Here is a 141,536-nt window from a genome sequence, read left to right as displayed (position 1 = left end):
ACTTAGTATGATAATCTCTAGGTCCAACCATGTTACTGCAAATGGCATTATTTCATTATTTCTATGACTGAGTAATATTCCATTGCAGAAAACTACCTTTTGTCTATATTATGCCTTTGTTAATTACCACGTGGGATGTTTAAACATGAGTTAAGATTTGGGGGGTCATTTTCTTTTAAGCTTTTTGTGGGAGCGTGGCATAATACTTGGTAAATAGTAGATGTTCAATAAATGCCAGTGGATCAAACAGTGTAATGAAAACGTTGTTCACAAAAATCAAAGTTCAAAGACATTAAAATATATTGAATTGGCATAAATTAAATCTCAGATTAATTCTAATTAATTTCTAATCTTTTCTCAACAAATCAGACATGTAAAAGGATTCTACAGAAGAAATTTCATCTCTTTTTAATCATCACTACTATTACCTTTATGTCAGCATTTTTATGATGATGAATCATGTCATTCATCATTTTTCATCAGGGTTCATACAATACTGTATATATTTTAATGTTTCTTAATATATCTTTATTAAAATAAAGATTTAAAATATATATAGCTTTGGGCATGTGTGTGGTAAGGGAGACAGAGAGGAGATTTGTGTGTGTGTGTGTGTGTGGAGGGGGCGTCAAGACACATAGAAGACAGAATTTTTCCAGCTTACAATGTCAAAACCTAGGATCATTTTACTAGTTAAGAGATTATGATCTCCAACTCTCACAATTATTTTACACTTTTAACAGTTTCACTATTCACAATATACAGTAAAATGCAGTGCATCAAAATACACTTGGACTAAGTTGTTTTTTCACTTTTATAGTTAAAGACAAAGAAACTTGAGAAGTTAAGAATGTTGGTCAACCGAAAAACAACAAAAAATTGTTAACCCAATTAGACGTTAATTAAAGTCATAAGTTAAACAAACCATAGTTATTTTTATCTCTGCTAATTATTGCCCAGTAAGCTTCAAATATTTTTTATTAATTTGTTGGTGGCAAAATATTCTTTAGATCACTTATCCCATCCACTCCCACTTTCTAGCGGCTACCATAAACAATAAACACATATCACTACACCAATGGGAGAGTGGCTTTACTTTTGATGAGACACCTATGAAGCACTTAATAATTCTTATTATACCAGAAAAAACAATGTTTTGCCTTATCCAGCTAAATAAATGAACAAACAAACAAATACATATATGAACAAACAAGTAAATGTAGGGATTGGGATGGTAGGGAGTTACAATGAAGTGGGTTTTGCAGTGCCCATAGAGCTTTCAAAGACCCCAGTTTCTACTGAAGAATCACTAGCTCTGGCCTGGCTGTTTCTTAGGAGGCACTCGAGGGAGGGTTAGATGACTGGGGATTCACAGAATCAAGGGGGAGGATGCCTGGGAACTTACAAAATGTGACAGAGTAGACAAATATCTTTGATTGGCTAAGGCACTATAATCATCATTTTAAAAAATTATCTACACACTCATAAAACAGTGGGGCAATGTTATTTTGATAGCACTCTACATATATGTTTACCATTATATTTTGATCTTACTTTATATATAACCTTTTCTAAATGTGACTATAGAGTGATACAGAAGATTTGATTTGTTGAGTACTTTCTATGAGTCAGCGAGCTAAGTGATTTTCATATGTTACCTCAATCAGTTCTCACAACAACCCTACAAAGTAGGTACTATTACTTCCTTATTTGACAGATGAGAAAACTTATGCTTAGAAGTAACTAGCCTCAGGCTACCTGTTTAAAGAGTGACAGAGGTGAGCATAGAATAGGACTCAAACTAGGCACAATCTGACAAGAGGCTTGTTCTCCCAACTACTAAGCAAACTGCCACTGTGAAAGAATTTAGTCTTCGGTATCACTTTCTGTTGATGTGATTAGAAAATGCCATTCATAAAAGGCACATATAGGGACTTCCCTGGCGGTTCAGTGGTTAAGGTTTCGCCTCCCAATGCAGGGGGTGCAGGTTTGATCTCTGGTCGGGGAGCTAAGATCCTAGACGCCTCTGGGCCAAAACAAAACAAAACATGAAACAGAAGCAATACTGTAACAAATTCAATAAAGAGTTTAAAAATGGTCCACATCAGGGGACTTCCCTGTTGGTCCAGTGGTAAAGAATCCGCCTTATAATGCAGGGGACGCGGGTTCCATCCCTGATCAGGAAACTAAGATCCCACACGCGGTGGGGCAACTAAGCCCGCGTGCCACAACTACTGAGCTCGCGTGCCTCAACGAGAGAGCCTGTGTGCCACAAACTACAGAGCTCACGCGCTCTGGAACCTGCGCCACAACTAGAGAAGAGAAAATCCACACGCCACAACTAAAGAGAAGCCCACATGCCGCAACTAAGACCCAACGCAGCCAAAAATAAATTAAATAAATAAATCTCAAGAAAAGATATAGACATAAAGTTATTTAAAAAATGGTCCACATCAAAAAAAAACTTTAAAAAAGCACATATATTAAGGAAATATATGAAAAGTGCTATGAGAATAATATTGCTTAGTTTTTGAGATGAATAGTGTTTGAAAAAATGATTATAGTGACTAAGCCAATCAAAGGTAAAATTGTTCTTCACTTTTCACATGCATTTCAAGGCACATTTCTTAGACTAAGGCAATAGACACAACCTCTTAAGATATTTTGAAATGTGACATGTTAGATATGATGGGAAAAGGAGCACTCTTGCTGATATTAAAGAAAGGATACACACGCACAGAGACATCAGTTGTCATATGATCAAGTGGTTTTTCCTTGGTCTTGTACATTACAACCTGCTTCACTCCCATTGTGCCTTTTCGAGGCTGACTCTAAATCACAGCCTAGACATCCTTACTCTGGAAAAGGCCTTCCTACATCTTGGCATTGAATTAGGTCAAGGTGCCGCTCCTGTGTGCTCCCATAGCCATATCAAAGCACATAACACAATTCCATGAATTTAACACTTGAAGATTATAGGCCAGTTATTTTGAAGAATGTTTCAATTTGTTCTGTGTGTGTGTGATATTTTCATATAATTAGATTCAGATTGTGCATATCCTATGATATTCAGGAATATCATAGAAGTGATGCTGTGTTCTTAGGCACACAATGTCCACTTAGACAGTATTTGGTGACATTATATTGATCACTTGATTAAGGTGGTGTCTGTTAGATTCTCTATTGTATTATTACACCTTTCCCCACTGTAGTTAGTATTTCACCAGCAGCTTTATGGTGAGGCACTGAAGCCTCCTTTCCACAGCCATGTGTGTGAGCTTGGAAGCAGATTCTTTAGCTCTTCAAATGTCTGCAGCCCTGGCCAACAACTGACCGCAACCTAAGCTGCTTCCAGATTCCTGACCCTCAAAACTGTGTGAGATAATAAATATTTATTGTTTTAAGATGCTAAGTTTTGGAGTAATTTGTTACATTGCAATAGATAACTAAGACACACTATACCTACCTCTCATCTTCCGAAAGTTTTTGTCACTTTTCATCTGTTATAGTCTTTCCGCTTCTTTGCACTTAGGGGTTTATTCTTTCTTTCCTTTCTTGCTGCCATTTTAATTGCATTTGGGGGAAAATAAAGACAAACAAATATATTCAATTTTCCACATTTTATCAGAAGTCGAAGGAAGTGAATCTTAAGTACAGATTTGAAGGAAGGCAAGGGTAGGACTTAATGATGCTGTGTAAGAAAAACATTTGAGACAGAAGAAATATGAGATAAATACTAAGAGGCAGAAAAATACTTTTATAGAAAATAATAAGCAACTGAAAAATATTTTAATTTCATATTTAGTAAATGTAATTCTGATTTTTAAATGTATAATTTTAAGAATAATATTTTTGTCTGTCCAGCGTCTCACTCCTTCTTCTGGAAACAGAACTGTCTTCCTTTTGGAGGAACTGCTCTTCTCTTTACTCAAACTCTGTTGTTCTAGTCAGGCTGCCAATTATAGAACTGGTCATTCTGTTCATAAGAGGAGGCATATGATCTAAGGCTGGTATCTTTTGTCCTTCCTTGAGAATTTTCAAATGAGATTTAAAGACGAGAAGTAGTCCTTTTCATGATGAAGAGATGAGATGTCAAAAGCCAGGTTCTCCAGGGCAGAAGGTTGCAGTGTCTAGTAAGACCAAAAGCTGACTCAGAAAAGCACAAATGAGAGCTGGCTGGAGAAAGTCTAGCTGTGCCCCTGTTCCTGTGATCCTGGAGGTCCAGCTAGATCCATGCCCTTCCTGAGATTTTGCTGCTCAGGTCAGTATATTTCTTGTTTCACCCATGGTAGCTCAGATTTGGTTTCTGTTACTTGCAACCCAAGGAGTTCTTGCTTCAATAGTGTCCTCTCCACGACCCCCATGAAGTCTTCTCCCCCGAGGAGAGCAGAAGAGAGTGCTTTTGGATCCGTGGTTTGAGATAGCCTTTCGGGGTCCTCAGGGGCTCCAGTGTAAGTAGAAAATCTCATCTTCTAGTGGCCTTCTGCTAACACTGCTGAGGAAGTATTCAGGGGGTGAAGAAGGAGAGTTGTGTACATAAACACACACACACACACACACACACACACACCCCCACCCCTGTCCAGCTTTTTTGCCAACACAATAATATTTATTGAAGGTCTATTATATTTCTGGCACTTTCACAAACATCTGTTCTGCATTAGTCTAAGAACTTAGATTTTCAGACTGTTCCTAATTATAGATGAGATAACACCTTTAATACAAAAGATGTTAAATATTAGTCTTTATGAAATGGGAAAGTTATGAGCAAAGACTCATTCTGTGCACCTTTCTATACCTTCTCCAGGTTTAATCACCATTTGGGTGTCTCTTTTGCTTTCATAATAAAAGGTTATCCCAAGAAACTTGAAAGAAGATTTCAAATGCAAATGCTATTTCAGTATTACTATTTGAATGGCTTGTTTCTAAAGACATCTTGAAAAAGACTATAAAAAATGAACAAAAAATCCAAATTAAACTATAACTAAATAGCGTGACTTGCCTTGAAATTCTAGCTTTATTCATGTAAGTTTGTGTCCTCCAAAGAAGCGGACTGAAACAAGTCAGCCCAAATCTATATAAACAGACTTAAGTTTGGGAGAGCTGCGGTGTTAAAGGCATTAATTCCAACTTCGATTATACTTTGAAACATGGACAAGTAGTGTTTGTCCAGTAATTTCTCATGTGTTTTTCCCCCCTCAGTCCTCCTGGGGGAAAATGGTTATGACAGCTTAGAGCTTTCTTCTGAAGAAATTTCCACACTAGCAAAGGTACCAACTTTTCACTTTCACAGTGGGTGGTCCAGCACAGAAATTCCCCAGTGGCTGAGATTCCGGAGGCTGACTGGGCCTCCCATAAGCTAAAGTGTTTAAACATTTTTATATGTAATTTAAGATGTGAACTGTTATAATTAAAAATGGGTAATTAGATTTTTCCCATTGGAAAAGTGTAAGGAATTCCCAGCATATTCCGTAGAGTTAAGACTATAAGTCTGTGTCAAAAATTAAACTCCTTCTTGCTCACTTTTTAAAACAATGTAATTTCTTGATTCCTTATTTTGCTTTTCCATTTTTTACCCTGTATTCTATACCCTTCTAATGTTTTTCTTAATTGTTAAACATACACATATATATTTAACATAAAATTCATAATATGTTTTGTTTTCTAAATTTTTTAATAAAAAGTTATTGAACACTGTTGTAAGACTGTTCTAGAAACAATAGAGGATAGGAAGCTAATAATCATTTATTAAGATAAGTGTTCTATACCCAACACCTCATTTAATTATGATAACAAATCTATGAAATAGGCACTGCTATTCCCATTTTACAGATGAGGAAACTGAGGTGCCAAGAGATTAATTTGCCTAAAATCACCTAACTAGAAACTAGTAAAACTGAATTTAAACCTGGGATTGTTTGACCTCCAAAGGTTTTTCTCTTAACCACACTATACTGTTGTTTCTACTCATTGACCCAAACCATTTTATAATACTTACTCAACTCATTCCATGATGGTTCCAACTCAGAAACAACCACCTCTAAGTAATGCAGATGTGTTAACTACTACACATAGAATGATACAACCTATGTAGGTAGAAAGTTTAAGATAAACAAGAAGAGATAAATCATGTAAGCATATAACTGAAACCTAAGTTAGAATTCAGTAAGTACCTTAGGGGTGGTACAAAGTATCTTGGACTTTCAGAAAGAGTGAGCATACTTCTGGTTGGGAAGATTAAGACATCATGTTTGAGATTCCTTTTGATTTTGACTTTGAAGATGAGCAGGGTTTTAATAGAAGTGGAGGGAGAGCATTTCAGGCAGAGGAAAAAGCACGATAAAGACTTGATAGTAGCTGTGGGATGAGTTTGGTGAACCAAGAATAATGCAACCTGGGGAAGTAGTGGAAGATAAAGCTGGGAAACTAAACTGTGGCTAGAATGTGGCAGTCATTGAAAGCTAGACTAAGAAGTTTGGAGTTCACTGTGCAGGCACTGAGCAGACGGGAGCGAGGTTTCTGTGCAGTATACTGAATGGAGAGATGCTGTACTTTAGTAAGTTGATGTGGCAAGGATGTGTAACCAGACTGCAACAAGAAGTAAACTAGATGGTTTAAACTGGGGTATGATAGAGAGAAAAGAGGAGATAGAGCTGACAAAGGCAGCCAAAAACTACATTGAATGAGAGGGTTTAGAGAAAGGACAAATTCAGAAAAACTTCAAGTTTCTGAGTTATAAACTTCAGTTATTCTGACTGAATGATGATGCCATTAGCAGAAATATGGAAATGATATTCATCTGAAGAATAATTTCTTAAGTTGGGTGAACAAGAAAAGGAATCATGGCAAGGCAGATAGGGAGAAATACAGTTTTGGAATCCCACCAGCAGGAAGTCCAGATTTTCCTGGTACAAAATTCCCCAACTGACACATTCAACCAAGACTGATTTTACTGAGAGTTCAAGTTGCTGGCAACCTATTGTGATTTATAAGGCAGCCAAAAGCTTGCCAAAAACTTTTCATTTATTTGTCAACTCTTTCAAAAAATCCACACCATTAGATAGTCTGACACGGATTTAGGCTTCGACAACAAAAGGTCCCTAAATGTCATTAGATTGTCCACCTTTTTTCAAAAAGATCTGAATAGGTTGAAATACAGAATTGAAACTACAATTGGAATTCAATGATAAATATGGGTAATTTTTACATTTAAAAAAATCAATAAGTAACCAAAGTGATGAAGTTGGCTTACAGAAACTCCTTAAAACTAAGTTATCAGGGATTTTAGTGGATACAGTAGCCAGCCTTCATGATGACCCCAATTATTCCAGGCTCCTATAATTCACATCTTGCAATCCCCTTTCACAACGAATAAGGTTAACCTATGTAGCTAATAGGATTTGTGGAAATGATGATGTGTGGCTTCCAAGGCTGTGCTTTCTTTCGGATCACTTTCTCTGGGGGAGAAGTAGCTGCCATGTCATGAGGACACTCAGGCAGCCTTACGAAGAAGTCCATGTGGTGAGGAACTGAGGCTGTCTGCCAACACCCAGTATGAACTTCCAGCCACGTGAGGGAGCATCTCTGAAGCAGAACCTATAGCGCCAGTCAAACTTTCAGATGGCTACAACCTCAGCCACTCTCTTGAATCCAACCTCATGATAGACCTTGAACTAGGACCACTTAGCTAAGCTGCTCCCAAATTCCTGACGCACGGAAACTGAGATATTAAACTGAGATACTGTTGCTTTCAGCCACTAACTTTTGCAGTAATTTGCTACATATTAATAGATAATATATTTGGAAGTGGGTTGCTGCATAACAAATCCTAAAAATGAGGGAGAGGCACTGGAATTAGGCAGTAGCAGAAACTAAAAGAATGTTGAAGAAAGTATTAGTGGAAGTTGAAAATATCTTGAACAGACTGTTATTATAAACCTGATGGCCTTTGAGGAGGCTGCTAGTGAGAAAAATGTTATAGGAAACTGGACGAAAGAGGATATTTTTAATTCAGTGGCAAAAGGTTGAGCAACGATATCACCTGCAGTGATGTGGGAACTGGAAAATGAATCTAATAAAATAGATGATCTAGTTAAGGGATTTTCAGTCAGAGTGTTAAAGGTGCTGTTTGATTTCTTCTTGCTGTTTATGGTCAAAGGAGAGAGGGGGAAGATAAGCTAAAGGACGGATTGTTAAACTAAAAAAAAAGCCAAGACTTAGTCTTGGAAATTTCCAGCCTCTCAAGATGGGAAACAATGCAAAAACAAAGAAATGGCTTCTGAGCAAAGATCAAATCCAGGCACTGTCAGGCAATCATAGCATAAAAATGAAGCCGAGGATATGATTGTAAAATCCTTTGCTAAGATCTTAGAAAGATCTAAGATTATGACTCACAAGAGCTAGTACGTCAGGCATTAGGGCTTCTAGGAAGCTTTAGGGTACTGTCCATCAGTAATCTAGCAGAAACCCTGAGTAGATAAGGGATTATCTCAAACAGATTTGTAGGTGTGGCTTTTGTATGATGGAGTAAACCCCAGTAAGATTCACAGGAGACCCGCAAATTTTTAAAAAATACTTAATTGTTAGAAACATCAGCAGCTTGGACTGAAAAGAACAGAGATAGAACAAAAGGAAAAGAGCCTTTGGACGTATAGGCAGGAACCAGACTGAGAAAATTACACAGCTTCAAACGTAGGCTACCTTTCATGGAAAAATAAGTTAACTCAGAAGGCAGAAACCAAGAGCTTAAAGGTCAGAGCCAAGATTCATGGAAAATCATTCCCAAGAGGCAGTAGGAATAAGTTCTAATGAAAGAACCTACAATATTTGTCTAGCTGGACTACAGAATCACTATGGACCAGTGACTCCTATATTCCTCTTGCTTTTTGCCCTTTGAACAGGAACATGTATAATGGTTATCCTATTCCTCCTCCATCATTGTATGTCAGGTGTCGGGGGACGTTGGCGGTGGGTGGACAGATATCTTACCTCTTTAATCACAGGTCTTCAGATCAAAGAGCTGTTCTCAAGGAGCTATGCTCAAGGAACCGTACCCAGAAAGCTTCATCCACACCTGGGCCTGGTTGAGATGACAAGATTCTAGACTTTGAGATGATGCTGTAACAGGATGAAACTTTTGGTGGCCTTGAGAAGGTGTGAGTACAATTTACCTGTGGGATGAGGGATAGAGGATGGACTCCAGGGTCAGCCTCCAACATGGCCCCCAAATAATTCTTGCTTCCTGATATTCATGCCCCTGTGTAGTCCCTCCCTTCCCACACTGGATAGGGCTGACTTGTGTAACCAATAGTATAGTATGGAAATGACAATATGTGGCTGCCAAGACTAGGACATAAAGATCATTGTGGCTTCTGCCTTGCTCTCTCTTGGATCACTCACTCTGGGGGAAGTCAGAAATCATGTCATTTCATAAGATCACTCAAGCAGCCCTAAGGACAGACCCATGTGGTAAGGAACTGAGCCAGCATGAACCTGACTGCCATATAAGTGGGCCATCTTAGGAGCAGATCCTCCAGCCCCAGTCAAACTTTCAGAGGATTGTAGATCTAGCTGAGATTTTAACTGTAACCTCACGAGAGACACTAAACCAGGATTACCCAGCTAATTTGCTCTCAAATTCCTGAGCCACAGAAATTGTGAAAGACACTGACCATTCATTGTTGTTTTCAGCCAGTAAATTTTGGGGTAATCTTTATGAAACAACAGATAACTAAAACAATGAACTACAATCTTATGAGGTAATAGTTGAAATGACTGCTTAAAAATATTTTGTGTTTTTCAACTGCATCAATTGAACAAAGGTTCCATATCAGCTATGGTAATAGTTCACTTCTAGACTTATATCAATTCAATATATCGTATATAGTTTGAGTCATATACTTTGAAAGACATTGGCAAACAATTGAGAGCACTAAAGGACTATCAGGATAGTGAAGAGAACAAAATATAACATGAAGAGTACGTGAAAACAACTAGTGATTTGTGCTTAAGAACAGCTGGTGACCCTTTGAGTAAACTTAGAGGTGACATGGCACCTGTACATGTGTTTAAAGCATGAGCACAAGAAACATGTAATAGATATATCTTGCATATCCTATGTTAAAAGGGGAGAAAGAGAACAAAAGGCTAAAAGTTATAGAACAGTAGATTTTAACTAACACAGAGAAGCATTTTTTGATGCTTCCAATTCTCTAACAAAAGAATAATTTCTTCATAGGAAGAGTTGAAACACAGGCTAGATTATCACCTATAAAAAATGTAGTACAGAAAAATACTGGATTAGGATGTTGGATGAACTTTGCAAAATGTCTTTAAGGCTGCTTTCCGAGCTGATCTAAGATACATTTATTCAGTTGCCTGCAATAAATAGCAGATTTATAGGAACTCCCTTCCACAAACTTCCAAAGTCTTGTAGAAGTTTCATCACAGGTGACACAGTGGACATTTTGCAGATCCATGGAATGTAATTAGTGTTTTCCCAATTACATGAGCATCTGGAAACAAAGCAGAGAGACAACTACAGAAGGAAGATACCTCCATCATCCTAATTTGTTCTGAAGATTAAAAAAAAAAAAAGTTCTCTGGGATAGATGTATTTTCTGAAGCTAAGATTCAGGTTCAGTTTTGGCCTCATTTTAAAGCAGAACATTGTGGATTAGACTGATTTATAAGATTTAAGGTCAACTTGCATATCACAAAGTACAAAGAAGGTAAGCATAAATCATTTTCTCCACTGGGAGTCATTTCATTATCTACTGTTTGAGGAACATCTAGAGGATCCATTATGTGCCATATTTGTAAGTGTTAAGCTTTCAATCAACCAAGCAAAGTCATATAATTGTTGATGACAGAGTTCGGAAAAGATCTGAGGATTCTAAATTCTTAATGTAATCCTCACAATTTGGGGGTTTCTTAAGAGCTATATTATTTTTTCTGGAGTGATAAAAATAAAAACTACACAGGAGGCACAAACTACTATGTAAAAAGTAAATAAGCTACAAGCATATATTGTACAGCACAGGGAATATATCCAATATTTTATAATAACTTTAAATGGAGTATAATCTGTAAAAATATTGAATTGCTATGTTGTACACCTGAAACTAATATAATGTTGTAAGTCAGCTAAAACAAAACTAAAAAATACACAGAAGATGAGTTGATGTCTTCATCCTTAAAAAATATCTTAGGAATTACTGCTGGGAAAATATTTACAATTATACAAACGACAATATGCCTGCAACACTTTATTAGATAATTTTGTCTAATGTAATAATAGTTCTTTAAACAGAAATGTGGTAAACAAAACTATACTCATTTCCAATTGTCTCTGAAGTTATTAAGGAATCTTTTCTCAGTTTTACCATCTATAAATTGGGATTAATATTTATGTAGAACATATATGAATGTTATGCAAACACTGATTTGTTATCTACTGTGCTTTGAAGAGGAAGATTCTGATAATTGTGAAACACTTTTTTAAAAAAGTTTCATTTCTCAAATTTATTAAGACAGTGATCGTATGTTCACTGAATAATGCATATTAAAATGCCAACCTTAAGCCTAAAGTAAACATTTTTTTTTGATGTTACACAGGCTCAGTGTCCTGAGCTCTTCCCAGGGAATGTAAAAGCCCATTCTTAGGTTGCTGTCTTAGAAAAAGCTCATGTTCAACATTTTTTCTTATCATTGATCCTCGAGGCTAAGCCTCCCAAGCTATTTTTCCATCATCATTATTTTTATTTTATATTACCAGTATAGATTAAGTAGAAAAATATATAAGGCAAAGTATGCATAAATATATCAACATTTGAACATGGATACTTGCCTTTCAAACTCTTAGTTAATATGCCAAGATTTTTAGATTGTAGTTCAAAGTTCTTAAGTTCTTTGCTTTATAACTGAGGGGGAATGTCTGCTTTTTTCACTTCTTACAAAATGTTTCTAGCCTATGAGCCTTCACCAGTCCCTGGGATCCACTGGGATTAACATTTTTAAACTGCAAATACACAAAAAGCAAAGGGCCAAGGCTTTCCAAATAGGTATAAATTTGTTTTTGAGGTGGTACATGAGGTAATCTTAATTATTAAGAAGAATGGAGAACACTCATTTTCAACATATATTGCAATTAAATGCAGTTTCTTTAAAAACTGGATTGGTCTGGGTTTAGAATCTAGAAAATGTATAAGAAAGTATATTTCTGATAATGATAGGCGTACCCACTTTTCATATTGGATGGCTACTTATATGTGACAATGTTAAATATTTAAAATACTGAAAAATTAATGTATTTATTTCCCTTCTTAGAAAGGCTGCTGCGGGCTTTTTAATTCGAAAGGCATTGTTAACCTATTAAGGTTTAGTGTTAAGGACATTATAATATAAACTAACTAAAACGTTGAATGTCTTTGAACATGGAATATAATTTTTTATAGCTATGTATTTATTTCCTGTAATGGAAGCTAACCTCATATAATTTTTATTTTATTTTTTTTACTCCTTTGTTTTTTTTTTTTGGCCGTGCCGCGCGTCATGCGGTATCTTAATTCCCTGACCAGGGATCGAGCCCGTGACCCCTGCAGTGGAAGCGCGGAATCCTAACCCCTGGACTGCCAGGGAATTCCCTATAATTTTGAAAAGAAAATAAATTTTAAAATGTAGAATGAATGGATTTCTATTTTCTCAACCATCTTTATAAATCATATGCCAATACCAAAATATCTCATTGTTATTGGCATACAGAATATTTATGAAAGTTCAATATCCCTTTTCTTTAAGTCACAGCTTAAAGTAAGTTTTCAGTGTTTGACTTAAAATTAATTCATTCTCAACTTGTATAATCCTTAGCGCTAATATATTAATTACAGTTCTTCCCTTGTGGCTCTGATATTTACAGTTTAATTCATAGTAAGATAATATTTGAAATAACACTATCAGTGCAACAAAGAACATGCATCTTCATATTTTAGAATATAATTTCCTAGAGACTTTAATACATTATTATAGCTCATAAAAGCCTATGGTTAACTCCGTGCATTAAAAAAACACTGAAGAAATAAATACATACTATTTCAGATGGTATAATGGAAAAGAAGAGAGATTCAGTGTGGAATACACTGACCATTACCAGGGATTCATGGGTCACCTATCCTCTTTATTCATTTTTAAGTAAAAGCAAGATCAAAACCATCAATTCAATAGCACAAGTATTCAGATTGCATTTCTTTAAAAAGTGTTTTGGGGAATGCAGTTTGGGGAACATCTGGCCCATCGACATGCAAATAAATCTTAGTAAATACTTGACTTGGAGCTGCTAACATTGACCACTTATAGTCTAAACATGTCACATAAGACTCTAAAACTTTTCTTTAGCTCTGAGCTCTTATGATAGTTTCCCACTGATTAAAAAAAAAAAAAAAGGCAGAAATGTCATTCCTTTCAGTAAAGGATTTGAGGGAACTTTTTAAGGACATAGGGTCTTTTTTTAATTTAACATAAATGTAATTAAATTATTGGGGAAATTTTTTCTTAAAAACAAACACTAAATTATGAGCTAAACTGGATCTTATATATCTTTGTATCCTCAGATCCTAACAGTATCCAGCACCAGGTAGAAATTCACTAAATAGGAATTGAACTAATTATTTTACAAATGAAATAAAACACATATTAAAAAAATTTAGCATCATTAGTATTATTAAGTTTGGCATTAGTTCAATGATAACAACTCAGTTTATTTTGTTTTCAAGGGTCAAATCTGTATCAATAAACATTAACATTTTATAGGTAAGTCAAAACTTTATACAGTTAGGCACAGTTGTATAAATACTATTTATTAACTCATATTAATTTTAAATTAATTTTTAAATTAATATGGAAGTAATAAATGTTTTTCTGGTTAAAATCCCAAGCATGAAATATATTAAAAAGGATGCAAATGTAAATGAACTGTTGATGTCAAGTCACAAAGAGTTAAAAAATAGAAATGTATAATAGAAGTGTGAATAGGTCTGAACATCTGTCACATATTGCTAACTAGAATAAGTGTCTTTGTTTAATTGAATCTGGAGTTTATTTGCATTTATTCCAGACACTTGGAAACTAGCTATCGTTACTGTGATTGTTGTTGAACTTTTAATGGATCAGATGCCATGCCAATTTTAATAGGCAGTAATTTTTGGTCTAAAAGTATGAATGTGTGAAAATTAAAACAAAATGGAAATGCTGACAGATGTTCAGCTTGAAGATCGCTACCTTGGACTTTATCTTGTGTTTTCAAGTTCTCTTTTCTCATCAGATGCTTTAAGAAAACCTCTAAACAGCTCTTGAAATGATAGTACATCTTCACTGAGATCTCCTTCTTGAATCTGCATATTTTTATTCTCAAATTATGTTAAATGTGCAGATCTACTCTAGGACTACTAAATATATAGTAAGTAATACTAATTTACTAAAAAGAATTGCTCCCTCTAGTGAATTCACAGCATTACTTCAATCTCTGGCACGGTTGCACTGAGTAATTTAATAAATGATAAAAATGATAATGACTATTAGGTTGATGATAGTGGTCTGGTCTGCTTTTGTGGTATTAACTTTTAATGTTTTCTGTGCTTGAACATAGGGAAGTTTCATAATGATCAACTGGAGCTGCTTTCTGGATACTTCAGAACACTACATTAAAAAAAACCTGCATTGAAAAGATAATTTATTTCTAAAACTCTTCGGATTACTTTTGAAACACATTTGGTGCCAAGTTATTAGCAGGGCTATGACCATGTTAACTTCAGCAAAGTAAAGAGGGTGACTTAAAGCAATTGTCCTAATAGTTAAATTATGGTAGAATAAGTTTAACTGGAAATCTAATTCTAGACATACTGCCTGTCTTTGCTCTGGTTGCCATATACCTCAGAAAAATTAGACATTTTTAACCTTTTTCCTCTCTGCTAGTCAGAAATGCTGTGCAACTAATGATACAGATATAAAAATATTTGACATTCTTTGGAGTTTCATTTAAATTTCTATTACAATACCTTAAAATAAAGTAAAATAGTGGGGCTGCTGTGAAAGGAAGAGCACCATTTAATTCTCAGTTTGTTAATGCAAGACCTGGCCTTCAAATAATTCATTTTAAATCACAGGAAGGAGAAATTAAAATTGTGAAGTCATGCAGGTGATTACATTTATACAACTAATTAATTTAAATGTGACAATAATAATAGAGCAAAACAAAACGAAATCAGTCAGGAAACTCACTTTTCTTTCAAAGCAGGATTCCATTTTCTGGGGAATTTGAAATATCTGGATAATTATTTCTGTACTTGGCCACTTTGCCTGAACAGGCAAAACCTTTTTACAGTGTAATTTCACTTAATAAAGCAGATGGTATGGGTTACCAATCCCATCAAGTTCGTTTTTCTGTATCAATAATAACAGAGTAACTCCATCAAGTTTTATGTAGTTTTCACCTTCCAAGTGCTTAGCAAACATTAATCATCGCAGCACTCCCATGAGGAGGAAGGAATTTTTAATAAATAAAACATAATAAAATATATTCTAGATTGATTTATTTGAAAGCACCTGTGAACGACAAACAGAGAAACTCTAAAAATTAAATGATTATATTAATTATATGAAAGAAGGTAATATTGTTTTATGCCTAACTCTCCTTGGAAGTCATTTCAGGAGGAACTCATGGGCGTAAGGGGCCTGTCCAGGTTTTACAAATTTCTCTCCTTGCTCAAGTGAAGGAACCATTAGCAACTTTTCCTTGGAGACACGACTGAGCCCAGGCGAGGTGCAACCCGGGTCTCGCGAACCCATGCGGCCGGCTTTTCCCGGTGTTCCCCGGACCCCCGGAGCAGAAGCCCCGCCCCGAACGCCGCCGCCGCCCGCGCCCGCGACCCCCTCGGCCGCTCGCCCGCTGGGTGAGGCGGGGATTCCGGTGCCAGGAGCCCAGTTAGGTAGGTAGTGCTCAGGGTTTCAGTCATCTCTGCCTTTCTCGAGCCTTCCTCCCTCCCCTCCAAGGCCAAGCGCGCCACTAATTCTGAAAAGCCTGCAGCTTCGTCCTCGCCCCCGGCCTCTCTGCGCGCACCTCTTACTCCTTGCTCCGAGGTGGAGCGGCGCTCTGAACTGGGGGAGGCCTGGGCCGTAGCGGGAGGCCCGGGCCGGAGCGGGAGGCCCGCGGTCCTGCGCGCGAGGCCGGCCCGGGGCTGGTGGGCGGTGGAGGGCGAGGCGGGCCCCGGGCCGGGTGTGCGGGCGCCGGGCGCGGCTCGGGCCTCGCCAGCCTGCGCTCCTGGCGCGTCGCGACCCCGGCGCGGCCGGGCCAGGAAGGAGCGGAGCAGGCGGTGCTCTAGGCTCCAGAGAATGGGAAGGGTATCCATACACAAGGAAGGCGGGCGACGTTTGCGGCCTTCGCCGTCCCACACGTTCCCAAACGGTGGGGCCTGATTACAAGTCGAGGGAGGCGACCTACGTCCAACTGGGCGAAGAGTGACTTCCGTCTTACTCGGAGTCCGCATTTCGTGTCACAGCTCTCAGCGACTTTCCCAATTCCCGGGCTCTGTCCTTTGTGGAAACTTAAAGAATGGCTGCCCCTGAACGTTCTTAAAGCTTTCTGGTTGTCCCTGTGTGGAGTGTTGAACGTTGGTTTGCACCAAAGCGGTTGAGCTATCACTATGGGCAAACCTCACATCCCAGCACCGCTCGTTGAGTGACGATGAGTGTCCAAAGGTGACATCGGTGCCTTTGTAGTAGTAACTGATGAGGAAGAACATTTTATTTACTTATTTATTTTAATTTCATAAGTAGTGAGAAATCAAGGGTTTGGATGAGTGTATAAGAGTTCAGAGGAAGGAGAAAGGCAGGGGTATAAAACCAGAAGACATTTATTTGGTATATTCCCGGCCTTTCTCTTGCACTGTCTGAGAAAAGGGCCCCCTTTGAAAAGATGAAATGAGATTCAGGAAAGTTCATTGTTTCTCAGATGGGGAAGATATTTCCGTTTTCCTCAGAATACTTCTGCTTTTGATCACTCTTGATTTAGGGAGCTAGAAAGGCTAAGTACGAATTGGACTTCATTTCATCAAACCTGTCTGTCTTCATTGAGGTTTTGTTAGCCCTTTCGTTCCTTACAGTTAAATACGGCACCCCTCTCCCCCCGCCAATGGTTCAGATATAGCCCATTCAGTTAATAGCCTATCTCTGTCTACAAAGAATTTGATTTGGTTTTTAAAACTACACATACGGAAAAGAATACAAATAAAATGTAACTATTAACACTCAAAGTGGGAGTGAAATTATTATTTGCTAAAGTTGATTAGCATATTTGGCTCTGAGCTTCCCCATGTTCCTTGGATGAAATGTATTGATACTTTCCGCTCAGAGTGAATGAATAGTAAAAGAACTAGAAGGCATTTTGGTTTCTGCGAGGGCTTTCTGTAAAATCCTTAACCTGCCACTAGAGGCTGCTCTTAATTCTTAACATGAGAGGACTAATCTCCACAGTCAATAAGGAACAGGAAGTTACTACTTTGGAAATTGCATTGCCTTGCTATTCACATGTTGATGTCTTTTTCCCACTAACAGTTCCTCCTTTTAAAAAATATTGTTATTATTATCATATATTTTGGGGCTTATATCAATTCTGTTTGTTTGGTTGTTGTTATCCAAATAGAAGATGAAGACACTCTTATTTTGGCTTATACTCTCGTATTTCAACATGGTATGTAGGTAGGCCTGGGATGCTTTTGGTTGCTATTACTGAATTTCCTTTTATGCAGTTAGAAAGAAAACTCACTTTTTAAAAAAATTATTTATTTATTTATTTATTTTTGGCTGTGTTGGGTCTTCATTTCTGTGCGAGGGCTTTCTCTAGTTGCGGCAAGCGGGGGCCACTCTTCATCGCGGTGCGCGGGCCTCTCACTATCGTGGCTTCTCTTGTTGCGGAGCACAGGCTCCAGACGCGCAGGCTCAGTAGTTGTGGCTCACGGGCCCAGGTGCTCCGCGGCATGTGGGATCTTCCCAGACCAGGGCTCGAACCCGTGTCCCCTACATTGGCAGGCAGATTCTCAACCACTGCGCCACCAGGGAAGCCCCCGAAAACTCACTTTTTATTAAGGCACAATTCATGACCAAAATGCATTGTGTCTATCACTTTTCTTATTAACCATTATGGTGAATTAAATGGTTATTCTCTTTTACCCGCTGTCTTTTTTAATAAAATAAGGGATATTCAGAAAGGACTTTTCAAATAGGCAAGATATAATTAGGTCTCAAATAAGCAAAGAACGAATGAGTACAAGGTGAAGATTTATGAAAAGTTCCGACAGCTGAGAGAGGCTTTATTTCTCATCAGAGGCATATTGCATTCAAAATATTTTAATTTCTGACAAGTGCGATCCACCACTTAAGTGTCATATGGCAAAGTATTAAGCTGCAACATGAGTCTTAAAGTAAACATTCAGCTTTCTACATGATATACAAGACCTGCCCTTTTTGACTTCCAGGTCTCATTGCAACTTGCAAAGGGGATGGATTTTAGCATTTTTTGAGCTCCTGCTCTGTGCCAATTACTGTGCTAGGTGTTTTATGAACAGTTATTTCATTTTATCCTAACAAGTCTTATGGAGCAGATATTAGCACCTTTTTAAAATGAAGAGATAGGCTTAGTGAAGTTAAAAGTAACTTGTTCAGGATCCAACAGCTATCGAGGGGCGAAGCTGAGATCAGATCTGGTCTGGTTGATGACAAAGCCATCTTTCTAATTCATCATGCTCGAAGAAGTTTAGCAAGAACAAGCGTACTATTAAGGAATCTTTCCTGTATTTGATAAATAGTTCTTGAATTTTATTTTCACCAGTTAAGTTCCATATTTATTCAGATTTCCTTCATTTTTATCTATTGCTCCTTTTCTGTGTCAGGATATCATATTGCATTTAATTGTTATATGTCCTTGAGGCTCCTCTTGGTTGCAACAGTTTCTCAGACTTTTATTGTTTTTGATGCCTTTGACAGTTTTGAGTACCAGTCAGGTATCAATATTTTGTAGTCCGTCCCTCAGTTGCAATTTGCCCGATGTTTTTCTCATGATTAGATTAGGGTTATGGATTTGGGGAGAATGACCAGAGAGGTGAAGTGCCACCTCATCACATCATATCAAAGGTACATACTAACAGTATGATTTATCAGTGATGTTGACGTGGAACACCTGGCTGAGGTAGTGTTTGTCAGGGTCTCCACCTTAAAGTTGCCTTTTTTCTTCCTTTTCATGCTGTACTCTTTAGAAGGAAGTTACTATGCATAGCCTGCACTTAAGGAGAGGGAAGCTCTGCTCCACCTCCTTGAGGGCGGAGTATCTGCATCAATTATGTGGACTTCTATACAGGATATTTGTGTGCTCTTCCCCATTTATTAATTTATTTAATCACTTATTTATGTCAGTGTGGACTCATGGATATTTATTTTATACTTTGGGTTATAATTCAGTACTACTTCATCTATCCGTTAGTCCAGCTTTGGCCATTGGGAGCTCTTTCAGTTGGTTTCTGTGTCTCTCTCTTTTACATACCCCCATGATGGTGAGCTGTCTTGTTTTGTTTTTGAGCACTTCCTTACTTTCTGGCATTATAAGATGCTCCAAACTCATCTTGTATACTTCCTGCCGTAGTCCTAAGATCAGCCATTTTTCCAAGGAGTCCTGGTTTCTTTTCTTGGAGAACAGTATTAGAAATCAAGATATGGGTGCTAAATGTGCTCAGTACTACTGGGGTGTTGTTGCTTCTAGTCTGTCAGCTGACAGAACAAGGAAAGATATGTGTGTATACTGACCTCTCTATATACACATATCTATAAATATCTCTATATGCAACCATCTGTCTCTGCATGAAGCTAAACATGAGTTCATACTGATGCGTCAAACTCTAATCCATTATCACATGGATCATTCTAACCCCCTTCCCTTGCTTATTTGTAACCTCTCATTCCCATAGTGCAAAACCTGGCTCCCACCATCTGCCCTCCATTTGCTTAATTGTTCAATTCCACCAGATATGTATAGCAGAGTCAGAATTGTTAACCAGAACTTCTATGGGAAACAACTTTATCAACTAAAATACAGTGCTTATATATAGTTTCTTCTGCCGTTAGTCTTATAGACTCCACTCATTTTCACAGTTACAGAGGTCAGCACTTTTCCCTCCACCCCATTCATTGATGGTTGTAAATAAATTTGTAATAAGTTAGATTTTTTTGGTCACATTCTGTATTCCATCTGGGATCCTCTGACCTCCTAAATGATTTTTTTTTTCTAATTTGCACACGTTAATGTTTATTCTTTGTACTGTAAAGTTCTGTGGGATTTGACAAAAGTAAGAGATATAGATTTTTCAGGTATAGATTTTGGAGGCTTCTCTGTATATACGACAGTTAAAGTCATGCAGGCATGGCACCCCAAAGGGTAACATGTGGAATAAAAAATAGGAGTACAGAACCTGGGAAACATCAACACTTAAGGGGCAGGTGGAGGAAGAGAAACCAGAAAAAGAGAACGAGAAAGAGTGGTCAGAGATGTATGAGAGAGAGAGAGAGAGAGAGCTCTAAGGAAGCCCAGGGAGGAGAATGTCAAGAAGGAGGATGTTAGGGGTTGAATTGTGTCACCTCAAAAATTCATATGTTGAAATTCTAACCCCCAGTACCTCAGAATGTGACCTTATTTGGAGATTGGGTCTTTACAGAGGTAATCAAGTTAAAGTGAGATCTTTAGGGTGGGCCTAATACAGTATGACTGGTGTCCTTTTAAAAAGGGGAAATTTGGACACAGAGATACACAGGGAGAGTGCCATGTAAACATGAAGATAGCTATCTAAGCCATCAAGAGAGGCTTGGGACAGATCATTCCTCCACAGCCCGCAGAAGTAAACAACCCTGCAGACACCTTGATTTCAGACTTTAGCCTTCAAAACTATGAGACAACAAATTTCTGTTGTTTAAGCCACCCAGTTTGTCGTACTTTGTTATGACAGCTTTAGCAAACTAATATAGAAGGACTGGTCAGTTATTTTGGTTGTTAATGATTGTTCACGTAAGATAAGAAATGAAAACATGCCCATTGACTTAGCAAGAACCATTTCAGATGCAAAAATTATAATGTGGTGGATTGAGGAGTGAATAGTAGGTGACCAAGTGGAGACTAGTCGTAGGCTTTTGCTTTAAATAAAATTGGTGATGCAGGAAATGAAGGCAGTTTGTTGAGGCTCTCACCACTTCAAACTTCCCACTTAGTTGTACTTGATTCTCTTTCTACTTCTAAACACCTTACAGTAGAAAAATCAAATTAGTATTTCTAATTCTTTATTTTCAGTATTTTATTTCTCTATTAAAAAAAATTTAGTGGTTCTGTCATGACTTTGTTAAAGTAACATTTGTTAAGTAGAGCACAGGGTGCTGGATGGTGAATCATGGTACAACAGACCAGTAGAGAAACTGGAAGAGAGGAGTATATTACTCACAGGTCCTGTAGGAAATACAAGGCATGTCTTGAGGGGCCACATGGGAAGGTCAAGACAGAGTGCAGACAAACAGAACAATAGGAACTGGGGAACATGCTTTCATAAGGGTTCATGGGAGGAGTGCTTTGGGGTTCCCTGGGCTAAGGCAGAATTGGTCAATTCCGACCAAAAGAGCAGGGTTTTGGTAAGTTCCATGGGAGTTTTATCTAAGAAACACACAAGGTCCTGGGAGGAGGGTAGACTGTTGGTTACAAGGGCTATTGAGGGAGTCATATCAGGAACTTAATTTGTTTGTGACTTTGTGGGTTGTTATCTAGGGTGTGTGCTTGCATGAGGGGCTTGTATCAATTTAAGGTCCGTCTAGGCCACTTGGTCAAACAAAATGATGCCAAGGCAGCAGTACCATGAAGTAGTTTACCTGAATTCTTGACAGTTTCCTTAGTTGCCTATAGGATAAAGGCCTCAGGTTAACTTTCAGGACTTCACATATTCTGGACCCTACTACATCAATTCAGGTTTGTAATCCTGCATTGTGATCCTCATCCCTTCCTCTCTTATACATTATATCAAGTTTATTAAAAACTCTGGCCTTTTCCCCCCAACTTTGTTGTGTCCCTCTAGCTGTATCTTACTCATCCTTCAAGATAAAGTTTAAGGCCTAATTCAGTTAAGACTTGGCCAACTCTGTTTTTTTAGTTTAATTTAATTTAATTTTTTTTTTTTTTTTTTGGCTGCGTTGGGTCTTTGTTGCTGCACGCGGGATTTCTCTAGTTGCGGCGAGCAGGGGCTACTCTTTGTTGCAGGGTGTGGGCTTCTCATTGCGGTGGCTTCTCTTGTTGTGGACTATGGGCTCCTAGGCGCCCGGGCTTCAGTAGTTGTGGCACTCAGGCTCAGTAGTGGTGGCTCGTGGGCTCTAGAGTGCAGGCTCAGTAATTGCGGTGCACAGGCTTAGTTGCTCCATGGCATGTGGGATCTTCCTGGACCAGGGCTCGAGCCTGCGTCCCCTGCATTGGCAGGTGGATTCTTAACCACTGCACCACCAGGGAAGTCTGGCCAACTCTTTAAATTACTGTTTAAGGCCAACTTTTGTTATTAAAATATCAGTTGAAAGCTAACAATTTCTATTTACTAATATACATTTAAAGATGTATCTTCAGAGGCAAATAGAAAATCGGGAATATTTCTGAAAAATGCTAGTCAAACAGCCCTACTTTTATCTAAAAACCTCACATAGTACATCGGTTAGCTGATGTGGTTGAGCAGATATAGTTTCGTGCAACCCTGGGAGGGACTCCATGTTGGTGTCGAGTTTCAATCCGTCAACAATTTGTATGCCTGCTTCCTCCTAGCTGAATTCTTAGCCAACTGAGAGACAAATAAGGAGTTATTACAGATAAAGACTAGGTTGGAGGACATAGCTTCGTGAGCAGTAAAAATAACAAACCCAGAGAATTAGGTAGACCCACCACCCTGCCACAACTCCCTGGGCAACTTCATGTCCACTTCCCCTACCCCACAGGGAGCCTTTATTGCTAAGTTTGTTTTATTTCTGAAAACATATCAGAACATACACTCTCTGGACAGGTAGACTCCTAGAAGAGAAAAGAAGTATGAATTGACCCAAGTATGCCCAAAATATGAGGGGAGAAGTGAGTAAAGAGACAGAGAAGGGTCCTACTCCTAAATATGAGGGGAGGAGTAAAGGGGCAGAGAAGGGTCAGTACTTTTGCTCCGTTAGAAGGTACCTCTGCATTGAAGGACACATTAGGTGTTGGAAATACATTCATTTCTAACATCTGGGGAGAAAGAAAAGGGATTCTTGCCAGAGAAATTTCCTAGGGACTTATAGCACTTGCATCAATAGTCTAGAAAACTTCGAGAAAGAATCTTTCTCTTCTACCATCTCTGAAATAATCCAAAGATCACCCTAATTCTTTTTTTTTTTTTTTTTTGGCTGCATTGGGCCTTCGTTGTTGTGCACGCACTTTCTCTAGTTGCGGTGAGCGGGGGCTACTCTTTGTTGCGCTGCACAGGCTTCTCACTGCAGTGGCTTCTCTTATTGCAGGGCACAGGCTCCAGGCGCACGGGCTTCAGTAGTTGCAGTATGCGGGCTCAGTAGTTGCGGCACGTGGGCCCCTAGAGCACGTGGGCTTCAGTAGTTGTGGCTCGCGGGCTCTAGAGCTTAATGTCCTCTGCATTGGCAGGTGGATTCTTAACCACTGCACCACCAGGGAAGTCCTTATCACCCGAATTCTTGAGTTTGCTTTGTGGATAGCTGCACCCTTGACTTAATATTTATAATTTCCTGTTATCTATCGACAGTGTCTGGTTTGAAAAAGATTGGCAGTTAACAAAACAAGGCACAACTAAAACTATGGCCATATCTGTAAGGTGTATATGAAATCGAAGTGCCCACGTTGGATCTTGTATACTTAAATCTTATTCTTTATTGCTTCAAATTAAAGACCCTCCTTCCCCAATACCAACATGAAATATGAAAATAAAAACATCCACATGAGAAAATCTAAGCATGGCAGTCAGAACCAGAATTTAGGGTAGATTCTGGGGCAGTGTTACATGCAGCATGAATTTGGTGATTGAGGTTAGAAGATCAGATCCCAGTTGACCATTAGGACTCTTCTCAGCTAACTGCTGAAAATGTTGTAGAACCCATGTTGCTCTGTTCTATTCTCAAGTTATGACTGCACATTTGATTTAAAAGTTTAACCTAAACTTTGATAATTTATATACAGTCATTGACTAATCTTAGCTGGATCCAGAGTGTAGCCTATCACTCTATATTTGAAAGAAAAAAAAAGCACAGCCCTTTACTTACCCCAACTTATGCATGTGTTAGTTTACCAGGAATTTTGTCTAAATTTTTTATAGCTTCCTTCTTGATAAAATTCAAGTTTAGACTTTTCTGAAAAATCAGAGCATTGAATCTCCTTATTATCATCTTGTGGGTAAATCTTTCAGGAACAGCATACATCTATTTGAGCTTTTATTGATTCTTATACCTAGACCTTTAATTCCTTGGATAGGAATCATTTACACCACTCAGGGATAATCATTGTCATAATGTTGACATAGATCCTTCCAATTATAATACATCTTTAATTTATCTTGAAGTGTTGATTGCAAAGGTATATTAATTATAGTTATAGATTTTATGATACTGTATCAAGAGTTGTTTTATTTTTTCCCCTAAGAGAAGATAGCTGAGGAGGAAGCTTAGCAATATTTTCTCTAAATCTTTTACAGGCTAAAACAACTGGAGCCATGCTCTATATCCTATAATTTTGGACCTTAATAATTAGCCTATGTGTTAGATGCAAAATTATTTATCTGGGAAAATCTTACCTTTGTACAGTGGTTCTACTTTTGGAATGGAAGTCTATTCAGACAGCTGCTTCTCAACTTTCATAAGAATATGTCAACATTTCCCTCAGTTTGTCTGTCTGTTAAAGTAGCAAGAGAGAAAATCTGTATTCAGACTCACTACTATTTTGATAAAACATCAAAACTTAGTTGAAAATAGTATTTTTGAGAGGTTATCTGAAGAATATATAGTCCATTTCATTTGTCTAGAAGTCTTAAAATTTAACTTTGGATTAAGTCAGATATCAGTTAGCTGAGAATTGACTTTTGAATTTAGCAAGTCCTGACCTCAACAAGCGCACTTTAAGTGGAATGGTGGGGATTAAAGCCCGATTAGGATGGGCTCAAGGGAGAAATTTTAGATGAACCTAGACAACTCTGTTTTGTTTCGTTTTTGTCTTTTATTTGCTGATAAAATCTTGGACATAACAAATGCTGTATAATATCGGTTGAATGAATAAATGAATATCTCTAAGTATTTATCTAAAAGGGATCCCTGATAGTGGAATTGCTAGGTCTGATGGCATACCCATTTAAAATCTGATAGTTTCTGCTAAATTCTCCTCTAAAAAAGCGTGGACAACTCTTTAGAGAAAATTTGCATTAAGTAGGAGAGATCTGGAAAGAGAAATAGGGTTAAGAGATTTTGGGGGGAAATAATACCATGGTTCTCTGCTGTTGCAAAGAATCCAGTAGATAAGGAAACACTGATGGTACGAGAGAGGACGTAGATTTATTAGTGCCGTGCTTTGGGAAGTTGAACAAAGATGGGACCTAGTGCATTGGCCTTAGCTAGGAGCTCAGCCGTAATGGAAGAGAAGGTAGAGCATATGGGAATGTGAACGCTGGTATCTTATTCTGGTGTACGGGAACATCATAATTTATTTAACAAGTTTAGTAACTGCGATAGGTTTTTCACTTTCAGGAGCTCTGAGGTGAAAATCCTTTCATCCTTATATACCTTGTGAATGTCTTTATATAGCATCTAAAGGATAAATCTCTAGAAGCTGTATTGCTGGGTCAAAGGAAAAGCATATTTAAAACTGTAAAATATGTTGCCAAGTTCCCATTTAAAACACTGTTCCAATCCACACTGCTACCAGCTGTGGTGAGAGGGCCACTTCCCCATCCCTGCATCAACAGTGAATTTTACCAATCTCTTTAGTTTTGGTTGATCTGGTAGGTGAAAAATGGTATCTCTGTTTTGATTTTGTGTATTTGGGGATATTCTTTCTCTTTTTTCAATTTCTGGGTGGCTTTTAAAAACATCTTATTGAGACATGATACACATACCATAAAATTCACCCATTTAAAGTGTGCAATTAAATGATTTTCAAGGTTCATATATGTTATATCATGTATCAGAATTTCATTCCTTTTCTATAATATTGCATTACAGGTATATACCATCTTTTTTAAAATCCATTCATAATTTGATTTGTTTCATTTTTGACTATTATGAATAATGTTGCTATAAACATTTGCATACAACTTTTTGTGTGGGCATATGTTTTCATTTTTTTGGATTTATACCTTGGAGTTAAATTGCTGGGTCCTATACTAACTCTATGTCTACTATTTTGAAGAACTGCCAAACTGTTTTCCAAAGCAGCTGCAGCATTTTAAATTCCTACAAGCAATGTATGAAGGTTCCAATTTCTCCATATCCTTGCCAACAGTTGTTATTGTCTGTCTTTTTTATTATTGCCATCCTAGTGAGTGTGAAGTGGTATCTCATTGTGGTTTTAATTTGCATTTCACTATTGGTTTGTAATGTTGAGCATCTTTTCATATGCTTACTGGATATTTGTTTATCTTTAGAGAAATATTTGTTCAAATCTTTTGCTCATTTTTTAATTGGGTCGTTTGTCTTTTTATTATTGAGTGTAAGAGTTCTTTATATATTCTGCATACCAGTCCCTAATCAGATATTTGATTTACAAATAGGGTTGTCATCACTTTCCTGATCGATTTACTTGCATTTTTAATTTTTTTTTTTAGCAGTTTTGTAGTTTTAGCTTTTAGGTCTATGATGCATTTTGAGTTAATTTTTGTGTATGGTGTAAGAAAGTGGTCCAACCTTATTTTTTTGCATGTGGATATCCAGTTATCCCAGCACCATTTATTGAAAAGACTGTTTTTCCCCAGTGTATTGTTTTGTCAAAAATCAAATGACCATATACATAAGTATTTATTTCTGGACTCTCAGTTCTATTCCATTGACCTATATATCTATCCTTATGGCAGTATCACCTTGTATTGGTTATTGTAGCTGTGTAGTAAGTTTTAAATTTGAGAAACGTGAGTTCTACAGCTTTGTTCTTACTTTGAAGATTCTTTTATTCTGTGTTCATTTCAATATGAATTTTATGATCAGGTTTTCAGTTTCTGCAAAAAAGCAAGCTGAGATTTTTTAGGGATCATGTTGAATCTGTAGGTCAATTTGGGGAGTATTGCGGTTTTCACAGTATTAAGTCTTCCAATCTATGAACCTGAGATGTCTTTCCGTCTGTTTAGATCTTTACTTTTTTTTAACGATGTTTCCTAGTGTTAGGTCTATGAGTCTTGGACTTCTTTTGTTAAATTTATTCCTAAGTATTTTATCCTTTTAGATGGTCTTGGAATGTAATTAATTTTAATTTCATTTTCTTATTTTTCATTGCTAGTGTATAAAAATACAATTACTTTTTATATATTGACCTTGTATCCTGCAACTTTGCTGAACACATTTAGTGGTAATCATGTGTATGTTTGTGTGTGTGTGTTTGTGTGTGTATTCCTTAGGATTTTCTATGTGCAAGATCATGTCATCTGATAACAAAGATCCTTTTCCTTTATCCAATTTGTATGTCTTTTATTTCTGTTTCTTACATAATTTCCCTTGCAAGAACTTCCACTACAGTGTTAAGTAAAGTTGCAAGCGAGAACATCCTTGTCCTATTACTGATCTTAGGGGCAAAGCATTCAGTCTTTTACCTATATGTGTGATGTTAGCTGTTGGTGTTTCTTTCTTTCTTTTTTTTTTTAAATTTAATTAATTAATTTATTTTTGTCTGTGTTGGGTCTTTGTTGCTGCTCGCGGGCTTTCTCTAGTTGCGGCGAGCGGGGACTACTCTTCGTTGCGGTATGCAGGCTTCTCATTGCGGTGGCTTCTCTTGTTGCGCAGCACGGGCTCTAGGCACGCAGGCTTCAGTAGTTGCGGTACGTGGGCTCAGTAGTTGTGGCTCGCAGGCTCTAAAGCGCAGCCTCAGTAGTTGTGGCACGTGGGCTTAGTTGCTCCACGGCATGTGGGATCTTCCCCGGGCATGGCTCGAACCCATGTCCCCTGCATTGGCAGGCGGATTCTTAACCACTGCGCCACCAGGGAAGCCCCCTGTTGGTGTTTCATAGGTGCCTTTTATCAGGTTGAGGAGGTTCCCTTATATTCCTAGCTTGTCGACTGTTTTATCATGAAAGGGTGCTGGATTTTGTCAAATGCTTCTTTTGCACCATGGGTATGATTATGTGGTTTTTGTCCTTATTCCATCAACATAGTATATCATGTTGATTGATTTTCATATGTCAAAACAATCTTGCGTTCTTGGGTAAATTCCAGTTGGCACTTGGTCATGGTCTTTCATCATTTTTCTTTGTTGCTAGATTTAGTTTGCTAATATTTTGTGGAGGATCTTTGTGTATACATTTGAAAGGGATGTTGACCTGTAGTTTGGGGGTGTTTTTCCTTATGATGTCATTGCCTAGTTTTGGTATCAGAGTTTTGGTATCTGTGATCTCATAGAATGAATTGAGAAGTTCCCTCCTCTCCTATTTTTTGCAAGTTTGTGAAGGATTGGTGCTAATTTTTCTTTAAATGTTTGGTAGAATTCATTAAGGAAGTCATCTGGTCCTGGGCTTTTCTTTGTGGGAAGTTTTTTTTTTTTTTTTTTTAATTACTAAATCTCTTCAGTTGTTATAGGTCTGTTCAGATTTTCTATTTCTTCTTGAGTCAGTTTGATAGTTTGTTTTTCTAGGAATTTGTTCATTTTTGTCTAAGTTGTTGACAACACTAATTTTGTTGGGGTATAGTTATGCATAGAGTTCTCTTTCTTTTTATCTCTGTAAGTTTGGTGGTGATGCCTCCTCTTTCATTCCTGATTTCAGAATTTAAGTCTTCTCACTTTTTTCTTGGTCAGCCTAGCTAAAGGTTTGTCAATTTTGTCGTTCTTTTCAAAGAACCAATTTTCGGTTTCATTGTTTTCATTCTGAAATTCAGGCTAACAGAGCATCCTCTATATGAAACATTGCTGGGTGTAGGGTGGCAGAAGAAAAATGGCAAAACATGTGCTGACTCCGTATATTTCTGCCTGAAATCAACATAGATCACTTTCATTCATATTTCACCAGGCAAAAGCAGCATACCCATGTTAGACTTCAGTGGGGTAAGATAATGGAATTCTCTCCAGGGAGGGCCAGTGACTATTAATGAACAATAACATAATCTGACACACTGCCTTTCTTTAGTGCCTTTAGTTGCTTAGGTTTGGTTATTCCTGCACCCAACTTTATTCTCCAAACTGGTGTCTTAAATGGGGACTAGGAGATATCATAATAGTAACAATAATAGCATCTAATGTTGAGTGATTATCATTTCCCATACATGTGTCCTTTACATGTATTTTTGCATTTAATCCTCACAACAACTCAGTGAGGTAGTGATTATTTTTATCCCCACTTTAAGATGAGGAAACTGAACAATAGAGAGATTAAAGGCAAGTAGCTGAGATTCAAACTCAGGTCACTTTAATTTTAAAACACATGTTTCTACTTTAATATGTGGTTAAGTACATAGATTCTGGTGGTAAACTGACTAGGTTCAAATCCTGGCTTATGCCAGATACTATTTTTTGGCCTTGGGCAAGTTTTGTGACTTCTCTGTCTGTTTCTCCATCTGTAAAATGGGGATATTAACAGTACCTACCTCATGGGGTTTTTGTAAAGTTTAAATATAGAAATTGATGTATGTGGAGTGCTTGTGTTTAGAACAGGGCTTGGTATAAAAAGGAGTTTGCTATTATTAGTAGTATTAGTATTATTACTACTATCACTATTATCATTATTTAGCAAAGCTTTGGAAAGCTCCACTGGTTATCCTACTTTCTTCCTTCTGTTCCCTGCTTCTTAATCCCCTTTGAGAATTACCATTCTAGATTTTTGTTCCCACCTTATATTTATCTATTTTTGGACTAACATTTCACCAACATGGAGGGTAACTGTAGGAGTACCATTGTCTTCAACCCAGCTGTATATCTCTGCTTCCCAGAACTTCCCTGCTGGTCACTTTTATATTCATAGTTTATTATTTAAACTCCTACTTTATATTTATGTGGGTGCACAGCAATGATCTGCAATATAGGAATAAGCTGCCTAGGGGGAGGCAGTCATTATTACTGGCACTGCTTCTTGCTACATGACTTTGCTGATCATTTCTTCCAGTTAATTCTTTAAAGTTGATGGTTTACTGTGGTTTAATTTTGGATACAACATGCTAAATTTTTTCCCTGCAAAAATCATGACACAACCAAGAAAGCACAGTAGCAAACTGTTCTTAGCATAGATCTGTCTATTGGTCATCAGCCTTTTTAAAACCAGATACTGTTTGAGAAGGGCCTGATTGGCTAGTGGAGTCATAGCAAAGTGTGCACAGTTCTTTTTCATGTGGGCTAAAGAGAACTAAGCAATTCATTCTCAGTTTTAGTGCTTAAAGTGGAATGGAACAGAATGACTTGTAGGCAAGTTGGAATCTGTTTCATTTACCATCCCCCTCAAATTTATATTTTTCTTTTAAGAATTTATTACATAAAGCAGAAGGATAAATGATCCCACTTCCTTATTTGTCCATTTGATACAATACATAGACTTCAAGTGCTGGTTTTGATTGCGGTCAATTTGAAGTTAGGGTGTTAATCCCCATGAGGATAGTGGGATTTTTTTTTTTTTTTTTCCTAATGATTTATGATGTTAATGTGTTTTTTTCTTCTGAAGTAACTTAAAATAATACTTTAAAAGTTTTAGTCTGAAAATTTCTTCTTTTTTTGTCTTTTTTTCCCCCCAGTCTACATTTGAATTTGCCAGTTTAGCCATGTAGATTGAAAAGTGATAATTAAGAGACAGCGATAGGAAAGGTTACAAAATTTGAGAGTCCTTGATTAGGGCACATTTTTATGTAAAGTCAAAGCTAAGATTTTGATTGTTCCCATGTGCTTCAATTATCATCAAACCAATCTTAAATTATCTTATACTTCTGAAGGTTCCAAATAAATTTAGATTTCCAGATACAGCAGATTGGAACATAGTAATGTACCATCTTTTCTGCCTATTGGACTTGTATTGTGGATCTGCTAGGCATCAAGTGCCATATTAAACATGTTCTTGCCACCAGCTTCTACAAAACTGATGTCTTTAATCAAGTCATGAATATAAATTTGATCAATGCTATTCTGTATGGATTAGGATCTAAGGATTTATGCATAAAAGTTATATATAAGAAGATATATCCTCACATATGCAGAGTCATGTTGGAGACATCCATGGGTTTCCTCATTTTCACACTTAGATTGCTAGGTTAGGTCAAAGCTAAATTCTAATTCCATATAGTTTTATGGAATAATCAGCCTTCTCTCTTTCCTAATCAGTTTCCAATTATTTAGCCCTTTTCCCCTAAAATCCATGGAGTAGAGTTAAGCACTATCTTCCCTCTAATTTCATAGCTTATTTGAAGGAGCTTTGTAGGGAATGGAGCAAGATGACAGAGTACCAAGCATGAAAAAGACTGGGTTCTTGAATCTTATTTGCCTCCTGCTAAATTATTTGGGGGATGCTGCAGTCATTATTATTCAAGAGTAAAGTGACACTGGAAAACAATGTATTTTTTCAAGGTAATCATTCAGATTTATTTTAAAAAGGAGAGGAGAGTTCTTCTTTGATTTTATAAGAACAAAGGCAACAGTCAGGCATTTCTTTGGCTAATTCATGCAATCCTAGAGTAAAATTTAAGCCCAGGTTACTTTGATAGGATTTAAAGGAGTAAAACATACGTGAATACAATGATATTAGATCTGTGTAATTCTGAATAATAAAATAAAGATTAAGATGATAATATTGGTCCCTCAAGTACTGGTATTTAAACTTTAAAAATCAATCAAGAGAGAAGATTAAGTGGTTTTTCTTTGGTACTAAAAATGTAAAGCTAAGACCAAATTGTTCTATTTTCACAGATTTAAGATACAAAGAATGATAAAGACATTAAAATGGCTATTAAATTCTCTTCAGTTTGTAAAGAATTTCCTATGAAGTACACTTAGAAGAAATCCCTGAGTACATTAACTACTCTATTAGTATCTTCCTTCATAAACAAAAAGGAACAATTTAAAGTACTTAGCAAAAGCAGTATCTATGTATAAGACTCCCTCCAGAGTGCTTGTAAATTAGGCCACCAAATATTTAACAGGAGAAACAATACAGTCACAAAATTAAAATATGATATTTGAACACATTAACCATTCAAATCAAAAAACCAATTTCTTATGGTGTCTCTGTTTTGTTTTAGCCACTCGATATTGTTTTTCACTGTTTCCAGCACTTGCTGCCTAGGTTTTTCTCCTGCTCCAGCTTCTGGATATCTTTTGAAAAAGCTCTCCATCTATAAAAGAGAAGGAAATAATTAAGAAAGTAATTTTAAGCCCAATTATTCTTCAAGGATTTTCTTTACACTCTGGATTTATTTTCTTCTTCCCTGGACATTCAGTATCACTGAATAACATTGAGATACATTTTCTAGTGCATGATTTAGATTGAGCCCATCTCTCAGATTAGCAATCATTACCCATGGCTTTTGGACACCTGGCAGCATGTCACGCAAAAAAGGCCCTGATGTATTGGGGAAGGAGAGCAGCACACTGGTGGCTGGCATGCTCTTTCTGCTTCCTCAGGTTTCTCAATTTTCTGCACATTCCCCAAGGTGTTCCCTGGAAAATCTGGTCTGTGGAATGATGGCTTTGCTTAGCCTTTCATTCCAGGAGTCTGGAGTATTTTAATACGCGTTCAGTTCATTTATTGAGGGCTCATCAAAAAATCTCTGTTAAACTTGGTTCATTTTCCCTCTTCCCTCCAAAACCCTCCCCCAAACTCCACCATAGTAGTATTTGCTATTTATAAAAATAAGAATTATTTTGTTTCTTAATACAGAGGAATGTAACATTTCAGTATCTAATACAGGTACTGAAAATTCATACAATCTCTATTTGTGCAACATTAATGAACATTCCCTACCCCCCTGGGAATTGAGATATTTGAAATCTGAAAGATTTGGGCTTAGTTTTGAAATTCCAAAACTATGAATTCAGAAAGGAATCAAATCTTGACCAGCTTATCCCAGGATTACATTTACCTGGAAAGGGGAGACATATTGTTCATGCTTTGGTAAACCAAATGGTCTCATGGAGCCTTCTAATCCTCCCAAGGCCTCACGTTTCTCAACTTTTAAACTTTATTTCTTGGTTGTTTGAATTTTTTTCAGTTTAGAAAAAACTAGGTGTACATTTAATTATATGTAAGAATTATTTCTTTTTTCTTGTCTTCTGGGATCTGAATAGAGAAAATATCACTTCTCCTTGAAAAAAAATTAATTCTGTTCCTTCCTTGACAAGTATAGAGGAATTTATCTTCATACCTGCCAGAGTTGTAGTTCAGTGTTGAATGGCTCTGCTATAGTGACAATCCGGCCAAGGTTTCTGTTATTGAGTGTATATCTGAAGAGAAATTTAGGGGAGGAAAAGGGTATATAAGCGCCCAGAACTTTAAATATTTTCTCTAAATGGAGACATATCCTTTTTATTTTGGGAGTTTTTTAAAAAGTAATTTTCAAAGTACAGAAAGTACAAAACACAGTAAGTAAACATATTTAATTTAAAATCCATTCAGGAGAAATTCTCAGCAAATTCTACACTTCTTTTTGTAGACATATCCACACCACTTACTCAGAGATGGTAGACTGCTTGTTACATTCCCCAAATCTGTTCTCCTTTTTTCCTGCACACATGAGAACCACAGTCAAATGACATTTCTCAGCCTTCCTCATAGCTAGGTGCAGACAGGTGACCCAGTTCTCATCAGTGGAATATGAAGAAAAGTGATATGTTCGGGGCTTCCCTGGTGGCGCAGTAGTTAAGAATCCACCTGCCAATGCAGGGGACACGGGTACGAGCCCTGGTCCGGGAAGATCCCACATGCTGCAGAGCAACTAAGCCCGTGCGCCACAACTACTGAGCCTGTGCTCTAGAGACCGTGAGCCACAACTACTGAAGCCTGTGTGCCTAGAACCCGTGCTCCGCAACAAGGGAAGCCACCTCAATGAGAAGCCCGCACACCACAACAAAGAGTAGCCCCGCTCGCCACAACGAGAGAAAGCCCACACACAGCAACGAAGACCCAATGCAGCCAAAAATAATAAATAAGTAAATTAATTAATTAAAAAAAAAAGTGATATGTTCAACTTCCACCTCCTTGCTTAAGTAAAGGGAAATTGCTTGCCTTGGACTTTTTTTTTTTCCCTCCCCTTCTTCCAGACTTCAACCACACAGATAGAATAAGGTCAGACTACCCTAACAACTTGGAATGCTCACTTCAGGAGACCAACCTGAGTGAGAAATAATTATTTATGTCCTTTAAGCTGCTGCGTTTCTGTGTTTCTGTTACAGCAGAATAGCTCTATCACCTTTGTCCTAACTAATACTCTGTGTGTCTCCCTGCAGGTACAGGAATTTGAATATAGGCTATTTATTCTGCTTTCAAAAAGCTTTATTAGCTGCTTGCATATTTGGGGTTATGATCTATATCAGCCTGCTAAGCAAAGACACTTGAAGCTGAGTGCAAAGATAGCACTTTAGAGATAATATTCTATTCCTATCTCTTTTGCATTTTCTCTCTTAAAGAGCAAGAATCAGAAATTTCCTTATAGACCAAAATACAAATCATTGTAATAGAGGTAAAAATTTCATCCGAATTAATCACAGTATAAGAAAAATAATCACAAGAATTATGTATAAACCTTGAACTGTTGGAATGTTGGGGAAAGATAAAGGAAAATATATCAATATATAAAGAGGTAAACAAATATTAGGAGAAATTTTACATTTAAAATTTATCACATAAGAGAAACAGAAATCGTGAAATAAAACGTAATAAAGTTTGTCACATACACATTACAAAATTTTATACTAAAGAAAAACTGCCATAAAATTAAAAGTAAAAATTTATTATTTTGTTTTAAAAAGGGCAAATATTTTCACTATAAAAAGAACCCTTACAGATTGGTAATAGGGAGAAATATGCCAACATGAAATTAGCGAAGGAATGAATCAGCAGTTTTCAAAAGAAACGTAAAGAGAAAATGTACTAATGGAGACAGATGAAATGTTCTAATAATTATCCACAGTTTCAGTATACTAGGTCCAGTGTTCACTCTTACCACAGACACCATTGAATTTAAATCCATTATGTCTTTCATCTTTCTTCTCTTGGAAATCTAAGGCAAGCAGTTTCCCTTTACTTAATGTCATCAGCCATTATCCAAAATGTAAGAATCTCAGTCATCTATGATCAACACTGTCCTTATAATGTGTGTAACTCCTTGCCTCTGACTTAGCTGTCTAGAGCTGCCCGACCTCTCAAACCCGCCACCTGGCCTTCTGGAACTGCCCCTTTACAGGGAATACTACTTATTTGGAGAATGTTTATTTTCCCACATCCTCCATAGCACCAGGTCAGAAAGGGAATTGGTGTGGTCATGCTCCCCATTGTGGATTCCAAACCATTATTCCTCCACTCTCTCTTTAAGAACCTCTGTTCCTTCAGGTTATTCCCCTTCATCTCATTTATGATACACTTTGGCACCTGACTCCTATCATCCTTTCTACTTCAGGCCATGATTTCAAGGTCCACATGGATGAAGATATAACAGCTTAGCGCCTTAGTTTCTTGACCTCCTCATTTCCAATGGTATTTTCTCCACTCTACTCCAGCCAATTCCCATCATCATACCTTGTGATTATCCATAGGTACTCTGACTCTAAAATTATTAATTTATGCATGCTCCATGACATAATTTACCATTCACTTTCCACTATGACCATTCTTTGACTTTATCTGGATTTCTGACCCATTGACCATCCCTACCCCTACTTTCTTCTGGATCATCAGCTCTTCCTTTGCTTTCACTTGTTTCCTTATATAGTTTAGATTCCATGGTCTACCATTTTCAGTAACATTTTTGCCTAAGCCCTAAGCTCCCTTATATTTCAATAATTTGAGTCTGGCAAAACTCCAGCTTTGGGTGAAATTAACTGCTCATTTCCTTTGTTTGTACCACGTGGACACATTCTGTCAAGGCAGGTCACCCAACTTTCCCCATATTGTTTCACTATAAATTCATGGCTGTCAGTCTTAAATGGGCCCTTCACATTGACAATCCTGCATTATCCTGGTCAACTCATTCTCTTCCTCTTTGAATTGCCTTTTGCAAATGTTTTCACTCTCTTAAAACCTCCAAACACTCTCCCTCTTCCCTTCCTCCTCAGATGATCTTGTCATCTAATTCACAGAGAAAATACATAGTAACCTCTACATCTTTTAGCTTACAAACATATAAATATACCTGTTTTCCTTCTATCATCTGTGCTTTGGTTCCTATTTCTCCCTCACTTTCTCAAAAACATTAATTTTTAAAAAATCTTTTTCCTGTCTTACATATTAAATCTCTCACTCTTCACTGGATCTGTCTCATCAGCTTTTAAGTATATTAAACATATTAAAATATCTTCCATATAAAAAAAGGGAAAATCCTCTCCCTTGATCTAGCATCGCTCTCTTAATATCTTCTCTCACCTCCCCATTCATAGACAAACTTTTCAAGAGGCTTCTCTACATTTTTTGCTTCCATTGTCTTACTACTGACTGATATATTGATTTGCTTCCATTTGAGTTTTGCCCCCACCACTCCAGTGAGAAACTCTTTCTGAGTTACCAATAAGTTTAATGAGCATTTTTTTTCTTTGATTTATTCAAACCTTAAGCAGCATTTGGCAAGGGACTCTTTAACTTCCTTGAAACAATCTCCGCTTTAACATCTCAAAGGAGACTCAAAAGGCAGATAGATATATATAGATAAATAAAGATATAGATATAGATAGGTAGATATATCTGAGCTCATGGTTCTTCTGCAAACCTTATCTTTTCTGGAAATCTAGACATTTTATTCTTGTCACCTCACTTGCCTCCCATTTCTAATCTGCCAAATTCTAAATGTTGTTCTTATCTTTTCATCTTCACCATTACATCCATAGTATAGTCTCTCACTATCTTTTCCTGGGACTACTCCAATAGCTCTATAATTGCTTTCCCCAAATTTGTTCTGGCCTGTGCTTTACTTTACCACCAGAGCTAGCTTTTCAAAGTAAAATTGATCATTTTACTTTCTTACTTAAAACCCTGTAGTGACCTTATCATTGCTCTTAGAACAAAAGCCCAAATCTTAATGTGACCCTGAAAAACTTAGCCCTTATCTTTCCTCTTTTCTGATAGTAGGCCTTCAGCCAGGAAAGCTTTGCCTCCTGTTCATATAATTCACTCCTGTCCTTCCTTCAGAATTCAGCTCAATCATCACTCCCTTAGGAAAGCCCTTAACCTGCAACTTCTCTTGACTTGGTCAGTTTCCCCATTACACTCTTTCAGTGTGCCCTGAACCTCTTCTATTTGTAGTTATTACAGTTTTAACTGTACTACATGTATTTGTGTGATTCTTTACTTAATATTGATCTTCATTATTAGACTCTAAGCTCCATGAGAACAGAGAACCAGATCTGTTTCTCCTTGTATACTGTTGTACCTTGAGTACCAAGCACTGTGCCTAGCACATAGTAGATGCTCCACAATATTTACAGGATGAAAGAATTATAATTTAAAATGAGATATCAGTTTTCATGTACTCAATTAGCAAGAATATTTTTAAATGACAGCACTGAGTATTGGCAAGGGTTGGAAAAATAGGCAAAGTTAATAGTAAATTTTGTTGTGGATGACAGTTTTGCAGCATTCATCAGAAACTCTAAAAATGAACACAGCAATATTACTTCTACTGTTATTTTTATCCCAAGGAAATTCTCAAGGATGTTCAAAGAGAACAGAGGTTCAGTTTCAAAGATGTTCATCAATACATCATTTATACCGTGGGAAGTCTGGAACAATTTTATTATCCAACAGATGGAGATTGGCTAAGTAAACTAAGATGTATCTACACATTGAAATATGACTGAGAATTTAAAATAACATCGAAGAAGCATACTTAAAGACATGAAAAGATATCCACAATATAGGATAATGTAAGAAAAAGCAGGTTATAAAACAATGTCTAATATAATTCCATTTCTGTAAATAAATGAACAGCCATAGAAAAATGACTAAAGGAAAAACAGCAGTGTGACAACAGAGGTTATTTTTAGGTGGTGGGATTATGGGTGATTTTTGTATCCTTATTTTTGCTTATCTGCATTTTGTGCAAAACAATACACACCTACTTTATAATAAGAAAATTGAGATTTTAAAAAAGGAAATCACACTAAGTTCCTGTAATGATATTTTACAGATTCAAAGAAAGTCTGTTATTACAGGTAAGAAAACAGTTTTTCCAGTGACTTTCTATAATTTCTATAATATTCCTCTTCTGTTTTGTTCTTTGTGACTAAAAATTGAAGAATATATTTAGAAACTAGCAATGAATAGATTGAATAAAAACTGCAACTACCTGTGTATCAGAAATATAAAAACAAAATATGTTCATTCCAAGAAACCATCATATGAAGTGTACCATTTAAGGGGAAATATGCTGTATATTAATCATATTGATTACTTTTAAAACTAAAATAAGGATTTAATTATATCTTAAATATTTTGAAAAATAATTATGTAAAAATAATCTTCTTGGATTTAATATTTACGTAAGTACTATTATGTTATCCAGAAGAAATTGTTTTGATGCACTTAAAACTTTTAGTTAAGTGCTTATTAAATTATTTTGTTTATGAGGTACTGTTTAAATGACTTCAGTCATGTCCCATTGACTTAATTTTTCATTCATAGTCATAAATTTAAATCAAACTTCATCACACCACACTATATTGGCATATTGAGTTCATTCAACTTCATAGTTTCATGTAAGAGTTTAGTGGAATAAACAAAAGCAAATAATAATTTCTGAAGTATCTTTGGAACTTTGTGGTTAAGTCTCAAACTGGAAAGCACATTAGTGGTGGGGCCATCAGCTGTCATAAAAATCACATAACAAAAGCTTTATAAAAAAGCAGCTTATTTATTTTAAGGTGACAATAAATTGTTCAGAAAGGCAATAAAACCACACATTCTGAAGTCTGGAAAACATTTAAGAGTTTGAAAATATTTGGCTAACGCTTGGCTCATTTCTGTTTAATTTGTCTTATCCAATTTTAATGGGGAAATTATATTTTTTTCAAACTAACCATAATTAATATTGGGCTTTTTCGTATCTGACATGTGGATATTATATAATTTTATGTTTTAGGCTATTTGAAATGATATGTCATGAGAATTAGATCATTAGACTATGAAGAAATATTAAAAGCCTTGGGAGAGGGTTTTGGAACTAGCACTGCAAATAGTTCATCAATTTGTTCTTCCTGAAAATTTCAACATTAGGTCTAATAGATTTATTTTAAGGCCAACTGTTTATGACTTTATGGCAATGTAACACCTGTTCTTTTTCCTATTTCTTAATTCTTAAGAGGTATAACAGTGAACTAATTTTTAAAAATGAAATATGCATTATTTGAAATAACTCACATGACAGCAATTCAAATAAGCCTTGAGAAATATTCTGTTTAATAAACAATAAGGAAGTGCCCACTTCATTATGCAAAATAGAATATTATTTACTTATATTTTCACAATAATTTAATAGTAAGCATTGTTCTTCATCTACATAGGTTTCTTACAGCATGTACCAGAAAAAAAAGTTGCGTAGTCTTTTCGATTAAAACAAAATACACAGTACATGTCATTAGGCATATATCTTTCAAAATGGAAAGTACTACCTTGCATAATATGAACTATTACCTCCAGATAACATGTTCTCAATAGGTAGATTTATTAATTCTGAAACAAATAGTTTATTGAAACAATTATAAACAGATGAACAGAGCATCATATATACACCACACACACACATACACAAGCATGCCAATCAATCTTCATAGAAATGGATGAGCAGTTACATTCAATCGTTGCAAGAACACAAAAGGCAAAAATTTATCACAAGTAAGCAAAAGCAATGTAGGGTATCTTTGTTGAGAGCCAGAGATATAATTAGGATCTCAGAAGGATAAGAAATGCGAATAAACATAATGGCACACTGGTTAATTGTAGGGTAGAAGAGTATAGAAATAAAAGTTATCTTTGCAGTTAGTATTTCTGATAAGGTGGTCATTATGCACTAGGCAGTGCTGAAGGGAAGACAGGAGAAATTAGGAGGAGATGACAGAGGCCATTTCTTGGTATGGGGATTACAGATGGTATAGTTCTTTGGTCAGTGTTTACATATTTGTTTGGGACATATAATCTATATTTTATACTCTGTCAAAGAAGTATCTTTTTAATGGAAATAAGCATTAAATTTAGAGGATCAAGACCAAGAGTGGCAACATTTCTTCCATATGAGGCTGAAGAAATAAGAAATTTAAGAAAGCATCTCTTTAGCTCATTTGCTCATCTCTTGTCCTTGCTACTTATTTTAAAACTGCTATTGCCCGGGAAATATAGTTTGCTTTTAAGAAGCGAGGAATTGGGAGATTGGGATTGACATATATACACTATTGATGCTATGTATAAAATAGACAACTAATGAGAACATACTGTATAGCACAGGGAACTCTACTTAATGCACTGTGGTGACCTAAATGGAAAGGAAATCCAAAAAAAGAGGGGATATATGTATATGTGTAGCTGATTCACTTTGCTGTACAGTAGAAACTAATACAACATTGTAAAACAACTATACTCCAATAAAAATTAATTTAAAAAAAAAGAAATTTTCAAAATACCTAAAGTTTAATTATGTGGTTAAGGGTGGCAGAAGTTATCCATATGAACTCAGTAAGATGTAGGGCTCTAATGGGAACCCAGGTCCAGGAATTATCATTTCGTTTTCATTAAAAATTAATTGAGAACTAAATATGTGCCTGGCGTTGTGCTAGGTGCTAGCACAATAGGCAGAATTAACTTGTTTTAACCAAACTAAAAATAATGCTTAGTCATCTTTGCAGATTTCAAAATTCTATTGATCAGTTGGAAACACTACTTTCCAGAAAAGGAATTATGCTTAAAATTAACTAGTATATTGCTTCCCTGGAAGGAAAATACCATGATCCTTACCTCTGATAATATGCCATTTCAGATATTGTATAGATGTCAGAGAAAGCACAGAAAAGAGAAAAAGAAAGAACTTGTAGATGGTATCAGACAAAGAGAACAGTAAACCATTATCTGATCATCCCACCTGTTGACTAGATATTCCCAGTTGAGCTGTATCCAATTCCAGGCCATAGTCTTCCCATAGCTATTATATGAGATGTATCGAATGACTGTAAACACATCCTGAGTTTTAATAAGATTTGAGTCCTTGAGCAAATCCAGATATCTAAGAGAAGCCAAACAGAAACACAATTCAAAATGAACTTTTAGTGTTCACCCTTAGCTAAATTCCAATAGAACATCGCTTTCATTACAGTAATTCAATTCTTGAGTCACCAATTGACAAAGTCAATTAAGTAAGACAAATGATAAAACACAATTTAATATTTTCTAAAATATTTAACTGTTTTTAAAGAACAACCTATAATTTTGAGGACTAGTGAAATGTAAACTTTAGGAACATTTAAATTATTTTGGAGGTACTAAAAACAACCACAATTTCAACTATTAATTTAAAAAAGTAATTGTATTTATTTAATAGAAGCACTTCATCCACTTTACCTGGTTATTCCATTATACTAAAAAAAAAAAAACCCAGTAAATTAAAGGAAAGTACTTGTATTATTATTTTATACGGGATTAGAGTTAAGTCTTATTTGCTCTTCCCTAGATTGTAAAAAACAACTTTCTAATGTAACCTGTATGGTTGGATTAGTTGGCTATAATTATGGTGTAATGCAAATAAGTGCAAGATAAATTAAGTGACCAAATGAATAGATTTTTATTAAATTTATGCCTTGGCTGTACCCAGAAGGAATATCTGAACATGCTCTGGTAAACTTCCAGAAACTGCACTGGTGTGGTGGGCTCCTGAATTTTGTACAATTTATCTCTTATCCTCTAGTTCACAAGAGTCTTAGTGAAACATCTAAGTACTTGCTAATTTTCTCATCATATACAATTAGCACAATGCCATCAAAGTAATGAATCAATATAATGTTTTGTGGAATGTCAAGATGATCAAGTTCTTGATAGACTATCTTAGGGCAGAGAGAAGGAGAATTCACATATAGCCCTAAGGTGAGATGGTGAAAGTGTATTGTTAGCCCTGCTAAGTAAAAGCAAACTGCTTCTGGTAGTCCTTACAGATTGGTTATTGCATTGTAATTTACTATTTATATTCTGCCTCTCCCAGGAACCTATAAGTTTCTCAAGGATAGATTTCATTCTTGTTCATTTTTATTCCCACAATCTATATACCTGTACATATAAAGGACATCTTAAGTATTGTTTAAATGAATGAAGTAAATAACTCAGAAACTATAACTAAGCAAAAAATAAAAAAGGCAGAAGCTAGTTGATTTGGGACATAGATGTGGAGTGGGAGAACATTCATAGATGGGCTTCAAGCAGTCTTTGTACCTTCTGAGTGGAATGTAAATACCTTTTGGGTGTGTGTCTATGCATGTTGTGGCAGACACTCCTCTGCTGACAGAGACCAGTTTTGTTCTGGGCTTGGGTCAAAGTATCCTTGATCCTAGGGAAGGTAAACTACTACCCCATCCTCAGAGTATCATGATTGGCCCAAATCAGTCAAAGGAATTCAAGTTCATCCTAGTCAGCAAATGATCAAATAGTAGATCCAGAGTATAACCCAGAATGATCAAGGGTACCTAGTTCTGGATTATGAGGGGAAGTGGAGATAACTGACCTCTTACATAAAAGACAGAGCCTTGTGAGGAGGAGCTCTTTTGCTCCTGTCCTTCTTCCATTGAACGTATTTGTGTGAAGGCAAAATGCTTGGAGCTCTGGAAGTCATAAGACAGCCAACATGTAGAGGATGGCAGAAAAGAAAGGGAAAGAGCCTAGGTCTTGGATGAAAATGTTGAACCACTGTACACAACTGGAAACTACCTACCTCCAGAATTTTTTATATGAGATTACGTCTTTATTTTTTAAGCAACTCTTACAGGGATATTTTGCTTCTTGCCAGGAAAATAATTATTTAATAGATTTTCTTGGAAACATATCATCCATAATTAGCATTTTAAAGAGACTGTGACATATAAATTATCAAGTACCATTCACGTAATTTTTTCAAAAGTTCCAGCTTACCTTGACAAAACAGTAACATTCTTCACTGATGCTAATCCATACAATAGCTTTTCTTTTTCTTGAGCTAATGAAGTTTTCTGGTATTGCTGAAGAGTGTGGTTCCATGAAGTCTCATTGCCAGAGTTCTGCATTCCATACCGATATACCAGAAGCCTGAGATTTACGGGAAGACTAGAAGAAGAAACAGTGTTTCAGAGATTTTAATTCCTCATTTCTCAGTTAAAAGTCTTCCAGAAATGAAAACACGGTGAACAGTCACCTTACAGTCCCAGTTAGCCACTCCTGAAATAGCTGGGAAGCGTTGTTCAAGGCATCGCTGTCTCCCATCTTGCATGCGAGCCCTAATACAGAGGCACGGAGTAATCTAAGAAAAGAAACACACACAGAGCTGGGGCCTGGACCACTTTTCAACATGTCTTAACATACACAAATGAATATTAAATGAATATTAATTTTTAAAAAGGTAAAAAATAACTTTGTGAGGTGGTCTCCAGTATCTTTCCATCCCAGAGAATCTGCAATGGGCTTCACTTGATCTCGGAAGTATTTCTGAAATAAAAGCACCATGCACAGTGAGTAATAATTTACTATTTAGCAACAGTCTCCCGTTTATTATAATCTACAGTTCCCTGTGGTAATCTTTTCCCCTACTAGCTCAGCGAACTTTGGGCCTGTCCTAGGAAAGGGATGTATTAAAGTTTTTATAACATTGCAATTTTACTTCAGTCCCGATCATAAGAACATCCTGGATCACTCTCTAATGTTTTATAGAACTTTGGGTAAGCCCCTTTTAACCTCCACTTCTTAGTTAACATTTGTAATAAATAGAATAACACCTGACATACTTACCGCCCTAAGGAAGATTGCTCAAGTATCAATGAAATGATAACTAATATTTGTATATTGGCTTAGGATTTAAAAATGATATTTATATTATGTGATTCTCACTATTCCATTACCATAGGCAGCCAATTGCTGACATTCCTATTGTACAAAGGAAACAAAGACTCACAAACATGAAAGCATTTGTCCAAGTTCTTTCATAAAGAAAGTGGAAGAGCTAGAGATTGGAATCCAGAATTTGTTTAAAATTACAAGTGTCCTGTGAAAGTGTTGCAGAAATCACAAAGCCAAGAAAAGCATTTAGAATGACTATCTTATAATAAAATCTCAATGTGGAAATAATAGCAGTAAGAATAAGGAAAAATGATGTCATATTTTGATGAGAATAGATTCATTTTAACATAGATAAATCCATTAAAAATAGGATCTAGTTTGTATCTATGGTTTAAAATGTTGTTTATTTTAAATAAAATATTAACTATTGTATTCCTTCTAACACTAAAATACACCTTTAAGTGGTATACTGAACCAGAAATACTGATACATTTCAAGTTGAAAAAACAAATAGCATCTCTTTGATTTGATTAGTCAAGTCATTATAATTTCCTTTGATTTCACTTGGCAGGCAAGATATGCTTTTGTGTTTCCCAGGAGCTCCTTCTCTCAGAAATCTTCCTATTCTGCTAATGGCTAAACATCTCCTTTCATAAGATATAGCATTAACATTACCTCAATCATAGGGTATAGCTCTTTATCATCTTCAAACATGCTAATAATATAGGTTACAGCTGAAATGACTCTCTGCCATGGTAAATATTCCTCTTCCATTTTGAGATACTTGGTCAAGTTCAGAGCCTCCTTATAATTTAGAAGTTGAGCTCTAAGAAAGAAATAAAAAGCCCACAGTAAATTAAAAACCATAGACTAGTTTCCTTCGACTGAAAGTACTAATATGGGGATCATAGACTTCAGTGTTAATGAGAACCCTTCCATTAAACAATTAAGAAAATGCATTACTGTTAAGGCCCAATCAAAGAGGTTTGTTCACAATGATGTATTACTGCTTTCATATGTTCAGTAATAAAGCAGAAGACAGAACATTAAGGTGTGCATTTGAAAAATTGCTATGGCAGAATTTTAGATAAAACAAAAGCCATTTAGCTATACAGTTAATATTGACAAATAGAAACTTTTAAATTTTAGGTTCACGAGCTGATTGTAGTATACAAATGCACCTTTATAAGTGTATTGTATTGAACTTTTTTACATTTGATATGAATAGGAAATATCACAGTACTCAAGAATCATGAATGTTTAAAACATTCCAATTGAACTTATATTTCCCATAAAAACATCTCCCTTTTTTATACATTTCCCAATAATATTGATAAATAAAAATAGATTTTGTTTCTCAAATAAATGTGAAGTTACCATCGACATTTCAAAGTTTAAAGAGTTCAGTTTCTTCCTCCTTAGAAAAGATTTTAGAACCTTTTGAAATAATGTTCTCAGAAATCTGTTATGCCTCAAATTTCAGCCTAGGTTTTGGAAAGAATCTTAGATGGGAATCCTGTCTTTCCAAATTACATTTTGAAAGTTAAAATTAAAGAATAAACTTTAAATTATTGAGAAAGTAATACTGATGCATTGAGTGCTAGTGTATTTGAGGTCATTTTTTGTGACTGGCAAATAATATAACCATATCTTGATTTCTCCCCTGAGAGTTGATAAGAAGATAAACTGGTATTGGAGAGCTAGATAAGAATAAACACCTTTGGTATCATATGATTTGTACTAATGTGATATGATACAGAGTTTGTTTTCAGTTCAGAGAGCTGATTTCTCCTATTTTCTCAGTTCCTGATCTTATTTAGAAGAATTTATATTTTGGAGCATTCAGCCTGCCTTAATAAAAGTATAAATAATATTGAGAAATGGAGTGTTTTATTGAGAATGTTTGTTGAGTAAAAAAAAAATTGTAGAATTTTATGTTGACGTTTGAAACTTGAGAATTTTCTAATTTTAATGATTCTCTATTTTCCTGGGTGGATAGCGCAACAGTCAGTTGTGCAACAGTCCAGTCAGTATTTTCTTAGACTACTTAGGAAGAATAATTGTTGCTCTGAGGATCCAATTAACGAAAAGGCTAATGAAAGTTCAGGAAGAATGACAGGTAATTTGGTTAGAAACCTAGTGGGCTGCACATTTATAGTAGGTGAAAAGATTAGAAGGAATGGGTCTTGGTTACAAAGGCCAAAAGAATTGGCTAAATTAGCATAAGTAGAAGTAAGGAAGTAATCCAATGATCCAAAGGTTAGAGGCCCTGACGAAATACTATATATTTGACTGCTGAAGAAATCAATATCCTATCCTAGTGCCTTGTTTTTTCAGCATACTTGATAGCTATGCAGTTGTTCCACCTTTGGTGTCACTTGTTTAAGTTTGAGTCACATAGTCAGAACACTGGACTGAGAGTGAATTTTTTGCTGGTTATTATAGAGATAATATTTTGAGAATTAAGTTGATGCACTTTTCATTTCCCACAAATCATGTTACTCTGTGGTATTTGATACTTCCGAGGAAGAGCAGTATCATTTAGAATCATGATTCTCAAGTTTGCGCATGTATCAGTAACACCTGGAAGGTTTGTTAATCACATACCCTTGGGCCCTATCCCTAGAATTTCTGAGTCAGCAGGTCTGGAGTAGGGCCTAAGAAATTGCATTTCTCACAAGTTCCTAGGCAATGCTGATACTACTGGGATGACGAGTGAAGAATCTGTTTTTAGAACAAAGACATGTATAGTGCCCTTCCCTCCCAGACCCCCTTACAGTGCTGTGTTGGCTCATAGCTGCACCTTCCTCAGAGAATAGCCCTTGACCAAATACATCCATCTCGCTTAAAAGGTTATGCTACCCCCACCCCTGGCCATTAATTGTCTGATTCAGGAATGCAACAGGCCAGCCTGCTTCCTTCAAGTTGGATCCACTCTAGTACAATTCATGGATACGGCTTCCTACTGGAATCTGGCAAAGCTAGACTCCAGCTGAGACCATATTGTTGCTCAGCCTTTTTCCCTGCCCCATCCTGCTTCTCGCACTCCCTATCTCACGAGAGTACTCTCTCAATAAACCACCTATTCCTATTCAGGAACCTCCATTTCAGACTCTGCTTTGAGGGAACTCAACCTAAGACAGCATTTTTACTCAGCTTTGAGTCTCAAACTCTGTTAAATCTGTAGACCAGCAGCAGCTCTGAAAGCCAGACTTGGTTGAGAATTTTCCTTGTTCAAAAATCTTCCATTTATAGTAAGAGTCCAACCTGAGGAACTTAAATCCTAGAATTGTCCTATAATCTATAGTATGGAGAGGATGGAGGCTGTAACTTAAAGTTCTCACAAAATGCTGTAAAGAAGAAGAAGAAAACAAAGAGGTCTTTTGAGGGAATTCTTGCTCTCCTGTCTTGGACTGAGGTACCCAGAAGATTGGGGAATCTGGAACAAAAGGTTTGTTTTTGCTTCCTCCGGTGTGACCTGGAAAGACTGCACAGTCCTTCTCCAAGAAGCTCAAATTAAACATAGTGTCTTATCAAACATGGCTTTTGAATGGGACATTAGACATGGTTGAGAGAGGTGGTTAGGTGGATAGAACTGACCCCATGGTCTCTCGTTCTTCAGCAGAGCCTTCAGATGGTGTGGAGACTTTTGAAAACTTCCCATGTGTCTGGTCTCTCGCTGTTAACTTACTAATTAAATTCAGATTTCTGGCTTAAAACAGTCTCTTTGCAATCAGCTGGATCCTTTTTGGAGTCTTTCCGCATTCCCCTACTTCTCCCTTCTTTAAAAGGCAGTCCTCGATAGGGTGGGAAAAGTTGCTTATCTAGTTGTGTGTTGTGGTCTGGTCAGCTCTGTTAGCACCTGTAAAATGGTAAATCTGGTGTACCTAGAGGTCTGTAATCTCGGCGTGGCTGATGTTCATCTCGTGGTCTTTATTTGCTAACCTGGCCCTCACCTTGGATATCATTGGAGCCACTACACCTTGAAGCCTGACTGAAAGTCTGTTCGGATCATTAGCTTAGGGGGCCTTTGAAGCCATCCTTTCTGCCATTCCTCCCTTGCCTAGGAACTCCTGCTCCCTCCCATGTGCCTGCTAGCCAGCACTCTCTGCTTTCCCTTGTGCTGTTTCTCGCCCACTCTCTTTGGCACACAGTGGGCTGCAGAGTGCCATATAAGCTACTGAAAAGGTAAAAAATCTGTAGCAGGTAGACAAAAAAAGGATTTTTTCTGTCTCAGTTTTGGCAAGGCCTCCAAACCAAGCCCCTTAACTTACACTCCAAAGTAAGACGCAGACCCATCAAATCAGGACCGACATGGTTAGGAACAGGTTTTTGTGACCCTTAGCTGATAGCCCACTACCAGCCTGCGAAAGAAATTGGAGCGGCCAAGGGGGAGAGGGAGACATTTTAGAAGAGGGCTTTTGGAGGATTCTGTCAGTGTACTGTGAAGGCTGTCCTCCCACAGGAGACAGGAGGGTGTAGGATGCTTTTCCCCTCACATGAAGCCTAGAAAAGGGGCTTTAATGGAACCACTTGAGGAGTTTTATCTGTGTGCCCTGGAGCTTGGGGGCACAGTGGTCTGGTGTCTGATACCCCAAGAAATCTAAAGGATGAGAGACTGTGTTTGCTACTGCTCTGACATCAGAGTGAAGAGATAGGACTGCATGAGGTTGCCCATCCTTCCAGACTTTGTCAGGGGAAAGGGTATAGGAATACGTCCTATAGAATGGATGTGGTTCAGAGGTTTTCACTTCCTCACCTCAAGGAACTGCAGGAGGAAGACCCTTGGCCATGGAATGTGTGTGGATGGTGCATATTCCACGAAAGCACCACACAAGGAAAAGGATCAGTGTTAAACATCTACAAAGTTCAGAGAGGACCAAAAGTAGACAGCATGTCAGGATCTTTCTTCCCTTCATCTGCCCTCCTTCTGCTCTCCTTGCCTTAACACTCTGGAGGAATCAGAGGCAGCATGGTGAGAAGTAGAAGTCCCATGCAGCAAAACGGAGAGGAAATCAAGCGCTTTGTTCCCATTGCAGGGGGCTGGCCTGAAACTAGCCTGAGCTGGGGGCTGGGAGGAACTTTAAATGAAGTTGAACTTTTGAGGGTTTTACTGGGCAGGGCATATAGTCGGAGTCTGTTGTGGGGACTCAGAAGTGACTGGGTGAATTTTTACTCCTTATCTTCAACAAATGTGCCCAGCTGGATATTCCATCCAGGGCAGTAAGAGTACTAGCTCCTCAAATCTGGGGGCAGGGGTATCAAGAATATTTTTGTTTTTAGATCCGCCCTTTTAGTCTTGCTTATGAAACAATAGTTCCATTTCTTTTTGAATACCAGAGTAGAACTGTGTAAATTCTGATCCAGCCACATGCACTTACCTATCTAACTACGCATTTCTGCTTTTCTCCAAAGTTTCAGAGTGATCTGGACCTGACTAACCAACACAGGTGGGGTCTGTTTCTCTTTGAGTCCCTTTTACCTCATGCATTACAGAAGGAAATTGGGTGATAACTCAATAGCTCAGGCGATATTTCAGGTGATAGCTAAGGTATTTTCTGCATTGGTTGCTGTGTGATTCTACACGTTTCTTGGCTTTCAAATTTGTTTCACTTTCTACCTTTCTGAAGCTCTTCAAAATTTATGGGCTATGGCCAAGGAGCTGAGCAAATGCGAGAAAGTCGTTCAATTGTGTGAGTTATCTGCTTTGTACACAGTTCCTCAGAGAAAGCTCTTCAAGAGGCTTTCACTTCTTAAAAGAACTGTCTGCATTGTGTTGGGATGGAAATTAAACTATAAGGTTATTACAGCTCTGTGTAATTTCTAACAGCCAAGATTCTAAGCTTTGGAAAAGATCACAATGTATTCACAGGAGAGTTTTCCTGAAAAAAAAAACCTAAATGGTCCTATTATGTTTTAAAATGTTTATTTTTTAATTTTTTGGCCGCACCACATAGCTTTCGGGCTCTTAGTTCCTCGGCCAGGGATTGAACCCGTGCCCTCCACAGTGAAAGCGCAGAGTCCTAATTACTGGACCTCCAGGGAATTCCCTAAAATGTTGATCATTTTCTTTCACCACTTAATTTCCCCAGTCTACACGTACCAGGCACAGAGTAGGTGCTCAATAAATATTTATTAAATGAGTGATTGACATACCATAGCGTAATGAAAATAATTAATCTGTTACATATCCAGGAGATTAAACTTGGGGAGTCACCAAAGAGAATCAAGTTGTCTATTACCTACAAAGGGAATCTAGATTGCAAATTCATAAGAGCTTTTCTAAATGCTTCTTTGCTGCTACTAAACAATGGTGGATGCTTTTTCATTAAGTAATACAATCTATTGAGCACTTCCTAAAGACCAGACAATGTTTAGTGTCCTTTATGTGCATTATTTCATTTGTTCCTCACGAGAGTCTTATAACGTCATCTCCATTTTACTAACAATGAAATTGAAACAGAGACAGGTTAAGAAACTTTCTCGAGGTTATTCAGAACCAGGATTTTAACCTGGTTTGAGAGCTTGTTTTTTAACCCTATAAATTCCCTCCTTAAAAATGTCACAAATGTTTTCTGACTTCCAGTATACTATCTAGGGAGTCCATGTAAAATAGTTCTCCCATGCCTTTAGTGATGCTATACTATCCTTCCAGCCGTGTATTCAGCTCATATTTAATGAACATCTACTAGGGGCCGGGCACAGTTAGGAGCTGGGGATAAAATGAATAGGAACATGATCTAGGTGCCTACTTTTGTGAAACTTGCAGTTTGGTGGGTGAGATGGATAATTAATAAGCAATGACAATATAATATTATCGGAAATGCAGGACCCCATAAAAGGGACACCTAACCCAGACAAAGGGGCCATGAGGCTTCCTGAGGAACTAGCATCTCATTCTCAGTACCTTGCTTGTGTCTAAAATGAGGCCACTACAAAGCCAGCAAAGCTTTGCTAGCTTTGCTAGCTCCTATAAAAGTGCCAGAAATTCAAAAAATATTTGTTGAATTACTAGTGTTAGACTGCCTGAGAAAAATATCTCAAAGGTACTGTGGTTACTACTCTTACATTACCCCAATCTATGTTGATTATTTTTTTCAAAGTGTAGGTTGTTTTTTTTCTAAGTGTAAGTTACCTTCAGGCCATGAGAAAAAAATTCAAATTTCCTAAACAGTACCTTGATTCAATCCTAGGGCGCCATGTCTCATACTTCTTACCCCAGTGACCTGAATAAGATTTGACAACTCTAACCATAAAATCTTACAATGGGCTTGGGCTCACAGAGATGAGTTAGTGAAACACACTGTTTGTCTTTTTAATAAATCAAATTATGACAGTACACTTTTGCGCATTTGCAAGTGTCACTGCTAATTAGCTCAAGGACTCTGATTAGACAAACCCTACCTAAAGTCAATAGGGTAGGTGAGTTTTTGTGTATGTTAAAAGTTGATATCAATATTTTAGCTATAAGGCTCAGATTAGTTTAAAAAAAAAGTTATGAAAAAATAATGTCGTAAATAGTGGCTTCGGATATTTTAAACTATAAATTAGTACTTTGTGGTAATTCATTTTTTAAAAGATTTATGACAAGATCCACAGTATTTTAAACGATTGAATCTCATTCCAAAACCCACCTTGCCAAGGCAAAAGCGTCATCAATAAGACTTGCACGATCAGCAGAAGAAAAGTACTGGGAAGAGAAAGAAAAAAAGGTAAGAAACATGAATCTTAAAACAAAACGTGTTGAAAAATTAATGTCATTATGATGCTGTTCTTAGAACAAAAAGAAAACAATTCACAACCATTGCTATTCTTACCTTGTGGTTGAGGGAAAGATTGGTAGCTATCCATTCCCAAGTTGATACTTCATAATTCACACGATAAAACCCAATATGGTCTGGGTTTATTTTGAGAAAAGTGTTTCCACTAGGATTAGGAGAGTTCAAAGTGATTCCTGTGGTAGTAAATAAACACTAATGAGAAACATGTTTGCACATACTGTAAACACAGAGAAATTAGACCCAGAGGGTAAAAAGAAAAGAAATATTAGCTCAAGGAGTCAAGTTTGGTTTGGATCCAAAGCCCCAAAGCCTAATTCTTATTTAGTTGCCTAACTTTAACATGTCATTGTAGTGCGTGAGCTGAAAAAGAAATAAGTAATGTAAATAAGTGTCCTGTAATTTGTGACTTATTATTATTTCTTACTGGCAGAAGCTTGTCATATGGGTGAAGTAATTCTGTGCTTGTCAATCCTTCAGTAAGTAAAACAATGCTTAAAGACAGAGAAGTCCATGCCCTTTGGGGGTAATCCATATATTCTTATTAATCATGATAGATTAACTACACAAAGAATATTCACTGGGGCAGCCTGGGGAGGGGATAAAAATGTAAACATTTAAAAGAATACTTTGTTTATTAAAATCAACATTCAAATTGATGGAAATGGTGATTGCTAAGCAGAGCAATGATTTGAGGGTCAGTAATGCTCTTAAAATGTCAAGAAGGCTTGCAATAGGACTAAAATCCAAATACAACATTCTTGATTTTGTAGTCCATTTCATGCTCGTTCTCCCAATTTTATTTATCTTTGTAAAGTCTTCTGCTTCCTTATTTCAATTGATTACATCAATGTTTTTTCATCAGTGGATTTACCAAATTAACTTTCTGAAGTAGCATTCAGAATTTACATAGGGATCTAGGATATAGATTTTGGAAGTTCAGCATTGAGGAACAAAGACTTATGTTTTAAGTAAAAACTACTCACTTAAAATAATAGTTATGCTCTGACATGACCAGTGTTTGTTAGCATTAGCTAACGAACATTAGGATGTTCGTTAGCATCCTGTACTTTTTATACTTATATACTCTTTTGTTTGTGTGGACAATATGCAATTTAAATAATGATGTGGGAATACTTAGTATATTTAAATAATTTCAAATAGTTTAACGTAATGATAATGTGGGATGTGATATTGGAAAATAGGAGATGAGGCTGGAAGTAAAAGTGAGGCCTCAGTGTGAAGAGCCACGAGCTGTGTTAAGAAGTCCATCTTCTTTTTTTTTTCTTCTTTTTTAAAAAAATTATTTATTTATATTTATTTTGGCTGCGTTGGGTCTTTTGTTGCTGCATACGGGCTTTCTCTAGGTCTTTTGTTGCTGTGTACAGGCTTTCTCTAGTTGTGGTGAGCGGGGGCCACTCTTCTTTGCAGTGCACGGGCTTCTCATTGCGATGGCTTCTCTTGTTGCAGAGCATGGGCTCTAGGCACGTGGGCTTCAGTAGTTGTGGCACGTGGGCTCAGTAGTTGTGGCTCACGGGCTTAGTTGCTCCGCGGCATGTGGGATCTTCCCGGAGCAGGACTCGAACCTGTGTCCCCTGAATTGGCAGGCAGATTCTTAACCACTGCACCACCAGGGAAACCCAAGAAGTCCATCTTCTGAGAGATGGTAAGAATAGAGAAGATTTTTAAGCAGGGAAATAATATGCTCCAGCCTGTTTCTAGAAAGATAATTTTGGTGGTGGTATGGGAAGGAGATATTGGAAGGAGATTCTAGAGTCTACTGTAATAATCTAGGGCAAGAGAGAATGAGGGCTTACACTAATGTGGAGATGATGAAAATAGGTGATGTGTTCCAGAGACACATCACTGGTAAAATCAACACCGTCCTTTTTCTGAGTTGATGAGGACAGTTAGAGGAGGGAAAAATAGCTTGCATGATTGGTTGAATAATGGTGTTGCCCTTACAGAAGAGGGGAAGATGAGTCAGTTTGGGAGGAAAGATGATTTAAATTTTGGAAGCATTCACAAGGTTTGGAAGATATCCAGGACACAGTAGTTTTCTGTAATATATAAGTAAACTCTTCAACAAGACAATAAGTTTCTTTAGGAACGTTCAGAGTAGGTTCTTGACAAATTGTAAACCTTTACCTCACTCATGTAGTATTTATCTTCTTTGTCATTCTCCCATGGACAGGTTGTTGAAAGGAAGCTAATCTTTTGGCAGCCATGCACTTTGAATGTTTGTATCAGGAGGAGAGCCTCTTGCTTAAGCACAGAGCCATATGTTATAGGAGAAAGAGTATGAACTTTCCAGTCTGAGAGACTGAGGATAAAATCATTGCTCTATGACTTACTAGCTGTGTGATCTTGGCCAAATCACTTGACCTCTCTGTGTCTCAGTTCATCATGAGGGAAGTAGGGATAAAAATCCCTCACAGGGCTGTTGTGAAGATTAAATAAAATAACATAGGTAAAGTGTTGGTCACATAGTTATGTGTCCAACAGATGGTAGCTATCCCCATTATTATGAAAGGGGATATGCCGCCAGTTCTATAAATAGCAAAGCAAATATAAATAACATTGAGAAGCTCCTGGCAATCCATCCAAATACTGCAGTATTTTAGTGTGCTTTATGTACACCTAGTTAAGCCTGTCTAGAGTTACAGTGATTTTTCTCACTTTATAGATGAGGAAGCTGAGATCCAGGAAGTCAGTAGTTACCAGACTTTCCAAGTTCATGCTACTCTTGGAACAGTTGTCAACAACAAAATACTGTTGGGTTGTTTAGTTACATAATGAAGTAAATAGGACTAAAATATTGATGCCTATTCCAGGTGGTGCATAGAAGTAAGGGTGTATGTTTCATTCTGTTTCTCCAATTACTATTAAGAATTTTCTGATTATAACAGTAGTATGTGTTCTTTAGGCTCCAAATATGTATTTGGAAAATACAAAAAGAGTATAATGAAGAATACAGAAATTACCCACCACCAGTTGACATGTTTTTATCTTGTGTGCGTGTATGTATCTTCCCTATATATGTACATACGAACACACAATACACATAATGGAACCTTACTGTGTTTATTATTATTAATCCTTTTCATTTGAAATTATATTGTAAGCACTTTGCAATTTCATTTTCTATATATGAAGATTTAAATTTAATGGCCACATAGTACTCTATCATTCAGTTTATAAATTGTTTTGTGCTATTTCTTGCTAGTTTTACACATAAAAGTAGTGAACGAATTCTTTCTGGGTAGGGGCTCTTTCTAGAAAAATTTTTTCCTTCTATTATTTGTCTGATAATTATCTTTTCAAAATTTCATCCATAGGCTAGTTTCAACTCAGATTTCAATAACATAGCATGCATAATAGTTCTCTAATACACTATTTTATATAAATAATTATAACAAGCTTCAGTCAACTAGACAGCTTGTGACAGCCTGAAATTTCTAGAGAAGGAAACATTTTTCTCTGGTGACATAAATACTGTGTTGCATCGATCCTTTAGGCAAGTTATTTTTCTGTGTAAAATGACAGTTTATATCTATCTTATTAAATTTGTGTATCAGTTAGTAGTAAAACAGCTGAAATACACAAGAGTAGTATTTTTTGACTAATTACAAATTATATTTGGGGACCTAAAACTTTCAAGTAGGACACACTATCAGAATTTGGGGGGACTTCCCTGGCAGTCCAGTGGTTAAGACTTCACCTTCCAATGCAGGGGGTGCGGGTTCGATCCCTGGTCAGGGAGCTAAGATCCCACATGCCTTGTGGCCAAAAAACCAACACATAAAACAGAAATAATAACAATAACAAATTCAATAAAGACTTTAAAAATGTCCCACATCAAAAATATCTTTAAAAAATTCCACTAGTATTCTGACTAGTTACAGTTAAAAAAAAAAAAAGAATTTGGGGTCAAGGAAGAAAAGTTCAATCTCTGAAACGAAGACTAACATGATCCATTGTAAAACTGGATTGGTTATCCATTTGTGACAATGTTTTCAACAAATTACTTATTCAAGGAAATATTAATGATTGTGTTAGTAATAATTATGGAGTCCCATCTAAATCTCAGCAAGTAGCCTAGAGAATCTCCCTGAAAAGAAAGATGTAGGATTAATATGTAATGTATAATAAGTAGGAATCGGGAAAAAATGCAATCTGACTATCGTGATGAAGGATTATCATAGGCAATGGTTTTGGTGATTGCGAAGAAATAATTGCAAAGGAGAGTTGGATAGTGAAGATCTGTTGATGTGTACCTAGTCTGCCTAGGAAAGCAGGTGCCCAACTTAGCTGGTACATGTGTTCCAGATCATTTGACAGATCTGCTCTTATAGAGAACAGTGTATATGGAGAAACCTGTTGGTTGTTTACCATACTGTTCCCTTTTCCTCCTGGGTACACAGCTAGACTATATTTATTAGCCTCCCTTGCAGTTAGGTGGCAACATATGATTGACACCGAGACATAAAGTGTGGGGAGAAATAATAGATGCATTTCTAGGTCTGGTCCCTCCATTATCTTCCTCTGAATTCTGATCAGATGCAAAAGATTCAGCAGAGAATTATTTAAAAAAGATAACCAACAAGGACCTACTATAAAGCACAGGGAACTCTGCTCAATGTTATGTGGCAGCCTGGATGGGAGGGGAGTCTGGGGGAGAATGGATACATGTATATGTATGGCTGAATTACTTTGCTGTGCACCTGAAACTATTGCAACATTGTTAATCGGCTATAATCCAATATAAAATAAAAAGTTTAAAAAAAAAAAAAGAAAAAAAGATCCAGCAGGGAAGTCCAAGATTGGGTCGAGGGGAGGGAGGAGGTGGAGCCATGAGAAAGAAAAAGCCAGGAATTCTAAGTCATTATCTGAGAGTGAGCTACCTAGGAGAGATGGTAGGTCAGGAACACCTCCATCGGAGTGTTGCATGAATAAGAAGTTTTTATTGCATGAAGCCACTCCTGATAGCCTCTCAATGCAATAATTAGACTCCCCTAGTTAATGCAGTATATATACAAAACAATCACAGCTTATGACATCTTTAAAATAATTAATATACCCCAACTCTCTATTTACCCTTATTAAGTAAATTTTCTTCCTGGAAGAGATATCTAATTAGCTGAAGTGAATGCTCTGTTTCACCTTGGCCAGTATGTTTTTATTTGTGTAAATTAACAAATTAGCATTCTTATGTGTATGGTTCACATGAATAAGATTTCTGAGACTTGGTTGACCAGGGCTGGATTAAACAAACTGAGCTTCTGAATCTGCAAAACGGAATCCATAATGATTCAATCAAAATTCAAACATTCCATGAGGCTCAGTTTGGAGGAATGAAGAAAGTTTCTCTCTCTCTCTCCCCCGCCCTATTTGCCATTAAATTAAAAAATATATGCCTATCATTATTTTGATATGAAATATTTAAATATAACTACCATCAAATTTTAGTAATATCTTATTTATATGATAGTCAGAATTTGGTTATCTAAACCATCCAGAATGCATCCTCAATCTGAAAGAGTTATGAAAACAGTCATCACAAAATCTATTCCACCTCCTATGCCCTAAACTATCTTTTAGACCCTATGTGCTTATGAATCCCTATTTTAATTTTATTTTTATTTATTTATTTTTTTATAAATATTTTTTAAAGCAATTAAAATTTTTTTTATCTTTTTAATTAGTGAATTTATTTTTTGGCTGTGTTGGGTCTTCGTTGCAGCGCATGGGCTTTCTCTATTTGCGGCGACTGGGGGCTACTACTCTTCATTGCAGTGCACAGCCTTCTCATTGAGGTGGCTTCTCTTTGTTGCGGATCACAGGCTCTAGGCGTGCCAGCTTCAGTAGTTGTGGCTTGTGGGCTCAGTAATTGTGGCTTGCGGGCTCTAGAGCGCAGGCTCAGTAGTTGTGGCGCACGGGCTTAGTTGCTCTGCAGCATGTGGGATCTTCCCGCAGCAGGAATTGAACCCATGTCCCCTGCATTGGCAGGCAGATTCTTAACCACTGTGCCACCGGGGAAGTCCCAAATCCCTATTTTTAAATACTATATTTTAGCAAGATTGGTTGCCTGATATCATGTGATAATCTACAAGTCTTCTAAATGTTAGAAAGCAGCAGATTAAAAACAAAAAGGTGGTATACTACTAAATGTAGATGCACTGACAATAGCCAAAATAGTAGCTGATGCTAAAGATAGAGGCATTACTATACACAGTCAGCCTCTAGAAGCACAGCAGTCTGCAGGCAAACAAACCTTCATTAAGCAAGGACTTCCTGAACTCTTAGTAACTCTTAGGATACACACAGAACCTTGTTGGGAATAGGGGAGCAGGAGACAAGGAGTATGATGTGTAATTCGTATCTTCAAAGAGCTTATAATTTACTTTAAAAAGAAAAGACAAAGCATATGAATCTTAAATAACCATGCTGCTGCTTAAAATCTAAGGAATAATACTAAGAATAAGGATTGATGAAACTAATAGCATAAAATATACTCTCAACAATGAGAGGAGAGATTATTCAGGGTAGGTTAGAATAGCCAGAGAAGCATCTGAGGTGGAGATCCTCTTCTTTTGTTATAAAGTACCTGTTTAATTGTTTTCATGTTGAAAATATCGTGTGTGACACAGCTGTAAATAAACGACCTTAGGGGAAGTCCCACTCTTGCCTGGGAAATTTCTAACTGATGAATCACCAAAGAAACCGAGAAGAGGGAGGTGGGGCTGGTAACCTGAGCTGATTGCCCATTCAGTACACTCAGGACATGTTGTCATCTGTGCTCTGAGCTGAGAGCTGAAGATGTCCCCAAACAGGAAACAGGAACTTATTGCATAGCCTAAAAATGGAGCAGGCACTTTGAAGTAGGAAGAGATGTCTAGTTTGCTTCTGGCTAAGTGACCAGTCATGATTCTGAAGTTGCAGATAAAGATAGGTTTGTCATCAGAGCTCTGTGAACATTAGAGCCACTTCATTCATTCATTCATTCAATAAACAGTTACTAGGTACCTGCTGGAGATATAGAACAACCCCACAACAACAAAAAATAAGCTCCATTTCTCAAGGAATATTCTACAGAGAGGGGAGAGACAGATAAAGTCAATAGTTACAGCAAAAAATGTCTTAAATGTAATGACAGAGGGATAGAGGTTGCCCTAAGAGCCCTTTGCTTTCTCACTTTCATACTAGCATTTTCTGTCTGTAGCATTATTTCAGTCTACACTCAGTCAATCCTGTCATCCACTTAAACTCTACCTTTAGCCCCCCCCACCCCGCTAACTCTCAGACTAGATGTCCCTTTCTTTAGTAACTTTCCTCAACCCCTAAATCTCCGCTGGTGCTTCTCCTGCGAGTGCCTTTGGCTGTTACCACACCAGGCCCTTACGACATGGTATTATGTTTGCCTGACTTGTCCACACCCTCCCTAGACAGTAAGTACCACAAGGTAAGGATTGTGGGTTTTTCCCCGCCCCCAGCATTATCTCCATACCTATCCCTGTGTTTGGCCCATAAGTTAGTTCTCAGTAAATACTTGTTTGAAAGAATTAATTAATGAAATTAATTATTTAATTCATTATTCAGATAGTCTGTCTAATAAGTACATAATACATACAAGAAGAATGTTTATTGTTAACTCCTGAAATCTATTTTACCAAGCACTTGAATAAGCTTTAGTTATCTGGAAAATTTACTTTTGTGGAAACCTCATTTCATGGAAATGCTAGGTACATTGTGTTAGTGTATATAAATTACTCATGCTTTTAAATTTGTAAACAGCAAATCAAGCAGCTTCCCAGACATTCCCCCAACCCTCAGTTAACCAATGGTGACCAATGGGGAAAATATGTAGTAATATTTAAACCAGATCCACTGAAAACCTCCCAAGGGAATCCTAGCCTCATTATGCCTTTTATCGGTGCTACTGCACATTTTTTAAACTTTTTTTCTGTCTTTTCCATTTTGCTTTGGCTTGAGTAATGTACTTGAGTAAGAAAATGGTCAGAAGACGACTCACAAAAGATAGAGCTTGGTACTCAAACACAAAATTATCCTATATAAAATACTAAGACAAAATGGCATTGATCTGGGTATTCTAGAAGAATTCAAGAGAAATTGCTGACTACATCAGTTAAGGTTAGCCTAAATGACCAAAAGAAAGTTTTGTTGTAAAGGCAACAGAAAGGGGTCTTACCTCGACTATAGCAAAGCTGGTAGAGTTTATAGTAAAAATTAACACTCACAAAATAATTTATAGTAAAAGTAAAAACCCAAAGCTGAAAAAACTATATCGGAGCCACATAAAACCTTGTACACAAATGTTTATAGCAATATTATTCATAACAGCCAAAAGGCAGAAACAATTCATATGCCCATCAACTGATGAACAGATAAACAAAAGGTAGTATCAATATGATACTACCTTTGTAATATCAATATGGTATTACAAAAGGTAATATCAGTATGATGTGAATATAATTTGGCAATAAAAAAGAATGAAGTACTGATACATGCTATGACATGGATGAACTTGAAAACATTATGTTAGGTGAAAGAAGCTATCACAAAATGCTGCATGTATCGTTCCATTTATATGAAATGTCCAAAATAGCCAAATCTATGCAGACAGAAAGTAGATTAGTGGTTGCTTAGGGCTGGGGTTATAGGAGAATAGAGGAGTTGATAGCTAAAGGGTATGGAGTTTCTTTTTGAGATGATTGAAATGCTCTAAAATTTACTGTGATGATGGTTACAAGTGTTTGTGAATGTAATGAAAACCATTGGATTGCACACTTTAAATGGGGGAATTTCCTAGTATGTGAATTATATCTCAATAAAGTTGTTTTTTAAAAAAATCTACTGGAAATAGTGTAAAAACTTACTTGCCAGAGGAAATTAATTACTATTTTAGAATATCTTACAGGAGCAAATAGGCATATGTAAATAGAGGGTAGGTGATCTACTTTTATCCCTGAGAAGCCATGGGGGAAGGTCCATGCCAAATGCTATTCTGAAACCAAGTCCTCATGGGAAGGGATGAAGAAGAGTCTCATTTGTCTTAGATAAGAAGTGATTTTGAAACACAAAACAAGCACAATAGCAAAAGTATAAAAAGCAAGATTCTTCTGGGATGGTTGCTAAAACCTGTCTTATTATTTTTTCAGCGATCTGTAGTAGAGAACATGTGATAAGGTCTCCCATGTTTTTATGTAACTCTAAAATTTTTCAAGAAAGGAAAAGACAAATCGATGGAGACAGAATACAGAAATATATTTCTAGTTGATTTAAGTGAGCAGAACAGTCACAGCTGAATTTTAACACAGGCAAGTACCAAGTCATTCGCTTAGGGAGATGGTTAGATGGATGGATATAGATATAGGTAGTGCCTTGAGCTACTGGTGACAACTTGACAGCTTAGAAAAAATGATTTGGAGTCACTGAAGATTCTAATGTCATGCTAGTTGAAAAAATGATAGGTCTAATTTAATGGCAGCATTTTAAAAATCAGGCTTGTTACATAACATTCTAAGAAATTCGGTGGCTTATCTGATATTTAAAAAGAAGAAAGGAAAAGAGAAGGAACAAAGTAGGAAGGAAAAAAAGAAGCGAGGAAGGAAGGAAGAGAGCAAAGAAAGGATGAAAATTGATACATTGATCTTCCAGTGGTTGGGTATCTGACCCTTCTCCTTTGGATATGGGTATTTATTATTGTACCAGTCATGGTAAATCATTACAAAGAATTTCTTAAGGTAAAAAAGTTCTCATTATTATAGATAAGGATTTTGGCTCACCAGTTAATTATTTAAGAGATTTCTTTTCGCTGAAGTTTACATCATAAGTTCCATCTGTATTGTTGTTTCTTTACACTTATATTCATTTAATGTAGTACATTAATTCAAAGAAGAAATAAATCAATTGATATTTACCTCTTGTTTCTGACCTATTGTAGAATGTAATCCTTGATTCATTATTTTCAGTCCATTTAACTGGAATATTCCATGTGTAACTAAATTTTTTTAAAAAGAAAAATTTTAACTTTTATCACTAATAAATAAAAACATTTCCAAAGTAAAAACAGACAAGCATAAAAAGCAATAGACAAGCATATTTTCCTCGTAAGCAATTGTCCAGTGTATAGTATACAATTAATACAGTTAATACAGTACTCTTTTGTGGTAAAGATAGGCTGTGTAATTGCTTTCAATTTTTATAAATCTCTAAAATTTGGAACTTTGTATCAAAAAATTAGCTAAGGATGAAGAAGATTATTTCAGTAAAAATGCCTTGAGGCTTTGGAATAAAGATATTGCATAAATATAACACATATAAAATTGAGCATTCACATACATGCTTGCACAGACTTTAATATGCTCTAGTTTCTGTCAAGGAACATAATACATGTTTAGAATTCAGAAGACAATATTAAAATGCTGTGAAGGAAATAACGCCTTTTAGAAATTATGTTGAAATGACACCACCACCATCATCCCTTAAAGCTTCTCATGCTCTTTAAATATCTCCTGTTTACAATCATGTGAACCAGTGTGTTGCAAAGAAAAATCACCAGGCAAGCATGTTTCAGGGGGTTTTCGTGTTCTTTTTAGCTTCTTAGTATTTTCTCATGGAGCAGGGGGAGGAGGTTAGCTTTGTACTTTGACACAATATATACTTAACATTTTAGTCTTGAAATCTCATAAAAGAGGTCTTAAATGTCTTTTAGATTGTTCTCATGTCATATCTTACCAGTCAGAAAACACAGGAGATCTAGAGAAAAGATGAATCTGTGTTTGGGTTTAGGTTTCAACTCAAAGTTGGCCTTGTTTTTCTTCATCTGTGATCATTCAAGTCCCTAACAGAGAATGGGGGAATGATATTTCTCCCTTTCAAGTTATAATAAAATTTATGTAATTCAGGGAGAATATATATTTGCCATCTACATGAAAGAAGTAATCCTTTGTTGTCTAACTAGTGAAATGTTTTATAGATTGAACTTTTACTAGCTCTCTTGAAGGAGTTTATTGCAGTGGAATGTTTTTGGCTGTAAGTTTCATAGAACCAATACATAAATTGTTTCTTGGATCCTATAGGAGACATTGTCAGTGCTCCACCCTGATCCCCTTGAATTTCTTTGTCATTTTTGTACACCCTGGATTCCATTGTGCTTTCCCTGCCAACAGCCAGCACCTGGGTCTCTCTGTTAGAGGACTGCCCTCTGGCTGCCTGAGCAAGGAAAGCTAGAAGTTCCTGGAAGTTTACATCCTTGGATGCAGCCCTTAGCCAATGATGGATGGGCATGAAAATGTTCTTTGCCCCATCCGCAGGACCACACTGAAGCACTGTCTCTAGAACTTCCCTGCAGGGTAGTCACCCTGGACAGAACCTGTTAGTTGTTGCACCTTTGCTGCTTGATATCCCTCTTCCCAATCCCCCTACCAGCTTTTCCTAGGCTTCCTAATGAGTCACTTTCACTTGAATGATCACCTCAGGGTCTGATTTTAGCGAAGCCAACCTAAGAACGATCCCTTTACTAGACTAGTACTTGTAGTCTAGTAAAGTCTGTCTGTAGTATAGATAGACTAGTAATATTGCCAGAGCTTCTCGACAGATAGACAAAGAAGCATTTTTTTAAAGTCACATTCTACCTACAGATTGCACTCTTTCACTGCTCTGCTGATGTGGTGTTGCCATGTAGACTAACATTTCATTCCTCCTCACCTTTCCCCAATGCCAACCCGACTGAAACAACAGAGTACGGAGTGTCTCGATACACTATATGAGCAGTTAGGATTTCACATTTCCACTATCCCCTCTAGGACACGGTCTCTGGGACTAGGCTGTGCCTAAGAGTAGGCATAAGATGTACTGTGAAGGTCATGTAAAAAATATTACTCTGAGGTCTGTAAGAGCATCATAAGACAAAAAAGGATGGAGGGTTGAGGCTATCTAATTTTGTAGTTTTGGAACCACTTACAGGATCTAATCTGAGTAAAATTATAGATTGGAGAGTACAAAATGTCAAGAAGTAGAAATTACATAAATGAAATGGTAGAGTTTCCTATATGTTTTCTAAAATTCAAGAGTATCAGATTTCATTTTTTAAAGGTATAATTCACTTTTAAAATATCTAACAATATAACAGTTTCTGGCAGTATAAGTATGGCCAATCTAATTTTCACTAAGGAAACTGACTTTGCCCCAACATGACATACCTACTACCATTCTTCCACCGGTTTACATTCACTGGACTGCCAAAGACACGTAAACTTGTCCCATAGAGAACTCTCCCCGATGGAGATGTGAAACTGGCCCATTTCTAAGAGATGGTTGAGGCCATAGTGTAAAACAGTAACTTACAAATGTGTGGGCCATTTAGATTATAAAAAGTTTCTTGTCAATAAGAATTCCCTAATATTGGAATATTTAAGCAGTGAGAAAAGGGAAGAGGCCATTTAGTTTATAATACAACTTAACATTGTGCTCCAGATAGGAATATACCTGAACAGAGAGCAGGTGAACACTAGGGTTGGAGAAAAAACTAATTCCTTTCTGGGGGCATTAGGTCCCATATAATCTAATCTATAATTAGATTATATTATGATCTAACTTTTTAATAAAATGGAAAAATAAGGAATGATAATTTTCTATATAATGTCTTTCTGTCTCTTATTTGTTCAAGAGCCACTACAAATTTTTAAATGTTCTCAAGAGGATAGCCCGTCTTTTCTAGGTTTATTTTCCTATGCATATATAATTTGTAACTTTTTTTAAAAAAAAGGGAACAAGTAGATTGACTTTATGATAAATGATCACTAAAAATCATGCATCTATGAATCTAAAAATTTTTTAAAGTCTCTGAAGGTTAAAACTAAAAAAAAATTAGAGAAAAGTGTAAATGTTAGTATGGTTCCATGTTCTAAATCTTGATGAATACAATTTAAAGATTTATTATAACTTTAAAAGTGATTTTAGACCTGTTGATATGTTTAGTTCCCTTGGTAATAAATTTTTTTGTTTGTGTGGAGAGGAATCTATAACCCAGGAGTAGTCTTTAAAAATGTAACCCCACAGGTTTAAAGCAGTGTTGGCTGTGTCTCTGGCTTAACAAATCAGTGGATATGAATGAGAGAAGGGAACAACTACTGTGAAGCTTTCCCAATGGAAGTTTGTTTCTCAAGAAAGAAACATATTTTTAAAATTTTATATGTGCAAACACTATTAAATAGCAGTGTTAAATATGGCCAATCTGATTTGCTAGCACATAAAACAGTAACTGTAAAAAACAGTTTATGGTTAACAGAATGATCACAGAAATTATGTTGATTCATGTAATTGAATTGTCACCTGATAACAAGTCAGATCTAAGTTTCAAATCATTCATATATTATGAAGAGGAAAGAGTGAAAAACAAAGAAGTTTTCTCCATCATAATCTTTCCTCTCCAAAATAAAGATAAAGAAGGAAATACAGACACTCCCTGACTGATTTCATTGGGTCTAAGACCTCAAATTTTCCTTTGTTTTGGCGTGAACTATTAATTTTCAGAACCTGCATTGCAGCAAGATACACAGTTTCTCTGAATTTCATTTGCTGTGGGAGAGCTGAGTGTCTGAGGTTTCCAGGAGGAGAGGCTGATAACAGGTTTCAACAAGGTGAGCACCACTGGCTTCTCCAGTTCAGGTGCCAACCAGTTTCTTGAAGTAGCTAATTTAATAATTCTGAGTGTTCTTCATTCTCGATGCCTGGGACAGAAAGTTTTTGGCAATTTGAATTTTTGGAAACACCTGAGTGTGCTGTTTGTGTAACAGTTCCCAAAGCCCTGAATTGGAAATCAGGAAACAGGTTCTGTTACCTGCTGCGTGTAGTACGTATCATAAGGTGGGTCTATAAAGATTTTTCAGTTCTCTAGAAATACGGGTATGACCCATGTAGAGCAAGATGAGAACAATATTCTAAAAGGAGATTGTTCTCTGCAAATTCATCCGATTCAATTCCCTGCACAGTGTTTATTCTTTAACTGGAAGTTTTAGCTCAACTCAATCTTTGGAACATATGCCACACAGCCCCAGCCTGGCCATTCTCCTAGGGCAGGCCCCATCAACTCCATCACCTCTCACATGGGTCACTAGCTACGATGTCATCCTAACTGGTCTCCCTGCATCCACTCTTGTCCCACCTGATCTGTTCTCCATAGTGCAGCCAGAGGGGAACTTTGAAAAATGTAAACATGATCCTGCCAGTTCTCTCCTTAACATCCTTGAATTTGCACACTCTTTTGTTCAAAATCTTTAACATGGTCTGCATGCCTGTCCCCTGCCTTCCCCTCCAACTTTATCTCCCACCAGTCTTCCCAGTGCCTCTCTGTTGTCCAGTTCTTGGAGCCAGACTGCCTGCATTCAAACCGAGGATCCATCACTTACACTCTGTGCAACCTTGAATAAGTTATTTAAAATTTTTCTGCCTAAAGTTCTCTATCTGTTATAATAAAATACACTAAAGTACTTAGAATAGTGCCAGCTACTTAGTAAATGCTCAGTAAGCATTGCATATTATATGTATAATGCTCCTTTTAAACTTTAGAGCCTTCATATATGTTGCATTTTCTGTTTTGAAAACCCCGACAGTCATCCCCCAACACCAATTTACTCAGTTTAAATATCACTTCCTCAAGAAACAAAGTCTTCTGTAGTCCTTTCTACTGCACCACATCTCCTGTCCCACAATTAATTCAGGCTCAGCGTATCAGTGGACACATGGCAGGAGAGAATAATTACTGTGAAACTTCCAAATGGAAGCTTGTTTCGCAAGAGAGAAATATTTAAAAAATTTTAATATCCAAAGGCTCTAGCAGTATTAAAATGGGCCAATTTAATTTGCTAGAACATAAAACAATAACTGTAAAAGAACCAGTTTATAGTTATTAAACGCTTCCTGAGACACCTTCTACACTATATTTCTCCTTCCTCATGTTATATTAATTGCTACTGAATAATTGATCTTGTGATGATTTATATATGTGACTGTAAAATGAGGTCAGTGAGACTATTAAAAAAGGAAGAGGGTGAAGAGTCTTTTCAGTGGAAATCGGGTAGTGGAGATTAGAGGCCACCTGGAGTGTGGTGAGTGCAAAATTCTCTCCACCCAAAGCACGTATTAAGAAGTTAAAAGACAATTAAAATCGGCATGGGTGAAATTGGAATGTTGTCCAGGGGACCAAGGTGTTGCTCTCATTTAGCCAGGATCCTGTCTAGGAGGGGGCTCAGCTGGGTGATGAAGGTCAGAGATGACATCCCCAAAGTGGTACACCCAGTTTCCTGTGGCCAGCTCCAGTGGTTAGGGGGGGCGTCCTGAGATTGTGATTTTGTTCTCTTCATTTGGGAGCGGTTGGCACCCCAGAAATGTATACAGAAATAACTAGTTAGTTATACAGAAACGGCTGTATTATTAATACTTTTGTAAAAGTTGTATTCATACAAGTGTAATAAGTTTTGAAATCACTGGCTGTGTGGCACGTGTTTTGTCAGCTTTTACAATATTTGGTATGTTTTAAAAAATCTGGCAAATTAGAGGAAATGGTGTATTGGATTTATAATTTTATCTGACATTCTTAGAATACCTTAACTCAGTAGTCATGTTTAAATGCCTATAAAAGTCTGATTTGGGTGAGGTTTTTTTGTTGTTGTTAATTTTATTGGAGTAGAGTTGATTTACAATGTTGTGTTAGTTTCAGGTGTACAGCAAAGTGATTCAGTTATACATATACATATATTCATTCTTTTTTCAGATTCTTTTCCCGTATAGGTTATTACAGAATATTGAATAGAGTTCCCTGTGCTATATAGTAGGCCCTTGTTGGTTTTCTATTTTATATATGGTAGTGTGTGTATGTTAATCCCAAACTCCTAATTTATCCCTCCCCCGCATGTTTCCCCTTTGGTAACCATGTTTGTTTTCGAAATCTGTGAGTTTGTTTCTGTTTTGTAAACAAGTTTATTTATATCATTTTTTAAATTAGATTCCACATGAGTGATATCATATGGTATTTGTCTTTCTCTGACTTACTTCACTTAGTGTGATAATCTCTAGGTCCATCCATGTTGCTGCAAATGGCATTATTTCGTTCTTTTTTATGGCTGAGTAATATTCCATTGTATACATGTACCACATCTTCTTTATCCATTCCTCTGTTGATGGACATTTAGATTGCTTCCATGTCTTGGCTATTGTAAATACTGCTGCAATGAACATTGGGGTGTGTGCATCTTTTTGAATTATGGTTTTCTCTGGAATATGCCCAGGAGTGGGACTGCTGGATCATATGGTAGTACTATTTTTTTTTTTTAAGGAACCTCCATACTGTTCTCCATAGTGGTTGTACCAATTTATATTCCCACCAACAGTGTAGGAAGTTTCCCTTTTCTCCACACCCTCTCCGGCCTTTATTGTTTGTAGACTTTTTGATGCTGGTCATTCTGACTGGTGTGAGGTGATACCTCATTGTAGTTTTTTTTTTTTTTTTTTTAATTAATTAATTAATTAATTTATTTTTGGCTGTGTTGGGTCTTCGTTTCTGTGCGAGGGCTTTCTCTAGTTGTGGCGAGCGGGGGCCACTCTTCATTGCGGTGCGCGGGCCTCTCACCATCGCGGCCTCTCTTGTTGCGGAGCACAGGCTCCAGACGCGCAGGCTTAGTAGTTGTGGCTCACGGGCCTAGTTGCTCCGCGGCATGTGGGATCTTCCCAGACCAGGGCTCGAACCCGTGTCCCCTGCATTAGCAGGCAGATTCTCAACCACTGCGCCACCAGAGAAGCCCCTCTTTGTAGTTTTGATTTGCATTCTTTGATATTTAGTTATGTTGAGCATCTTTTCATGTACTAGGAAGGTCTGATTTTGTAAAGTTAAAGGTTTGATTCTTTTTTTTCTTTTTTGGTTGTTAAGGTTTAATGTATTTGAGAATGCCCAAGAAATTTGATATACTATATCTATGAATTTTAATTTGTTAGATTCATAAAAATGTATAGAAAAGTCTGTTTAGAAATTAGATTCATAAAACTGTGTCTTTCAGTGTTTATATTTGAAATTATAAATGGAATTTAATACAATTTTAAGTGGTGATGTTTAGAAGTTTCTTATAAATGATATATGCAAAATAATTTGATTGATTGAGTTTGTAATTGCTGTTAAAATGTTTGGAGAATTTCATTTATGCATTGTAAATAAAAATATCCTTAATCAAAAACTGGGAAAACCACTATTGAAAAGCCACTGTCTCCTACACCCTTTCCACAGACCAGCACCTCTCTCAGAAGCAGCCCCTTTTAAATGCTTCTGGTTTTAGTTCTTCTGATGTCTAATACTGTAACTCTAAATACCTCTATATTTTTTTAGATAGTATTTATTAACTCACCCGTGAGAGAGGGTGATTTAGTTCACTTATACTACTTTCTTTTTCCTTCCCCCTTTAACAGTCAAATTATAATAAAGCAAAATTATTATTATTAGACTTTCTGTAGGTTACAATTGTTCCTTTAAATAATATACCCATACTGCCTTTTCTTGTTTTATAAATTTTAGTATTGTTACTCTCTCCTAACTGTAGAATAAGGTTATCTTGTGCAGTGCTGATAAATGCTTAACAACCAGCTCTCAGGGCAGGGGTGGGAAGTGGAATGTAGTATTTGCTGATTTCCATTAACTCACATCATGACCAATTTCAGGCTACTGGAATGATGTCACTGAGTTGGGATTAAAGCCAGCTTTGGTCCACCACTGAATCAGTATCCAGTATCCTTTTTTTCCACCCTTTCTTCCTCTTCCACCTCCTTTCTTCTGTCAGCTGTTTTTTCTTGTTACAATGTTAAGACTGTTTATATTTACAATCTAACCTGTCACTATAACAAATATTAACATGTTATCCATTGGTTGATTATAAAAGCTAACAGATAATAAATAACACATACGAAATTATGCTCTATACATATTGCTGGCCGAGAAGTGTGTTGGAGTCATATTTCCTTCTCAATGGTCTGATTTCATGGCCCTTGAGTCACTTAAATGAAAATTTCCCCTAACACCCTAACATAAGGGTAAAATAGACTCCTCTTCTTTATACTTTATCAATGGCATAAAATCATTCTACCTGCTTCATATTTTTGGATCACAATTTTTACATACAGCCTTGATTTTGTTTTTTTCTAATTTTCTTCGTTATAGTTGGCCAGACTGATGGGCCTTCACCAATTCCCCAGTTCTGCCATCCTCCCAATTATACTCTCTTTTTCCTGGGGATCACCTAACTCAGCCCGAGTCATCCTGCTTTTATGGCACTGTGAGCCCACTGGATCGCTATTGGTCTGCATTTCCTTTCATGGCTCTCCTAGGTTGGATGAACTGTTTCCTGGATCCTATGTCTTCCTCTTTTTTTGATTTATTCATATTTTTTTTCTCTCCAGGCTCCAATCCCCCTGGACTGTAGCCTTAGTAACTTTCTAAGAAGTGCTGTGTGGAAAACATTTTCTGGGGCTGCATGTCAGAAAATGTCTTCACTGTGCTTATACGTTTGGTTTAGGGAACTGCCTAGAGAATTAGAGGTTGAAAATATTTTTTGCATCCACGTTTTAAATGACTGCTTCATTTTCTTCTTGAGTTCAGAATTGTTGTAAAGAAGTCTAATGCCACACTAACTCATGTACCCTTGTTTTCTGAAATTTCATGAGGCTATAGCTAGGTATGTTTTTGTTGTTTTTTCCTTTTTGTACTGTGTAGTCAATGGGGCCTTTTAATCAGAATCCTTGTGCACTTTATTATTTCTTTGGTACAATTTGCCCCTTAAGTTTCTCTATTTTCTTTTTTTTGAGAGACTTCTATTAGTTGGGTGCCAGATTTTCCATATTTGTCTTCTGTTTCATATCTGCCAGTTCTATGTATGTTTGTCCTGTACTTTTAGGGAATTCCCCAAATTTATTTCTAGTTGGTCTATTAATTTTTTTGACAACCAAAATTTAATCTTTCATAGCTCTTTTATATTCTCAGTTTGTCTTTTCGAAAACATTCTGCTCTTAGTTAATGGATATAATAGCTTCTTTGATCTCTTAATATATTTCATAAATTTATTTTTTATTTCAATTATGTCTCTTATAGAGATAGGTTTCTTGTTTGTTCATGTGAGATTTTACCTTTTATGCTTTTAGATTTTTTTCGTGTGTCTTGAGATCCTTGATTGTTCATTCATATTTAAGAAAGAAGGACTAAGTTGGTTATTCTTGGTGTCTTGTATGTAACCCTTCTACTGTTGAGAAGGGAGGTATATATATATATATTTTTTAACATCTTTATGGGAGTATAATTGCTTTACAATGGTGTGTTAGTTTCTGCTTTATAACAAAGTGAATCAGTTATACACATACATATGTTCCCATATCTCTTCCATCTTGCGTCTCCCTCCCTCCCACCCTCCCTATCCCACCCCTCTAGGTGGTCACAAACCACTGAGCTGATCTCCCTGTGCTATGTGGCTGCTTCCCACTAGCTATCTATTTTACATTTGGTAGTGTATATATGTCCATGCCACTCTCTCACTTTGTCACAGCTTACCCTTCCCCCTCCCCATATCCTCAAGTCCACTCTCTAGTAGGTCTGTGTCTTTATTCCCATCTTACCCCTAGGTTCTTCATGACTTTTTTTTTTTTTCTTAGATTCCATATATATGTGTTAGCATACGGTATTTGTTTTTGTCTTTCTGACTTACTTCACTCTGTATGACAGACTCTAGGTCCATCCACCTCACCACAAATAACTCAATTTCGTTTCTTTTTATGGCTGAGTAGAGAAGGGAGGTATATTTTTGAAACTGACTTCTCCGCTGAACAGGAAGTCTGACTAGAGGCTCTGTGTATGTATGAGGGGAGCTGGCAGCTCCAGCCCATCCATCCTACAAATGCCACAAGGAGGAAAGCTTTACTTTGGGTGTCCCAACCAAATGGAAATCCTTAGCTCTCCTCTACGTCTTGGTCAATTTCTTTAGGAAAAAAAGCCCTCTGGATTTTTGCCTTGGGTCATTGCCAGACTTTTGAGAGCTCTGTGCAGAGGAAAGAATGGCAGTCAATGAAGGGAAAGTGGAGGGGGAGGGGTCTGGCTGGCACAACTGTCCTGAATCCAGACTTCAAATTAATTGCCCTATTTTCAGCCTCACTCCTGCCTTCCACTCTGAGTGCTGACACTGAGCCCAGAGCCTGTCTAGGGATAGGGGAAATCAGCTTCCACCTCTGCTGAAAGTCTCTTTTTATCTGGCTGCATCTTCCTCTGTTTTTTGTCTATATTTCTCCCTCTGCTTTTCTTCATCTAGAATTTTATGATGCATTTAGCCCTTCCTATTTTCTTTGCTTCTCTGAGTTTATTTCTTTTAGTACTTCTGTTTCTTTATTCAGTGATTTCTGGGAAGAATAGTACTTGCATGCATGTGCTCAGTCCATCATTTGGAACCTGAAGACAACTGAGCTATTTCTGAATGCCTTTGTTTCCCTAAATACACTGTGCTTAAGCATCAGGTACTGAAGAGCAAGGTCTAAGCAAATGGCCAGTATTTCCATCAAATTTCTGCTTTTCTCCTGAAATGCGTTATAGATTCTTACCCAAAAATTGAATGTGGCTCAGAAGAATTAACTCTCGAGTCCAACAGAAAGCGTCTCTGTGTGATGTTCCTCATATCTTTCACATTAAGTACAGGATAACCCATCTGATTGGTCCAGGTGTCCATTACTTCTTTCACTGGTAGCTTACTTGCCTAAGATTTTTTAAAAAATAGAGAATAATCAATCAACAAATAAGGGGAAATAAAAGGATAGAATAATCAGATAAAGAAATGATTGATAAATCATTTGTTAATCAAAGAAATATTTGAGGATATACTCCTCCTTACCTGTTCAAGTGCTGCCCAAAAATCTGAAGTTTTGGCATTCTTAAATTTGTATTTTTCCAAGTAACTCTGCATGTGAAAGATAACAAGTATTTCAAAAGTCAATGTTTGCTTTTTCCATACTTCCACAACATGAGCTGAACCCTTCAACATGCCTCGCTCTAATGAATAATATAGCAAATGTACCTAGAATGAAAATCAAATGATACGCCGTATGCAAAACATTTTGTAACCTATAAAAACACTGTACAAATAACGATTTATTTGTAAAGCATAAGGAATATTTTTTCTTATTAATGAGATAATTCTCTTTTTTGTTGTTGTTTTTTTGTTTTAGTCTAATGGAATTGTGAACAGGTGAGGGAAAGAGTTTAATTTTTTCAGGACAACCAATATAAGATGCTTAAGGACCGTCAACTGTTTAGCAAGCAGTCAACAGTCCATAACATTTTTGATACACTAGGAAAAAAGATCCATAGTTCTATGATGTTCACTTACTGGTGTTAACCTGTCCACTGCTGGCTGCATCCCCTACCTTTATTTACACCAGTAGGGTTTTCTCATCTCAGACACTAGATGACCCCATCACACATGAGTGATTGAAGTGATATGCAAAGATAAAACTGGTGAGCTCGGCTCTAAGCCAAGGCTCAGCAAACTTTTTCTGTAAAAAGCTGTATAGTAAAGATTTTAAGTGTTATGAGACATATAGTCTCTGTCACAACTACTCAACTCTGCCCAAATAGCACAAAAGCAGTCATAGATAATATGTAAATGAATGAGAATGGCTGTTTTCCAATAAAATGTTATTTATACACACTGATATTTGAATTCCATACAACTTTCACATGTCATGAAATATTCTTTTGATTTTTTCCAGCCATTTAAAATTTTAGAAGTGATTTTCATTTGCAGACCTTACAAAAATGGGTGGTGGGCTGGATTTGGCCTGCAAACTGTAATAATAGTTTGCAGACTCCTGCTCTAAATAAATGAATATACAGTCTTCTGAATAATAATACTCATGATGATGATGGCTAAATTGGGAAAATTATTCACTCTAAAGAGTAAGATTTCATTTTTCAAATATTTTAAAAATACAAATCTTTTAACTACAAGGCTCCCTTTTTGTCAGTTCTAGTCACAAAACCTCTCTATATATGAGTTTTCAGGCATAATATGATATCCCTAGAGAAAATTCCTTGTCTTCTTCTAATCTCATAATTGAGCACTACTTATAGTTCTCCAGGAAACCTTCCAGAATTCCTGCTGTATCACTCCTCTGTTATACTCTAGAATTGTCCTGTTTAAAATGTGGAAGTCTTTGATAGAAATAGAACCTTCTTAAGTGGTCTTTGAACCTTCAAAGAAAATAACCAGTGGTTGACTTTGCTCATATCATTTTCACTCTAAGTTGCTCTAATTTTCAGGAAGTGCTATACCTTAGCCCTGTTATCTTCTAAATTCCTCTTTTTAGGCATAGAGAGATAAAACAATATTATCTGGACTGCTCCAAGATGCCTGGGAGAGGGTTGAGGCCAGTTTGGAATGCTGCCTTCATATTTGTTCTTTTGATTGGTTCACTGCTCAGCACTGCCACTGGAGGGCAGGCGAAGGAAGGGAGAAATGAAAGGCACATATTCTGTATCAAATTTAGGTGTTCGTTCCAGAGTTTTGCATAGATCATTCATTCCTTCTTAGTAAAATAATTGGATGCTCGGAATAGTAATAATTATAGCTACCTGTTAATGATGATTTCTAGTGAATAGTATCTTCTTAAAATTAATTTAGAGGAGTTTCTTTGTATATTCACGGTGCCTTGTACTTAGAAACATGCAATCTTGGAACTGAAAGGAACCTTAAGTACTATTTTATACAACTCTCACATTTTGGGCATGAAGGAAACTGGTGTCTAGAGAGGTGAAGAGATTTGCCTGAGATTACGGTGAAGAGACTTCTGAATCCTGGATCAGTTTGTGTGGTTTTCGTCACTGTTGTTATTGTTACTGCTTTGTTTTTTTTAAATTTTTTATGAATTTATTTATTTATTTATGGCTGTGTTGGGTCTTTCGTTTCTGTGCGAGGTCTTTCTCTAGTTGCGGCAAGCAGGGGCCACTCTTCAGCGCGGTGCGCGGGCCTCTCACTGTCGTGGCCTCTCTCGTTGCGGAGCACAGGCTCCAGACGCGTAGGCTCAGTAGCTGTGGCTCACGGGCCCAGTTGCTCCGCGGCATGTGGGATCTTCCCAGACCAGGGCTCGAACCCGTGTCCCCTGCATTAGCAGGCGGATTCTCAACCACTGTGCCACCAGGGAAGCCCATTGTTACTGTTTTTTAAATTGCAGTTTCTTGCTTCACCTTAGCTAGAGGCTTATATAAGCAGTATATTAAAAGGAACTAATTTTATTTTGTCTAGATTAGTGCTTTTGAATATTCTATATTAAGAAATTTCCTTCTTCACCTTGCATAATCATGATGCAGTCATTCCAGTCAAAAGTTCACGATGACCTAGGTTCCCCAATAATAGTCCCTCAGTTAGTATCAGTGTGCACAAAGGAAAGGAACAGTGTTTCTATGACTAGTATCTCAGGAAGGGACAGGACATTTTCCAGTTGAACCATTCCTGTCTTTTCAGCGATACTACTGATACTAGGAGAAAAAGAAAGGATGGATATATTTCTCAGCTTCTATTTCATGACCATACATTGTTATCAATGCCCCATAATTTAATACACTTTTTTACATACAAGCACAGCCTGAAAGATTTTCCAGTTGATGGTTTTACTCTTAATTCCCCTCGCTCTGTACCTACTTTGCTGTCTGAGATTGGATTTGGGGTTAAGGTGATAAGCATGAAAGAGAACAGAGAGCTGGCCATCCCCAGAGTTAGCGCCACACCAGGTTAGCTAATGAAGAGTCACTTTTGGTAGAAAGTTAGTATTTGCAAGGGAAAAGTCTTGGACAGTGTCACATATTGTGGGGTTTAGGGGTAGCAGTCATAGCATGATGATAAGTCAAGGAGAGATACATTTGGTTACTAGAATTATGTGAAGGGATGTTCCAATTGGTTTGAGAGCTTATTGAGTGTGGCCTATATTGATCATATACTATTTTCAGATATTAGCTAGTGTTTGAAGATTGAAGGCAAAAAATGAGTGTTTCAGTGTCTTTTTGTAAATTAATTCCATAGCACTATAGTGATATGAAAATTAGTATCTATTCATTCTAGCGCCATCTGTAGTCGCAGTTAGGGTGGAGGAAGATGGTTTTAACGTGAGAAATACTAGTTTTAGACTGGACTGGGTTTTTAATTAATTATATCACAGATATGAGCTAAATAAAATGCAAGAGTATTATTAAATTATTAGAACAGGTATTCTCTTTTAAAGACTCTTTTGGTACTTCTCAAAAAAAGTTAATATGAAAAATTATTTAATTTGAAGTCCACTTTGAAGATTCCAAGAACGTGTTATTCATCAGCTTAATTTAGAATGAAAACTTTGCAAATGAAATTTTAATTTACTTTTAAAAATGAATTGTCTTTGTTTATTTTTATATTCTATATTATTTATTGTAGACCATTCATTCATTCAAGAAGCGTTTTTTGGATCTTCTAACATCTATAATGCACTCTCCTAGGCATGGGAGTATATGCAAAGATATAGAAGACACAGTTCCTCACAAAAGGTGCTTACAGTTAGAGAAGTATGAAATTTGAGTCTGAAGCTGATGAAAAGTTTACAAGATGTTCTAATGTACACTTAAGAACAAACACATAGCTTCTCTCTTTCCACCTAATGTCCACACAGAATATTTTATTCATGGACAAAAGTAGTAAAATGTACTGAAGTGTTCCGTGAATATTTCCTAAACCCTGGTCTTATTTTTTACTTTAATGGTCACCTAGGAATTTAAGTATTGGGTAGAAGGGGACCATTTCCTTTTATGGTATTATGGAGAATGCTGATTGACACATAAGAAGACTTGGCAGTAGTGAGAGCTGTAGGAATGGTGGGCAAGCACTGTCCTGGGGAATCATATCCAAAGGAAGTACTGGTACCCTTTGGGGAAGCTAGCAGGGCACTGCTCTCACCCATTTTCTGTTTTATGGGTTGGATACTATCAGCGCTGCTCTGCCTACTACCTGGAATGTCACAGTAGGGGGGATGGAGATGGAAGAGAAAGAGTCGGAAGACAGTTCCATCCCTAGGCTGCAACAGAGCCAACCTGCAGACAGGACAGTTACAGGGGCACAAGGTAGCAATGGTGGTAATATAGATAATATAAAACCCTGAGAGAATTGGCTTATGGTCTAGAAGAACAACAATGGAACTGAAACAGCCACTGGAGGAATAAGCTTAAGTGGGATGTGTGAAATGATTTAAGAAATTGATTGTTATTTCTCTTTCCAAACGGAAGCAGGCCCTCTTTATTCACTGACTTTATCATAATAGGAATATGTGTGTTAACCATTTTATAATCCAATAATAAGGGAAAAGTCCTTTTAAAAACTATAATGGAAGAGCTTTATAGATAGATTTAAATTTTTATATTATGTTGCTGTGGACTGAATTGTGTTCCCCCAAAATTCATGCTTTGGAGGCCTAATGCCCAATGTGATGGTATTTGGAGATGAGGCCTTTGGTAGGTTTAGGGTGAGGTTTAGATGAGACCATGAGGGTGGGAGCCTCATGATGGGATCAGTGTCCTTATAAGAAGAGGCACCAGAAGGTTCTCTCTTTCTCTGCCATGTGAGGACACAGCAAAAAGAAAACTCTCACCAAAAACAGTCTGCCAGCACCTTGGTCTTGGACTTCTTAGTCTACAGAACTGTGAGAAAATAAATTTCTGTTGTTATGCCACCCAATCTATGGTGTTTTGTTACGGCAGACTGAGCTAATACACATGTAAAGGGTGTAAAAAATAACTAATCTGTTTCACTTCTCTGTGAAACTTTTGTTAAATGACAATTACAGATACAACGTAGGTACTAACCTGGATGTGATCACCTTTTTGTGTTTTGCAATATTATCTATCCTTGAGCAAGGAAAGGAAAAAGTAAAAAGGGAATTGTCCTTAATTAATCACATATCTTAACATTCATCAGCCATATATCAGTGTAGTTTTTTAATAATATTAAAAGTAATAAATCATACCTGACATCCTTTTTGAAATTTCTCTGGTGTTATCCAGTCTTCAAGCATTCTCAGAATGGAAGCTCCCTATGATGGAAAAGAATGGGAAGTTAAATTAATAAAGGATATGTAAGAAACAAATATCAGTGATCACTATTGTGACTAGTATTTCATGATCATATTTGTGAGATAATGTCTTTAAGATGATTCTGCTAAATTACATGGCTATCAATCTGTGATTTTAGGGTGAAAATACCACTTGGCATACCCCCTGTATCTATGCTTCTAAAATAACTAAAAGGCAAGGAGAAATTGATAAAATGGCTATCGTTTCAGTAATTTAAGGTTCAAATAATTATTGCACTTTACCACATGACCCAGTAGATGGGGCTTTCCTAATGAAAGAGAAACTGGAAAAAGTTTTAGAAAAGTCATGTTCTTTGATGAACAAGGAAAGCAACTTCAGGATAAAATTTTGGCTACTTCTTAAGTATATTGGAATATTTGGGAAAAATAATTATATTTTAACAGAGGGGAGTAGACAGTTGAGGAATTAATCTGGTCAGATAGTTTAATATAGATTATGTATATAATTTAGGCATAAAATGCTACTCTTCCAAAGTGGTTTATCTCATTTGATTTTATTTAGTCTGAAGAGTCTGATGAATACTTCTGCTGTCTACTTGCTTTTCATATGTTATAAGATTAATTTTAAATGCATTATTCATAGATTTAAAAATCAATTTTCAAGTAACTGACCAGAAAAACATTGCTTCCCCATTTAAGTTAGTTATTTATTAAAATATAAGTTATTTTTGTACCTAGTATAAAGCTAAAGGCTTAGAAACATGTATTTATTTCTGACCTAATACCTTATACCCATGGAATATCTAGAACTTAGGAAGAAGCTGATTTAATAAATATAAATGTCTCTATGTGAATTATTAGAATATACTATAAGTGGATTAGAAATCTTCCTTTTAACAGAAAGGTAAAAAGAATCATTGACAATATAAAAGAAAAATGAATAACGGAAGCCTGAAATAATGCCATGAGAACATATGAGAGGGAAAGCCAAAAAATATGATGCTATAAACTTCAAATACTAATATATAGAAGGCTTTTTCACTAAAGCCAATTTTATCTAATATTCATTTTAATAATTATAATATTTTGTCTTAAATAAAACTTTGGGTATCACCCAGAACAGTAAAATGTATTAGTTTGCAGTGGCTTTTGAACAACTTAACCTAGTGCGTAAACCACAAGAGGCTGAGGTGGAAAATTGACTAAAATATGTTGCATACAGGTGTGGAATATGTTTAGAGGAGAAGCTACAGGAGAAGTTGTGGGAGAAAAATGGGTAGCATAAAGCTTCAGGTCACTATGGGTTTTTAGCAACTTTTCATAAAATTTTACTGGATAAAAATGCCCCATCTATGACATGCTAACAAATTCATATTTAAATCGTATATAAAAATGGATGAAAGTAATTCCTTCAAATGGAATTGGATTTAAGTGCTTACTGGAAGCATTCTACTAGAAAAGGCGTCCACATATATGGCACTTCTCACTGACCACATGGCAGAAAAAGAAGATTTACTGTCTTTTAAAAAATCAAGTCAAATAACTCTAAATTGGATGCTTAAAGGGTAAATGTTCAGTTATCAGAATGATAGCCGTAATAAACAAAAGTGAGAAGAGAAACTTTAAAAAATCTGATTCAGAATCCTGTGACAATGACCAGCATTGATCATTTCTGCTGAAAATTATAAGCTATTGAATATTCAGCACTTGGAATAAGTTCTACACTGTTTCCCAAAGCCCATTAACATAGTATAACCATTCTTACCATTTTTAGGCATTTACTAAGAGAAAAACCACTAAACAGGAAGACATTCAAAACAGTGTCATATTTTCCGCACCTTGCTATAGGAAATCCCATCAAAAACAGATGTTATTTCATCAGGAGTTGTCACAGTGACTATAATTGGGTGTGAAGATATCAAAGAATCATCCTCTTGTACAGGTAATACATCTTCAAGTAGCATCTGATCACGCTGAAATGACAGAATGAACCAAAGAAATCTAGCACTTCCTTTATAGTGGTTTATATGTCAAAATATCATTTATATAATACAAATTGGGGGGAAATAAATATAAATGACTCATATTATTTAAAACAAATATTAGATATTCAAATTAATCATATTTTGCACTGATTTTTCTACACTGATTCCATTCCCTTCTACTTATAATTCCCTTGACTTCACCCCTATATGGCAGGCCAAGAAGACAGAAGCATTTATAAATTCTGTTTCTGCTACTTCTGTGTGACTTTCGGACATGAGCCAAACTTTCAAAGCTCTGTTTCATATCTGTGCAATAAGAATGATGATATTACCCCACAGATTTGTCTGAGACTTAAGGAAACGTGTTGATTTGCCAAAAATTGTTTTAGGGGTCTTTTTCCATTAATCATTGGAATTTGGATGATTCGTAATTAATTGAAGAAAACATTAACTTTTGCTTTAGTTCTAATAATTACCTTCTCATTCCTGTCCTAGGTTTTCTCAGCAAAATAGAGTGTTTGAGAGGTCTAGCACTATAGTCAAAATTCCTAGGTTCAAATCTCACTTTCTCCACTTTCTAGACATGTGAGTTTAATTTCCCTCACTCATGATGGCAGCTACTTTTTTAGAAATGTGCAGAGGATTTAATGAGATAATGCATGGCAGGCATTTGACATAGTACCTGGCACAAAGTGAAAACCTAACACACTAGCTGCTGTTATTATTTTGATTCTTAATCAATTAGATTCTGAAATCTAGTTCTATTAAATAACTAATAATAAAAATCAAAACTTTATTGATCTTACTTAATCAAAAATATTTCCCAAAAGAAGCATGCTATATTAGTTTACATTTTCCAATTTTGTGAATTCCACTTATAATAGGCAAGGTACTATTGTCAAGTGATGACTGTCAATCAAGGTAATTTTGTCTTGGATTTTAATTTTTTTTTTTTTTTTTTTTTTTTTTTAAAGGTTTTACTCTTTTTTTTAACAATTTTTATTTATTTATTTATTTATGGCTGTGTTGCGTCTTCGTTTCTGTGCGAGGGCTTTCTCTAGTTGCAGCAAGCGGGGGCCACTCTTCATTGCGGTGCGCGGGCCTCTCACTGTCGCGGCCTCTCTTGTTGGGGAGCACAGGCTCCAGACGCGCAGGCTCAGCAATCGTGGCTCACAGGCCTAGTCGCCCCGCGGCATGTGGGATCTTCCCAGAGCAGGGCTCGAACCCGTATCCCCTGCATTGGCAGGTAGATTCTCAACCACTGCGCCACCAGGGAAGCCCGGATTTTAATTTTTGTTCCCCTAAAATGTTTAGGTAAGAAGAAAGAATCTTAATCTCAATGTCAGGAAATTTGACTCTCGTCTTGGTTGTGCTACCAATTGTCTCTGTGACATTTGGAAGTTACATCAGCTTCCTGGGCATCAGATTTTTTCACCTGTAAAATGAGGCTCCACTATTGTGGTACTTATCAAGCTCTCTTACAATGTATCTTAGTTTATCTATTCCCTCCACCATCAGACCCTAAATTAGGAACTTCTATAAGGGCAGGAAGTGTGTTTTATTCAGTTTTGGGTCCTCTGTAGTGTTCACTGAATGAAGAATGAATGAATAGATGAAGAATGAATGAGTAGGATCATATGATTAAATTTCATTTAAGAACTGCATACTAAATTTTTCCAATATTTAATTGTTTTTGAAACACTGAAAGTGGAATGTTAAAATATTACATATACAATACATTACATAAACAATACATCTTGGTATAAGAAGGGTTACTTTATAGAAAATACAGGCCAAAATAATTTTTCATTTATATAGTTTAATTTCAATAAATTATGAAATCAGCAATTTTCAACATAGATGAATGGTCCTCAACTAGGGGACATCTGGCAATATGTGGAGACATTTTTCTTTTGTTTTCTCTCTCTCTTTTTTAAATTGAGGTATTGTTGATTTATAATGTCATGCTAATTTCTGCCATACAGCAAAGTGACTCAGTTATACACATACATACATTATTTTTTATATTCTTTTCCATTATGGTTTATCCCAGGAGACTGGATATAGTTCCCTGTGCTATACAGTAGGACCTTGTTGTTTATCCATTCTAAATGTAATAGTTTGCATCTACTAACCCCAAACTCTCAGTCCATCCCTCTCCCTCTCCCACCCCTTGGCAACCACAAGTCTGTTCTCTATGTCTGTGAGTCCATTTCTGTTTTGTAGATAAGTTCATTGTGCCGTATTTTAGATTCCACATATAAGTGATATCATATGGTATCTGTCTTTCTCTTTTTGACTGACTTAGTGTGATCATCTCTAGTTGCATCCGTGTTGCTGCAAATGGCATAATTTCGTTCTTTTTTATGGCTGAGTAATATTCCATTGTATACATGTACAACATCGTCTTTATCCATTCATCTTTTTTTTTTAACATCTTTATTGGAGTATAATTGCTTTACAATGGTGTGTTAGTTTCTGCTTTATAACAAAGTGAATCAGTTATACATATACATATGTCCCCATATCTCTTCCCTCTTGCAGCTCCCTCCCTCCCACCCTCCCTATCCCACCCCTCTAGGTGGTCACGAAGCACCGAGCTGATCTCCCTGTGCTATGTGGTTGCTTCCCACTAGCTATCTATTTTACATTTGGTAGTGTATATATGTCCATGCCACTCTCTCACTTTGTCACAGCTTACCCTTCCCCCACCCCATATCCTCAAGTCCATTCTCTAGTAGGTCTGTGTCTTTATTCCCGTCTTGCCACTAGGTTCTTCATGACTTTTTTTTTTTCTTAGATTCCATATATATGTGTTAGCATACTGTATTTGTTTTTCTCTTTCTGACTTACTTCACTCTGTATGACAGACTCTAACTCCATCCACCGCACTACAAATAACTCCATTTTGTTTCTTTTTATGGCTGAGTAATATTCCATTGTATATATGTGCCACATCTTCTTTATCCATTCATCTGATGATGGACACTTAGGTTGCTTCCATGTCCTGGCTATTGTAAATAGAGCTGCAATGAACATTTTGGTACATGACTCTTTTTGAACTATGGTTTTCTCAGGGTATATGCCCAGTAGTGGGATTGCTGGGTCGTATGGTAGCTCTATTTTTAGTTTTCTAAGGAACCTCCATACTGTTTTCCATAGTGGCTGTATCAATTTACATTCCCACCAACAGTGCAAGAGTGTTCCATTTTCTCCACACCCTCTCCAGCATTTATTGTTTCTAGATTTTTTGATGATGGCCATTCTGACCAATGTGAGATGATATCTCATTGTAGTTTTGATTTGCATTTCTCTAATGATTAATGATGTTGAGCATTCTTGCATGTGTTTGTTGGCAATCTGTATATCTTCTTTGGAGAAATGTCTCTTTAGCTCTTCTGCCCATATTTGGATTGGGTTGTTTGGTTTTTTGTTATTGAGTTGCATGAGCTGCTTGTAAATTTTGGAGATTAATCCTTTGTCAGTTGCTTCATTTGCAAATATTTTCTCCCATTCTGAGGGTTGTCTTTTGGTCTTGTTTATGGTTCCCTTTGCTGTGCAAAAGCTTTTCAGTTTCATTAGGTCCCATTTGTTTATTTTTGTTTTTATTTCCATTTCTCTAGGAGGTGAGTCAAAAAGGATCTTGCTGTGATTTATGTCATAGAGTGTTCTGCCTAGATTTTCCTCTAAGAGTTTGATAGTGTCTGGCCTTACATTTAGGTCTTTAATCCATTTTGAGTTTATTTTTGTGTATGGTGTTAGGGAGTGTTCTAATTTCATACTTTTACATGCACCTGTTCAGTTTTCCCAGCACCACTTATTGAAGAGGCTGTCTTTTCTCCACTGTATATGCTTGCCTCCTTTATAAAAGATAAGGTGACCATTATGCATGGGTTTATCTCTGGCCTTTCTATACTGTTCCATTGATCTGTATTTCTGTTTTTGTGCCACTACCATACTGTCTTGATTACTGTAGCTTTGTAGTATAGTCTGAAGTCAGGGAGCCTGAGTCCTCCAGCTCCATTTTTCGTTCTCAAGATTGCTTTGGCTATTCGGGGTCTTCTGTGTTTCCATACAAATTGTCAAATTTTTTGTTCTAGTTCTGTGAAAAATGCCAGTGGTAGTTTGATGGGGATTGCATTGAATCTGTAGATTGCTTTGGGTAGTATAGTCATTTTCACAATGTTGATTCTTCCAATCCAAGAACATGGTATATCTCTCCATCTATTTGTATCATCTGTAATTTCTTTCATCAGTGTCTTATAATTTTCTGCATACAGGTCTTCTGTCTCCTTAGGTAGGTTTATTCCTAGATATTTTATTCTTTTTGTTAAAATGGTAAATGGGAGTGTTTTCTTAATTTCACTTTCAGATTTTTCATCATTACTTTATACGAATGCAAGAGATTTCTGTGCATTAATTTTGTATCCTGCTACCTTACCAGATTCATTGATTAGCTCTAGTAGTTTTCTGGTAGCATCTTTAGGATTCTCTATGTATAGTATCAAGTCATCTGCAAAGAGTGACAGCTTTACTTCTTCTTTTCCAATTTGGATTCCTTTTATTTCTTTTTCTTCTCTGATTGCTATGGCTAACACTTCCAAAACTATGTTGAATAATAGTGGTGAGAGTGGGCAACCTTGTCTTGTTCCTGATCTTAGTGGAAATGGTTTCAGTTTTTCACCATTGAGGACTATGTTGGCTGTGGGTTTGTCATATATGGCCTTTATTATGTTGAGAAAAGTTCCCTCTATGCCTACTTTCTGCAGGGCTTTTATCATAAATGGGTGTTGAATTTTGTCAAAAGCTTTCTCTGCATCTATTGAGATGATCATATGGTTTTTCTGCTTCAATTTGTTAATATGGTGTATCACATTGATTGATTTGCATATATTGAAGAATCCTTGCATTCCTGGAATAAACCCCACTTGATCATGGTGTATGATCCTTTTAATGTGCTGTTGGATGCTGTTTGCTAGTATTTTGTTGAGGATTTTTGCATCTATGTTCATCAGTGATATTGGCCTGTAGTTTTCTTTCTTTGTGACATCTTTGTCTGGTTTTGGTATCAGGGTGATGGTGGCCTCGTAGAATGAGTTGGGGAGTGTTCCTCCCTCTGCAATATTTTGGAAGAGTTTGAGAAGGATAGGTGTTAGCTCTTCTCTAAATGTTTGATAGAATTCGCCTGTGAAGCCATCTGGTCCTGGGCTTTTGTTTGTTGGAAGATTTTTAATCACAGTCTCAATTTCAGTGCTTGTGATTGGTCTGTTCATATTTTCTATTTCTTCCTGGTTCAGTCTCGGCAGGTTGTGCATTTCTAAGAATTTCTCCATTTCTTCCAGGTTGTCCATTTAATTGGCATAGAGTTGCTTGTAGTAATCTCTCATGATCGTTTGTATTTCTGCAGTGTCAGTTGTTACTTCTCCTTTTTCATTTCTAATTCTATTGATTTGAGTCTTCTCCCTTTTTTTCTTGATGAGTCTGGCTAATGGTTTATCAATTTTGTTTATCTTCTCAAAGAACCAGCTTTTAGATTTATTGATCTTTGCTATCGTTTCCTTCATTTCTTTTTCATTTATTTCTGACCTGATCTTTATGATTTCTTTCCTTCTGCTAACTTTGGGGGTTTTTTGTTCTTCTTTCTCTAATTGCTTTAGGTGCAAGGTTAGGTTGTTTATTTGAGATGTTTCCTGTTTCTTAAGGTAGGATTGTATTGCTATAAACTTCCCTCTTAGAACTGCTTTTGCTGCATCCCATAGGTTTTGGGTCATCGTGTCTCCATTGTCATTTGTTTCTAGGTATTTTTTGATTTCCTCTTTGATTTCTTCAGTGATCACTTGGTTATTAAGTTGTGCATTGTTTAGTCTCCATGTGTTTATATTTTTTACAGATCTTTTCCTGTAATTGATATCTAGTCTCATAGCGTTGTGGTCGGAAAAGATACTTGATACGATTTCAATTTTCTTAAATTTACCAAGGCTTGATTTGTGACCCAAGACATGATCTATCCTGGAGAATGTTCCATGAGCACTTGAGAAAAATGTGTATTCTGTTGTTTTTGGGTGGAATGTCCTATAAATACCAATTAAGTCCATCTTGTTTAATGTATCATTTAAAGCTTGTGTTTCCTTATTTATTTTCATTTTGGATGATCTGTCCATTGGTGAAAGTGGGGTGTTAAAGTGCCCTACTATGATAGTGTTACTGTCGATTTCCCCTTTTATGGCTGTTAGTATTCGCCTTATGTATTGAGGTGCTCCTATGTTGGGTGCATAAATATTTACAATTGTTATATCTTCTTCTTGGATCGATCCCTTGATCATTATGTAGTGTCCTTCTTTGTCTCTTGTAATAGTCTTTATTTTAAAGTCTATTTTGTCTGATATGAGAATTGCTACTCCAGCTTTCTTTTGATTTCCATTTGCATGGAATATCTTTTTCCATCCCCTCACTTTCAGTTTGTATGTGTCCCTATGTCTGAAGTGGGTCTCTTGTAGACAGCATATATACGGGTCTTGTTTTTGTATCCATTCAGCCAGTCTGTGTCTTTTGGTTGGAGCATTTAATCCATTCATGTTGAAGGTAATTATCGATATGTATGTTCCTATTCCCATTTTCTTAAATGTTTTGGTTTGTTATTGTAGGTGTTTTCCTTCTCTTGTGTTTCTTGCCTAGAGAAGTTCCTTTAGCATTTGTTGTAAAGCTGGTTTGGTGATGCTGAACTCTCTCAGCTTTTGCTTGTCTGTAAAGGTTTTAATTTCTCCATCAAATCTGAATTAGATCCTTGCTGGGTAGAGTAATCTTGGTTGTAGGTTTTTCTCCTTCATCACTTTAAATATGTGCTGCCACTCCCTTCTGGCTTGCAGAGTTTCTGCTGAAAGATCAGCTGTTAACCTTATGGGGATTCCCTTGTGTGATATTTGTTGTTTTTCCCTTGCTACTTTTAATATGTTTTCTTTATATATAATTTTTGATAGTTTGATTAATATGTGTCTTGGCGTGTTTCTCCTTGGATTTATCCTGTATGGGACTCTCTGTGCTTCCAGGACTTGATTAACTATTTCCTTTCCCATATTAGGGAAGTTTTCAACTATAATCTCTTCAAATATTTTCTCAGTCCCTTTCTTTTTCTCTTCTTCTTCTGGGACCCCTATAATTCGAATGTTGGTGTGTTTAATGTTGTCCCAGAGGTCTCTGAGACTGTCCTCAGTTCTTTTCATTCTTTTTTCTTTATTCTGCTCTGCAGTAGTTATTTCCACTATTTTATCTTCCAGGTCACTTATCCGTTCTTCTGCCTCAGTTATTCTGCTATTGATCCCTTGTAGAGTATTTTTAATTTCATTTATTGTGTTGTTCATCGTTGCTTGGTTCCTCTTTAGTTCTTCTAGGTCCTTGTTAAATGTTTCTTGCATTTTGTCTATTCTATTTCCAAGATTTTGGATCATCTTTACTATCATTATTCTGAACTCTTTTTCAGGTAGACTGCCTATTTCCTCTTCATTTGTTAGGTCTGGTGTGTTTTGACCCTGCTCCTTCATCTGCTGTGTGTTTTTCTGTCTTCTCATTTTGCTTATCTTACTGTGTTTGGGGTCTCCTTTTTGCAGGCTGCAGGTTCGTAGTTCCCATTGTTTTTGGTGTCTGTCCCCAGTGGCTAAAGTTGGTTCAGTGGTTTGTGTAGGCTTCCTGGTGGAGGGGACTAGTGCCTGTGTTCTGGTGGATGAGGCTGGATCTTGTCTTTCTGGTGGGCAGGTCCATGCCCGGTGGTGTGTTTTGGGGTGTCTGTGACCTTATTATGATTTTAGGCAGCCTGTCTGCTAATGGATGGGGCTGTGTTCCTGTCTTGCTAGTTGTTTGGCATAGGGTGTCCAGCACTGTAGCTTGCTCGTCGTTGAGTGAAGCTGGGTCTTGGTGTTGAGATGGAGATCTTTGGGCGATTTTCGCCATTTGGTATTACGTGGAGCTGGGAGGTCTCTTGTGGACCAGTGTCCTGAAGTTGGCTCTCCCACCTCAGAGGCACAGCCCTGATGCCTGGCTGGAGCACCAAGAGTCTTTCATCCACACGGCTCAGAATAAAAGGGAGAAAAAATAACAAGAAAGAAAGAAAGAAAGAAAGAAAGAAAGAGAGAGAGAGAGAGAGAGAGAGAGGGAGGGAGGGAGGGAGGGAGGGAGGGAGGAAGGAAGAAAGGAAGAAGGAAGGAGGATAAAATAAAATAAAGTAAGATAGAATAAAATAAAGTTATTAAAATAAAAAAATAAAAAATAATTATTAAGAAAAAAATTTTTTTTAAGTAAAAAAAAAGAAGCGGATGGACAGAACCCTGGGACAAATGGTGAAAGCAAAGCTATACAGACAAAATCTCACACAGAAGCATACACATACACACTCACAAAAAGAGAAAAAGAGGAAAAAATAATATATCTTGCTCCCAAAGTCCACCTCCTCAATTTGGGATGATTCGTTGTCTATTCAGGTATTCCACAGATGCAGGGTACATCAAGTTGATTGTGGAGATTTAATCTGCTGCTTCTGAGGCTGCTGGGAGAGATTTCCCTTTCTCTTCTTTGTTTGCACAGCTCCCGGGTTTCAGCTTTGGATTTGGACCCGCCTCTGCGTATAGGTCGCTTGAGGGCATCTGTTTTTCACTCACACAGGACGGGGTTAAAGGAGCAGCTGATTAGGGGGCTCTGGCTCACTCAGGCCAGGGGGAGGGAGGGGTAGGACACGGGGCCAGCCTGCGGCGGCAGAGGCCAGCATGACTTTGCATCAATCTGAGGCGCGCCGTGAGTTCTCCCGGGGAAGTTGTCCCTGGATCATGGGACCCTGGCAGTGGCGGGCTGCACAGGCTCCTGAGAGGGGCAGTGTGGATAGTGACCTGTGCTTGCACACAGGCTTCTTGGTGGCGGCAGCAGCAGCCTTAGCGTCTCATGCCCGTCTCTGGGGTCCGTGCTGATAGCCGGGGCTCGCGCCCGTCTCTGGAGCTCCTTTAAGCAGCACTCCTAATCCTGTCTCCTCGCGCACCAGGAAACAAAGAGGCAAGAAAGAGTCTCTTGCCTCTTCGGCAGCTCCAGACCTTTTCCCGGACTCCCTCCCGGCTAGCCGTGGTGCACTAGCCCCTTCAGGCTGTGTTCACGCAGCCAACCCCAGTCCTCTCCCTGCGATCCGACCGAAGCCCGAGCCTCAGCTCCCAACCCCCGCCCGCCCCGGCGGGTGAGCAGACAAGCCTCTTGGGCTGTTGAGTGCTGGTTGGCACCGATCCTCTTTGCGGGAATCTCTCCACTTTGCCCTCCACAAGCCTGTTGCTGCGCTCTCCTCCGTGGCTCCGAAGCTTCCCCCCTCCCCCACCTGCAGTCTCCACCTGCAAAGGAGCTTCTAGTGTGTGGAAACCTTTCCTCCTTCACAGCTCCCTCCCCCTGGTGCAGGTCCTGTCCCTATTATTTTGTCTCTGTTTTTTCTTTTTTCTTTTGCCCTACCCCAGGTACGTGGGGAGTTTCTTGCCTTTTGGGAGGTCTGAGTTCTTCTGCTAGCGTCTAGTGGGTGTTCTATAGGAGCAGTTTCACGTGCAGATGTATTTCTGGTGTATCTGTGGGAGGTTGGTGATCTCCGCGTCTTACTCTTCCACCATCTTCTCCTGTCTTCTTTATCCATTCATCTTTTGGTGAACATTTAGGTTGTTTCCATGTCTTGGCTATTGTGAATAGTGCTGCTGTGAACATAGGGGTGCATGTATCTCTTTGATTTATAGTTTTGTCCAGGTATACGTCCAGGAGTGGGATTGCTGGAGCATGTGGTAGTCTTATTTTTAGCTTTCTGAGGAACTTCCATACTGTTTTCCATAGTGGCTGCACCAACTTTCATTCCCACCAACAGAGTAGGAGGGTTCCGTTTTCTCCACACCATCTTATGGATACATTTTTGGTTTCACAGCTGGGATGGAGGGTTACTGGCATCTAATAGGTACAGGCCAGGGATGCTGCTAAATACCCTACAATACACAGGACAGTCCCCACAACAAAGAATTATCTGGCCCAAATGTCAATAGTTCCATCCTTGAAAAACCACAATGTAGATTAAATTTTAAATAAGCAATTGTTGCAAATTAACTTTTTCACTTTTTTTTATCTTTCAGTTTTAATTTATAGACTAACTTGTTCTCAAAGTATACTTTTGTGATATGAGAAAATAATAAGGATGCAATACCAAATACTAATTGAACATTTTTTCAGTAATTTCAGTTTTCATAATCTGAAAACATTTATTAGAAGTTAATTTAATTAATTTTATAATTTAATTAATGCTTTTCTTGGTCCATTTTTTAAAGTTAAGTTTTTTGGAATATATTTACATTATTAAAATGTACCCTTTTAAAGTAGACAGTTTGATGAGTTTTGACAGATATAAACAATCTGTAACTACAATCATAGTCAAGATATGGAAATATTTCTTACCCCCAGAAGTTCCCTTGAATCCTTTTTCAGTCTGTCTCCTCCTCTCACCTCAGTCCCTGACAACCAGTGATATATATTTTATTCCTATAGTTTTGTCTTTTCTAGAATGTCAAATAAATGGACTCATTCAGTATGTAGTCATTCACAGATGCCTTTTTCCACATAGCAGATGCTTTAGAGATTCATCCACAGTGTTGCTTTACCAGTAGTTTGCTCCTTCTACTGTTGAGTAGCATTCTATTGTATCAATACGCTACAATTTATTTCTAAATTTGAGTTGTTTCCAGCAGTTGTCTATTATGAATATTCCCATTATGTGCATTTACATGCAGGTTTTATGTGGACAAGTGTTTTCATGTCTCTTGGAGTAGGATTGCTGGATTATATGATAAATGTATGTTTAACTTATAAGAAGTGGCCACACTATTTTCCAGGGTGACTGTGTCATGTCTACCAGCAATGTATGTGACTTGAAATTGTTCCACAAATTTACCTACATTTGGTATTATCAGTCTTTTAAATCTTAGATATTTGGGATGGTTAATTTTATGTTACATTGATTGATGGGACCATGGTGCCGAGGTATTTGCTCAAACATTATTGTAGGTGTTTCTGTGAGGGTGTTTTGAATGAGATTTACATTTAAATTGGTGGACTTTGAGTTCACCAGTTTAACTTTTTCACTTTTTAAAGAAGGTTGTGAAAACTGCAAGGGCTGCGAGCATCTAACACTCTTCTTATTGTATCCAGTGGAGGGTAGTAGTCTATACAGTGCACAACCTCCTGTAATGCTACTTTCACATAACCACACACTTATACTTTTATGTATACAAACTGATAAGAATACCCACACCATCTAAATACAGATGAAAACAGATGTAGCTTTTTGGGGAAAATATCTGTAAGGTTCATAGAAGCCTCTGTTCCAGGCCCCTCAGAGACACAGAATAATAATAGTAATTACATGTACATTTTGGAAGCTTTTAAGCTTACAAGACAGAGAACAGTGTTCTTCTTTCATAGAGGAGAGAACTGACTCAGAGAGGATATGTAACTTGCTCAAGGTCACATTCCCTGTAATGCATCTAGGAAATGATGTGTGCAAGATTTGAACTTGAGTCTAACTACTAAGTTTATGCATTTATCTCTTTACCGTGTCATTTCAGCAACCTGTGTAAGGGAAGTCATTTATAAAATTAGGCTTGGACATTTTTCAAAGGGTTAGCACTACAGATACTTTCTTGAACACAGAGTTGGCATTGTCTAAGCTAGATATTTTTTTCCTGCCTTGGCACGTGTTCTTGAATGACTCTACCAACCACATCCTTGGCTCGTGGTGGTCAATTGCCCTCTAGGGCCTGGGCATAGGCTCTGAGCAAGGTGTAGTTCAGTGGAGGCAGCTGGTTCCACCCCAGCCTCCCAATGGAATTCCCAATTCGATACTGTACTTGGCCCCAAACTCAGGGCCACTGTCATAGTCCAAAGGCTTCAATCAGCTTGACATGAGGAAAACAGAGATTTGGAACTTATGTGTTTAGGGCTCACCATTTGCCACTCTTTTTCTGCATGGTCTACTCCCAGGAACTCAAAGAAGGAAGCAAACCCTTCGTTTAACCACAAGTCTTCCCACCATTCCATGGTCACAGTATTTCCGAACCACTGAAATTATAAGCAAGAAAGAGGGTTAAATTCTCGTGCCTTTGGTAGAAAGGCCTAGAAAATTTCAGTACATTCATTTGTTCATGCAAATTTTGTCACTTGACACAAAAGTGGCAGACGTCATACTTAGCATTTATTTCCTGCTTTATTTCTCCTGGTTTTTAAGTGATCTGAAATTCTCCTTAGTTTATTGTCTTTATTTTGGTAGTACTGGGAATATTTAAAGTTATAGGAAAACCTCGTGTATTTACTAAAGGCAAAACAATGTGTCTTAAAAGTTTCTTTATGGTAAAATGTTTATTAGCAGTAAGAAAGACTTTCAAGCAGGATTTTCTGGGTTGGCTATTTTTTATTTGCTAAGTTATAATTTCAATCATTCCTATGGTCTTAAGCCACTTTTTAAAATAAGCTAAGTTGGTGCTAAGATTCTATACCTGATGCACAAGTTCATGGGCAACCACAGTGGCCACCCTCTGTTGGTTTGATGAGGCTGATTCATTAGGGTCATAAAGCAGGTTTGTTTCTCTGTAAGTGATGAGTCCCCAGTTCTCCATAGCCCCAGTGCCAAAATCTGGAATAGCGATTTTATCTATGGAAAAAGAGTCCAGTGAGAAATACATTCTTTCCATTTTGTTCATAGCACTTCTTACCAAATTAAGTTCTTTAGATGAATGTTTTTTAAAAGACTAAATATAATTTCTCAGAGTGAAAAACAATCATCTATTTGTGTAAACTTTTCAGTCTTTAATGCACTCAAAATTTCCATGGAACTCTTCCTGTTGGCTCCAGATATCAATGTGTCTTTTATTTTTTAAGAATACTATTGGCAGTGCTCTTTTCAAGTCCTCTATAATTTTATGTCTTTTGTTCCTTTCTGTATTTCATTTTTATTTTGTTTTTTTCCCATGACTTTCACTTAGATAATACCAAGCTTCTGTTTGGGGGGATATTCTGTAAGGAATAAGAGAATGAAGTTTTCAAATGAGGTCTTAGAAGTACAGAGCTTCCAAGTATGTAGAAATATATTTCTGTCCAAGGAAACAGATTATTAGAAAATACAAAATTCCACTTTTTCCCTAATTCTGTGCAATTTGTGGTCAACCAGATTCCCTACTAATTGAATAGCTTACCATCCACTTGTATGTATGTATTAAATTAGTTGGATCAACATGGAATTGACTATATTCTCTGTAAATTCCCTTCCAGGTCTAAAATGTTGAATTCAATCTAGACTTTCTAGTCCTTATTTTTGCTGGGACCTATAGTCGTAGACATGCTATCTGACAGAAGGAGGCAGTGTTAATCAGTTCTATGTTAAATCCCAAAACAGAAAAGGTTCAGTTGGATTAGTGGACAGAACACAGCTTCTCCAGTTAATGAACTATAATAAGAATGGGATTTATTTATTATTACATATAATTTAAATTAGGCACATAAATGAAAATAAATTAAATTTTCATCTAACATAAAGAAAAGGTCCTTTCTTTATGGTCAAAATAAAGATTCTTAAAGCTTTTTATAAAAAGAATGAAAATGGATACACCTTAAATGGAGGTCAGAATTACAGCAGTAGTTTACTTTTAGTGTTATTTTCATTCTTAGGTTTGGTTATTTTGTCACAAGAGTACCTCTTAAAGTTCGGAGAAATATTCCCCCCAAGGGCCAGTATTTTCCATAATGTTACGGAGTGTAATTTGTACCTAACCCATGAACAAAAGGAATTTTTTTAAACCTCATTTCTTTGTTGAGTATTGACATTATAATTAATTCACTCCAGTGCCTTTAATTTTGGGGGTGGATAAATGCAGTAATCAATTGTAAGGAAAGTCTAAGAGTCAATTCTGAAAGAGTTGAAAACGCATATAAAAGTATGAAGAAGAAGAAGGAATACGGGAGAGAGGGAGGAAGAAAAGAGAAGAGAGAAATAAATTTGTGAGATTTCCACTTCCCAGGTTATCATGGGTGGTACAAGAGAGATAAAGAGAAAAAGACTTTTAAATTAATGTGATTAACATTTTATTAGATATTATTCTGATTTTGATGGAAAGTTGTTTCTCTTCCTGTCTCCTTCTCTAATAGCTGTTAAGCAATAAAAAAAAGAAAAAAAAATGGAGCATCCACAAAGTTGCTCAGAGCCACAGCCATTCCCATGTAGAGAATTTGGCATTCCAGTTGCTTTGCATTGGTAATTTATTAAAGAAAGGGCAGAAACAGAAATAGAGAAGTCGATTGTTGGTTTGTTGATTTTCTTGTTGCCTTCATTTCATCCCTACAGACATCTATATGGGTATTACATTTAAAGTCTTTGCTAATACCACTCAAGCTTACTATTAAAGCATTTCTGCTGTTGATAGAAGTGTCATATCCATACCATTTTGATTATAGCACTATTTTTATTTTAAAAAGAAAACATGTTCCCCCCATCCTCCATATTAGAAAAAATACTTATGGAAGGAGCACCAGTTCATTTTAACTGTTGAAGAATCTAGAATTAGTCTTGTACAACAATGGAAAGACTGGAAGTACATGGGACTCTGACAGCATCATTTATCCCTATTATTTATTAAGTCACTGATGGTAGGGAGGCAATGTAAGCTATTGGGATGGGTACTAATTTTTAAATCAGCTGATCTAGGTTGCTCTTTCTGGTTCCATCATTATCAGTGTCTGCAGTTTTATGTATATACTTCAATCTTTATTTGGAAATAAAATACTATACATTTATCAAGTAAGAACAGAGTATAAACATTATTCTTAGAGGAATCCAGAATGAATCTTTCAGCATCTAGTAAGTATTAGATACATAGTATAGGCATATGATGAAAAGACTAAGGGATGACCATTAACTAAGGATGCTAAAGCTGGAGTAAGTGAGTTAACTTAGGTGAAAACAACAGCAATATTAAAAATAAGAAAATAAACAATGGTTCTCACCTAATTTAGGAAGAGAATAATCCATAGCGAAGTAGTCTTCAAAATAATCAAACACACTTTTAGTTATATTTGCAGCATATTCAGCTGTGTGCTTTTGCTCTGGCTGGACATATATAGTGAGCTATTAAAAAAAAAATTCAGTGAAAATTCTTCATTTGAAAAAACACAAAAACTGTGATACATGACATAGTAGAAAGAAGGTGGGCTTTGGAGCCAGGTAAGTCTAATTGGAATCCCAGTTCTGCATGGTCTTGGACAAATCACTTCACGTCTCTGAGACTCATATGTAAAGGAAAAGAATACTGCATAACTCACTAAGTAATTTCAATGACTAGAAAGACACAATGGTTGGCATAATGTACAGTATACTTTTTAAATGTTATTACTTTTTTCTACTTAGAACATATATTGTCTTCTTAATATTTGTGTATCTATGTATTTATCTCTCTTTGTGTAATTTGTCTTTGAAGAAATAAGGCATGTGATTTTTTTCTCATCTAAAGAGCCCTTAGATACATGTTTTCCATTTGTGCTTTTCTATCCATTGCTACCCAGACTACCATTTTGATATATTAACTATTCTACTTCCAGAGTCTAAAATACAATGACTCAAAATTTTCCTGAGAGGGAGGCATCTTGATAAGCGAAATCTTGATAAGCTACATCTCTAAGTATCTAGGATATTATTTTTATGCCATGACATAATTTATAAATCAAACCAAGTATAGACTTTTTACTCCCCAATTCTAAGCATGTAGCAAGTAGCCAACACAATATTGAAGGAGAAAAACAATATTGGAAGATTGATAATATCTGACTTCAAGACTTACTGTAAAGCTACAGTAATCAAGACAATGTGGTATTAACAAAACAATAGAAAAATAAATCAGTACAAGACAATAGATAGCCCAGAAATAGACCCACATAAATATAGTCAACTGATCTTTGACAAAGGAGTAAAGGCAATACAATGGAACAAAGACAGTATCTTCAACAAATGATGCTGGAATAACTGAATATCCATCTGCAAAAAAATGAATCTAGACACAGACCTTACACCCTTCACAAATATAAACTCAAAATTGATCACATACCTAAATGTAAAATGCAAAACTATAAAACTCCTGGAAGATAACATTGGGGAAAATCTATATGACTTTGCATATGAAGATGACTTCTTAGCTTTACCACCAAAGGCATAATCTATGAAAGAAATAACTGATAAGCTGGGCTTCATTAAAACTTTTGCTCTGTGAAAGACAATGTCAAGAGAATGAGAAGGTAAGCCACAGACTGGGAGGAAGTATTTGTAGAAGATCCATCTCATAAACAATTGTTATACAAAATATGCAAAGAACTCTTAAAACTCAACAAGAAGAAAGCAAACAACCTGATTAAAAAATGGGCCAAAGACCTTAACAAGACACCTCACCAAAGAAGATATACAGATGGCAAGTATGTATATGAAAAGATGCTTCACATCATATGTCATCAAGGAGATGCAAATTAAAATAACAATGAGGTACCACAGCACACCTACTACAATGCCAAAATCCAAAACACTGACAACACCAAATGCTGGTGAGGATGTGGAGCAATAGGAATTCCCATACATTGCTGGTGGGAATGCAAGATGGTACAGCCATTTTGGAAGACAGTTTGGCAGTTTCTTACAAAACTAAACATACTCTTAACATATGGCCCAACAATTGTGCTCCTTTGTGTTTACCCAAAGGAGTTTAAAACATGTCCTGAGATTGGTTCAAGATGGCGGAGAAGAAGGACATGCTCTACTCCCTCTTTCGAGAACACCAGAATCACAACTAACTGCAGGACAATCATCAACAGGAAGACACTGGAACTCACCAAAAAAGATACCCCACATGCAAAGACAAAGGAGAAGCCACAATGAGATGGTAAGAGGGGTGCTATCACAATAAAATCAAATCCCATAACAGCTGGGTGGGTGGCTCACAAACTGGAGAACACTTACACCACAGAAGTCACCCACTGGAGTGAAGGTTCTGAGCCCCACATCAGGCTTCCCAACCTGGGGGTCTGACAACAGGAGGAGGAATTCCTAGAGAATCAGACTTTGAAGGCAGAGGGATTTGATTGCAGGAGTTCGGCAGGACTGGGGGAAACAGAGACTCCACTCTTGGAGGACACACACAAAGTAGTGTGCACATCTAAACCAGACCTACCTGCTAGTGTTGGAGGGTCTCCTGCAGAGGCAGGGGGCAGCTGTGGCTCACCAAGGGACAAGGACACTGGCAGCAGAAGTTCTGGGAAGTACTGCTTGGCGTGAGCCCTCCCAGAGTCTGCCATTAGCTCCACCAAAGAGCCTGGGTAGGCTCCAGTGTTGGGTCGCCTCAGGCCAAACAACCAACAGGGAGGGAACCCAGCCCCACCCATCAGCAAACAAGCGGATTAAACTTTTACTGAGCTCTGCCCACCAGAGCAACAGCCAGCTCTATCAGGCACCAGTCCCTCCCATCAGGAAACTTCCACAAGCCTCTTAGATAGCCTCATCCAGCAGACAGCAGACAGCAGAAGCAAGAAGAACTACAATCCTGCAGCCTATGGAACAAAAACCACATTCACAGAAAGATAGACAAGATGAAAAGGCAGATGGCTATGTAACAGATGAAGGAACAAGATAAAACCCCAGAAAAACAACTAAATGAAATGGAGATAGGCAATCTTCCAGAAAAAAAATTCAGAATAATGATAGTGAAGATGATCCAGGACCTCGGAAAAAGAATGGAGACAAAGATCGAGAAGATGCAAGAAATGTTTAACAAAGACCTAGAAGAATTAAAGAACAAACAAACAGAGGAACAATACAATAACTGACATGAAAACTACACTAGAAGGAATCAATAGCAGAATAACTGAGGCAGAAGAACGGATAAGTGACCTGGAAGACAAAATAGTGGAATTCACTGCTGCGGAACAGAATAAAGAAAAAAGAATGAAAAGAAATGAAGACAGCCTAAGAGACCTCTGGCACAACATTAAACACAACAACATTCACATTATAGGGGTCCCAGAAGGAGAAGGGAGAGAGAAAGGACCTGAGAAAATATTTGAAGAGATTATACTCGAAAACTTCCCTAACATGGGAAAGGAAATAGCCACCCAAGTCCAGGAAGTACAGAGAGTCCCATACAGGATTAACCCAAGGAGAAACATGCCGAGACACATAGTAATCAAATTGGCAAAAATTAAAGACAAAGAAAAATTATTGAAAGCAGCAAGGGAAAAACGGAAAATAACGTACAAGGGAACTCCCATAAGGTTAACTAAGGTTAACAGAGGATTTCTCAGCAGAAACTCTACAAGCTAGAAGGGAGTGGCATGATATACTTAGAGTGATGAAAGGGAAGAACCTACAACCAAGATTACTCTACCCAGCAAGGATCTCATTCAGTTTCGATGGAGAAATCAAAAACTTTACAGACAGGCAAAAGCTAAGAGAATTCAGCACCACCAAACCAGCTCTACAGCAAATGCTAAAGGAACTTCTCTAAGTGGGAAACACAAGAGAAGAAAGGACCTACAATAACAAACCCAGAACAATTAAGAAAATGGTCATAGGAACATACATATCGATAATTACTTTAAACAGGAATGGATTAAATGCTCCAACCAAAAGACACAGGCTTGCTGAATGGATACAAAAACAAGACCCATATATATGCTGTCTACAAGAGACCCACTTCAGACCTAGGGACACATACAGACTGAAAGTGAGGGGATGGAAAAGGATATTCCATGCAAATGGAAATCAAAAGAAAGCTGGAGTAGCAGTACTCATATCGATAAAATAGACTTTAAAATAAAGAATGTTACAAGAGACAAGGAGGGACACTATGTAATGATCAAGGGATCAATCCAAGAAGAAGATATAACAATTATAAATATATATGCGCCCAACATAGGAGCACCTCAATACATAAGGCAACTGCTAACAGCTCTAAAAGAAGAAATCAACAGTAACAGAGTAATAGTGGGAGACTTTAACACCTCACTTACACCAATGGACAGATCATCCAAACAGAAAATTAATAAGGAAACAAAAGCTTTAAATGATACAATAGACCAGATAGATTTAATTGATATTTATAGGACATTCCATCTCAAAACAGAAGATTACACTTTCTTCTCAAGTGTGCACGGAACATTCTCCAGGATAGATCACATCTTGGGTCACAAGTCAAACCTCAGTAAATTTAACAAAATTGAAATCATATCAAGCATCTTTTCTGACCACAATGCTATGAGATTAGAAATCAATTACAGGGAAAAAAACATAAAAAACACAAACACATGGAGGCTAAATAATACGTTATTAAATAACCAAGAGATCACTGAAGAAATCAAAGAGGAAATCAAAAAATACCTAGAGACAAATGACAATGAAAACACGACGATCCAAAACCTATGGGATGCAGCAAAAGCAGTTCTAAGAGGGAAGTTTATAGCTATACAAGCCTACCTCAAGAAACAAGAAAAATCTCAAATAAACAATCTAATGTTACACCTAAAGGAACTAGAGAAAGAAGAACAAACAAAACCCAAAGTTAGCAGAAGGAAAGAAATCATAAAGATCAGAGCAGAAATGAATGAAATAGAAACAAAAAACAGTAGCAAAGATCAATAAAACTAAAAACTGGTTCTTTGAGAAGGTAAACAAAATTGATAAACTATTAGCCATACTCATCAAGAAAAAGAGGGAGAGGATTCAAATCAATAAAATTAGAAATGAAAAAGGAGAAGTTACAACAGACACCGCAGAAATACAAAGCATCCTAAGAGGCTACTAGAAGCAATTCTATGCCAATAAAATGGACAAATTCTTAGAAAGGTATAACCTTCCAAGACTGAAACAGGAAGAAACAGAAAATAGGAACAGACTAATCACAAGTAATGAAATTGAAATTGTGAGTAAAAGTCTTCCAACAAACAAAAGTCCAGGACCAGATGGCTTCACAGGTGAATTCCATCAAACATTTAGAGAAGAGCTAACACGCATCCTTCTCAAACTCTTCTAAAAGGTTGAAGAGGAAGGAAAACATCCAAACTCATTCTATGGGGCCACCATCACCCTGATACCAAAACCAGACAAAGGTACTACAAAAAAAGAAAATTACAGACCAATATCACTGATGAATACAGATGCAAAAATCCTCAAGAAAATACTAGCAAACAGAATCCAACAGCACATTAAAAGGCTCATACACCATGATCAAGTGGAATTTATCCCAGAGATGTAAGGATTCTTCAATATACGCAAATCAATCCATGTGATACACCATATTAACAAATTGAAGAATAAAAACCATATGATCATCTCAATAGATGCAGAAAAAGCTTTCGACAAAATTCAACACCCATTTATTATAAAACCCTCCAGAAAGTGAGCATAGAGGGAACCTACTTCAACGTAATAAAGGCCATATATGATAAACCCACAGCAAACATCATTCTCAATGGTGAAAAACTGAAAGCATTTCCTCTAAGATCAGGAACAAGACAAGGATGTCTACTCTCACCACTATTATTCAACATAGTTTTGGAAGTCCAAGCCACAGCAGTCAGAGAAGAAAAAGAAATAAAAGGAATACAAATTGGAAAAGAAGAAGTAAAAATGTCACTGTTTGCAGATGACATGATGCTATACATAGAGAATCCTAAAGATGACACCAGAAAACTACTAGAGCTAATCAATGAATTTGATAAAGTTGCAGCATACAAAATTAATGCACAGAAATCTCTTGCAATCCTGGACACTAATGATGAAAGATCTGAAAGAGAAATTAAGGAAACACTCCCATTTACCATTGCAACAAAAAGAATAAAATACCTAGGAATAAACCTACCTAGGGAGACAAAAGACCTATATGCAGAAAACTATAAGACACTGATTAAAGAAATAAAAGATAATACAAACAGATGGAGAGATATACCATGTTCTTGGATTGGAAGAATCAATATTGTGAAAATGACTGTACTACCCATAGCAATCTACAGATTCCATGCAATTCCTATCAAATTACCAATGGCATTTTCTACAGAACTAGAGCAAAAAATCTTAAAATTTGTATGGAGACACAAAAGACCCCGAATAGCCAAAGCTGTCTTGAGGGAAAAAAACGGAGCTGGAAGAATCAGACTCCCTGACTTCAGACTATACTACAAAGCTACAGTAATCAAGACAATATGGTACTGGCACAAAAACAGAAATATAGATCAATGGAACAGGATAGAAAGCCCAGAGAGAAACCCACGCACCTATGGTCAACTAATCTATGACAAAGGAGGCAAGGATATACAATGGAGAAAAGACAGCCTCTTCAATAAGTGGTGCTGGGAAAACTGGAGAGCTACATGTAAAAGAATGAAATTAGAACACTGCCTAACACCATACGCAAAAATAAACTCAAAATGGATTAGAGACCTAAATGTAAGACCGGGCACTATAAAACTCAGAGAAAAACATAGGAAGAACACTCTTTGACATAAATCACAGCAAGATCTTTTTTGATCCACCTCCTAGAGTAATGGAAATAAAAATAAAAAGAAATAAATGGGACCTAATGAAACTTAAAAACTTTTTGCACAGCGAAGGAAACCATAAACAAGACGAAAAGACAATCCTCACAATGGGAGAAGATATTTGCAAAGGAATCAATGGAAAAAGGATTAATCTCCAAAATATATAAACAGTTCATGCAGCTCAATATTAAAAAAAAACCAAATCCAAATATGGGCAGAAGACCTAAATAGATATTTCTCCAAAGAAGACATACAGATGGCCAAGAAGCACATGAAAAGCTGCTCAACATCACTAATTATTAGAGAAATGCAAATCAGAACTACAATGAGGTATCACCTCACACCAGTTAGAATGGCACCATCAGAAAATCTATAAACAACAAATGCTGGAGAGGGTGTGGAGAAATGGGAACCCTCTTGCACTGTTGGTGGGAATGTAAATTGATACAGCCTCTATGAACAGTATGGAGGTTCCTTAAAGAACTAAAAATAGAATTACCATATGACCCAACAATCCCACTACTGGGCATATACCCTGAGAAAACCATAATTCAAAAAGACACATGCAACCCAGTGTTCATTGCAACAGTATTTACAATAGCCAGGTCATGGAAGCAACCTAAATGCCCATCGACAGATGAATGGGTAAAGAAGATGTGGTACGTATATACAATGGAATATTACTCAGCCATAAAAAGCAACGAAATTGGGTCATTTTTAGAGACGTGGATGCGTCTAGAGACTGTCATACAGAGTGAAGTAAGTCAGAAAGAGAAAAACAAATATCTTGTATTAACGCATATATGTGGAACAGAGAGAATGGTACAGATGAACTGGTTTGCAGAGCAGAAATTGAGACACAGAAATAGAGAAAAAACATATGGACACCAAGTGGAGAAAGCGGCAAGGTGTGGGGGTTGTGGTGTGATGAATTGGGAGATTGGGATTGACATGTATACACTGACATTCATAGAATGGATGACTAATAAAAAATTAATTAATTAATTTTTTAAAATGTCCTGCATGAGGATGTTTATAGTAGCTTTATTCGTAATTGCCAAAACTTGGAAGCACCAAGATGTCTTTCATGTACCAGATAAACTGTGGGGAATGGAATATTACACAGTGCTAAAAAGAAAGAAACTATGAAACCATGAAAAAACAGGGAGGAACCTTAAATGCATATTATCAATATTAAGTGAAAGAAACGAATCTGAAAGGGCTACACACTGTATGATTCCAACTATTTGACATTTTGGAAGAGTCAAAAAGATGGAGACAATAAAGAGATCAGTGGATGACAGGCTGGGGTGTGAAAGGTGGAGAGATGAATAGGTAGAGCATAGAGGATTTTTAGGGCAGTAAAAATACTCTGTATGATATAGTGATGATGGATATATGTATACACCTTTAGCCATATTTTCTCAGAAGTGAAGAACAGCAGAAAGATCCAATAATTTAAAGGATGAGTTTCTAAAAAGCATCCCTTGGAAGACGTTCAAGATGGCAGAGGAGTAAGACGTGGAGATCACCTTTCTCCCCACAGATACATCAAAAATACATCTACATGTGGAACAACTCCTACAGAACACCTACTGAACGCTGGCAGAAGACCTCAGACTTCCCAAAAGGCAAGAAACTCCCTACATACCTGGGTAGGGCAAAAGGAAAAACAGAGACAAAAGAATAGGGATGGGACCTGCACCTCAGCGAGGGAGCTGTGAAGGAGGAAAAGTTGCACACACTAGGAAGCCCCTTCACTGGTGGAGGTGGGGGGTGGGTGGGGGGGACGCTTCAGAGCCACGGAGGAGAGTGCAGCAACAGGGGTGCAGAGGGCAAAGTGGAGAGGTTCGCACACAGAGGATCGGTGCCAACCAGCACTCACCAGCCTGAGAGGCTTGTCTGCTCACCCGCCAGGTCGGGTGGGAGCTGGGAGCTGAGGCTCGGGCCTCGGAGGTCAGATCCCAGGGAGAGGACTGGGGTTGGCTGCATGAACACAGCCTGAAGGTGGCTAGTGCGCCACAGCCAGCGGGGAGAGAGTCTGGGAGAAAGTCTGGAACTGCCTAAGAGGCAAGAGACCATTGTTTCGAGGTGCATGAGGAGAGGGGATTCAGAGCACCGCCTAAACGAGCTCCAGAGATGGGTGTGAACTGTGGCTATCAACGCAGACACAAGAGACGGGCATGAGACGCTAAGGCTGATGCTGCAGCCACCAAGAATCCTGTGTGCAAGCACAGGTAACTATCCACACCTCCCCTCCCAGGAGCCTGTGCAGCCTGCCACTGCCAGGGTCCTGTCATCCAGGGACAGCTTTCCCAGGAGAACATATGGCATGCCTCAGGCTGGTGCAATGTCACACCGACTTCTGTCGCCGCAGGCTCACCCCGCATTCCGTACCCTTCCCTCCCCCCAGCCTGAGTGAGCCAGAGCCCCCTAATCAGCTGCTATTTTAACCCCGTCCTGTCTGGGCAAAGAACAGATGCCCTCAGGCAACCTACATGCAGAGGCGCGTCCAAATCCAAAGCTGAACCCCAGGAGCTGTGCAAACAAAGAAGAGAAAGGGAAATTTCTCCCAGCAGCCTCAGGAGCAGTGGATGAAATCTCCACAATCAACTTGACGTACCCTGCATGTGTGGAATACCTGAATAGACAATGAATCATCTGAAAATTGAGGTGGTGGACTTTGGGAGCAACTGCAGACTTGGGGTTTGCTTTCTGCATCTAATTTGTTTCTGGTTTTATGTTTATCTCAATTTAGTATTTAGAGCTTATTATCACTGGTAGATTTGTTTGTTGATTTGGTTGCACTCTTCCTTTTTTCTTTATATGTATATATATATTTTCTCCTTTTTCTCTTTTTGTGAGTGTGTATGTGTATGCTTCTTTGTGTGATTTTGTCTGTATAGCTTTTCTTTGATGGTTTTTCCTAGGGTTCTGTCTGTCCGTTTTTTCTTTTTTTTTTTTTTTCATATAGTTTTTAGCACTTGTTATCATTGGTGGATTTGTTTTTTGGTTTGGTTACTCTCTTCTTTCTTTTTTTATTACATTTTTATTTTTAATAAGATATTTTTTATTTTAGTAACTTTATTTTTTTTCCTTTCTTTCTCTCCCTTTTTTTCTCCCTTTTCTTCTGAGCTGAGTAGCTGACAGGGTCTTGGTGCTCCGGCCGGGTGTCAGGCCTGAGCCTCTGAGGTGGGAGAGGCGACTTCAGGACATTGGTCCACCAGAGACTGCACGGCCCACGTAATATCAAAGGGCAAAAGCTCTCCCAGAGATCTCCATCTCAACGCTAAGACCTAGCTCCACTCCGCAACCAGCAAGTGACAGTGCTGGAGACCCTATGCCAAACAACTAACAGGACAGGAACACAACCCCACCCATTAGCAGAGAGGCTGCCTAAAATAATAAGTTCACAGACACACCAAAACATACCACCGGACGTGGTCCTGCCCACCAGAAAGACAAGATCCAGCCTCATCCACCAGAACAGAGGCACCAGTCCCCTCCACCAGGAAGCTTACACAAACCACTGAACCAACCTTACCCACGGGGGACAGACACCAAAAACAATGTGAACTACGAACCTGCAGCTTGCGAAAATGAGACCCCAAACACAGTAAGTTAAGCAACATGAGAAGACAGAAATACGCAGCAAATTAAGGAGCAAGGTAAAAACCCACCAGACCAAACGAAGAGGAAATAGGCAGCCTACCTGAAAAATAATTCAGGGTAATGATAGTAAAGATGATCCAAAATCTTGGAAATAGAATGGAGAAAATACAAGAAACGTTTAACAAGGACCTACAAGAACTAAAGAGCAAACAAATGATGAACAACACAATAAATGAAACTTAAAATTCTCTAGAAGGAATCAATAGCAGAATAACTGAGGCAGAAAAACGGATAAGTGCCCTGGAAGATAAAATAGTAGAAATAACTACCACAGGGCAGAATAAAGAAAAAAGAATGAAAAGAATTGAGGACAGTCTCAGAGACCTCTGGGACAACATTAAACGCACCACCATTCGAATTATAGGGGTCCCAGAAGAAGAAGAGGAAAAGAAAGGACTGAGAAAATATTTGAAGAGATTATAGTTGAAGAATTCCCTAATATGGGAAAGTAAATAGTCAATCAAGTCCAGGACGCACAGAGAGTCCCATACAGGATAAATCCAAGGAGAAACATGCCAAGACACATATTAATCAAACTATCAAAAATTAAATACAAAGAAAAAATATTAAAAGCAGCAAGGGAAAAGGAACAAATAACATACAAGGGGATCCACATAAGGTTAACAGCTGATCTTTCAGCAGAAACTTGCAAGCCAGAAGGGAGTGGCAGGACATATTTAAAGTGAAGAAAGGGAAGAACCTACAACGAAGATTACTCTATCCGGCAAGGATCTCATTCAGATTCAATGGAGAAATCAAAAGCTTTACAGAGAAGCAAAGGCTAAGGGAATTCAGCACCACCAAACCAGCTCTACAACAAATGCTAAAGGAATTTCTCTAAGTGGGAAACACAAGAGAAGAAAAGGACCTACAAAAACAAACCCAAAACAATTATGAAAATGGTAATATGAACATACATATCGATAATTACTTTAAACGGGAATGGATTAAATGCTCCAACCAAAAGACACAGGCTTGCTGAATGGATACAAAAACAAAACTAGTATGTATGCTGTCTATAAGAGACCCACTTCAGACCTGGGACACATACAGACTGAAAGTGAGGGGACGGAAAAGGATATTCCATGCAAATGGAAATTAAAAAGCTGGAGTAACAATTCTCATATCAGAGAAAATAGACTTTAAAATAAAGACTATTACAAGAAACAAAGAAGGACACTACATAATGATCAAGGGATCAATCCAAGAAGATATAACAATTGTAAATATTTATGCACCCAACATAGGAGCACCTCAATACATAAGGCATTGCTAACAGCCATAAAAGAGGAAATCGACAGTAACACAATAGTAGGGGACTTTAACACCCCACTTTCACCAATGGACAGATCATCCAAAATGAAAATAAATAAGGAAACACAAGCTTTAAATGATACATTAACAGGATTGACTTAATTGATATTTATTGGACATTCCATCCAAAAACAACAAAATACACTTTCTTAAATGCTCATGGAGCATTCTCCAGGATAGATCATATCTTGGGTCACAAATCAAGCCTCGGTAAATTTAAGAAAATTGAAATTGTATCAGGTATCTTTTCTGACCACAATGCTATGAGACTAGATATCAATTACAGGAAAATATCTGTAATATACAAACACATGGAAGCTAAACAATACACTACTTAATAACCAAGAGATCACTGAAGAAATCGAAGAGGAAATCAAAAAATACCTAGAAAAAAATGACAATGAAAACACGGTGACCCAAAACCTATGGGATGCAGCAAAAGCAGTTCTAAGAGGGAAGTTTATAGCAATACAATCCTACCTCAAGAAACAAGAAACATCTTAAATAAACAACCGAACCTTTCACCTAAAGCAATTAGAGAAAGAAGAACAAAAAAACCCCAAAATTACCAAAAGGAAAGAAATTATAAAGATCAGATCAGAAATAAATGAAAAAGAAATGAAGAAAACAATAGCAAAGATCAGTAAAATTAAACACTGGTTCTTTGAGAAGATAAACAAAATTGATAAACCATTGGCCAGACTCATCAAGAAAAAGAGGGAGAAGACTCAAATCAATAGAATTATTAATGAAAAAGAAGTAATAACTGACACTGCAGAAATACAAACGATCATGAGAGATTACTACAAGCAACTCTATGCCAATAAAATGGACAACCTGGAAGAAATGGACAAATTCTTAGAAAAGCACAACCTTCCGAGACTGAACAAGGAAGAAATAGAAAATATAAACAGAACATTCACAAGCACTGAAATTGAGACTGTGATTGAAAATCTTCCAACAAACAAAAGTCCAGGACCAGATTGGCTTCACAGGTGAATTCTATCAAACATTTAGAGAAGAGCTAACATCTATCCTTCTCAAACTCTTCCAAAATATAGCAGAGGGAGGAGCATTCCCAAACTTATTCTATGAGGCCACCATCACTCTGATACCAAAACCAGACAAGATGTCACAAAGAAAGAAAACTACAGGCCAATATCACTGATGAACATAGATGCAAAAATCCTCAACAAAATACTAGCAAAGAGAATCCAACAGCACATTAAAGGGATCATACAGCATGATCAAGTGGTGTTTATCCCAGGAATTCAAGGATTCTTCAGTATATGCAAATCAATCAATGTGATACACCATATAACAAACTGAAGGATAAAAACCATATGATCATCTCAATAGATGCAGAAAAAGCTTTCGACAAAATTCAACACCTATTTTTGTTAAAAACCCTCCAGAAAGTAGGCGTAGAGGGAACTTACCTCAACATAATAAAGGCCATATATGACAAACCCACAGCCAGCATCGTTCTCAGTGGTGAAAAACTGAAACCATTTCTACTAAGATGAGGAACAAGACAAGGTTGCCCACTCTCACCACTAGTATTTAAAATAGTTTTGGAAGTTTTAGCCACAGCAATCAGAGAAGAAAATGAAAGGAATCCAAATCAGAAAAGAAGAAGTAAAACTGTCACTGTTTGCTGATGACATGCTTCTATACATAGAGAATCCTAAGGATGCCACCAGAAAACTACTGGAGTTAATCAGTGAATTTGGTAAAGTAGCAGGATACAAAATTAATGCACAGAAATCTCTTGCATTCCTATACACTAGTGATGAAAAATCTGAAAGAGAAATTAAGGAAACACTCCCATTTACCATTGCAACAGAAAAGAATAAAATACCTAGGAATAAACCTACCTAAGGAGACAAAAGACCTGTATGCAGAAAACTGTAAGACACTGATGAAAGAAATTAAAGATGATACAAACAGATGGAAAGACATACAATGTTCTTGGATTGGAGGAATCAACATTGTGAAAATGACTATAATACCCAAAGCAATCTACAGATTCAATGCAATCCCTATCAAACTACCAATGGCATTTTTCACAGAACTAGAACAAAAAATTTCACAATTTGTGTGTAAACAGAAAAGACGCCGAATAACCAAAGCAATCTTGAGAAAGAAAAACAGAGCTGGAGGATCAGGCTCCCTGACTTCAGACTTTATTACAAAGCTACAGTAATCAAGACAGTATGGTAGTGGCACAAAAACAGAAATATAGATCAATGGAACAGGATAGAAAGCCTAGACATAAACCTACGCACATATGGTCACCTTATCTTTGGTAAAGGAGGCAAGAATAGACAATGGAGAAAAGACAGCCTCTTCAATAAGTGGTGCTGGGAAAATTGGACAGCTACATGTAAAAGAATGAAATTAAAACACTGCCTAACACCATACACAAAAATAAACTCAAAATGGATTAAAGACCTAAATGTAAGGCCAGACACTATAAAACTCTTAGAGGAAAACATAGGCAGAACACTCTATGTCATAAATCACAGCAAGATCCTTTTTGACCCACCTCCTAGAGAAATGGAAATAAAAACAAAAATAAACAAATGGGACCTAATGAAACTTAAAAGCTTTCTCACAGCAAAGGAAACCATAAGCAATATGAAAAGGCAACCTTCAGAATAGGAGAAGGTATTTGCTAACGAAGCAACTGACAAAGGACTAATCTCCAAAATGTACAAGCAGCTCAATATCAAAAAAACAACCCAATCCAAAAATGGGCAGAAGACTTAAGTAGAAATTTCTCCATAGAAGATATACAGATTGCCAACAAACACATGAAAGGATACTCCACATCACTAATCATTAGAGAAATGCAAATCAAAACTACAATGAGGTATCACCTCACACTGGTCAGAATGGCCATCATCAAAAAATCTACTAACAAATGCTGGAGAGCGTGGGGAGAGAGGGAACTCTGTTGCACTGTTGGTGGGAATGTAAACTGATACAGCTACTATGGAGAACAGTATGGAGGTTCCTTAAAAAACTAAAAATAGGGCTTCCCTGGTGGCGCAGTGGTTGAGAGTCTGCCTGCTAATGCGGGGGACATGGGTTCGAGCCCTGGTCTGGGAGGATCCCGCATGCCGTGGAGCAACTGGGCCCTTGAGCCATAACTGCTGGGCCTGCGCATCTGGAGCCTGTGCTCCGCAACGGGAGAGGCCGCGATGGTGAGAGGCCTGCGCACCGCGAGGAAGAGTGGCCCCCGCTTGCCGCAGCTAGAGAAAGCCCTAGCACAGAAACGAAGACCCAACATAGCAATCAATCAATCAATCAATCTTTAAAAAAAAAAAAAAAAACTAAAAAACTAAAAATAGAACTACCATACGACCCAGCAATCCCACTACTGGGCATATACCCTGAGAAAACCATAATTCAGAAAGGGTCATGTACTACAATGTTCATTGCAGCACTATTTAGGATAGTCAGGACATGGAAGCAATCTAAGTGTCCATCGAGAGATGAATGGATAAAGAAGATGTTGCACATATATACAATGGAATATTACTTAGCCATAAAAAGAAACGAAATTGAGTTATTTGCAGTGAGGTGGGTGGAGCTAGAGACTGTCATACAGAGTGAAGTAAGTCAGAAAGAGAAAAAGAAATATCATATGCTAACACATATATATGGAATCTAAGAAAAAAATGGTTTTGAAGAAAGTAGGGGCAGGGCAGGAATAAAGATGCAGATGTAGAGAATGGACTTAAGGACATGGGGAGGGGGAAGGGTAAGCTGGGACGAAGTGAGAGAGTGGCATGGGCATGTATACACTACCAAATGTAAAATAGATAGCTAGTGGGAAACAGCCGTATGGCACAGGGAGATCACCTTGGTGCTTTGTGTCCACCGAGAGGGGTGGGATAGGGAGGGTGGGAGGGAGATGCAAGAGTGAGGAGAAATGGGGATATATGTATAGCTGATTCACTTTGTTATACAGCAGAAACTAACACACCATTGTAAAGCAAGTATACTCCAATAAAGATGTTAGAAAACAAAAACACTGTAGTGCTTCAATATGGCATAATGGTAAGCCTTAACAAATAAAATGGTAGTTTTTGAATATATATATATATATATATATATATATAAAACCACATTAAATCGTGAATTTTAAAGCACATGCAAAGATGCTCAGCATCACAAATCATGAGAGAAATGCAAATGAAAACCACAATGAGGAATCACATCACACCAGTCAGAATGGCCATTATCAAAAAATCTACAAACGATAAATCCTAGAGAGGGTGTGGAGGAAAGGGAACCCTCCTGTACTGTTGGTGGGAATGTAAATTGATACAGCCACTATGGAGAACAGTATGGAGATTCCTTAAAAAGCTAGAAACAGAACTACTATATGACTGAGCAATCCCACTACTGGGCATATACCCTGAGAAAACCATAATTCAAAAAGATACACGTACCACAATGTTCATTGCAGCACTATTAACAATAACCAGGACATGGAAGCAACCTAAATGTCCTTCAACAGATGAATGCATAAAGAAGATGTGGCACATATATACAATGGAATATTACTCAGCCATAAAAAGAAACGAAATTGAGTTATTTGTAGTGAGGTGGATGGACCTAGAGTCTGTCATACAGAGTGAATTAAGTGAAAAAGAGAAAAACAAATATCATATGCTAATGCACATATATGGAATCTAAAAAAAACGGTACTGATGAACCTAGTGTCAGGACAGGAATAAAGATGCAGACGTAGAGAACGGACTTGAGGGTACGGGGTTTGGGGGGGGAAGGGGAAGCTGGGATGAAATGAGAGAGCAACGCTGACATATATACACTACCAAATGTGAAATGGATGGCTCGTGGGAGGCTGCAGCATAGCACAGGGAGATCAGGTTGATGCTTTGTGATGATCTAGAGGGGTGGGATAGAGAGGGTGGGAGGGAGGCTCAAGAGGGAGGGGATATGGGGATATATGCGTACGTATACCTGATTTACTTTGTTGTACAGCAGAAACTAACACAACGTTGTAAAGCAATTATACTCCAATAAAGATATTTAAAAAATTAAATAAATAAATAAAAATAAAAAGCATCCCTTAAATTACTATCACTGACTCACTGTTCTCCCAAGCTACTGGGTGATTGACATTCTTGCTTTATTTGCCTAAGTAAAGATGTGTTCATCTTCATCTCCAAAGGCTACAAAATTCACTCATTTATCATCCCCTTTCTTTTAAAGTTTGTTTTGTTTTGTTTTATTTATTTATTTATTTTTGCTTTCTAGAAGAAGTGATACACTTCCTCACCGCCCTCCTGTTCTCTTTGTGAACAACATGCGTTTTCCAAGAAGTTAAGTGAAACTAAGGATCCAGTTCGTGGCCACTGAACAGAGCAAAGGTAATTGCCCCCTATGAAACCAAAACTATCACGTTCATATAGCATTGTCATGTTGTAAACCGAGATTCTCAGAATTTCCACCACATCTGTTCTCTTCTGTTAAAAACTTCAGAAAGGGTAGTTCCTCTTGCCTCACTCTGCTGTTGTGTACACACTCTGTACTTTTGTGTTGCACGTAATATTTGGAGAGTGAAAGAACGTTGAAAAAGAGGAAGAAGAGAGAACAGTGAGGTCTCCCACCTTAGGTGGAGCAATGGCAAGGAGAAAGACTATGTGCTTTTTCTGTCAATATGTTCTCATTGCCCATGCTGGTAGATTGACTCCCTTCAATCAGAATGCTTCTGAGACAATATAATCAGGTTTTTCTTACTCTCCATATTTCTATTGTTGGCAGCAACAGGAATGCAGTGTCCTTAAATAGGATTGGTGTTAGTGTAAATTCAATCCAAATAAAAACAATGCCTGCCTTTCTTGTTTCTGAGAAACTCAACACCACAGAGAAGTATGTTCTGTCTTTACAGTCTGGCCAGTCTGCAGATCACATGTGATCAATGACCCTTATTTTGTTGTATAATCCATCATATTTTATGACCACTGCTTTGATCAGCTGAGCTAAGCAATCACAGAATATATAGATACAGCCTGTTAACCTTGTAACATTATTAGCCAAAGCATATCTATGTGTCCTATCTGCCATATGTCAGAAACATTTTTATTTTAAAGATTACTTTCTATGGGCTTTGCTAGAAGCTGCTAACTCCCCTCCATCATTTGCTGAGCCTCAGCACTTCTGTCCATGACAAAATTCAGTAAATTACTCCTGAATTGTCATTGCTTTGTAATAATTACTATCGTTCTAGTTTACATGCTTGCTTTACTGAGATGATTTTTTTAAAGCATGTGATAACCATATTGAAATAGCATGGGGTGAGGAAGGAGACATGCATGCATACTGTTTCTTCTTACTTTCTAAAAAGTCACATATGCCTTTATTATTCAAAGACTCTATTAAAGGTTAAATATAAAGGTTTTTATATAAGCTTTATATATATATATATATATATATATATATAAAGCTTATATATATATATATAGGAAGTTTGTAAGGCTTCAAGAACCTAACTTGAATGCATATATTTCGTTTTTAAAGAGACTAAGTTCCCTAAGTGAATTAAATTACCTAGATATACCACTGTTGGATACAATTTTTTAAATTTATTTATTTTTGGCCACACTGCACAGCTTCTGGGATCTTAGCTCCCCGACCAGGGATTGAACCCATGCCCCCTGCATTGGAAGCACGGAGTCTTAACCACTGGACTGCCAGGGAGGTCCCTGGGTACTATTAGTCATAACTCAAAGCACTGCGTCTATTGAGCTAGTGTCAGGTGTAAAATCTGTGCTTTCTGAAGCTTATATGCAGCTGACTATTCTTTTGGGAGGTGTGATACATCTTACATCTGCTTTATCACTGTTGTTGTTGTTGCCTTTCTCTTATCATATGGCAACCTACTGTAAAGAACGCTTTTAGAGTTGTTAATATTGTCCTTTTAATTAAGGGTCTCCAGGAATTTGAGAGATAGAATTTAAGTCCACGAGAATTTATTCTAATTGGTTGCTGTCACTTCTTTTATGTGTAATCATTATGATTAACTATTAGTCTTACTGGATACTTAAAAATTCCCAGGTAATGTGATAAGCACTTACCATGCAATGTCTCACTCTACACACCAATTCTATGAATCTGGCACTATTAATAATAATAAAATATAATGTTTTGTATCACTGATGATATCTTTACCCCAATCCTTTCATTAGCCCAGTTTCACAATTATAAAGTCCAAAGAGCTCTGAAAATCAAAAGTTTTTTTATATGTTCTAAGCAAACTAATTTGTCAGTAACATCTGACCCGAACTGATAGGAGTTTTTAAAAATAATTTTTATTTTTCTCACTAAAAAATATTGCTGCAGAAATATTACTGTTTGATTATAATGTGCTGCCCCAGAGCCCACTGTAGTTACTCAATAATACTCAATATTCGTACCATATTACCGTTCACAAATCTGAAAATTTCTGACTTCCAACATACAACTAGACACAAAGGTTTTAGGTAAGGATTGTAGACTTCTATTTCAAATTTTAGAGTTTGAAGAGTTTTAAAAATAAACTTCCTCATTGTGTACATTGTGTGCATGAGAAAAATGTGTACATAAGAAAAATGAAGTAAGACAAAACTGACACTAAACTTCAGTGCAAAGTTTGTTTTTTACTATATCATACTGCTTCTTTTCTCTACTCCTAAGAATGAAACCTGACTTTCCCTAGCTACAAAATAGAGATAACAACAGTACCTATCTGATAATGTGAGCAGTTCATAAGCTAATGCGTAAGCAATTCTTGACACATAATAGCTCTGTGTGTCCCATCAAGAACATTAGTATCATTAGAGATAATACATTGAATGATTAACCTCTGTAATTTTCTTTGTCTGCACTTCCTTATATGTGGGTGGTATCCACATTACCATTAGGAATACTAGGAGAATGAAGGGGGGAAAAATAGAAGTTAAGTTTTTGAAGTCCAGAGTAGGCTTTTCATGCCTACACAATAAATTTGAAAGCCAAAATGTTTTGATTTGCAAGAGCCTGGTTGAAAAGGATTTTAGCAATAAAAACAGAAGGCAAGGAAAAAAGCAAACCACAACGTTTATGCTGTAACAATAGATTGGAAAGAGACTAGAGGGACGTCCAGAGGGCTCTGTCTCAATAAATTAGTACCCTAGGAGAGGAGTACTAAGATTGAAGGGGCAAGGCTCTGGAAGGGTGTCTTAAAGTCTGAGGTGAAGGCACTGAACTTGGGAAGACCATGTGAACAGAAAGGAATCAGATTGAACAGATGCTACCCACCACTACCACCATCACCCTAGTCAGAAGCCCAGCCAGTGCCTACAGGGTTCCCACCACCACCTGGCAGCCCTGCAGGTCTGCTGTGTCCTGCGTCCATGTTTTTGTTGTCGTTGTCTGCTGAGCATCTTCTATTGACAAAGGTGACCAAACATCCAGGTTTGCCCAGAATGTCCCAGGAATGTAAGTCTGTTGCTTATCTGCTTACACCTCTTATGCCAGCATAATTAATGACACCTTCTCTATTATTTATATTTTATAAGTGATAAAAATGTATGATCACTCTCCCCATTGATAACAGTCTGCCTTTCCACTGCCGATCATCCAGCAGAGTTAGCACCTGTTCATCTCTTGAGGTTTTTCTATCTTATCTCTACTGTTCCAAATAGACACACCCCTTTAAATGGCCCAGGACCCTTGCAGGGCCCCTAAAGCAGAAGATGAGATCTTTGGCACTCAAAAATGGCATAATCAGCAGAGACCTTAAAACACAGTTGGGTGACACTGGACAGTGGTGACCACTTCTGTTTCACATCTCAATTGAAGTACAGATACCTTAGCATATTTCACTCCCTTCAGGGCTTAGCATCCTCCTTGTGCACATAGTATGTGCTCAACAAAGACTGATAAAACATTCTGATTGGAGGAACCCTCAATTTTATTATCAGTGCTGATGTAGCCAGGATGAGAAAGAGAAGAGAACTTGATATTGTTTTTAATTCTATAAATGCGTGTTTAAGGTACATGGTTGATATTACAGGAGGTCATCAATGTGTTTAATTTTTTATAAGTTTATGTTCTTCTAAATATTCTTCCAGCAGTAGGCAGAAATTTGGGGAGGGGGAATACTTAGTAGAAAAGAATAGTGATACTTTGAGTGTTTTTTCAAATTTTCTTTGTGACTGCTTTATCACAGGAATGTGATATATTCTTCCTAAATTTTAGATTGTCCCTTATCCATAGATAAATTATTATAAATATGCAGAACCTTGGCTTGAAGTTTAGGTGACTAAGGACTGTAATTTTGCTGTGGCTTTGAAGTTTCACTTTTGCTGTGGCTTTGAAGTTTCACAATGTGTTCAGAACTTTGAGTTCCAGAGCTCAGCTGCCATGAGGTGTTGTTTGAGAAGAAACCCAGCATCGTCGCTTAGGTTACACAAAACATTTGTTGGCAGCTTACTTCTCATTTAACTCAAAATTTGAGTTCTTTGATGCTTGGTGATTTTCATTCCTGCAGTAGAATTTTTCAAAACAAATAATAAACATTAAAAAAATCTAACTTACCTCATAGAATTTTATATTCTTTTTTATTAATATTGTTTTTGTAAATTTAAATAAAGGATAAGGATCATTAGCAATCTTCTATGGCTTCCTGAATTAAATACATTCCTTCAGGGAAGATTAAGAGACCTTAATTTAGAATAGTCCTTCCAGTAAAGAAAGAAATTTTTAAAAAATTCATTAAAATGTTATAAAAATCAAACTCATTCTGAAAACTTGGCATAAAAAAGACCACAAATAACAAATGCTGGAGAGGGTGTGGAGGAAAGGGAACCCTTGTGCACTGTCAGTGGGAAAATAAATTGGTGCAGCCACCATGGAAAACAGTATGGAAGTTTCTCAAAAAACTAAAAATAGAACTACCATACGACCCAGCAATTCCACTGCTGGGTATACATCCAAAGAAAACAAAAACATTAATTCAAAAAGGTATATGGATTGAGTTGTTTGTTTTTTTTGATATTGAGCTACATGAGCTGCTTGTATATTTTGTAGATTAATCCTCTGTCAGTTGCTTTGTTTGCAAATATCTTCTCCCATTTTGAGGGTTGTCTTTTTGTCTTGTTTATGGTTTCCTTTGCTGTGCAAAAGCTTTTAAGTTTCATTAGGTCCCATTTGTTTATTTTTGTTTTTATTTCCGTTTCTCTAGGAGGTGGGTCAAAAAGGATCTTGCTCTGATTTGGGATATGGGGATACATGTATACATATAGCTGATGCACTTTGTTATACAGCAGAAACTAACACAACACTGTGAAGCAATTATACTCCAATAAAGATGCTAAAAAAAAAAAAGGTATATGCACCGCAGTATTCATAGTAGCATATTTACGATAGCCAAGATATGGAAGCAAACTAAGTGTCCATCAACAAATGAATGGAGACGATGTGGTGTGTACATATATATATATATAGATATATATATACAATGAAATACTACTCAGCCAAAAAATAATGAAATTTTGACATTTGCAACAACATGGATGGACTTGGAGTGTATTATACTTAGTGAAATAAGTCAGACAGAGAGAGACAAATACTGTATGATATCACTTATATGTGGAATCTGAAAAATAAAACAAACTAATAAATATAACAAAAAAGAAACAGACTCACAGATATAGAGAACAAACTAGTGGTTACCAGTGGGGAGGGGGAGGGGAGGGGCAAAATACAGGTAAGGGATTAAGAGGTACAAACAGCTATGTATAATATAAATAAGCTATAAGGACATATTGTACAGCCCAGGGAATATAGCCAATATTTTATAATAACTATGAATGGAGTATAACCTTTAAAAGTTGTGAATTACTATGTTGCACATCTGAAATTTATTGTTAACCAACTATACCTCAATAAAAAAATGTAATGCAACTAATATTCAAGAAAGGAAATAAATAGAGTTAAGTCTTTTGAGCTAACTTCCAAACTTGGTTACCTTTTTTCCTAACAGTTTTTTAGGGTTGGGTCCTCTAATCCTCATGAGCAACAAGGACATTTTAAGCATAGTGAATGGTTCAAGTACTAATATCTGCTACTCCAGGTAAACAGTTAAGAAGAACATAAGCCTCGATTCAGTATTTACTGATATAAAGGATTCTTGCCAGAATGGTGAGTTCAGGCAGGGTATTATAGATTTTTGGACTGCCCAGTGTAATCCGACTATGAACAGCAGGTGATAAATATACCAGAATAATACTGTCAGAAACAGAGTGGATAAGAATGGTTTTTTGATTCATGAAATTTCTCCTAAAAATGTTGTATTGCACAAAAAGTAACTAGCTTAATCTTTTTTTTTTAACTGAACAAGTAATACAGAGATTTTGGCTCTAGATCATGCAGTATATTGATGCTTTAATGTACCCCCACTGCAAACAAACAGAAATGATAGTTGCAGTGTAAAAGTGGAAAACCCACGAGATGTATCAGGGCTTCAAACAATATAAGCATCTCCGTGGAGTTGATAAAGACACAAAGTAGTTGGCAGCAACTAAAGCTATTTGCTTATTGGGCTCTGGTTTTTGAAGGAATTAGCAACAAGTTCCTGGAGGTTAGAGCAAGGTCATGCTTTGGAAGTTATTTTTTTAAACTCTGACTACTATTTCTGATTGTTTTATTATAGTTTTCTGTTCTTATTTTATGGTGATCATATCTTCTTGAATCTCTGAGTGTAATAATTAAAGGTTGTGTTGTCAGAATGTTTAATTTTTTATGGCTTTTTTTTTTGTTTCCCTAACTATTCTTATTTACTCACACTGTGCTTTTCTGTTTGTCTTGGATTTTCTCTTTTATGTTGCTTGTTTTCCTCATATGCCTGTTTGTCTTAGGTTGTCTGTTTAGCTCTAAGAATTTAGTACTGTGAGACTGGTGTGGGTTCCCACCAATGTTACTTTCAAATAGCTATAAGTAGTGTGGTTTTCCTGTAATTCTCTCTGGAGTGGGAAATTGTACTGGAGCATTTGTGCTTGGGTGTTAAGGGCTAGATTTCAATTTAGAGTGAATGGGTAGGGAGCCAGTCAAATGCCAAAGAGGTGGAATTTACCTTGAATTGACATTCACATTAGATGCCTTTAAGTTCTCCTGCAAGGTTCTGTTCAGTTTTGAAGAAAAGAACCCCACAGGTTTTTGCAGGAGGGAAACTCTGGTTGCCTGTCTTCTGTAAATGGGGTGGAGGGAGGAGCATCTCTCCCCTCCAGTGAGGTAAAGATATTTTTCAGAATATCACATTTCAGAACGTTTAGCAGGGTACATTGTTTGAAAAGAATCTGGAATTTGAGTCTCCACCACTTGCCAGTTGGGTGATCTTGAGCAAATTAATTAAACTCATTATTTCAATTTTCTCATCTGTAAAGTGGGAGCGATGATTTCTTCCTTATAAAATTATATTGCAAAGATTATAATGTTTTATATATATAACATGTATCACAGAGGCAGACTAACCATTAGCTTAGCAAGTGTTCAGGGCATGAGCAAAATGGGGGCCCCCAAAAAGAGAAAAATAATTAGGTAAAAGTATTTAGTTTTTCAAAAGAAAATTATTCAGTTCATCATTTTGATTTAAAAAAAGCTTATTTGTATTTTCTTACACTTTTAGAAAATGCTTTTTGATACTTTGCTGTTGTCCTATGTTGAATTACATATTGGAATGGCACCACAAACATCTCAGTGCTTAGTTACTTGAAGGATATTCATTTCCCTCTGGTTTCCTCCTCTCCCTCTGGTCTTCATCTGGGACCCCACCCAAATACATATACCCAATCATTTTACTAAATTAAGCATGCGCAATTTTTTTTTAAAATCAGTCATCAGTTTTATACACATCAGTGTATACATATCAATCCCAATCGCCCAATTCAGCACACCACCATCCCCACCCCACCGTGGTTTTCCCCCCTTGGTGTCCATACGTTTGTTCTCTACCTCTGTGTCTCAACTTCTGCCCTGCAAACCGGTTCATCTGTACCATTTTTCTAGGTTCCACATACATGCGTTAATATACGGTATTTGTTTTTCTCTTTCTGACTTACTTCACTCTGTATGACAGTCTCTATATGTGCAAATATTTAATACCTTTGTGCTGATATACTTAGGAGCTAGCTGTGGACTTATAGTGAATTTTCACCTTAAAATAATTCAAGACTATCCATTCCTATGGCTGTTTTGTTTGTTTATTTTTCACCTGGGTCCTTTCAGCTTACATTTTTCTATATTATTCAGTGTATCATCAGGCTCACAGAGCCTGGTGACTAACGGGCTTTTCTGGTCTGTTGTGTGAAAAAAGAAAAAACTATTCAAAAAAATTATAAAATCACAAATGCATAGGTGGTAAATTTAAAAAATATATAATGGTACTCACAGGTTTGCCGCTATTTGACATCCTCATTACGGAGTCAAATTGATGTACAGCAAAGCACACCAGGTAAGTGCTCATGGGAACAGACTTCTGGAAAGTTGTTCGATTCCATTTATCATCCACCGACTCTTCTTTCTATTGAAAGCAAAAGATAATCTTTTATTTATAAAAAGGTCAATCATGGACAAGACAAACAAAAAATTACTCCAAACCTAGCTTTCCAGTCAGAAGTCCTATGTCAAAGCTTAGGTGTAAAAGGAAATTTTACCCCTAACTGGTGATGTTGAAAAAAACTAGAGGAAAATTCATTTTATTTTTAGTACTGTGAAAGAGTGATTGAACTATATACCATATGAGGTTTCTCAGGGAGAAATACAACTTTGTGATATAAACTGGACAGGAGTTTATCTTTCTACATTAAACACACAATCCTGGCCATAATATTTGAGCAGGTACTATGGCCTCTTAATGAAGAAAAGGCTAGTGCTCAGTGCCTTGCACACAGGAAGAACTAAGCAGGTATTTGCTGATTTGACTATGTGCGAGAGGGCAATAGCTGTACCAGGCATAGCAGGATGTCATGTTGTCTTTTCCATCTCTGGTTGTCTCCATCTGAGACCCAGGGTATGGTCACTAAAGTCACTGCTTTGGTTACCATGGAGAGAGAGAAGGATTGCATTACTTCATGCAACTACTGACCCCATCTGTCTGGTTTTCTGTCCATGCCAGCTTTGCCTTCCTCTCTCAGCCAGTCATCAGTCCTAATACTTCATCCATGAATAGTTGCCTAACTCCTGCTACCCATTGTTTAAACATTTCCACATGCCCTGCAGCCACACAGTGAGTCACTCTACACTGGAAAGCTTTAAAAAATGATTAAGAGAGGGAGGCTAGACTAGAACTTGATGCATCATCGACAAGGCAAGCATGTTATGTGCACATGCTTATAGAGAAGAGTTGGAGCCCCAGCAAAGTTACTCTATGATAAAAACCTAGTAGTAGTTTCGATCTCCTAAGGACCCAGATTATTCACCTTCTTCCAGGACTAGTTTCTGGAACTAGGTGAAAGTGAAGAAGTATATACTCTGCAAAACAAAAAGGTCATGTGAGGAAACCATAAACGGAGGTTAGTAAAGTTTGCATTCTTACTCCTCCCACCTTCATTTTCTCCGTTCCATGCCAAAAAATTCTGATGGCATTTTATTCTGATCCAGTCTTCTGGATTAGAGTGTCATAGCTTAGGTTTATCCTTTCCTCTTTCTTCTCCAATCAAAACCCAATTGCCCAGGTGTCTGACACCAGAAGAAAAGTTGATAAGCTTACACCAACAGTTTACTTTTTAACCTTCTTACAGCTTTGGTTTGCTTTTTCGAGGAATATTTGTAATTAAAGAGGATGAATTTCAGTGATGATAGTTCACATAGTGGATCAGAAAGATGGGAGATGTAATGTAGGCACAGTGCTCTTCTGGTATTAGGTAGGTGACAATTATATCTAAGGATGAGCTTCACCCTTTTACATGTCAAAGGTATAAGGAATAATAAACCTCAACCTTGAGGTAATGATGCTTTAGTTAACTGAGTTACCCATTCTGGAGATGAGGAGCAGTAACAGAGGAAAGAGTCATGTTAATAATTATACAAACAGAACTTATTGTAGCCTTTTTTTTTTTTTAACATTTAATGAGTACTTCTTGTTCACTAGAATACCTATGGGCATGGTGTTTCCTGGAGTTGTGGCTATATTCCAATATTTAAGTGATGATTTTTTGTAGTAGCCCTATATTAAAAACTGGGTTTATATTCAACTGAAAACCAATAATAGTAATTAGGCCCTTGAATATTTTAAAATCTGTAATTCCATTAGTTTGCCTTTAATTTGTCATGATTAGGGGCTTCTTTCATTTAAGCAGAACCCAGCTAATGTATGTCTACTGTATCCATTCTTGCTTAGAAAACCTAACATGGTGTTTTGACTGGAATGTGATATCTTGAATTAAAGATGTCTAGTACTCAAAGAAAAGAGATTGCCCAAATGTATTTTCAAGCCTCTAAATAAGCTATTAGAGCACATTTATTTTAGAATTCAGTAGGTTCTTTCATAGCAAAGCAGGTAATTTACCTGATATTATAAACAGACTATCTGCATAAATGAAAAAATTTAAAATACTCACCTCCACTGGCATATTTGAAAGTGCCTTATATTCTTTGGGGTGGACGATAGATATTGTATAAGTTGCCTTTTTGTTGGGCTCATCAAAACAAGGGAAGGATTTCCTGGCATCTGTTGGTTCATGATCAGTGGCTGCTATGCTCCTTAGAAATAAACACACAAACAAAATATATGTTGCCTCTGCTGATAGCCCCTATGTTTCTATTCCTATAGAAAAGAATCAGCTATGTAATTATAACTACTGCATTTCTTAAAATGAGTTTCCATCCAGAAAACTATCAAATAGTTGTCGAAGTCTTTCCTGGAATTGTTAGGTTAACAAATAAATGAAAATTCAGAAACTGCTTCAGATATTTTATATGAGTAGTTAGGTATTTTGTTGCCATAACTAAAAATCTGTGAACTCTAAATGAGCAAAAATCAATCCAATTCTGAGCTATCACTCTTTCCATCCTAAAGCCATCAAGCGACAAGTAGATAAACACGAAGCCAAACTCAAAGGCTTGCTTGTACCTGTCCTTGTGAGTGTGAACAGCTGTGTCCTGTCACGGAGTAGAGGAGTGTATTCCAGAGTCCACAGCTCCTGTCCCTAATAGTACATTCTTTCTTACTTATGTTACACCAGGGACAAATCCCTTAGTTTTCATTTTCATGCAAAGTCAGCCCCTGAGCAATCTCCCAGTGAAGCAACCTTTGGCCAGGTTTAAAGTCCACTTTTGGAAAGAGACAGTATTCCTTTATGGCTCTAACTTAATGCTTATTAAGCTAAAATGTTAATGTTTAATGTTTCCATCATTTCAAAGTGGAAATATTTTTTTCTGAGTAATTGCTCAAAAAAAATCAATGAATGTAAACTTTTTACATGTAGTTATATTACAGTAAGATATTGTACATTTGCTCATTAGAAGAGTAAGCGAGTAAAAAGTGTAAAAGGAAAGAAATGTTGACATATTCATTAATAATTTGTGTAAGGAAAGTATTTCATCCTTCAGAATTCTCAGAGACTAAGGAAGGTATTTCACAAAGAATAACAAATTGTTACATTGTTCATTGATCCAATAAATATTAATTGAACCCCTTCCTACACACACACACACACATTTACCAGGCATTATTCTAGATTCTGAGGGAATAACAAAGAATAAACAAATAAATAAATAAGGAGAGCGATAAGAGCTATATAGAAAATAAAACAGGGGAAGCGACAGAGAATGACTCAGGAAAAGTGGTGAGCAATATTAGGTAGAGTAGTCAGGGACAGTCTCTTGGAGTAGGTGATGGTTTGCTGAGATCCGGATGATGAGAAAAACCCAGACAGGTGAAGATTAGGGAAAATATGTTTCCTTAACAGAGGGAACAGCAAGTGCACAGTCTCTAAAGTGGAAGAGAATTTAATATGGTTGAGGACCTGAAAGATGTCCAGTGTAGCTGAAGTACAGTGAACTGGAGGGACTAAGGGGTCAGCAGAGGCCATGGTAAGTGTCTTCATTTCATTTGGGTTCAAGGATGCATTATATACATTAACTTATCTAAAAAATAATATGTCATAGGTCAACATCCAACTACAAGAAATTAAAATATTTTTGAATTTCTTTTAAAAACCCTCTGGATACAAAAATTAGTTGTTAAAAACTCAGCCAAAAAAACTAATCTGTAAAAAATAAAACTGGAAAAGGGCTGTCTTTTAGGACACTGTTGACTGAGGGGGACAACTTTCTGGGATGACTGAAAAAATCTATACCTTATGTATAGCTGGTTCATTTTGTTATAAAGCAGAAACTAACACACCATTGTAAGGCAATTATACTCCAATAAAGATGTTAAAAAAAAAAACTATACCTTTTTATGGGTGTGGTTAACAAAGATGTGTGCATTTGTCAAAATTCATTGAATTGTTCCCATTAGTTGTGTGCATTTAATGTATATAAATTTTACCTACAAATAACTGTAAATCAATATTGAGCTCCAGTAAGTAGGTTTAGATTTGGATTGTTGCAGTGGCATGAGTTAACAGTTCAGAAACAATCTTCTCTGTATCCCAAGCTTGAGCAAATGAAAAAAAAATGAGGAGAACAGAAGGCAGGTTTCTCACAGCTGGGGAAGAGAGTTATAAACTTGTAAAAAAGGAAGACTAGACCTTGGTATTGAACTGTAACTGCAGGTTCAGTGTATATTCAATGATTTTTCACATACACATGTATCTATATATGTAAATGGATATAAAAATACACAGAGACATGTATTTCCTAGTTTTGTCTGCTGAACAGGACTAGAGGAAATGACAAGCTTGTAGCAATGAGCACAACTAGTTCCCATTACCACACTCCAATAAAAGGAACCAGAACTCTTCATAAAAATGGCTGATTCCAGTGCTGGATCGGAAAGGTCCAAAATGATCCTGGAACATCTTGCTTTGCCAAAAAGTAAGGAAGTTTTCAAAGAATCATAAGAATAAGTTAAAAGGACACAAAAGCCAGCTTGAGGGGATTACCCCTGGCCAGATCTGGGGGGACATCAAAATAAGTAATGGAATTATAAACTACTGATTAAAATAAGAATCCATGATAAAACATATGAATAAATAAATAAGTGGGGTGAAGGAAAGCCTTCTTTACAGTAGATTGCCTACTAATAATTTTAGGAGGAATGATGGCTTTAGAAAATCATCAGTGGGTGCCAAAACAAAGTGGATGGAAGTTTGTTGAGGAAAGGGGTATCTGAATAGTTTCAAACAGTTTCTCTGAAAATTACTTACAAAGAAAAAAATTATAACTTTACAATGAAGAAAACTGTTGGATACCTCCTTAAGCAAGTAATCAAAGATCACTAATAATTGTACAAATCAACATAATGTGTCTCCTGATGTGACTTCGTGAGAGGGACTAAGTATCACTTCTGTGAAATTCCTGACAAAAATGCTTAACTTGCATTTTTAAATCATGAGGAAAATCAGACAAACTAAAACTGAGGGACATTCTCAAAATAACTGGCCTGTGCTCTTCAAAAATATCAAGGTTGTGAAAGACAAAGAAAGGCAAGGGACTGTTCCAGTTTAAAGGAGTCGAAAAAGGCATGACATTAAATGCATTGCATGAATCCAAACTGGATACTGGACTGGGAAAAAAATACTGGGTTAATTGATGAAATTTGATTATGACTGTGGATTAGATTATTATCATATCAATGTTAAATGTTCTGATTCTGATAACTGTACTGTGGTTATGTTAGAAACTGTCCCTGTACTTAAGAAATATATATTGAATGTGAAGAGGTAAAGGGAGACAATGTTTCAATATACTCTAAAGGTCGAGAGAGAGACAGAGACATGAGGTTGCTAGGGAGAGAGGAAATAGGACAGAATGTAAACAATTGGTAGTGTTCCTAGGAGTTCCTTGTAGTGTTCTTGTAACTGTTCTGTTAAGTTTGAAATTATTTCAAAATAAAGTTACCCAAAAAGTCCCAGCCAAGAATTTATTCTTCAGTATTACTGATTAGTTTTTGTGATAACAGTTTAACTAATCAATTGAAGTTTCTAACACATGTAGACTGTAGTGAATTGCAAATGCATCAGAATATAAAGAAGCCTGTACACTTCCCCAGTGTACTAAGGATTTATAAGAAGATCCATGAGGCTCCAACCCCATGTTTAGTCAGCTGCTTTTTTCTTTTGAATTCCTCTTGATTCTGATTTCTTCCCCAGGCAAAGGAAGAGGAAAGGTCATTCTCTGCAAGAATGTGTCAGTTTAGTCACACCTCAGAAATAAGCCAGATAACTAATTTGGGAATATGAGTGTGATTAACAGACAAAAAGGGAGAAATTGACAATAATACAATAATAGTAGGGGACTTGATCACACCACTTACATCAATGGACAGTCATCCAGATAGAATCATCAGATAGAAAACCATTAAGAAATCAGTGGTCTTAAATGACACATTAGATCAGTTGGACTTAATATGTATCTACAGGACATTCCATCCAAAAACAGCAGAATACACATTCTTTTCAAGAGCCCATGCAACATTCTCCAGGATAGATTGTATGCTAGGCCACAAAACAAGTCTCAACAAATTTAAGAGGATAAGAATTATATCAAGCATTTTTTCTGACTACAGTGGTATGAAAGTAGAAATCATTTACAGGAAGAAAAACAGGAAAAACACAAACAGGTGGAGACTAAACAACATGCTACTAAAAAACCAATGGGTCAATCAAGAAATCAAAGAGGAAATCAGAAAATACCTTGAGACAAATGGAAATAAAAACATAACTATCCAAAATCTATGGGATGCCTCAAAAGCAGTTTTAAGAGAGAAATTTATAGCAACACAGGCTTACCTCAAGAAACAAGAAAAGTCTCACATAAATAACCTAATCTACCAACTAAAAGACTTAGAAAAAGAAGAACAAACAGAGCCCAAAGTCAGCAGAAAGAAGGAAATAATAAAGATCCGAAAGGAAATAAATAGACACTGAAAAAAAATAGAAAAGATCAATAAAACCAAGAGCTGTTTTTTTGGAAAGATAAACAAACTTTATAAGTGTTTAGCCAGGCTCACCAAGAAAAAAGAGAGAGGACCCAAATTAACAAAATAAGAAATGAAAGAGGAGAAATTACAACCAATATAGCAGAGATTAAAAAAATAAGAGAATATTATGAACAGCAATAAAGCAATAACTTAGACAACCTAGAAGAAATGGATAAATTTCTAGAGACATAAAATCTTCCAAGACTGCATCAGGAAGAAATAGACAATCTGAACAGACCAATCTAAAAAAAACTCCTATCAAACAAAAGTCCAGGACCAGATAGCGTCACAGGGGAATTCTACCAAACATATAGAGAAGAGCTAATATCTATCCTTCTCAAACTATTCTAAAAAAATTGAAGAGGAGGGAACACTTCCAAATTCACTCCATGAGGCCACCATTACTCTGATACTGAAAGTAGGCAAAAATACTACAAAAAAAGAAAATTACAAACCAATATCTCTGATGAATATAGATATAAAAATCCTTAATGAAATATCAGCAAACTGAATTCAACAATATATAAAAAGGATCAGACACCATGATCAAGTAGGATTTATTCCAGGGATGCAGTGATGGTTCAAGATCCACAAATCAATCAATGTGATACACCACAGTAACAACAGGAAACATAAAAATCACATGATTATCTCAATAGCTGTAGGAAAAGCATTTAACAAAATTCAACATCCACTCATGATAAAAACTCTCACTGAAGTTGGTATAAAGGGAACATATCTCAACATAATAAAACCCATACATGACAAACCCACAGCTAACATCATACTCAGTGGTGGAAAGCTGAAAGCTTTTCCTCTAAAATCAGGAACAAGACAAGGATGCCCATTCTTGTCAATTATTTACATAGTATTGGAGATCCTAGCCACAGCAATCATACAAGAAGAGAAGACAAAGGGCATCCAAATAAGAAAGAAATAAGTAAAATTGTCATTATTTGCATGATACTATATATAGAAAACCCTGAAGTCTCCACTAAAAAACTGTTAGAACTAATAAATGAAGTCAGTAAACTTGCAAGATACAAGATTAGTATACAGAAATCTGTTGCTTTTCTATACACTAATAATGAACCAAAAGAAAGATAAAGCAAGAAAATAATCCTGTTTAAAATCACATCAAAAAGAATAAAATACCTAGGAATAAACTTAACCAAGGAGGTGAGAAACCTATACTCTGAAAAGTATAAGACATTGATGAAGGAAATTGAAGGTGATGCAAAGAAATGGAAAGATATCCTAGGTTCATGGATTAGAAGAATTGATACTGTTAAAATGTCCACACTACCCAAAGCAATCTACAGATTTAATGCAATCCCTATCAAAATACTCGTGACGTTTCTCACAGAACTGGAACAAATAATCCTGAAATTCATATGGAACCACAAAAGACCCCAATTTGCCAAAGCAATCTTGAGAAAAGAGAACAAAGCTGGAGATATCACTCTCTGGCTTCAGACTATACTACAAAGCTACAGTAACCAAAACAGTATGATACTGGCACAAAATCAGACACGTAGATCAATAGAACAGAATAGAGAGCCCAGAAATAAACACATGCACTTATAGTCAATTAATCTATGACAAAGGAGGCAAGACTATACAACGGGGAAAAGACAGTTTCTTTAATAAATGGTGCTCAGAAACCTGGACAGCTACATGTAAAAGAATGAAATTAGAACATTTTCTCATCCATATACAAAAATCAACTCAAAATAAATTAAAGACCTAAATGTAAGACCAGAAATCATAAAACCCCTAGAAGAAAACATAGGCAGAACACTCTTTCACATAAATTGTAGCAATGTTTTTTTAGATCTGTCTCCTAAGGCAAAGGAAACAAAATAAAAAATAAACAAATGGGATCTAATTAAACTTAAAAGCTTTTGCACAGCAAAGGGAATCATCAACAAAACAAAAAGACAGCCTATTAAATGGGAGAAAAGATTAGCAAATGATATGACCAGTAAGGGGTTAATATCCATAATATATAAACAGCTTATACAACTCAATACCCAAAAAATGAACAACCTGAATAAAAATGGCAGAAGACCTGAATAGACAGTTTTCCAAAGAAGACATACAGATGGGGAACAGGCACACAAAAATATGCTCAACATCACTAATCATCAGAGAAATGTAAATCAAAACAGTGAGATATCGCCTCACACCTGTCAGAATGGCTATTATCAAAAAACACAAACAATAAATGTTGGTAAGGATGTGGAGAAAAGGGAACCCTGGTACACTGTTGGTGGGAATGCAAATTGGTACAGTCACTATGGAAAACAGTATGGAGGTTCCTCATAAAACTAAAAATTGGACTACCATATAACCCAGCAATTCCAGTCCTGGGTATCTATCTGAAAAAAAATGAAAACACTAATTTGAAAAGATACATGCACTCTTATTCATAGACAAGATATGGAAGCAACCTAAGTGTCCATCAACAAATGAATGGATAAAGAGGATGTAGTATCTATGTATACAATGGATATTACTCAGCCATAAAAAAGAATGAAAGTCTGCCATTTGCAATAATATGCATAGACCTGAAGGGCATTATGCTTAATGAAATAAGTCAGACAGAGAAAGACAAATACTGTATGTTATCACTTATATGTGGAATCTAAAAAATAAACAAACAAATATAACAAAACAGAAATAGACTCACAGATATAGATAACAAACTAGTGGTTACCAGTGGGGATAGGGAAGGGGGGAGGGGCAAATGTGGTAGGGGATTAAGAGGTACAAACTACTATGTATAAAATAAATAAGCTACAAGGATATATTGTACAGCACAGGGAATATAGCCAATATTTTATAGTAACTTTAAATGGAGTATAATCTATAAAAATATTGAATCACTGTGTTGTATACCTGAAACTAATATCATAAATCAACTATACTTCAATTATTTAAAAAGGCCCTATTTGTATATGCTAAATTCCATCCAGAGTTACTGAAGTTTTCTAAATATATGCAGATTTGGAAACAACGTATATGAGATAGCAATACAAAACGATTTTAGATCACAACTTCTTTGGGGAGGTTTTATTCAGTGATTAAAACTTCTTTTTAAAATTAGATGAATTGATTTGCAAATTAATGGAAAAGACCCAGCTAATCTCACAGTATGTTCAGGAGTAACTCTTGGGTATGTCCTAAATAATTATAATGCCAGGCAAATGTGCTGAGGTAAACCATTTTTACATAGGGGCCTCTCTGTGTTGTAAGTCACTTACTAGACCCAGCACATTAAAAATATAATTCTGTGTAGCTTGTTAATTTACAAAAGGGAAGGCATTCCTCTGACTTCTCTGAGTGCATCAGATCAAGGTGACCTTAGAGAAAGCTGAAGAGAGAGGAAGTGATGATTGCAAGCACCAACCGTTCACTCTGAATCAACTTAAAACAAACCAACTACTTGATTACCTCATAAATCATCTGGCGTACTGTTTCCAATGAAGACTCTCAGGCTATGTTCAGCAGTTTAATATCTTGAGCCAGCAAAATAAACAACAAGGTCTGGGTGAAAAACTTAAATGAAAGACTTCTGATGCAGGCGAGGCAGCCGCAATGAAGTATCTTTGCAGACTAGTAAAGGGTTCCAGAATTCAGTAGAGGAGCTGATCAGTGCAAGACAACCCATCTAGATTATTCAAACTCCAACCTATTTTTATGGTGGTTTGAACCAATTAATTATTTAAATTTATTTTCCAAATGCATTTTTTCTATGTAGAGGATACTCAAGGTCAAGTAAAATTTCTTATTGTTTCCTTGCTTCCAAAATAAAGGAAATTACTACTCATCCTGCAACAAGTAAACAAGACACCCCTGCTGAAGCTGTTCTTTATTGATAATGGGCATACTGATAGCTCGACATATCAATATAATGAATAAACTGACATACAATGAAATTTCAAGATCAAAACTACAAATGAGGATACATATCTGTGCGTGAGGATATAATGCACGCACACGTGCACACAGATGCACACACACACGCACTTAATTATGACCATCTCAATGATTTCTGCTCTGTTTCCACTTAACTCTTAAATCTTTATCACAAGCCCTAACCTTGTGCTTCAGATTTAATTATCCAAATGCCTACTAGACATCTCTTCCTAGATGTCTGACAGGCATTCAACACATCTGCCACGGAACTCATGACCTTCCCTTCTAAACCTGGTTTTTCTATTTTCAATATCAGTGAAAGGTGTGGGCTATCAGATCAGATATCTGGAGCATCCTAGATCTATAACTCATCTCTTCCCCATAGCCAGTCAGTCTGCAAATCCTGACTACATTACCTGCAAGCTATTTTCTCCATTATGTTCTCTTCTGTCTGTCCTGAAATCACTGTCCTACCTGATCTTCATCATCTTCTCTTTCCTGGATAACTGCAGTTTCTCTCATATACTCATGTATAGATTTAGTTCTTTCCTCCCCATGTAAATAGTCATTGGTTAACTTTTCCTGCATAATGCCTGTCATTAATTATCCTTACTTTTTTTTTCCTATGGGTTTTCCAGAGTTCTCTCTATCTAGCCTCTTCATATAAACCTCTCCTACAAACTTATTTCTTCTCCCTACTATGCTTTTTTGACCTAGTGCCTTTCCTGTTTGCCTGCTTTTACCTTCTTGCTTGCCTCTGCCTATTGAAATCCCACCATTACATCAAAATTCAGCTTCAATCCCAGCAATGCTGTAAAAACCCAGAAAACCCAAACCGGAAACCATCTGTCCCTCTTTTAAATTCTTGTTGCAATTCCTGTCAATTCCAATGGTTCTCAGTCCTTAAAGTATGACGACTGCATTCCTAAGTCAAAAAAAGATTCTACTGACTCCTGTTGCCTTTGACAAGATGGGGAGAAAAGGAACCAAGGGAAGTTTTCCATCCTGACTGAGTGGGAAGGTGGAGGTGTCATTGGTGGAAATTGGATTCCTCTATGGGAAAGGGGCTGTGGTGATGCAGCACGTCCCAGCATGTTCCAGAGGACACTAGTGTGAGAGCCTATATGAAAATTTCTATATATTCATTTAATAATCATTAAGTTCTCTCCGTGTGCTAGGTAGTGAACAAGAGAGACACAGGGACCCTACTCTCAGGGACCCACAGAAGATTCTACAGTCTCATGCAGTTGGGAAACTGCATACTATGGCAGCTTCTAGAGGTTCCTAATGAACATTATCATATAAAAGTCTCTGAAAAGTCCCACCATTTAAAAAAACTTTTAAGTTTAAAAAACTTTAACATAATTTTGTGTTTAGTATTATTTCCCAAAGAAATTTGGCCACAGAATTCCTCCCTTGCATTTTTCTGGCAATATCTATTAATATCCCATGCAACTAGAACTCTGTGGAACAGATAATTAGGAAATGCTGTGTAAGAGCAATCCAAATGCAGAGAAGGAAATGCTGAACCTTGGAGAGAAGAGAATATTGTTACATACTTTGGAGATATGAGTAGAGGGGAACTCTGAGAAGAGAACAACTGGAAATCCTACATAACTATTGAGAAAGAGTGTTGAAGTGGTTTGGTGGTGTGGGCAGGAAAACATTCCAAAGGTTCCAGTCCTTCGGTTTTCCTCAGACCCGAAGGAACAGACCAGAGAGTAGGAAAAGTGGCTGTTAAGTTTCCCAAACTTTCTTCTGAGCCTCACTATAGCTCTCTCCCCAGTGAGATGATACGGTTATTATGGCTGGGGAACTCTAAACTGGCTCTACCTTTCTCTCCAAGTCTCCATTTGCCTCTGAATTTTGAGAGAAAGAAGCTCAGATAGTTGTCTCTTCTCCGTGAAGTTCAAGTGTCGGTTGTATTTACAGAAATCAAGTAATTTTGTTTACTATTGAGTGCACTAATGTTTATTTGCATTGTGGTTGTGACGGTCATATCCCATACCGCATATACTCAATCCTGGAGTTAATTTTACAATAAGGCAGAAGGGTTGGAAAGTATAATCTTGATGGTATACATAAAATGCATTACTCTGATGGCATTTGAAATTGTGTGAGCATCAAATATTACAAAGTTCACTCTATAATATGAAAGGATGGTGCTGTTCCCTCTGAACTCACTCTTGTGGCCCTCCTCTGCACTCTGTAGATGAGACCCACTAGAGGCCTGCATTGTCAAAATGTTATTCACAGGCTTGAAAGAAAACAATGCACTTTTCTCATATGCTTGAAATATTTCATAATAAGAAAAACAAAAAGTATTCCATTGAGCCTAAATGAGGTTATTGAGTATGTTCCAGAACCATTCCAAAACCATGTGTGCAGTGCAAAACTGGCTGCATCCTGTGTAATGTGAGAGCCTCAACTGCTACCAATGAAAACAGACAAACCTGGTGACACCAGTCCTCCATGGGAGCCTAACTGAGCACCAGCCTTCCTCCCCAACCTTGCGTCATTTAGTATTTCTGAGTATTTTAACAACTAAGACAGTTAAGTTTCAGAATGTCCTCTCTCAAGTATATATCTTATCATAAAACTAACTCATACAGTAAAATAATCCAAAGAGTTAGAATGAATAATATATATTTTAGCATATAGTAATTTTTTGTACTTATAAAATACATAACAGAAACTTATTAATGGAACTGTGTTCCATATTTTTTGGCCTTCCTGTAGTGTATAGAATTTTATAAAGTTTTTTGATGGCTTTACTCAGATGCAATTTCTGTTGTTTTCACAACCCAAAAAGCAGTTTTAAACTCTTAGCAATAATCATTTAAAAGTTTTGACTTGTTTTCACTTTACACTAACAGATTTTTAGAATCTCTTGAAGGTAGATATTCTTTAGAGTATTATTCCTTTACCAAATTGCAAACACTTAAAAAAATCATCTTATTGTTAGTAAGGCTCAGAGAAATAAGTTCTTTCATTCATTGTTTGTGGAAATGTAATTTGGGACATATTTTTGAAAGTCAGTTTGGAGACACACACATATACATATGTGCATGCACATGTGTTATATATGTGTAGATGTGTGTATATATACACACACATGCATGCACTTGTGCATGTGTAGTTTGAGCCAATTTCCTAAGAAATTTCCTATAGAAATATTAGAAAATACTATTCATAGTTTTTTATAAGGCTGTTCATTACATTTTATAGGTGTTTATAGGTAAAAAAGTAGAAGCAATTTAAGTGCCCAAATCTAATGGGAAAGTTGAATGAATTAACATTATATTGATACAATGGGCTATCATATATCCATTAAGTCATTTGTGGAAGAATACCAAATTACATGTTAAAGTGTTGACATATTTTAAAAACATGTTGCACAATACTATATACAGCATAATAATGCCATGTTTATCTGTATCCAGAAAAAATAACTAGAAGAATGTCTGCCTAAATGCTAACAATGACTATGCTTGAATGATGTACTTATAGATGGATTTTTTTTCTTATAATTTTCTGTTTCTCAAGTTTTCTGTAGTGAATGTGTCTTATTTATGAAATAATTAAACAAAATAAATGTTACATGTTCCTTGACATATTTGTACCCTTTGACCCAGCAATTCTATTTTTCGGACTATATCCTAACATGAGAAAATAAACAGATACACACTTACAGAGGTACTTACAACTATGTTCTTTCTGACTTGTTTATAGTAATAAAATACTGGAAGCTACTTGAATGTCCAACATTAGGGAATTGGTTTTAAAAAAATAACTGCATTCATGCAGTAGAATATTACACAGTCTTTAAAATCAGATTCTTGAAAATATTTAACAAAGGGAAATGCTTACAATATATTCAGTTAAAAGGTATATGGACAGAGAGATATGTAGACATAATATAATTACAATTTTGATTACCTAAAAACAATTAGAATATACATTAGTGTTTTAACAGGGCTAACCACTGGGTGGTGAAATTATTTATACGTTCTTTTTTTCCTTTTTATAATTTTCTATGCTTTCAACATTTGTAATTTTTATAAACAGAAAGAATATGTAAACAATAAAGAAGCTTGTTTTTTGCAAGTAATATTAAGATACAGTATCTATATGAACATGATCCCTCCAAATATTTTGTCAGACTATCATTTCTGCTTAGTTTATTGCTGCACTGCACAGTGAGATAAGAATGTATAATATTTTATTTTAATCCCTGGGTCTCTCTGACAAACAATAGGAAGAATTTTGACCAAAAGATTTGCCTTGCTCTATAAAATGCTTAAAACAACATAGGAAAGGAATATTCAGAGGGCTGGCCTCAGTCTCACTCTGAACAGTGACATAAGGTTTCTTAATCATTTACTTGTTCAGAATCTAAGTAGGCAAAGGTCAAAGCAGTTTCAAGTTCAGTGGTACCTCAGGTGTAGCCTTCCTCTCTGATGCAAGGACCACACCCACAGAGTGAAGGTTTTTTGAGTTCATTGAGAGAGTTTATGCCTTTGACAAAGCTCTAGTAATAGCCTCTGATTGAGCGACAAGGCAAGACCATTTGGCTAGACTCAGGGAATGCAAGTATATATACATGTATACTAGGAGGGCTGTGTGGGGGGGATATATTTATGTTCTTAATTGCTTAATATATCTTTTATGTCACAAAAGGCTTAGCATAACCATTGCATACTGCATGATAGATAATAAGCCTGAAGATTTATCCATGTGCTACCACTAATGTATGGACTCAATGAGTATTGAAAGCTTATCTGTAAAACATGGTTCTGGCCATATGAGATTAAAAAGACATAGTCCTACCTTCCTTCCTAAATGAAAACACAAAGACAATTGCATGGATTTTACATACTCTTTCAATGTTTCTTCTCCAATAAAACAGACAAAATTATAATTGATATTTACTGATTTTCACTTAAATTTAGTGTGATATCATTTTAAAAGTTCACTTTAAAATCATTGCCATATAGCCCAAGAATATCACCAGTGAAATTTACCAGACACATGTATTTTTAAAGTTGGAGGTAGTTTATGTAAATATTAAGGATAGAATGCAGTATATTATGATTTTTCCTGATGAAATAAAGGACTTACACTGATTTTTTAGACTCCATGCAGCTCATTCAATACTTTCAAATTTTGTGATAGGCTTTGAAAATATAAAATGGCAAGAATTTTTGCTTCCCAGATGAACAGGCAGAAATGAAACCAAGTTTAGATAAAGATCAGACCATCAATATAATTGAAAGGTGGAAAGTGAAAAGGAAGGAGAAGAAATGGAAAGCAAATATATAGCTTTGGAGAAATAAAGCAAAAAAAAAAAAAAATTTACTTGATTTGTCCTTTCTCCACGTATGTTGTTCTATAAAACCCCACGAGTGAGCCGTTCAGCTGGCCGGCGAACTCCATGGTCAAGTGGTAGAGACCCTTGCCATCATTGGGTGCAAGCTCTTCTTCTGTCTCCACCACCACATACTCCTGCTTTTTGTATTCGAAGCACCGCCTGACTTTCACCTGCTCCCCAGAAGGCTTCCTCAGCACCGGGAGCTGGGTGATCCTCGTCTCCCGGAGGTGCAGCCACAGGTTCCGGGTGGGTGAGCTCACGTTGATGGAGATGTTCACACTGCCCGTGTACGTGTCCTCCTCCAACAGGGGCTTCACCTCCAGGTCGTAGTGCACTGGGTTGATGAAGTCCGGCAGCCTGAAATTTTTCCAGCCTCCACTTTCATCTTCACTGGCAGGGCAGACCCCCTGGTCCTGTGGAGGGCTCAAAGTGGGAGGCCTGTGGGAAGGAGCCTGGGTTGTGCCCTGTCCTCCGTCGGTAGAGTCACACGATCTGGTCAAGCCCACGGAAAGTCCTACTATTAATCCGACACCCACCACCACCGCACAGATAATGGCCACATGTTTCCTTTTAATGCAATATCTCTTAGAGCCTTCTCCCTCCTCCAAGATCATTTTTGTTTCCAAAGTCAAATGTTACACATAAAAGATTGTTAAATTTAACTGACTAACGTCAGCAGTCTTCCTTTTTCAATTGGAAGGAATTCCCTGGTTTGGCAGCCTGCTTTCGCCTTTCCCACACCTCTCTCTCTCTGGCTGCTTGAGTCTTTTCCTCTCCCTTCACGTTCCCACTAGACACTCAAGGATGAATGTGGAAACAAGGGGGTGGGGTAAGGACTCCAGAAGAGGAGCTGAGCTGGAGGAAGAGGACTGACGAGAATATTGTCACGGCTCCTCTTACAAACAACGCATCCCCCACTCCACCCCTCCTACTGGAGTGAGTTAAATATAAAACAGGGCTTAGCTTATCAGCCAGCGGGAGGACGATCCTTTGCCAAAGCTCTGTCAGCAGCTTTCGAGGAGAGAGCGTTTGGGAAAGAGGTGTGCTTGTGATGGAAAAACTCACCCTTTGCCACTGAGTCTGTGGCTTCTTCCTGTTGTGTGCACAGTCTCTCTCTCCTAACCAAAGGGCTTCTTGCATCTCAGCTATTTTTTAGGTAGCTGTGTCTTCTTTTCATTCTTTTTCCTCATCTTATGTAAACATTCAGATTCTGCCTTTTCCCAAAGTCAGGTCCTGGAGTTCCGTGCACAGAGTGATACTTAAATTCAAGGACCACTTAGGTACTGAGTAAATATTTGTTGAATTGGTGGATTAGTAAAACATGGCCAGGTCACCCTAAATCAGTTCAGTTGATGCTGGATGAAAGAGAAAAGGAAACATAAATTAGTCAAAGCAGTACTGGAGCTGAAAAGCATAAGAAGATAAGAGAGAAAAGTAATGGGTTGGAAGGACAGAAGGACAAGGAAGACAAACTTGGTTAACTTGTTAGGTTAAATAACTAAACTCTGTTAGATAATCTTGCCTAAGTGAGATTGAATTCTTTAGCCTAGAGTGTGGTAGATGACGTTTGGAGGAGATTCCAGGTGCAAAGTTGGCTGTTGAAAGATCTGTTATCTGCCCAAACCTACTGCCTCTGAATGAAAAGCTCAAGATGATAGAAATCACAATAATGACTTCCATGTTTATGAGTAGCTAAGATGTATACATCCAAGCCATCTCTAATAGTAGCAGTACAATCATAAATATAAAAAATTTGAGAGCTTTCTATATGCCAGGCACTATGCTAGGTACTTCATAGAAGTTATCATTTAAGACTTACCAGCAACTCTATAAGACTGATACTATTATGATGCCCATTTTAGAGGTGGAAGGACTGACATTCAAAGAGGTAAGTCATTTACTCAAGGTCACAGAATTGGAGCTTGAACTCAGGTTATCTGAGTCCAAAATCCAAATATTTAACTATACTGCCTCTGTGCTCTGAAGAGGAAAAATGTTTAAGGGTTAAGTAACTATGAAAAACTTGGTCAGTATTTCCCAAAGTGCAATCCATGGATAATATTAATAGATATAATTGCAAAGCAGGCAGTGCTGCGGTAGATAGAGTTAAGAATATTCTTTCACTACCTTCCATTCTTTCAGAGCTTCCAGATGGCACTACCATCACACTGTGAATCTCCCAGATAGGATATACTATTGCGTGATTTCTATATTTAGTTGATGAGAGAGTTTGTTTGATGAGGTACCTTCTGAGGGTCTTGTGTTCCCACACTCTGAAAAATGCTACTTTAAACTGTTCCAAATTATAAATTAAACACACGGATAAAAAGAGAAGATTTTAAGAATGAGAGGGTCAACTTTGCTCTACGCAATTCTATTGTTTTCTCATAAAATAGTAGTAAGAGAAATAAAGTTAAAGGCAAGAGGGGTATATTTTTCTAAATCATAGGTTCATCTTGTTATTTATTTATTTCACATTCTGAAGTAATTCTAAACTTTAATCATAGTATGTTTAATTTTGGTAAGTCAACTTTATAAATTTTAGCCTTGAAATCCCTTTTTTATCAGAAATATCATCTGATGTTTCACTAAATGTTTCACAGGTCAAACATTTTAATGTGTTCTCCATAAATTAAAAGGAAAGTGTGGATCAAATTTATCCCAGCATTATGACTGAAAAAAATGAAAAAGAAAAGGATTTTGAAGAATGTACATAAAATTATGTTAAACTGGAAGCATTTTTTAAAAATCTCAGCTAAGGCAAACATATATAAAACTCTTAAACTCAATTTTGTCTAGAAAGACAGCAGTCTTATCACCAGGTCCCATGTTTACACTAAACTGAACAAAGAAGATAATAGACCCTTGGAATAAGGTGCACTTAAGGGGGTTTGAGAATGGCCACCTGTTATCAAATATCTCTCCTGTTTTGCCTGAAATTCCACCATAAGGGGTTCATTATTTATAGATAAATGCAAATTTTTGCTAGCAGAAATAAAATACCTTAAATCCATGAACTTTGTGTGTGTGTGTGTGTGTGTGTGTGTGTGTGTGTGTGTGTGAACACGTGCATAAATTTTTAGTCTAAGGCCCAACCACAATGTTTTATTAGTACCAACCTAAAAGAGCTGCCTATATCCAGTGAAGGGCATCACATCTTATCCATGTCAGCATATTAGGGTTGCCTGAGGTGATAGAGGTAAAACGTCCAGCCAGACAAGTGGGAGTAGCAGAGCCAGGCTGTGCACTAAACACATTTAGGGTCGCCATACTAGGATTTACTAAATATAAAGCCCCAGCTTTCATAGTTGGTAACGCTGCACTTCACTGCAGCAGTACTTGCTGTCCTTCTCCCTGACACTGGAACACTGAGTCTGTGGCAGGAGGCTCTTGATCTTGAAAGCCCTTGTTCCAGAGCCAATCCACAGTGAAGGTCAAGGCAGCCACTGGCAGGACATACACACACACACACACACACCACACACAGAGAATCTACTCCTATAATGAGACCAACGAACCATCATAGGCACTCACCTAGATTAAACAGTTTATATTGATTAATCTTATGTTGAAAAATCTACATTACATATAACTACTTTGAAAAGGCTACCTCTGGTCAGTTTCCATTTAGGTTCAAGCCAGAGGTGTGAATGCATGGCCATTCACTGTAGATCATAGACCACACTCCCCCATAGCTTTTGACAATGTGTGTTACCATCTTGTACCCCAAGTACAAATCCAATATCTCTCCCATATATGACACTCAATAAATGCTCATTGATTGCTTTTTGAATAAACAAATGAATGGATAAATAAAAAGGAGGAAAAAGAACACCAAGAATCCAGAATGGGAAGGGTTAGTAGGCATAATATGCCAGAAATGTTGAGATAAAATAAATTCAGTTCAAATTCCAATAATGACTAGAAAGAAGTTCCCTGGAGGTGAGGACTTGAAAATCATTCCTTATCTTGAGAAGATAAGGAACTTCCAGGCTAATTCCTTCCCACAGCAGGTAGATTTATGCAGGAGACCCACCATAATACTGAACACACAGCATATACCTCCCTTTTTCACTTGGAGCTTCAGTTTAAAGCTCTTCTGTTAAGTCTCAGGAATTACACATACCCTTCTATGTACATGGGGTGCTATTGGCTCACCAAAGAACTAGGAGCATCTCCAGAAATGTTGTCAATAGTTAACACCACAATGTGATTATTTGACTGGCTCTTCACTCCTATTAGTTGATCATAGCTGAATGGTTCAGGAAAAAAAACAAAAATGGCAAGCTAGAATCACAATGGAAGAAGCAGAATCAGCAAATTGGGCTATATTATATAAGGAACATGGAGAATCAGAACCAGTTTCTTTCCATCTTGCCACAGGGTCTCAGTTATCAACCATGTCAATTCTATAAACTCCATGGTCAATCCAAGTATTTCCAAACTTTAAAGGTTTAGTTGGAATTAGAAAAGGAGAGTGCCATTGCATTTGACTTGGCCGACCATGCATTCTAAATCCATATTGGCAATGTTCATTGTGATCCTGGTCAATTTTATTTTATTTTCTATTCGTTATCTTTTGTTTGGTCTCAGCAACTGTTTTAAAACATTCAGTTGGTCTTAAGACTAAGTGATCTCTACTGACTTTTTCCAGGAGCTGAAAATAGCTGCAGATGTCAGGCAGAAAGTGTTCATCAGGCCACAATCTAACTTTTGTTGGTTGATAATAATGAATTTGTCCAATGATAGCACAATAAGAGGAACTACACAGTAGGGAAGACAAGGAAGAGAAGCGTGAGGAAGAGGGTCAAGAGGTACGGAAGAGGAGGGGAAGAAAAATTTTCAGAGAAACTGATGAGAATAAACTTCCAAAATACATTCAAACATAATTCAATAAAAAATAAAAATAAATGAAACAATATATTTATGCCTTCTCTATTTTTATTGTTTCCAGACTGATTTGAGAATCCTTCTGTAGGGTTTTCTGGACACACAGACTGTGCTCATGGTATTCCCCACCTACATAGTCTGTGGGCACCAGGGTTTCGTAAGTCACAAGCAAGAATCACATTCCTGTTTCTCATTTGGATCGCTCTAGGGAGAATTGGTGTACTCTACCTACCTCTGAAAAAGTGTCTGTGGGCCACTATTCATTCATTT

The 141,536-nt window shown here is 36.9% G+C and overlaps 1 protein-coding gene across 1 annotated transcript; it reads right to left on the bottom strand.

Moving 5' to 3' along the window:
• Positions 1–31,825: 31,825 nt before the first annotated feature.
• ENPEP (glutamyl aminopeptidase) lies at positions 31,826–137,276 on the bottom strand. Its single transcript, XM_068543309.1, has 20 exons — positions 136,365–137,276; positions 122,556–122,697; positions 120,386–120,517; positions 95,392–95,512; positions 92,892–93,046; positions 92,344–92,457; positions 80,206–80,340; positions 78,302–78,367; positions 73,153–73,218; positions 72,866–73,017; positions 62,167–62,246; positions 52,265–52,401; positions 52,082–52,137; positions 45,123–45,273; positions 44,026–44,099; positions 43,810–43,914; positions 43,551–43,721; positions 41,521–41,661; positions 33,613–33,691; positions 31,826–32,583 (listed from the first exon to the last, which is right to left on the bottom strand). Exons 1-20 carry the CDS (start codon positions 136,988–136,990, stop codon positions 32,437–32,439), a joined length of 2,850 nt encoding a protein of 949 aa, XP_068399410.1. The 5' UTR covers positions 136,991–137,276; the 3' UTR covers positions 31,826–32,436.
• Positions 137,277–141,536: the final 4,260 nt, after the last annotated feature.

This window comes from Eschrichtius robustus, chromosome 4 (assembly GCF_028021215.1).
Source record: "Eschrichtius robustus isolate mEscRob2 chromosome 4, mEscRob2.pri, whole genome shotgun sequence".
Lineage (NCBI taxonomy): Eukaryota > Metazoa > Chordata > Mammalia > Artiodactyla > Eschrichtiidae > Eschrichtius > Eschrichtius robustus.
The sequence above is the reverse complement of the archived record's forward strand: the minus strand, read 5'-3'. Positions and strand labels throughout refer to the sequence as shown.

What these genes read in the sequence shown, in the direction of transcription:
- ENPEP (XM_068543309.1), bottom strand. Translation starts at nt 136,990, where the DNA reads ATGATCTTGGAGGAGGGAGAAGGCTCTAAGAGATATTGCATTAAAAGG. An exon ending in TGTCAAATAGCGGCAAACCT is followed by an intron (nt 95,513 to 120,385) that starts GTGAGTACCATT and finishes TTTTTTTAATAG; the next exon opens with CTCACTATATATGTCCAGCC. An exon ending in ATCTTTCCCTCAACCACAAG is followed by an intron (nt 52,138 to 52,264) that starts GTAAGAATAGCA and finishes TTCTCTTCCCAG; the next exon opens with TACTTTTCTTCTGCTGATCG.